Source organism: Helianthus annuus, chromosome 15 (assembly GCF_002127325.2).
Source record: "Helianthus annuus cultivar XRQ/B chromosome 15, HanXRQr2.0-SUNRISE, whole genome shotgun sequence".
Classification (NCBI taxonomy): Eukaryota; Viridiplantae; Streptophyta; class Magnoliopsida; order Asterales; family Asteraceae; genus Helianthus; species Helianthus annuus.
In genome coordinates, this window is record NC_035447.2 from 154,963,373 (window position 1) to 155,107,551 (window position 144,179).

The following is a 144,179-nucleotide window of genomic DNA, read 5'->3' on the forward strand; positions in this document are numbered from 1 at the left end:
CTCACGGTCCTGATGAAATTTCCGCTGCAATGTTTTTCAAAATAATCACCGGTACCACTGGACTGCTCACGGCACCGATTCCGGCTAGATGGGGTCGGGGGTCGTGACAGAAGGTGGTATCAGAGCTAAGCCACTGCTTTAAGCCTATAAGTGTTGTGATAACAATACTTAAGCTTAATATAAGAGTTAGGAAATTGCTATTAACTTAACTGGTAGCACATCTGATAACATTTAGACTTGAACATAAGAAAAGATGCCTTAGTATAAGCTAAGCCACTTGTTTACGCAAATAGGTGTTATAATAATACCTAAGCTTAAACGGAAAGATAGAAACTTAATATTATTTGATAGCACTCTGAATGATATTTAGACCCGAACTTAAGAATTTTGTCTTAATATAAGCTTCAAGATGAAATTACTTATATGAGTATAAATAAGTATAATTGGTATTCAATAAGAATAACGACTAGCAGGCAATAGCATTTAACTGCTATTTATTCTTGTTTATTGGTATTACTTGGTCAAGAATAAAAATATATTATGGAAATATAAATTTCCTTGATTCTGGATTAAAGCCCTAATAAAAAGAGGCACTTTTTGGAAAGATACTGTTTATGGGAAATAGGAAATTTTCTCCGGCAAAACTGGGTATAGAGTAGCAGACTCTCCAGCTTGTCCGGACATACTGAGGTTACCTCTCCGGCGCGAACCGGGTAAGATGGGGTATATATATAAAATGTCAAACAAGTAACAAGATTTCCCTAAATAGTATCATGACCAAATATCTAACTGGTTTTTGGGAATATGAATCTATTATATACCTTTAACCCTATGAAAGGTATGTATATTACAACATATGAAATATATAATATAGATATGTATATCTATAAGGAATTCCAAAAGTCAATTAAGAATAAAGCACAAGCATATGTATATAGATTTCTTTATCAGAAATCTTTCGCATATATCTTTAATTTTGATATCAAACATTCTTTCGTTTGATCATCTACCTCGTAACTCGTGCAACAAAATAATACTGGAAACCCATTAAGTTGGGACACCAAAAAAAAAAAAATATATAAGAATTACCAAAACGTTACCATAAATTATTAACGCCATAAACTATGAACGCAAGTAAGAAACATGTCAAGTTGTGCTAATGCACAAGAAAACATATGAAACTTAAATTATACATCCACAGATGTCGAAGTTTATCACACACGACTTCCAAAGGCAAGATCTTTGAAAAATATAAATTAGGCACGATGATACCTACACTAATTCCATCAGTAAAAGAACTCCTAAATCAAAAATCGGCACTTTGCCACATGATCTTACAAACGATCAAAATGTCGCTGAGGTACGTTGGAACAATATTTCACAAACATCGGTGCATAGTCTAACCTGAGTCATAATTATTAGCACTACAAAAGAAGTCATATATTTTTGCAAATCCCTTCATTCGACATTCTCTGATAATGTTATTTAACAAATAGTTATCACACAAAAATTTCAGATAAGAAGTTCTTATATTTCTTTCGTTGCAATTCTAACTTCTGCCTATAATAAGTTGGCTTTCGTGTTCTTTTAATGGTCATCATACCATAAAGAATTCTTTCATAATAGCAAATATTGATCCATTTCGTTTCTTGGTAAATCCACACGATACACATGCACTATTTGTTGCATGTGGTTCATTTGAGTTATAAGACCCTAGGAAGGCATCCTTTCAATTTGTTGTTTTATCAAAAGTTCAAATATCGTTCCGCTATACTTGATCTTTGCATTGTAAACCGCGTTTTTACAAAGCAATGACTCTTTAATATCGAATCAATGAATTTATTGAAAAATTCGATTTTCTTTTGAAAAGGATACATGGTTTCTTTGTGATCATGTTTGAATTTTTTTATTAAAACTCGTTTTATCCAAACCCAGTTAATTTGCTCGCAATACGTACTCAATTCGAAGTCCCATATGATGGATTGAAACCATCATATTCAAAATAATCCTAACAAGCACTTCAATTCTCTTAAACCATAATATGCTTGTTTAGTCTTCGAATTCATCAAATCATCTCTTTGATCACGATCACTTTGTGATAACATTTTCACAAAATTGAAGATTGCGTTAATCTAAGATTTAATTATTTATTTTGAATCCGCTTTATTGATTTATTTTATAAAAGCAATCTTAACACAATTATGTGCTAAGATAATGATCCACCATTTCATGTCCTAATTCCGTAGTCCTTACAACCAATCGAGCCTTTCGTGAGATTTCTTACCTTTCATTAATCGAAAAACATTGTATAAACTTAATTGATTATATATAGAAACTTACAATATAGTATTTCTGTAATTAAAAAATTTTTGTTAAAATCATTAAGGTAAAAAAATTATATTTTTACGTATAAAATTTTGTTTAAAATATATTCTCATTTAAGTTTATGCATTTATTATTAGTAATTAATATTAGTTTTATTATTAGTAATAATATATTAATAATAATAGTGTTAGTATTATTTTCAGATACTAAAGTTATTATCAGGGGCATGTATTGAATAGTCTAGCCTTAGTTAGGCATGGACTGGCCACCTATGCTTAAACAAGGCAGCACTAACCAATATCCAACCATGATAATAACTAGTTAATATATATAAATCATCATACCTATTTAGTAAATTTTAATTTTACTTTATACTAAAAAGAGAAGACATATTTTTAGAAGGACTAATAAAATTACATAAATAATTATATATCACATATTTTGTGATAACTATGTACTATAACACTCTAGCAAGAAAATAACCATATAAGAATAATATAGTAGTCAGCGACTACATTGGGTTAGAAGAACATTGTAATACATAAAGAATAGTCACCACAACATTTGTAACTACATTTTACAACACTATATGGTTTCAAAATAAAAATAAGTAATCACATAGAATTGACCCAGTGTTATATAAATTTCATTTAAACGTTATAATAGTGATTCTTTTACAAAATCATAATACTAAAATATTTTGTAAATATAATAACTTCACTATAATATTTTGTAATCTATATTACATGATAAATATAAGTTATTTTACATAAGTATAATAAAATACTATTTATTTGGAAAAGGTAACCCTTTTTCATATATATATATTACATTTGCTTTACAAATATAATATAATAGTTGGTCATGTCAAAACAACTTATTTTCATTATATTTCCATCTCTAGGACATAGCATGAAAAATATAGTCACTAATAGTAGGTACTATCACATTATTTCACCATTTAAAACAATTTGGAACTCTAATACACTAACTCTATTGTCCTTTGGTGTATCTTTGCAATTCACTCATCTCAACACATAGAATTTCTCATATCATAATTTACTGTTTAACAAATCAGTTTTCATTTCATTTTGAACCTGTCAATTCTAAGTCTTCCTCACTTGTCAATCAAGTAAGATTCCTTTGATAAAGAATTTTATTGGTTCCAAAAGTCCTTCACATTTATTTTAAAATCTATTTATCATATATCTTTTGACCTGAACCTAGTCACCTTAGAAATTATACCATTTCATCTCATTCGATTGTCATCAATTTCTTACACTAATTCAGTTGAACCATTGAGTCCTATCTATTGTACAACTCATAGTCACAAAATTTGATACTTTAATTTGGTATCATTTACCTTAATATTATTCTTTTTGACCAAAAAAGTAACATAACTCTAAAAGAAATATCGTAGCCCAAATCTCGAGGACGAGATTTAAAACAAGGTGGGGAGGATGTAACATACCAATTTTTATCATATAAATTATAAGGGTTAGTTAAATTTATTAACCACTAATAACTAATAACTAGTTTACTTTTAATATAAATACTCAACCCAAATAGTTTTAAACACTATTTTATATAGTTGGTTAAATTATTAATTGGCCTATGTATGGGTGATCTATAAAAATAAAAGTTTATAAAACTTATATTATTAGACGGATAGACTACGGGTAAATTGAAAAGTAAGAAATATGAAGTATTTAGACAGGACCCTCGAACCGTTTAAATAAATTATAAAAAGACATTGTATTCTGAACCTACTCTAATTTTAATAAAACTTAGACCCAAGTGTAGACAAAAATATTCTCATTCTAATAACATATTTCTTATTTTCTAGAACGCTATACTTTAGAAGTTATAAAAGCCAAATAAGTAAAGCAGGTTAAATTAATTATAATATATATATTAAATAATCATTATAATAATAATAAAATCGAAATTTTAGTTTAAAACTAAAGTAGGACATACCTACTAAATAAATTAATAAAACTAAAGAAATTCAATTCATGTAATGGACTTCGTGTCCATCTTATAATAAAATAATAATAATAAATAAATGGCATATAAGGAATCTGTCATGTCTTCTTTTCAATTTCATGTCCAATCCCACTTTCATGTCCCATTAATTTTTATATATATATATATATATATATAATAAATGGAAATAACATATTTACATAAATCTAAACTTTGCATAAAAGTATACGTGTACACTACAAAATGCAACAATTCAAGAAAGATATGTGTCCATCTAAAAGTTACACGTGTATGCTAGTAAAGTATATTAGTCATCCAATATTAAATTAAAAAGACCTGTGTACGTGTATAAATTTCGTGGATTACAAGCTACCACACAACTATAAATTAGATCGATCATATACCATTTCCTTTGTACTCTCTCTCTAAAGATACCGTCTCTCTCTCTCCCTTTGATTCAATTTTTGTTCTTTTATAATAATAATAATAATAATAAAGCCATGCCTCGTTTTAAGTATTATAACTCCCAATCACCGCTACCCTTTCCGATTGATCTGAGCCTCAGGGCTCTGCCCGACTAAGTTGTTGGGATTTGGTCTCGGGACTTCGGGACAAGGTTGATTTAGGGGTACTATACTTAACACAAGTGCAAAATATATTTTTAATAGCCCAAAAATTATACCCAAACTTTATATCAGGAGTCCTTCTAGTTGAACCCTAAAGTTACATAGTGAGTCCATTCATTTTCTCACTATTTTATTCTCTTTTTATGATTTACCCAAAACTATTATTCTATTCTCATTAAAAGTCATATCTATCATTTTATTTACCCAATAGGAAACCATAGTTGAGACACCCAAGTAAATCTGCACAAACCCTAAAAGTTTCAGAACAATCGTAATCAGGATCAGAGCCCCTAAAACTCAGGGGGGGCAAAACCCTAATAACGATTATCTTCATAACTCATTATAAAATTCGAAATTTATAAAACCATCGACACAGCAAGCCTACATGCACGAAGGGCTACTCTATGAAAATAGGGTGGTCACTCGCGTAGCGCGACGGCTAAGGGGGTACCCCTCGCGCTACGCGACGGTGTCAAAATTTCAGTATAAATAGCAGGGGTTGGGACTTGAATTTTGGCACTTGAACGACGAAAATTGGAGTTACATAGGCCGAGTTATAAGCAAAACAGTCCAACACACACACACTATTATCGAGGTGCTGCCGCAAAACAGGGTAATTAGTCGATCGCTATTACGATTCAGTTTCCGGGATCAATATATCCAAAGAATGTTTAAGTGCCGCCCACATTGGGCTATGCTTTATCGTTGTCGATAATTCGATAATGAGCCGAAGCATTGTACTTTGTCGTTGTCGATAATTCGATATACGAGTTGAAGTACTATACTTTGTCGTTTGTCATTTTGATAAATGAGCTGAAGTATTGCACTTGGACATTCATTGTAAAAAAATTGATCTCGGGGAATTATCGTAACTGCTGTATTGATCATTAACCTGGTTCTTGTAAAATTCGTTAAGAGTTGATTTAGGTTTTACACCAATACGTATTCTATTCTGTTAAACCACCAAAAAGATTCCCAACTACACCCTTACAATCAAACAAACTATTAAATCATCAGAAGATCCAGAATAATAAAGTACATGCCTAATTATCAGAAGAAGTAGAATCAGGAAGTTTGTTAACTCATTCCTGCATGCTGATTTGTGAGTTATTCTCTTTTTATAAATTCTTTTATCACAGTTTGTGATTAATTTACAATACTCCCAAATTCATTTTCCGAGATTATAATACCAGTGATTAAGTTGATGTAATCACCAAATTGCAGCCAGTATGTGGGGTATTGTGCACAATATTACAGTTTAAATCATTTTAGGTGGGCGTACCTAATTTAATTGATTTACGTCATTCATTGGGGCAGCCAATGGTGATATGACCACTGTCACAGATTCGGTCGAGTGACAAATACTGTGGGTAATTGGTTGATATCAGAAACATGCGTAAAAGATCTTAACACTGTGAATAATCATAAAATGTGTCGTTTTCAGTAAAATGAATAATTCACTCAGTATTTCCCGCTGACAAAATCTTTTTAAAACGCGTTTCAGGTAATTACAATAGATTGGAGCAAGGATTGGATCCGACACTAAAGGACTTCAAGAAGTGGCTTATTTTCAAATTAAGAAATATTATTTTTATTAAAAGCTACCTTTGTAAAACATGGAATTTATTCCATCTTTTTAAATAAAATCCGGTGTTTCTAAACTCTGATATTTTTCCTAACTCACGGTCCTGATGAAATTTCCGCTGCAATGTTTTTCAAAATAATCACCGGTACCACTGGACTGCTCACGGCACCGATTCCGGCTAGATGGGGTCGGGGGTCGTGACAGTTGATGTGTTGAATATTGTTTTGGTTAAGTGAGAAAATGGTTGGTTTGATTTATAAAAGAAAATGATACGCTTGAAAGCGTGGCCACCTCCAGTTACAGAGGAAACTCTGGCGAAATTTTTCCAAAAACCTAACACTTAGAATTATTTTCTCTATAAGTGTTAGAAATACTTTTCGACATGTTTTCAATATATAAGTTTCGCCACAACTTTATTTACATATATCGGAGGTGGGATTTTCACAAAATTAAGCGCGATAAATATATATTCAACAAATATATTTTTCACAACGTCACTTGTCAATTATTTTGTGAAGTGTATAAATATTATTTTTAGGGTAAAAATGATATTATCGAACGTTAATGAATCCAAAATAATACGAACGCCTTCACGATAAATATATAAGTTACACCGGTAATTATTATTACCACTCGATCGTTAAAACGTAACTTACGCATTTTACGGAAATATTTATGAACGCGTATTTTTGTTAAAGTATTATTTTGGGAAAATTATGTGAAATAAAAATATAATATTTTTAAGAAGAATATTTATATTTTGAAGTTAGAAATAAGATATATTTTAAGTGAGACTTAATAATATATTTCGATCATACATGTATTAAATCCCCCATCCTTGGGAAGGAGAATAATTACCAAGTATGCACAGAATGTAAACACAAAATAGTTGTCTAACTATTTCCCAAAACTTAAACCATAAAGCTAAGGCACAGCCGTCCGTCTAATGGAGTTAGTACATGTAGGTCGTTGCACAGCTGCTTGACTTGGAGACATACTTGGTAGAGACGCACCGCTGTGAGTTCATGTCCCCCTTTTCTCTTAACTGTTTTCAGTTTTCTAAACTGCGGGGGTGAAATACATGTTACTATGATTACGAATATTTCTTACATGGTATGGTTAGCGTAAGGAGGGTTGTTACTTAGATCATGTGAATGGGTAGGCGGAAACTTGTGGTCATTAATCCTCAGGATAGGACCGAGGGGCAGGAGCGGTAGATCTATCTGGGTGTAGCGAGCCCAGCCCTAGGCCCAGCATAACGGACCTCAGGGTGACTTTGTACCCAACGCATAAATCTGCTAGGTTTGAGCCTTCCTACTTGCATTTCACACATATCAATGGCCTTGCAAACCATTGGTGATCTCTTTTTCCTTATTTGCTACATACCAGGATTTTTATACAAACAAAGGTTTATTTGCTCACTTACGCATGAACTCGCTCAACATTATTGTTGATTTTTCAACTTACATGTATTTCAGGGAATTAAAGGATCTGGCACGGTATGGCACGTTTTCCCGCTGCACTAGTACGAGGTCATCCGGGTTTCGGGAATGTGACTCTTTCCTGGATAAGTCTCAGTCCTTAAACTGTGTTTGTGTTATGTTGATGTTTGTGTTTGTTGAACAATGTTTATGTCGTTAGGGTGTGTTCCCGTTAATACAATGTTGCTGTATTTGGTTTTAAAACTTAATTGAATGGATGATCTTGCATGGTTTTTATTCATATAGATTTGTTATGGTTAAGCTATGGTATTAAGAAGTCACACCAAATTAACCACGCTTCCGCAAAGCCAGGGTGTGACAGCTTGGTATCAGAGCTTTGATCATAGTGAACTAGGATTCCTTCTCGAGTCTAGACTATGATCACTAGGGCTCTCACGAAAACATTTTCACTGCATACCACTTAAGTCCAGATCCAAAACATTTTTACAAACAAATGTCGAGCACATTTTATTTATTATTTTTAGGCTCAGTCTTGGAGGCTGAGGCTCGGTCTCGGAGACCGAGGCTCGATCTAAGAGATCGAGGTAGATGGCTAGTGAGACTAGGAAGAATAGGCTCAGTCTTGGAGGCTGAGGCTCGGTCTTGGAGGCCGAGGCTCGATCTAAGAGGTCGAGGTAGATGATAGAGCAGTCTTAGAGACTGGGAGAATTTGGCTAGTGGGACTAGGTATGTCAGTCTAGGAGACTGGGAGGCTAGTGGGACTAGGAGAATTATGTGATTTCTTACTTGGTGACTAATGTGTTTACCTGATTGTATGACTGATTATTTGTGCATATTTGTGTTGATGTTAGAGATACATGGACTCGCCCGGTACTGGCGACTCAGACACCACAGGACCTAGACCTATAGTATCAGATGACCTAGCATCTTCAGAGCACGAGGTGCATACGTCGGACGTTTCTAGCACGGACGAGGACGACTTTCAGCCCTTCGCGCTACCTGACGAGGCTGATGAGCTCGCCGATGGCCCTCTTATTGGGGACCTACCGTTAGTGGAGATCCCTGCTCCCATACCCTTAGCTGTTTACCCTGCCTACGATTTACTTCTTGACGCCGAGGCTGATGGAGATATTGATCTGTTTGACGATGATCTCCTAGAGGACGATGAGGAGGGCGAGGCCCTCATAGCCGACGGAGGACTTTTACTGCTCGCAGATGCTCCAGCTGCGGAGTCACCTGCACACTCACCTGCTCCAGACTCCTTCGAGTCTGTGGCCTCCGCACCTTCTCACACTCTGAGCGCACATCACTTTTCACATGGTTCAGATCCTGACCAGGCATCCTCTGTTGCCCCTATTCCTAGCTTTGCTTTCGACCATGATGATGTGGAGGATTCCGATCCTATCTTTCCCCCAGGGTTCGACCCGGATCAGGATATAGAGTTTATACCTATGGATCAGCCTATGGAGGATACAGTCGACCCAGCTGACCCAGTGGATCCCATCGACCCTGAGTTTGACTTTGAGATGGCTTTTGATGATCTCGAGCCTGCCATCGCCCCTGAGCAGGCAACCGCTCTAGACCCTGTGCTTGAGCATGACCCCGTTCATGTTGGCATACCTATTGAGCCTGTGATTGCTGACCCACCTGTTGATGATCACCCTGTGGATGCTCCGTCGTTGGAGGGAGATCATGTCATTGCTGTTGATCATGTTGATCACCCACTTATTGCTGATGCACCCGTTCACCCTCTTGTTGCTCCCCCACCTGATCCCGTTCCACTAGAGCCCGAGCATGCACTGGTCACGACCCACATGGACCCACGAGATGAGCACGCCCAGCACGGGTGGATTCCTGCTGATGATGAGGTTCCACCTATTCCCCCTCATACCACTGATGCACGACACGCTGATTTCTCTTTTCATTCCCTCAGTTTACACCTCCAGCGCGACCTGGAGAGGGTTCCTCGGCCCATCCCTTTGGGCATGTGCCGACATCTGTTCCCTTCATGTCACAGTTTCCACCTGTTTTACCCTCTGTTTCTCCATTTCATGTGGCACCTTTTGATCCAGCCAGGGAGCTGTTTCTCTGGTCATCACCACCTGTTATGCCACCGACCGACCCCTACCATCCCTTCCACATGGGGCACACTATTGAGGACATTTTGATGTCTTTTATTTTTCAGCACGAGGCACACACACAGCGCATTCAGGAGCTCGAGAGAGCTCAGCCGCCGCCGTGTCAGTGCCAGGGTCGGACCCACACCCCTTTGCAGCCCTCTCGACCTTTACCACCAGACTATGCTGCACGCCTCTTTGCATTAAAGCAGCAGGTTGCCTCTTTCTTGCGTACCCAGAGAGCCATGGAGGAGGACTGGCTCCAGTTGCGTCGTTTGTTTTACACTCATTTTCCCCCTCCTCCACCGCCAGCCGTGTAGAGCTCATCAGTGCCGTTTGGGTAGACGTTGGTGAGAAGACGGCGATTGCTTTTGACTGCACAGCATTTTTGGAGATTACTTTCTGATTATGACTTTTGTTGATTTTGTACATGGGATGTAGTGACACTGATTTGATATAGCTTTTGGACAGGGGTGATGTAGCCCTTAGTCGATTGATGTTGTATGACACTGTGATGTACTTGTATACTTACTATGTGGTCTCGATATATGGCAATCGCAGTATTCTCATCATATTTGATGCTTGATTGGTTATTTATATTTTTATGACATGGGATGTTGTGTGAATGATATTTGTGACATGAGATGATATGTGAATGATATACTGATAACATGAGATGTTATGTACTATTACTATCATTATATACGTACGCTTTACTATGGCCTGACCAACGTAAACACATCTTTTAGAAGATGCCGCCGAGACGTCAACAACCGCAAATGCATACCAATCAGGCAGAACTCCAGCAAATCATCGCTGCTGCCATCGCACAATACGCCGCCTCTCAAGGAGGGACTAGTGGAAGCAACTCTGGCAACACTGGCAACAACAACAACCCACCTCATGGTAATACTAAGTCATTAAGACATACCATGACCTAATTGGATATCTATAGCAAAGATGCTAATGCCGTTCACATGTTAAACTGTACGTGCAGGGTGCACCTATAAGCAGTTTCTAGACTGCAAGCCAGTCAACTTTGATGGCACAGGAGGTGTTGTCGCCTTTGTTCGTTGGGCTGAGAAAACTGAATCTGTTCTTCGCATGAGCAAATGCGCACTAGATCAGCAAGTCACTTATATCTCTGGGCTATTCTTGGATGGAGCCCTATCTTGGTGGAATTTTCAAGTACAGACACTTGGTGAAGCTGCTGCCTACGCGCTGACCTGGACCGAACTGAAGGAACTTATGCGCAAAAAGTACTGTTCTCGCGCTGAAATCCAAAGATTGGAAACAGAGTTCTGGCATTTAAAGATGGAAGGCCCAAAGATCGCAGAATACGTTCAGAGGTTTCATGACTTATCGCATGTGGTACCCTACATGGTCACTCCAGAGTTCAAAGGATCGAACGTTTTATTTGGGGATTAGCTCCTCAAATCATAAGCATGGTGACCTCCTCCAAGCCTGCGACTATTACTGAGGTGATTGATTTGAGCGTGGCTCTCACAGAGGAAGCTATTCGCCTGAACAAGTTTGATGAAGCTGAGCCAAAGAAGAAAGAGACTCATGTGGAGTCATCAGGAGGTAACAAGCGGAAGTTTTCGAACTTCAAGCAAGGCACTAGCGGTGTGGTTAAGAAAGGGGAACCAAGCACGCTAGCTCAGGTTACAGCTGGTAGTGGGAAGAAAGGAAAAGGATACATGGGCACCCAGCCCAAGTGTAATACCTGCCAGCGCCACCATTCTGGCCGTTGTGGTTTGAAAGTTTGTGAAGCTTGTGGAAAGACTGGCCACTTGAAGGATTCTTGTTGGGCCATAACTGGCCAGAGAGGCCAGGGAGGATTCGGAAACAGAAACACCAACCGGGGCGGAAATGGAAATCTCCCACAAGGGAACAATGGAGGTGATGGAAATCGAGTTAACAATGCTAATCAAGCGGGCGCTGTGAATCGTAATCAGAGGAATAATCAAGCTGGTGGAAATGGGCAACGATCCGGATGCTTCAACTGTGGTGATCTTGGGCACTACAAGAGGAACTGCCCAGAGTTAAACCAAGCCCGTGGAAGAGTGTTTAACATTGAAGCGAGGGAGGCGCGCCAGGATCCCAATGTCGTTACTGGTACGTTCCCTGTAAACCAACGCTATGCATCCGTTTTATTTGATACTGGCGCCGATTATAGCTTCGTGTCGTTAGAGTTTAAGAATATGCTTGGTTTGGCCGCTAGTAAATTAGATATTCCGTACTCGATCGAATTGGCTAATGGAAAGTTGGTAGAAGCCAATGAAGTTATCAGAGGTTGTGTGATCGAATTGGGAGAGCGTGAGTTTGCTCTGGATCTACTACCAGTCCAGTTGGGAAGCTTCGACATGGTGGTAGGAATGGATTGGTTATCAGGCAACAAGGCTGAGATAGTTTGTCACGAAAAGGTAGTTCGTATCCCAACTGATGATGGTGAGACAATTGTGGTTCACGGAGAAAAGCGTGATACACCGTTAAGGATTATCAGCTGCCTCAAAGCGCGAAAATGTTTACAGAAGGGATGTGCTGCCTTTCTGGCACACATTGTAGATAAGAAAGCTGAAGAACCGAAGATCGAAGACATCCCTGTCATGAGGGAATATCCAGAAGTCTTCCCAGAAGAGTTGCCTGGATTGCCGCCTCAGAGGCAAGTAGAGTTTCGCATCGACTTAGTTCCAGGCGCCGCGCCTGTGGCTAAGGCACCCTATAAACTTGCTCCGTCTGAGATGCAAGAACTGTCGACACAACTTCAGGAGTTGTTAGACAAGGGATTTATCCGACCAAGCTTCTCACCTTGGGGAGCTCCGGTCCTGTTTGTCAAGAAGAAGGACGGTAGTTTCCGTATGTGTATTGACTACAGAGAGTTGAACAAGCTGACGATCAAGAATAGGTACCCTCTGCCAAGGATTGATGATTTGTTTGACCAACTGCAAGGCTCAAGCTTTTATTCAAAGATCAATCTTAGATCTGGATACCATCAGTTAAGGATACAAGAGGAGAGTATCCCAAAGACAGCCTTCAGAACTCGTTATGGACACTACGAGTTCCTAGTCATGCCGTTTGGGTTGACAAACGCACCTGTAGTGTTCATGGATTTGATGAATAGAGTTTGCAAGCCGTATTTGGATAAGTTTGTGATAGTGTTCATCGATGATATCTTGATTTATTCAAAGACGAAGGCTGAGCACGAACAACATTTAAGAGCCATTTTGGAATTGCTGAAGAAGGAACAGCTGTATGCCAAGTTCTCTAAGTGCGAGTTTTGGCTACGAGAAGTCCAGTTCCTTGGACACGTGGTGAATGGAGATGGAATTCATGTTGATCCCACAAAGATCGAAGCGATCAAGAATTGGGAAACGCCAAAGACGCCAACCGAGATTCGGCAATTCTTAGGTTTGGCTGGTTATTACCGAAGATTCATTGAGAATTTTTCAAAGATCGCTCAACCATTGACGCTACTCACGCCGAAAGATAAGAAGTTTGATTGGGGAATCAAACAGGAAGAAACATTCCGGATATTGAAGGATAAGCTCTGCAACGCGCCAATCTTAGCACTACCGGAAGGTACAGATGATTTTGTGGTATACTGTGATGCCTCACGTCAAGGATTGGGTTGCGTGTTGATGCAACGCCAAAAGGTTATTGCTTACACGTCACGCCAGCTGAAGGTACATGAAAAGAACTATACCACACATGATTTGGAGCTTGGCGCAGTGGTTTTTGCTTTAAAGATCTGGACACACTACCTTTATGGTACAAAGTGCACAATCTTCACAGATCACAAGAGCCTACAGCACATATTCAACCAGAAGGAGTTGAATATGAGACAAAGACGTGGGGTTGAGTTGCTGAACGATTACGACTGCGAGATAAAGTATCACCCAGGGAAGGCGAATGTGGTCGCCGATGCCCTAAGTCGAAAAGAGAGGATCAAGCCCATAAGGGTTAGGGCTTTAGAAATGATAATTCAGACCGATCTTTCCTTGCGCATTCGAGCCGCGCAGAAAGAAGCACTCAAGGAAGGGAACCTGGAAGAAGAATATCTCCGTGGGATGGAGAAGCTATTGGTACCAAACGGGGAAGGAACGTTATGTTTTGAGAAAAGGATTTGGGTTCCTTTGTTTGGAGGTTTAAGGAAGGTTATTTTCGATGAAGCTCACAAATCGCGGTACTCTATCCACCCTGGAGCGGATAAGATGTACCAGGACCTTAAGGATAATTATTGGTGGCCTAGGATGAAAGGCGATGTGGCCGTTTATGTGAGCAAATGTTTAACATGCGCTAAGGTTAAAGCGGAATACCAGAAGCCTTCAGGACTTCTGCAACAACCTGAAATTCCCAAGTGGAAGTGGGAACAAATCTCCATGGATTTTACTACGAAGTTGCCAAGAACGCCAAAAGGCCATGACACTATTTGGGTAATAGTGGATCGATTAACGAAATCTGCACACTTCTTACCTATCAGAGAGAAAGATAATACGAGCAAGTTGGCCGAAATTTATATGAAAGAGATTGTTACACGCCATGGAGTACCTCTCTCAATCATCTCTGATAGAGACGGAAGGTTCGTATCAAGGATTTGGCAATCCTTCCAAGAAGCTTTTGGCTAGCAATTGAATATGAGCACCGCGTTTCACCCGCAGACCGACGGGCAAAGCGAACGGACGATACAGACTTTGGAAGACATGCTGAGAGCGTGTGTTATGGATTTGGGCGGTAGCTGGGATAAGCATTTGCCTTTGGTCGAATTTTCATACAACAACAGCTAGCACGCCAGTATTGGTGCCGCGCCATTCGAAGCTTTATATGGACGCAAGTGCAGATCACCGCTTTGTTGGTCTGACGCAGGTGATAGACAGTTGGTTGGTCCTGATGTGGTCCAGGAAACCACAGACAAGATTGCACAGATCCGAGATCGCATCAGTGCGACTCGTGACCGTCAGAAAGCCTACGCGGATCGAAAAAGGAAGCCTCTGGAATTTGAGGTAGGAGATATGGTTTTGTTGAAGGTATCACCCTGGAAGGGTGTGGCACGCTTTGGAAAGCATGGAAAGTTGAACCCGCGGTATATTGGTCCGTTCAGAATCTTGGAAAGAATCGGGTCCGTAGCATACAAGTTGGATCTACCCGCCGAACTGAATGGAGTTCATGATACATTTCATGTATCCAATTTGAAGAAGAGTCCAACGCAAGATACCGTTGTCATTCCTACCGACGAAATTCATGTTAACGACACGCTCCACTTCGTTGAAGAACCTGTTGAGGTTACGGATTGGAAAGTGAACAAGACCCGCCGGAGCAGTGTCAAGCTCGTCAAGGTTCGTTGGAATGCCAGACATGGTCCTGCATACACCTAGGAACGTGAGGACCGGATGAAAGAGAAATACCCCCACTTATTTCCCAAGAACCCTGCGACTAGAAGCAGAACTTAAAATTTCGGGACGAAATTTTTCTAACGGGGGGAGAATGTGACAACCCTCACTAAACCAGGTATCCGTACGACTTAATTTGTCACGGCCCCCGACCCGGTTTGACCCGTTTCAGGAGCCGCGGGACAGAAATCCCGTGGTATTTAAATTAGGCGACAACGGAAGACTTTTAAAACAGGATCTTTTAATAATTTAAACTGCCCGTTTCATAATTTTAGGGATAAATTCCTGTAATTTACAATGATGTGATTTCTCAGGGAAATCTTTATTTTTCAAAACATGTTTCTTTTATTTATTTACATTGAGCCACTTTTCTAAGCTGAGAGTGCTCCACGGCACTTTTCCTTGCTCACAACAGATCACCTGAAACATGTTTGAAAAAGGTTTTGTCAGCGGGGGAATACTGAGTGAATCATTCGGTTTATTAAAACGACACACTTGTTATAATTTACAGTATTAAGGGGAATTACAGTGTTTCTGATATCAAACCAACTACCCACAGTACTTGTCACTCGACTACCCATTGGCTATCTCGTTGTCCAAATGGTGTCTGTGACTGTGGTCAGATCACCCCTTGGCTAACTCGTTGTCCAAGTGTGACGGGAAATAAGTAATGTATACAAAACCCCACATACCGGCTGTAACTTGGTGATTACATAGACTTAATCTCTGTAATTAGAACTTTGAAAATAATTTGGAGTTTTGTAAAACAGTTGATAAAAAGAGAATGACTCACTTTGCAGATTTTACGAGCAGAGTTTAAGCCTTACTGATTTGCCTGTGATTAACCTAATTTAATTAACAATGCACACACAAACGGGTTAGTAACTAATTCAGCAGTTACGTCAATTCACGAGATTAAACCCTCACAACAATTAATAAGTGCAATACTTAATAATTCAATGGATTCACAACGAATGACAGAGCATAGTCCGAATTTGAACAGCACTCAAACATTCAAGTCGAAATCACAATGAATAACAAAGTATCAGCTCAATTTGAGCAGCACTCAGACAATCGTTGGATAGTTATAATCGATCGGACGTTGAATCGTAATAGCGATCGAGTTATTACCCTGATTGCGGCAGCACCTCGTGGTTCGTGTGTGTGTTGGGGACTGTTTTGAGTATAACTCGACGTACACAGAAGGTATAAACGTCGTTCTAAAGGCAGAAGGCAAGTCCCAAGGTCGGCTATTTATACTAATTTTTGGGACTCTGTAGGATCGTTTGCTGACCCGATGAGTCAATCAGAAGAGCACTTAGACTAGTTCAGAGGCGGAATTCATTGAATTAGTCTTCGTAAAGCTTGATTTCACTATTTAACTGTCTCCTTTATTGATCCGCTAACAAGTTACAAGAATGTGGAGACAAACGGACAGAGCTTCGCCTTTACACACACTAATCTTGCTCACAATGCTACTTGGATCGCTTATACGACCTATCTATATATAGACAACATGGGCCGCTCATATGGACATGTCCATATGAGCGATCCACATAGCTACCAGATAAGCGGTCCATGATTACCACATAAGCGGTCCATACCATTTGTCCCTCGAGCGATCCATCCACCTGTCCGCTCGAGTGGTCCAAACCTAATTGACACAAAAGCGACCCTAACCTCTAATTGGACTAATGAGCTGTCCAACAACTTCAATTCTATACAAGCTTTCTTACTTTCCTATTCCTATACAATCAGCTCTGCCGTAAGACTCGAACTAAGATGTAGTCGACAGACAACTGCACCAACAGACTCCCCCTTGAATGTTGACGGAATCTTTAGTGAGAGTCTTCAAGCATTTCCAGCTCTTCACTCTTGTTCGGTCTTCTTCAGGAACTCTGCCTGGAATCAATTTTTCTTCAAGAATTTCTTCTTGGAATCATATGCCTGGATCTTTTCTCTGGCTCTAACTTTCATCAGACTCCCCCTATCATCGTGCTGGGATCTCTGTCTGGAAATCGTTATCACCATTGAAATCAACTCCTGGCTTTCTCCATTTAAGATCTTCTCTGGTTCTGATTTATCTCCTGGCTATCCGAAGCAACAGGATCAGAAACCTGCAAAACTTAACCACACTATCACAAACTAATACAATTTGCAATTCAACTTAATGAATCAGCAAATCATATAAGAAAAATTATGAAGATCAAACTGTTGATAAACATTAACTATAGTCATCAAGTTAATGAACCACTTTTGCATTTTAAATCTTCACAATCTAACACTCTCTCTCAAATCTCAATAATTGTGATTCAATTTAATGAACCAACTAAGCATTGATAATTTTTTCACTTAAACCCTGATTCACAAATTTGAAACATTTCAATTTCTGATTCAACCTAATGAATCATTTTAAACATTTCAAACGTATTAACCAACCTGTACGTTCATCAAGTTTAGCCTTTGAGATTTTGAAACTCAGCTCTTCACCATCAGTTGTCGAAAATCTTTTTGGATTTTTCAAAATGCAAAAACAAAAATTTAAATGCAAGACAAACATATTTTTGTGAGATTGTGCAAGAGGATCATATCAGATTTTGAGACATAACACAAGCACCGTTAAGCTTTTAATCGTTTTAAGTTCTAAACGATTCACGTAGATTGACGATATAATTGTCCTCTTAAGCTCAATCTAAAAACTTTCGAAATGCTTACCGATACGTTAAGGTATATTAATTATGCACTAAGTTCTTATGGACCCCACGATCTCAGCATATCCCCTCATCATGCAATACACTAACTCAAGTAATGCCTTTAAACTTACATCAACTGTGATTTGTGCGAAAACAAAGCAGAATGTTTAAACATTAACAATCAGGTCGATACTTCCGTATACGCAGAGAAAGTCCAATGTTTAAACAAAATAAGAAAAATAAAACAAGTTGAAGTTGTTTAGGCTTTAACCACCAGGTCGATACTTCCGTATACGCAGAGGAGGTCCAAAGCTTAAACGAAACACCAAAGAAAATAAAGCAGAACGTTTAGGCAACAACATCCAGGTCGATACTCATGTATACGCAGAGGATGTCCGATGCTTAAACAAAATAAAAAAATCAAACAAGTTTAAATCTTTGCAAAATGAAATGCACAATCACAGCGACTTTTCAGCAAAGTTGTGAAAGTTCACAAACTCAACCAGTTTTATGCTTTTTGGCATTCAGCGATTACCGAGTAGGCACACAGTCAAGAAGGACAAAACTAAGTACTATGCTTTCAACCATGTTTCCCACTAGAACTAGGCTTTTACATTTAAGTTTGTATCGTTATCGCAAATCTACTAGTCTAGCTGAGCCTATCATCACATCTTTAGTGAGATCGTTTATCACCTTTTGCATTACATTTCTTTAGCGTGCTGTGATAGTCCAACTGATTTACTATCATTTCCTCCTTTTTTGCAACAAAACTCATTTTTACAAATTTTCAATGTTTTTGACATTTTCAAATTTTCTAATTTTTTTTAAAATTTTACTCCCCCTAAAATCAAAATATGTCTCAATTTTGATTTTCTGAGAAAATTTGAAACAAACTGTACAAAAAAAATGACAACATGATGAGAATCACATCAATTCTCCATCCATCTGGCATAAACAATCAGAACTCCCCCTCACAACAAACTATTTTCCCATAATGATTTCAAAACACTTAAGTTTGTTTTAATCAGAATGGTTTTTTCCGGAAAAATTAGTTTGTGTAACAATCATTTGTAGATTCGGGGTTATCTCTTCATCTCGTTTTTCTTTTGCCCATATATAGTAAATCAAGTACAACTTAATGTCCCTGATTTACCATTTGCAATCAATCCATAAAAATAATCACTTGTAGGAATGTTACATCTACATCACCATTTTACCAATCAGGATGCCGATTCCTGCTTCGCACTTACCAACCTGGAAGCTCCGGCGTTGACCTTCAACCTGTAAAATTTTTACAATATTAATCACTTTCAAATCATCCTAATTAATCATGAAAGATGCCGATTCCTGATCCACGATATAATCTTGGGACCTCCGGCAAGTCAGGTTTTTTCATTTAAACAGTTTCACCCAAGCCTGACTGTTCTTGGGTGATTTTGAATTCTTGTTCAACAATGGTGGAAAATTTGCATCATCCATTGCTAAACCTGAATTCTCCTTTTTTACTTCAACCAAAGGCTCCTCTGGCTTTGACGAACCAGAATCATTGCCTGCAGGTGGCTTGTCTGACTTTGACCTGTCAGATTCATCGCCAATCATTTTCTTCTTTTTCTCTCTCTGTTCTGTCCTCAGATTTGTATCTGATGAATTCGTCTTGCTTGACTTTGCGACCGAAGAAGTTGATTCATCAGAGCTCTTATTCTTTCCAACGGATGAACCCGAGGACAAAATTTTCTCGAGATACTCTCTCGCCTTCTTCCTCTTTTTCCTCAGTCTGTCTTTCTGCCCCTGTGAAAGTTTGACTTTCTTTTTTGGAATTGACTGTTCTTGAACTTTAGGTTTCAAAACCTTCTGTTCCTGGGGCTTGACTTTGACTGGAATCTTTGCCGTTTTCTGAGAATTAACCCTCAATCTTTCACTAGATTTCCTTGGGCAATCTCTGGCAATGTGACCTTTGATGTTGCAATTAAAGCATCTTCTGGTCTCATAACTCCAATACCGGCAGTTAACAGCAATGTGTCCATGATAGCCGCAGCTGTAGCACACTCTGTTATCATACCTATCACCAGTTTTAGTCCAAATGCTCAGATCAAAGCATTGTTTGGCTTGGTGATACTCCTTCCTCAACTCTGCTTGATTTGGCGCTTTAGCACTGTAATCTTTCCTGCATCCAACAAGTTTTGATTTTTCATTCTTTAAATCTTTTGATTTTTGATTGTGATTGGATGATTGAACTGATGAGTTTTTTTCTTCGTTTTTAAATTTTTGTTTCTGTTTTACAATCTTCTTCACAGGTTTCTGCTTAGAGCATTCTCCCTTTTCAGTCGAGTGTAAAACAGTTTTCTGAAATTTTTCTTTTAATTTCAAAAATTTTTCCTTTTTCTTGATTTCAGCATCGGATTCTGTCTCAGATTCATCTGCTGAATAAAATTCCTCATTTTCATCATCAGTTTTCTCATCACAATCTTCAACTTTTTCACTTATCGGCATAGAATTGATTGGTTTTGGACAGGGAAAATTCAAACCGTCAGATTTAGTCACAAAACCTTTCAGTTTCTTCTCAAGTTCATCAATTTTGTTCCTTGAATTCTCAGCTTCACTTTCAAGCTGAGATATTCTCCCAAAATGAGACTCAATTGTTTTCTCATTTTCATTTTTCAAATTTTCAAGAACAGATTTTTCATTCATCAAAACTTTTATCTGTTCCTGAAATTTTGATTCATTTGCTTTCAGGTTTTTGTTTTCAAGCTTTATCCAGAAATCCTCATCTTCTGACGATTTCTTTTTGCTTTCAGACTCCTTTTCTAGCTCTTTGATTTTCTTTCGAGCACATTCACCTTCTTTTTCAAGTTTAATGATTTTCTGAAGATGGGAATTTATCATTTTCTGTTTTTCAATGTTGTTTTTGCTAAACACATTTCTCCCATCTTCAAGAATTTTCATTTGATTCTGAAATTCTTTCTCAATTTTAGTTTTTTCAATTTCAAAACCTTTAACTTTTTCATTTAACTTCTTGTTTTCAAATGTCAAACTGTTCAAACCAACCAACAGTTTGTCATTTTCAGCTTTCAGGTTTTTGCAATTTTCCTGAACCATAAGAATCTGTTTATCATCAGCTTGCTTCATATCTCTCAACTTCTTGATCTCCAATGCCAAACTTTCCGTATCTTTGACAAGTTTGTCATTATCGGTCTTCAAGTTGTCACATTTTGAACATGCTGATGCTGAGCTTGAAGATCCAAACTCTACAGATTCTTCAATCTTTGGCGTATCCTTTGTTTCCATCTTGTCGATTCCTGCACGAAAGAGTTTAACAAAGTCAAAAGGATTCATATTATCATCAATATAACATTTCCTTTTGATATCATATTTCAGAATACTCTTTGTTGCAAGAAAACCACAAACTCTTCGATCAACTTCAATGAGTTCATCCAGCTCCAATCTATGTAGATTCTTTTCCATCTCAGACAAAAATTCCCTCTTTTTCTTTTCTTCCTTATACCACTCTGCTCTAATTTCATTAAAGAACTGATGTGGAGAAAGCTTGGGAAAGAAATCTTTCTGTTTTAGCTCAACCATAAACTCATTCCATTTAGTAGGTAATGCAGTTGTCAATTTTGATAGATATTCATCATTTGACAGCCTAATACCCCTATTCCACATATTATCCGTTAAGATTTTAAACCGATTTTCTATCTCTTTCAACGTTTCCTCCTTTTGGCATATGAATAATTCAAAACTTTTAACCCAAGTGTCCGTACTCACATTTCTATAATCGGTATCCATATTTCTCATATACCAATTGTTAAAATCCTCTAGCATATTGTTCTCTTGTTCATCAAATACCATTGCCATTTTTCGCAAAAACAAACCCGACACGTGTTTACCTTCAAATAACGGCACCTCCAGTCCACTACACTAATCAATAATTGGGCCGATAGTGGGGCGGTATAAGTGCAGCCAATCAACAATTTGCTTGTGCTTTTGGGCAGTGAACAAATATCATAACTGGGTCATTTGGGCGGTTAACACATATATGTCACATGGGCCTCAAATAGAAGTGGGGTGGCACAAGATAAACAACAACCACATGGCAGACAATATGGATGGCAATAATGGTTTCACATGGGGCGGTGGAAAGAAAAATGATTGTTTTTTTTTTTAAAATGGGCGGTACAAAAGTGGACTAGGATTGGCTAAAAATGGGCCGGCCTTTGTAAATGGCTGTTTTAGTATATGGGCGGTTAGGTGGATTAAAAACAATTTTGGATTGGACCAAAATAGAATAGTGAAGGCGGTGCAAGTTTGGGCGGTGATGTGTAATTGTTCAGTTCTTTCAATGCGTGCACACTGGACCGATTAAATGTAATGGGGCGGTGGATATTTTAATTGGGTTTCATGGGCTGAACACACAACAACGAATTGTCTACACTTGGGCGGTGAAACAAAAACAATGATTGGGTTGATTTGAACGGTGCACTTCAATCAAAACAACTGACAACCACTTTAAGTGAGCTTCACATGGGACGGTGACTGAGACCTGCAACGTATCTTCTCCTGCTGATAACGATGACACAAGCGCGAACCTCAATCAAAACTTAAAAGCGATCCATATTTGTCACAATGAGCGGTTCATACCAAATGCCTTAAGAGCGATCCAAATCATTGACTAAAAAGCGGTTCACACCAATTGATTACGAGCGAACCACGATAAAACCAAATGAGCGATCCTGAACTGTTCACAAAAGCGATCCACAACAGTGACTTGGAGCGGTTCACACCTGAATTTACGAGCGGTCCAGATGTTCGCAAAAGCGGTTCCCAACAGATCTGAAACTATGACGCAAAAACGGACTGAAAAATCGCGATTACTCCTAAACGGCTCGGAATTTCGAGCTGAAATTTGGTAGGGTTGTAGATCGGGACTAAACGCACAACATATCCAAAAATCAGACGAAACGGACCGTATTTACCTGTTCAATTTTACGTATTTCAGTAAAGAACGAGTAAAAGGTGAAGAAATAGGAGAAATCAGATCTGAATCGGCTCAAATCTGCTGAAATCAGTACGAAAACAACGTGTTTGATCAAGCAATCGAGCTCCTAGCTCTGATACCACTTGTAGGATCGTTTGCTGACCCGATGAGTCAATCAGAAGAGCACTTAGACTAGTTCAGAGGCGGAATTCATTGAATTAGTCTTCGTAAAGCTTGATTTCACTATTTAACTGTCTCCTTTATTGATCCGCTAACAAGTTACAAGAATGTGGAGACAAACGGACAGAGCTTCGCCTTTACACACACTAATCTTGCTCACAATGCTACTTGGATCGCTTATACGACCTATCTATATATAGACAACATGGGCCGCTCATATGGACATGTCCATATGAGCGATCCACATAGCTACCAGATAAGCGGTCCATGATTACCACATAAGCGGTCCATACCATTTGTCCCTCGAGCGATCCATCCACCTGTCCGCTCGAGTGGTCCAAACCTAATTGACACAAAAGCGACCCTAACCTCTAATTGGACTAATGAGCTGTCCAACAACTTCAATTCTATACAAGCTTTCTTACTTTCCTATTCCTATACAATCAGCTCTGCCGTAAGACTCGAACTAAGATGTAGTCGACAGACAACTGCACCAACAGACTCCCTTACGGACCGTATGTCTGATCCCTTACGGTCCGTAAGCTAAGTAGTCTAATTATAGGCTGCCTAGGCTCGGGACTAGCTTTCATGAATCAATTATTTTGGCCAATCAGCTTTAAGCAACGTATAATTTAGATAATTATTCAACTAGGGTTCGCCCCCCTTGAGTTTTAGGGGCCCTGATCCTGATTCCGATTGTTCTGAAAATTTTAGGGCTAATGCAGAATTACTTGGGTGTCTCAATTAGGGTTTTCTTATTGACTAATTATCGTCCTAATTATTGATTTTAGTGACAGTTGTTACATCCTCCCCACCTTGAGAAAAATCTCGTCCTCGAGATTTACTGAAATAGATGAGGGTACTTTCGCTTCATCTCTGATTCCAGTTCCCAAGTGTACTCTGGTCCTCTCCTAGATTCCCATTTGACTTTCACTAGCACTAGTCGTTTGTGTTTGAGAAACTTGATCTTCCGATCTTCTATTTGTAGGGGTTTTTCTATGAATTTCAGCTTTTCATTTACCTCTATATCTTGAAGAGGTACTACCAGGGATTCGTCTGATAGACATTTCTTGAGATTGGATACATGAAACACATCATGTATTCCAGCTAATCCTTCTGGTAGTTGTAAACGATAAGCTACTGGTCCTATTCGTTGGATCACGGGGAATGGTCCAACATATCTTGGACTCAGTTTTCCTTTTTTACCAAATCGTACTACTCCTTTCCAAGGAGAAACTTTCAAAAGTACTTTGTCTCCTACCTGAAATTCTAGTGGCTTGCGGCGATTGTCTGCATAGCTCTTCTGACGATCTCGAGCTGTCTTCAGTCTTTCCTTGATTTGTGTTATTTTGTCAGTGGTTTCTTGCACAATCTCTGGACCTGATAATTGCCTTTCTCCTATTTCTGCCCAACAAACGGGAGTTCGGCACTTGCGTCCATACAGTGCTTCGAATGGAGCAGCTTCAATGCTCGAATGATAACTATTGTTATAGGAGAATTCAATTAATGGCAAATAGCTATCCCAATTACCACCAAAGTCAATTACACATGCTCGGAGCATGTCTTCCATTGTTTGTATCGTCCTTTCACTTTGTCCGTCCGTTTGAGGATGATATGCAGAACTTAAATTGAGTCGAGTTCCCATTGCCTCCTGGAAACTTGTCCAGAAATGGGAAGTGAAACGACTATCTCTATCCGATACAATGGAGAGTGGGACTCCATGTAAGGATACTACTTCATCTACATACAACTTGGCTAACCTTTCCATGCTAAAGGTTTCCTTTATTGGTAGAAAATGAGCTGATTTGGTTAATCGATCCACAATTACCCAAATAGCATCAACACCTTTTCTGGTTTTGGGTAACTTAGTAACAAAGTCCATTGTTATGAGTTCCCATTTCCATACAGGCATTTCTAACTGTTGTAGTAGTCCTGAAGGTTTTTGATGTTCGGCCTTAACTTGCGAACAAGTAAGACACTTGGTTACATATTCAGCTATGTCCTTTTTCATTCCTATCCACCAGAAATTATTTCTTAAATCTTGGTACATCTTATTGTTTCCTGGATGTACAGTATACCTAGATTTATGAGCTTCTTCTAGAATTTTATTTCTTAATTCTCCCTGCTTAGGTACCCAAATTCGTTTCTTGTGGAATCTCCAAATTCCATCCTTTCCTTGTTCTAGTTCCTTTAGGTAACCTTTCATTCCTTCGGCATCGTCCTTGATTGCCGTTCCTTGAACTTTCTTTAATTGTTCCATTAAATCTAATTGTAGATTTAACCTAAGAGCACGAACTCGTTTTTGCTTTTCATGATACTTACGACTTAAGGCATCTGCTACTACGTTCGCTTTCCCTTCGTGATATTGAATATCACAGTCGTAATCACTTAGGATTTCCATCCACCTTCTTTGCCTCATGTTTAACTCTTTTTGCCTAAATATATACCTTAAACTTTTATGATCTGTATAGATAGTAAACTTACTTCCGTACAGATATTGTCTCCAAGTTTTAAGGGCAAAAATTATGGCTCCTAATTCTAAATCATGAGTCGTATAATTCTCTTCGTGCTTTTTCAATTGTCTAGAATCATATGCAATTACCTTCTTGCGTTGCATTAGCACACATCCAAATCCTAATTTTGAAGCATCACAGTATACTTCAAAATCTTCGGTTCCTTCGGGTAAAGCTAAGATTGGAGCGTTCGTCAATTTGTGCTTTAGAATCCTAAAAGCTTCCTCTTGTCTAGGTCCCCATTCAAACTTAACTGCTTTACAGGTCAGCTTATTTAAAGGTACAGCTATCTTAGAGAAGTCTTTAATAAATCGTCTATAGTATCCAGCTAATCCTAGAAAACTTCTAATTTCCATAGCCGTTCCTGGGACCTTCCATTTGGTGATTGCTTCTATTTTAGCAGGATCTACGTGAATTCCTTCGTGATTCACCATATGACCTAAAAATTGTACTTCCTGCAGCCAGAATTCACATTTCGAGAATTTGGCATAGAGCTTTTCCTTTCTTAACAAAGTTAAGAGTGCATGCAGGTGCTTACAATGTTCTTCCTGACTTTTGGAATAAATGAGTATATCGTCAATGAACACGATTACAAATTTATCTAATTATGGTTTACAGATTCTATTCATCATGTCCACAAATGCGGCTGGAGCATTTATTAATCCGAAGGGCATGACTGTAAACTCATAATGACCATACCTAGTTCTGAAAGCAGTTTTAGGTATGTCCTCCTCTTGCACCTTCAGCTGGTGGTATCCGGATCATAAGTCTATCTTAGAGAAATACCTAGCTCCTTGTAATTGATCAAAAAGATCATCAATCCTAGGTAGTGGGTATCGATTCTTAATTGTAACCTTATTCAATTCCCTATAATCGATACACATTCTCATCGACCCATCTTTCTTTTTCACAAACAACACTGGTGCACCCCAAGGGGATGAACTAGGTTGTATAAATCCTTTGCTTAGTAATTCATCTAACTGCTTTTTCAATTCTAGCATTTCAGTAGGTGTTAATCGATAAGGTGCCTTAGCTATTGGTGTAATACCTGGAATTAGATGAATTCTAAACTCTACTTCCCTATCTGGTGGTAACCCAGGTAATTCTTCTGGAAAGACATCTGGATATTCTAAAACTATAGGGATGTCCTGGAGTTCCTTACTTTTAGTGTTAATGATTACAGAAATCATATACACCATTTCTTGTTTCCTTGAATAACTAGCCAATTTCATTACTGAAATGAATTTTAATGGCTTCCGTGGTCTATTTCCTATAATTAAGATTACTTCTCCTGTGGGGGTACGGATTTCTACGGAATTCTTATCACACAGGATTCGAGCATGGTTGGTGACTAACCAATCCATTCCTAATACTACATCGAATCCGGCTAAATTCATAGGTAACAAGTTTGCAGAAAACTTTTGGCCTAACAGTTCTATCTTTCCTTCTTGCAATACCTTATCTATGTTGACAGAATTTCCATCTGCCGTTTCGACTGTAAAAATCTGCCTAAGGGTAGTTAGAGGTAAGTTAAGAGCTTGGCAGAATGAAGTATTAATGAAACTTTGGTTTGCACCAGAGTCAAATAATACTTTTTCATAGACGTTATGTACTAAGAACGTACCCGCTATCACGTCTGGAATGAGTTCGGCTTCTTGAGTGGTCAGCTGGAATGCGCGAGCATTTTTCTTGGTTGTCCCTTCAGCTTGTTTGCCTTTATTATCTGCGGTTTTGACTAGCTTAGGGTAGTCGGGTTTGGTATGCCCTGTTTCTCCGCAGTTATAGCAAATTCTGGTTTTTTTTCCTACAATCCTCCTCACGATGTCCTCTTGCCTTGCAAAAGTTGCAAACTATATTGCATTGCCCATAGTGTTTCTTATTGCAATTTCTGCAGATAGGAGGTGATGAGGATTGCCCTGTTCCTCTTCTTTTGAAGCGATTATTATTACCCATACGAAATCCTTGGGTAATCTTTTGAGCCAATTCTTTTTTTCGATCTTCTTCTCTTGTGCGCACCATTTCATCGGTTAAGGTGTTAGCTAACTCTACAGCGTCGTCAATAGTGCGTGGTCTTGCAGCTTTAACGATGTTACGGATTTCTCCGATTAATCCCCAAATATAACGGGAAATGAGTACCGGTTCTAGCGAAGCCAGATTAGGTACCAATCTCGCATATTCGAAGAATGTCGAAGTATATCCCCGACAATCTACGCCTATCATACGATGACTCAGGAACTTGTTTGCCATTTGTTCCTTTTCGTATTCGGGGCAGAATTTTCTTTCGACAAGACTCTTAAATTCTTCCCAATTCATCGCATAGGCCACTCTTCTTCCTTTTGCTTGCAGAAGGGGCAACTGCAACACTACGATGGTTAGAGAAAACTGAAGCAGTAATTGCAATAAGTAAATGTGCTGAAGAAGATCAAGTGATGTATGCGTCAAACCTGTTCAAAGAAGGGGCGCTAGAAATTCTGCTGGTTTACAGGCAAGAAATTCTTTGTAAGTGCAACCAGGCGTTGCAGCTTTCATTTTCTTAGGGAGTGGGGCCTGTTGCGGATTGTTATCATGATCATCATGATTGCCGCCTTCATTTACACTATGGCTAAAATTATCTTCCTGAGTACGTTTACTAGGAATGACTTGTTGGGATTCAACAGGTTTCCTAGCAGCAGCCATGATTTCTGGAATAGCATTGGCTATCCCTTGAGTGATGATATTTTCAATATCTTGTCTAGTCATGTATTGGTTTTCCTGATTTTGCTCAGATTGATTCTCTTCATTAACTGGTTCATTACTAGCGTTTTCCATCTGCTAATTGGTATAAGTGTAATTTATTAGTGTCAAATAATTGCTAATTAAATATAATAAAGCAATTACACATAAACACATAAATCCTCACAACACATATCTATAACCAAAATTGTCGAATTTCTCGACTTCTGTTCTGTTTTATAGATTATACCTGCTTCAATACACACCTTTTATCTTACATTGTTTTATTGCCCATTTTACAGAGTTAGTTTTACTGTATTAGTTATAATACAAACAAACTTTTCCAAACCCTCCCCACTATTCTTGGATTATTGGCAGTTCAGTAGTGACGTTCCCTTTCGTCATACTTCTAGGAAATCTGCTCCCCAATTTCCCTGATCCTATTCCCAGTGCCTATCAGTTCTTCCCCAAACTGATGAAGCTCGGCTAGGTTTTCATAGCTCATTGGTGGATTAGGGACAGGTTCTGGATCAAACTGTGGGAGAAAACTATAGGGACTATTGACTATATTTTGGAATTGCCAATCATTGGTCCACCATTCCTCCATTTGGCCTATTGGTCGGGTGTGAACTAGTGGGTCTGGAATTACTGGTTCTAGGTTTATTGGGAATTGGGCTGTGGCAGGATAAGAGAAGAGATTATTGTTGACCGGTTCTATGACATCACAATTGGCCAGTAGACGGTCTATTTCGTCCTGGAATGTGATCTCCTCCGGCTGTTTAGAGCTTTCTCCGATCTCTATTCCCTTTTGCTTTAGGTCTATCCCTATTTCTGTCCCTACTGGTTTGGAACTTTCTCCGGTTTCTATTTCCTTTCCCTTGCTCACACTTACAGGATTTTCTATTTTAGGGAGTCTCCTAGTTGCAGGTTTCCTTTTACGCACTTTTCTCCATCCTACATATCTTCTCCTCTTTTTAGGTTTTGCTTTTTCCAGCGGTGGAGCTTGGAATTCCAGAGGTTCCTCTATGTCAGCAATGTAACCAGTGAAGTTGTGGGAGACTTCAATTGGCACAGGATAGAGGTTGAGGTTCTGAAACGCCTCGGATAGCTCACTCATGGTGTGTAGCATATATATGCAAAAATGCACAAAATGTTAAGTTAAAACTTTGGAAAAAAGTTTAACAAATAAACATTTTTATTGCACACTAATTTGTACAACATAACAGCAAACAGAACACACTCAGATTTATTTATTTATTTACTGGGAAGTACTTATTTCTAGATTTAAAGTTTAAAGATTTGCATTTTCTGCTACGGTAGCGAGTAGATACAGATTTGCCCATTTTTCATCTAGGTTATTTTCCCATGGTGGATTATTGCTAATTTCCTGAATCTCTGGGTTAAACCTCACTCTTTTGGTTTGGGGTTTCTTTTTCTCTTGACCCTTCCTAATAATCAAATTCCTTTTCTCCGGGGTAAGCGGATTTTCATAATTTGCCTTACGGACAAAGATTCCTTCCTCTAACTCGATGGGAGATTTGGAGGAAGAGGTTCCCTGTTCTTTAGGTGTACTATCTAATTTGCGGTAGATAGTAGAAATCTTTTGTTTACCCATACTGTAATTTCAACAATTAATAAGTTAATGCGCATATATTCACAGAATGACAAATAAAATTTTCCTAATTGTTTTTCAATAGGCTTAAATCAATTAGAACAGTGAGCTTAATCAGTAAGCTTAAAACAGTGGCTCTGATACCACCTTATTTCTGTCAAGGCCCCCGACCCGGTTTGACCCGTTTCAGGAGCCGCGGGACAGAAATCCCGTGGTATTTAAATTAGGCGACAGCGGAAGACTTTTAAAATAGGATCTTTTAATAATTTAAACTGCCCGTTTCATAATTTTAGGGATAAATTCCCGTAATTTACAATGATGTGATTTCTTAGGGAAATCTTTATTTTTCAAAACATGTTTCTTTTATTTATTTACATTGAGCCACTTTTCTAAGCTGAGAGTGCTTCACGGCACTTTTCCTTGCTCACAACAGATCACCTGAAACATGTTTGAAAAAGGTTTTGTCAGCGGGGGAATACTGAGTGAATCATTCGGTTTATTAAAACGACACACTTGTTATAATTTACAGTATTAAGGGGAATTACAATGTTTCTGATATCAAACCAACTACCCACAGTACTTGTCACTCGACTACCCATTGGCTATCTCGTTGTCCAAATGGTGTCTGTGACTGTGGTCAGATCACCCCGTGGCTAACTCGTTGTCCAAGTGTGACGGGAAATAAGTAATGTATACAAAACCCCACATACCGGCTGTAACTTGGTGATTACATAGACTTAATCCCTGTAATTATAACTTTGAAAATAATTTGGAGTTTTGTAAAACAGTTGATAAAAAGAGAATGACTCACTTTGCAGATTTTACGAGCAGAGTTTAAGCCTTACTGATTTGCCTGTGATTAACCTAATTTAATTAACAATGCACACACAAACGGGTTAGTAACTAATTCAGCAGTTACGTCAATTCACGAGATTAAACCCTCACAACAATTAATAAGTGCAATACTTAATAATTCAATGGATTCACAACGAATGACAGAGCATAGTCCGAATTTGAACAGCACTCAAACATTCAAGTCGAAATCACAATGAATAACAAAGTATCAGCTCAATTTGAGCAGCACTTAGACAATCGTTGGATAGTTATAATCGATCGGACGTTGAATCGTAATAGTGATCGAGTTATTACCCTGATTGCGGCAGCACCTCGTGATTCGTGTGTGTGTTGGGGACTGTTTTGAGTATAACTCGACGTACACAGAAGGTATAAACGTCGTTCTAAAGGCAGAAGGCAAGTCCCAAGGTCGGCTATTTATACTAATTTTTGGGACTCCCTTACGGACCGTATGTCTGATCCCTTACGGTCCGTAAGCTAAGCAGTCTAATTATAGGCTGCCTAGGCTCGGGACTAGCTTGCATGAATCAATTATTTTGGCCAATCAGCTTTAAGCAACGTATAATTTAGATAATTATTCAACTAGGGTTTGCCCCCCTTGAGTTTTAGGGGCCCTGATCCTGATTCCGATTGTTCTGAAAATTTTAGGGCTAATGCAGAATTACTTGGGTGTCTCAATTAGGGTTTTCTTATTGACTAATTATCGTCCTAATTATTGATTCTAGTGACAGTTGTTACATAATTAATAATTAATTACTGCTTGATTACTGTGCTTACTTGAACTTGTGAACAAACTGCTACTTGAATGTTGATACATGCATATTCCTGCATCATACTTTGCATACCGTCACTACATTATTTACACGCTGAACCTTAGTGACAAACATGATGCACAAAAGCACAGTAGCACTATGAACGGATAACCTATTGAACATGCTGATAAAGCCAGCATCAGGCAGATATTGCCTCTAAGGCCTGTATGTATGAGCCAGAAATATTTCACTACACCCATAGTGAGTGTAGGGATACACGGGTTGTAGAACTGTGTCTCTAGGGATAAGTTACAATGACTGGATGTGCCTAAAACGTACACTGAGCACAAAACTCAGCACTTTAATTAACAATTCAGCTTTTAGCTAACTAATAAAGTGCCAAAACGTGAGAAAAATATTACTAGACACTTTCCAAAGTGTCGGGAATAAGTTGTGTTACTAAAAATGGTATTAACGACACTCTAAAGCTTTGTTAAGTACTTTAACGGATTACTATCCAACCGAGCAACCGGACTATGCCCAGAACATGAAAATATTGCCATTAACATTATTTATCTTTTTCTAAGCTAGTTAGGGTCCCTGAATACCCTAACACCCGCCATAAAGCACGACACACTACTAACCGGGTTAAGCACTTAACTAACCTAATTAACCTAACTAATAACTAATTAGTTGAAAATGAACTAGCTACCCCCCCCCCCTTGAGCCGAATTCGGCCCCCCTTGGGGACACCATTGTACAATTTTGATTATTTAATTCCTTGATGTTCAATATCTTTGTGACATAAGATCCCTTGGTCCATAATCAAAATTTTGTCTATAAGTACTAAGCATTTGCACCTTATGATCATAACACTCACAACACCACTCAAACACACTCCCTCTCTCTCTCAAGGCTTCGGCCGAACACCCCCTTATACATCCATCCATTTTCACTCATCACATTCCAACATCACACAAGTGTCAAGGATCCCGTATAAGAAGTCTTGGTGCACTCGGAGCTTGAAGGACCTCACTCTCTTGCTTTTATCCACCCTTTTTGCGTCTAGATTCTTCCCTAGCCTCGAGCTAGTGGTATGTTGCTTAAATCACCTTCTTGAACTATTTTGAAGTGGTTAAAATGATTTGTAATGGTTAAAACTAGTAATCTTACAAGATGATACATTAAAGTTTACTAAAAATGCTTGTAATGATGGATAAAAGCTTGTATGTTGTGTAAATGTTGTAGTAATTGATTTGTGTGGTTATTTGGACCCGATCTATGTTGTGGTAGCTCGGATCATCATTTAACTCGGGTTGGTCATGATCATGGATCATGACATAAGGTTGTTTTGAATGTAACAAGGGTTAAGGGTGAAACTCTACCAGACACCAATCATGAACTTGTGTAAAAGTGATTTTACTTACAAAATAGTGTTTAAAACTAGTAGATCTACGGATCTACAAGTGGTATTTTCAAAGAACCGAGTGTCAAGGAAATTATGTTTTCTAAAGACGGATCTTACGTTAACTAGAATGATTTTTAGAACACACAAGTGTGTAAACACTTGTGTAGCACAAAGTTTCGACAAAATAACAATTTTTGTAAAAGATGACGAGAAGTTGTGAAGACGGAATTTCTTTAAAAGCAAGGTTTTTATGAAACCGGACTAATTTATATAAAGATCCGCTAAAAGTAATGAGATTTACTTCGTATTTTTGAGTGAATCACAAGTTCATGAAATCTTTGCGATTGACATGTTATGGACTAGTTGATGTGTTGAATATTGTTTTGGTTAAGTGAGAAAATGGTTGGTTTGATTTATAAAAGAAAATGATACGCTTGAAAGCGTGGCCACCTCCAGTTACAGAGTAAACTCTGGCGAAATTTTTTCAAAAACCTAACACTTAGAATTATTTTCTCTATAAGTGTTAGAAATACTTTTCGACATGTTTTCAAAATATAAGTTTCGCCACAACTTTATTTACATATATCGGAGGTGGGATTTTCACAAAATTAAGCGCGATAAATATATATTCAGCAAATATATTTTTCACAACGTCACTTGGTCAATTATTTTGTGAAGTGTATAAATATTATTTTTAGGGTAAAAATGATATTAGCGAACGTTAACGAATCTAAAATAATACGAACGCCTTCACGATAAATATATAAGTTACACCGGTAATTATTATTACCACTCGATCGTTAAAACGTAACTTACGCATTTTACGGAAATATTTATGAACGCGTATTTTTGTTAAAGTATTATTTTGGGAAAATTATGTGAAATAAAAATATAATATTTTTGAGAAGAATATTTATATTTTGAAGTTAGAAATAAGATATATTTTAAGTGAGACTTAATAATATATTTCGAACACACATGTATTAAATCCCCCATCCTTGGGAAGGAGAATAATTACCAAGTATGCACAGAATGTAAACACGAAATAGTTGTCTAACTATTTCCCAAAACTTAAACCATAAAGCTAAGGCACGGCCGTCCGTCTAATAGAGTTAGTACATGTAGGTCGTTGCACAGCTGCTTGACTTGGAGACATACTTGGTAGAGATACACCGCTGTGAGTTCATGTCCCCCTTTTCTCTTAACTGTTTTCAGTTTTCTAAACTGCGGGGGTGAAATACATGTTACTATGATTACGAATATCTCTTACATGGTATGGTTAGCGTAAGGAGGGTTGTTACTTAGATCATGTGAATGGGTAGGCGGAAACTTGAGGTCATTAATCCTCAGGATAGGACCGAGGGGCAGGAGCGGTAGATCTATCTGGGTGTAGCGAGCCCAGCCCCAGGCCCAGCATAATGGACCTCGGGGTGACTTTGTACCCAACGCATAAATCTGCTAGGTTTGAGCCTTCCTACTTGCATTTCACACATATCAATGGCCTTGCAAACCATTGGTGATCTCTTTTTCCTTATTTGCTACATACCAGGATTTTTATACAAACAAAGGTTTATTTGCTCACTTACGCATGAACTCGCTCAACATTATTGTTGATTTTTCAACTTACATGTATTTCAGGGAATTAAAGGATCTGGCACGGTATGGCACGTTTTCCCGCTGCACTAATACGAGGTCATCCGGGTTTACGGAATGTGACTCTTTCCTGGACAAGTCACAGTCCTTAAACTGTGTTTGTGTTATGTTGATGTTTGTGTTTGTTGAACAATGTTTATGTCGTTAGGGTGTGTTCCCGTTGATACAATGTTGCTGTATTTGGTTTTAAAACTTAATTGAATGGATGATCTTGCATGGTTTTTATTCATATAGCTTTGTTATGGTTAAGCTATGGTATTAAGAAGTCACACCAAATTAACCACGCTTCCGCAAAGCCAGGGTGTGACAGCTTGGTATCAGAGCTCTGATCATAGTGAACTAGGATTCCTTCTCGAGTCTAGACTATGATCACTAGGGCTCTCACGAAAACATTTTCACTGCATACCACTTAAGTCCAGATCCAAAACGTTTTTACAAACAAATGTCGAGCACATTTTATTTATTATTTTTAGGCTCAGTCTTAGAGGCTGAGGCTCGGTCTTGGAGACCGAGGCTCGATCTAAGAGATCGAGGTAGATGGCTAGTGAGACTAGGAAGAATAGGCTCAGTCTTGGAGGCTGAGGCTCGGTCTTGGAGGCCGAGGCTCGATCTAAGAGGTTGAGGTAGATGATAGAGCAGTCTTAGAGACTGGGAGAATTTGGCTAGTGGGACTAGGAATGTCAGTCTAGGAGACTGGGAGGCTAGTGGGACTAGGAGAATTATGTGATTTCTTACTTGGTGACTAATGTGTTTACCTGATTGTATGACTGATTATTTGTGCATATTTGTGTTGATGTTACAGACACATGGACTCACCCGGTACTGGCGACTCAGACACCACAGGACCTAGACCTATAGTATCAGATGACGTAGCATCTTTAGAGCACGAGGTGCATACGTCGGACGTTTCTAGCACGGACGAGGACGACTTTCAGCCCTTTGCGCTACCTGACGAGGCTGATGAGCTCGCCGATGGCCCTCTTATTGGGGACCTACCGTTAGTGGAGATCCCTGCTCCCATACCCTTAGCTGTTTACCCTGCCTACGATTTACTTCTTGACGCCGAGGCTAATGGCGATATTGGTCTGTTTGACGATGATCTCCTAGAGGACGATGAGGAGGGCGAGGCCCTCATAGCCGACGGAGGACTTTTACTGCTCGCAGATGCTCCAGCTGATCGCTAGGAGAGGATACAGAACGGCGTCTGTTCCGACGACGGTACACTAACAAGCATCCACCCTTCCGGTTAGCCGGACAACGTTCCATCAAGGCATCAGCAGATAATGAAACAACTCCTTCATCACCAGCATATTTCAACCAGTGAGATTCACAACCGGTGCCCACAGGTTCATGAAAAGCAGAATTAGAAGGTTCCTCATTTCCGGTAACCTCCAGCGGCGGCGACTTAGCAAGCAGAAAAAGACCTTCAGCGGCCTCGAAAACTCTCAAGACCTCCAATAGTCTACGAGAACGAGAGGATTGTCTGGTCTTCATATCTCCAAATCGGGTAAAAAGTTCACAACTACCAAATATATATAAAGGGAATACCAGCATCGATAGGAGAGAAAGGAAAAATAATCATGCTCAACTATCAAATCATCTTCCTCTAAACGACGCTACCAGAAAAACGTCATGTCTCATTTAATGAGGTCTGACAGCGTCTACACATATCCCAAAGAAAGAAGATGAAAAGGTACTGCATATATTCATTTTTTGTTTTACAAATGACGTAATAAACGTTAGACCATGATTAAGCAAGATCAGACCAAAAAAGGAAAATTCACAAATTTCCTTCAAATAGCAATTTTTAAACAGAGTCATGATGAGCAAGACTATCTTCTCTCAGAAGATTCTCCATTTTCGCACCAAAAACTCTAACAACAAAAACACCTCTCTCTTATAAGTCCAGTGCTCCACTTATTTGCATAAGAGCAACACTAGACTGGGGGGACTTGAAGGGGTAAGGTCCCAAAAGCCTCGTGTTTAGTACTTGGGACCATACCACAACCGCGTCGTTAACCCTCTTTAGACCTTGCGCGGCCGCACACTGGTCCCACAAAGAGAACATAGAGCAAAAGCAGTAAGAAACATCTGCGCGCCAAAAGGAAATTAACGATTACCTACGCCTCTTTCCATAACAAAGGGATAAAAATCCCAGCAAGCACTCCCGCTTAAATAATACCCAGGCTTGGATATTATTTACTTCACTGATACCACACGATAAGGAGTCACACTGGATTACGGCTGTAATCTTGTAGAAGACTCAATCGTGGACCACCAGACAGTTATAACTGTCTGGGCCACGTGTCATCATCCCAGGCTCCCTTGAAGTCACGATGATGGCATGGAATTGGAGAGGAACCTCCACTTGCCCACTTTCCACGTGGCAACACCCCAACTGTTGATCTAGATCGCGATCCGTGTGCTCTCACAATCCGATCAAGAGAATTAACGGAGGGAAAATAATCGCTTAAGGAGTTAGCATCTTCCGTTAACATTTCAACAATGAGTTTTCCCGACCAAACTCCCGGCTATAAATAGAAGAGTAATTCAGGTATGATCTCCAAGTTACATTCACGTCACTTATACTTTTCTTCTTCATATACTGATAATTATTCTCACACCGGAGGGTGGTCACGGAGAGAACCCCCATTCTCTTCGTGACGAGGCTGACGGTGTTTGTTTTGCAGCTATCGAGAAGAAGAGAGGATCTGTCCCTTCGAACCGAACGAGAGAAAACCAACCCTTTTTATGCAGAACGTAACCCCCTGGATAATTTGATTCTGGTCATTTATCCAGTGTTTCTTCATGGCGACAATCATGGGGTTGTAAATTCTTCTCACATTCAAATGAAGGATGAGATTCACGTTAGTAAAAGTGTAGATAATGATACCTTAATTAATGGAAATCTTGTGCATTATATGCATGTAGGGGATATTAAAATAATTGAAAATATTATGGGACTCAAAGAAAATATTGAGAAACTAAATAAAGCTGGAATGTTTGAGTGGTCAAGTCGATAGTGAACGGGAGACAATCCAACGCTCCATTTGACCCGGGTGGTACATATCAAGTGTCAAGCGAGACGACCCGTGAAGTTGAACAATTTGGGTGGGTTGTGATAATAGTGCAAACAGATCGGGTTGATGTTCCATTTGACCCAGGTGGTTTGGTTCGAAGGCAAAACTCGAGGACGAGTTTTTTCGAAGAGGGGGAGGGGGGGTATGATGGAGGGATATCAGATATTATTTTATATTTATTTGAATTTTAATTTCCTAATATTTTGTTATTTAGTTTCCTATTTGAATTGTAATGCCCAACTATAAAATCTGGGATCTAGGTTTATTGTTTACTCAGTTTTTGGTTGACTATTAATATATAGAACTTTGTTCTTGGAACCTTTGGTTCGATTTATCGTCTTTGATTATCAATTGTTTCTTGAGCCATTTGAATGCTTCCGTAATTGCATCAAGAACAGGGTACATGAATTCTTAGAGACGCCACTGTGTGACAGAATTGAAATTTTGAATTTGAATTTGATTGCAGAGTGATCCTAATTTGAGAGTTTCTTCGTTAGTATGGTGTGGTAGGGAGGCTGGTAGATTGTTTTCTTCTAGTATTGATGGATCGGTGTTGAAGTGGGACTTGTTTAACCTCACGCAAAAGGTTTGTGTGAATTTTGATGCACGTGTTGTAGGTGTATCTTACACATTTATATTCTAACATAAATGTTAAGTTAGGGAGCTTATTGAAGGTTAGAGTTTGCAAGCAAGGATTTGAATAGGAAGGGAAAGGTTGAATAAGAATTAAGAACGCAGATACGAGCGGGTGTTTTACTTGATTAGCATGCGTAAAAGTAGTGACTGTGTGAGACTACTTTTTTAGGCTACAATTTATCTGATCAGTTGTTTCTTACCAAATATTGGTTAGCCACTGACAATTTCTCTAGTAGCTTAACGTGTTACTTGTCTAGACTGTCCACCCATGTAAAGTGTCATGAGGAATGGAAACATACGATTAGAATCACATTGTTCTAGTTTCTTAACGATCATTGAAAAGTGAAATTTGTTGCGCTCTAGCTGACTTAGATAGTTTAACTTGTATACTACAAAACAAAGGGGGGTTGGGGGTCATATTGTTGCTAGGAAACCGTACTACTGTTTATAAGGGCTGATCTTGGGATACACATTGTCACCCAACTCAAGACTCCTTTAACTGCCATAAATATCCACATATTTCTCATTTTATGACCAAGTATCATGTGATCTCCTGTTGGCTAAATTCAAAATAACATGTTGTTAAATACAGAACGCCTTGGCTGCAGAATCTTTTTTCTAACCAAACTAATAGAAATCTCAAGTCTAGACACTTGTACAAGAAAGACTAACTAGTAATAGATGTACATGGTTGCGTTTCACATATTTGGTATGTTACCTGTATCCATAGGGGCTTAGAATATGAGTCCATTGGAAGCCTTCCAATGGAAATGGCCTCATATTCCAAGCCCCTATGGATACAAGTAACATACCAAATGTGTGAAACGCAACCATGTACATCTATTACTAGTTAGTCTTTCACGTACAATGCTGGTAACACTCAACAACCTGATTCTCTCTTTTGTTTCTCCATCACTTTCCTGGTGGAGGTAAGCTGTGTTCTGCATTCAGTCTGTGATCACCATAAGTTCCAAATGAAAGTTGCATCTTTTTCTCGTACTAAGCTTTTTGGGGCCCTTCTATGGGTGTGTGTGAACTAGATAGAAAACAAGAATATTTTTCGGTGCCTGAATAACTTTAAATTGGGGGAATGCCTCGAGTTCTTGACCTCTTTACATGAAGAAAGGTGTTGAAGCAACAAATAATAGACCAAAGATAGTAGCAAGGGTGGTTAGGCAGAAGGGTTAAAGGGTTTAACCTTGCCTAACGCAGGTCGTGGGGTCCCCCCACGTTTGCAAGACGTGGAAGGAGGTTCACTAGTTTGTTTTTCTTGTTTGAAGATCCAATTCTGAAGTGTTGTTCAGAAAAGGATTGAGGAACAGAAAGGATAAGTGCAATTTGAATGTGAGTGAGAGACACTTGCATGAAGTAAGTGTACGATGTGAAGGACCAGAGTTTGAGGAAGGAAATCCGATCAGAATGTCCTCTCCTTGATAAATGAAGTGTCACTTATATAGGAGAAGACATCTCCCAAAGAAGTATTCATTTGACTAGTGAACTAGCTTGCAGCGAGGGGCTTACCCTTTCGGGGGTTGAAGCCTTTTGACCACTGGATAATAGCATGTGCTCTGTGGACCTACATTGCTTTTACGGCTGTGGTTGGTGAGACTGTTTGGGGATGTGACTTGTTTACTGTTCCCGTATTGCTTTACTCTATCTTCTCAGCTTTTTCAACCATTGAACCTTGTAGGTCCCTCTTCGGAGGATGACGAACCTAAACCTTGTTATACAAACCCACTAGCGAGTGCGGAATCCAAGCTAGCAAGCAAACCGGGTTGAGACAAGCACAAACACAAACACACAAGGATTCACCGATTAACACCACTGTATTAATACGAATGAAGGTTCCGGTTACAAGCACAATGTTTACAAATCTAACTTGCAAACTCTCTAGTGTGTGTGTGTGTGTTTGGATAGATGCTCTCTAGCTCTCTCTATGTGTGCATCTATCTCACAAGTCTCTCAAGTCTCTCTCTTGTCTTGTCTAACTTAACACAACACACTACATGGGTATTTATACCCACACACAGCAGGTCTGGTCAAAGGATTAGACAGACTGTCCGAAGGACTATCTGTCGACCACTGTTGCCATCGAAGGATCCATATATACTTCGAAGGATAGCATATCCTTCGAAGTCCATCAGTATCCTTCGTGGTTAATCTTTCGAGCCAATCGAAGGATAGACATAATCCTTCGATTGCTCATCCTTCGACTCAGACACTTCACATAATATATTTCTAACTGTTGGGCCAAGTCAAACCAGGAGGACGGTTGACTTGGTCAACTTACAGGACTGACAAGGACATCGTTTACATCGTGATCGAATACAGACAAAGTACAGACATAAGTGCATCAACAAACTCCCCCTTGGCTGTAGCTTTGTCTTTATCTTCTATAGTTGTAGACTCATCTCGAACTTCGATGGTCTTTGGTCTTCGAGTTCTCAAAACTCTGATGTCCTTTCAAGTCTTCAATGTCGGAGGATCTTCAAAGTCTTCACGTATTGAAAGCAGAGAGTGTATCAACAAACTACCCGTATCATGTAGGAAGTGTGTTAACAAACTCCCCCTTAACATAAGCTCCCCCTTGAGTTATGCTCGTGAAATACTTTATCTTTATGAAGTGAGATCCTTGTGGAGTTGATGATGGCCAGCGGCAACTCGATCATCTTCATCATTTGAGTGCCTTCATGTCGTGTCTTCATTCCAAAGCTTTGTCATCGACCATGTTCTCCTAGCCTTTAGAATCTGCACATGCAAGAAATCTAAACGCATAATGAGAACAACTGCTTGGAATATAGTTAATCATAAACAAGTGACACACGGATGACCATGTCACAATCAAACACCGTCCGACAGTTTGAAAGTTTTTCAAATTTATCAATTTCAGATTTCAACTTTCAAAACATGCAAATTTCGACCGTTTATGAAGATTTAGTCAATTCGGTTTTCGTTCAGGTTTCAGGCAACGAAGACTCGAGTTCCAACATCGTACGATCGAAAATAAAATAGAAATAAAATCTTTTTGGCTTTTATAAAGTTTAAATTAAAACACACCTAAAATCTTTTTGGTATTTTTGACTTTTCTAAATGTAAAGACAGAAAGCGATAAATAAATATATACAGACATTCTTTTTGCGAGTTTCGAGGGTAAGAGAATCATATCAGTGTACGGTCACGCCAAAACGCTCTTGTTGTTCAGTTAGTTAACATTAAGATAAGCATTCTATAACAATTATCGGTATTGTTGTCCACTTAAGCTCAACTTATCAGATGTACTCATGTTTAGGAGATACGTTAAGGTATATTTTAAACTTACCGACCGGTGTTCATCCACATCACGACACATTCCCGTATCAAGGTATGCACGAGGGTTCATCTTACCGGTGAGTATACCGATTATCATCTGTTTGACCGTATATGATGTGAGATTCTCACTTATTTGAGTTTGAAAACAAGTCCTTTGTGATATAATCACTTATTGATGAGGAACTTGATTCTCATATGCATGAGGGCACAGGAGCAAGTTCGTGAACAGGTCAGTACTTCCGTACAGCAGAGAGACGAACTTGACACCCGGATAAATGTGATATTTTATCACTTATTTGATATGGACATGTGATTGTTTATCACTTATTGAGGTCGAATGCAGTATGAAATATGTACACGTATGTATAGTATCATGGAAGATCTAGACTTGCGTCCCCGTTATTTTTCGGTAAAAGATACAACCATGATACCCAGATGATAAGCAGCATAAAGACCGAATATCTCAGAACCTCGGCAATCTATCAAACGAAATTTCGGTACTAAGACCATATGCCAATGAATGGTTCCCACCTGGTCTTCAGTCGATTAAGATTTATATCACCCTGCACACTTTAACATGATTGTGAGCCTACCGATACATCTTATATAGAGCTGCTTATCGTTTTTCATTTAAGGTTTAAAGAGGTTTGGATAGACCACTGATGTACTATCATTTTCTCTTTTGCTCGCCAGGAAACTCATTTTTGATTTTCTATTGTTTTTGGGTTTTTGAAATTTTTCGATGTTTTTGGATTTTCAGACTTTTGGATTTACTCCCCCTAAAATCAATAAACTAAGACAAATTTAAAAACACAAAGTATTTACCAAAATGATTTTCCGATGTTGGTTTTACTCTTGCTTGACCTTAATGCCGGTTACCCAAATTAAGTTTTTATCAGAAAAGATTTATCGAATTTTGGGAAAATCAGTTGGCACGTCGGTAAGCGGTGCGGACCATAACAACATTGACGAGTTTCATAGAGAAACAATCACGTGTGAGGTGATATACGAGATCAACGTGTCAGGCCAAAGAGTGCTGTACGAGACGATATAATTCATATAGCAGCTTAAAAATCAACAAGCAAAGGAGAGGTTAGAAATTTAAAACCGTATCCTGCAACTGTTTCATGCATTGCACGGAATCTGAGCGCTCTCCCAACTGGATATCCACCCGGTGTGGATTTCAAAGTCGATTTTGTAGCTAGTGAAAAATCTCTTCACAGCAACACGATCAAAAACCTTTGGTTCCGGCTGGTCTTCCACATTGCACCAGCAAAAGGTCTTTGTCTTTCTCTTTCAGAAGCGGTGTGCGGATGATCAATCTACACCACAGCATCTTCACGTCGTTCATTGTATTCTTTCCTGAGAACCTGATTAAAAACCATAGCAACCAAATTTTGGCGCGTTCTTCATCTGGTCGAATTTTGCAACTTCTTTCAACCACGTTCTTCTTCTTTCTCTTTTTCTTTCCTCTCTCTCTCCATCAATGACAACAACATTCTCCTAGATATAACAATATTTCGGAGTAATATGTCGCCAATCTTGTGCATGGACGCTCCACTATCAACAGTCCTAAAACTATCAATAGTTCCTCCTGAAACATCCTGCACACTCATTCAGAGATTAGTTGGAGAGGGGGACCCAAGCCTTCACAGACTTGGGTCGTCCGTCATCATCGAGAATTGTAACATCTATTTCCCGATGATTCGGAATTGATGTAGCTCCCCCTGAAACAGTCACCGGTTTTGGTATCCAAATTTGTTTCTGTTTTTCATGTTTAACATCCGATTTAACAGATTTTGTTTGGATGACCTCCGGTTTTAAAACTTTTTCAACTTCTTTTCTTTGTTTCTTTTTCTGTTTCTTTTCTCGTTGTTTAACAAGACGAGGGTCCTGTTTTGGTGAAACAGATCTTTTATGGTAATTGTTACCATGGGGGGCATCAATTTTTGACTTTCTCTTGGTGAGATATGGGCAATTCTTAATGATGTGTCCATACTCACAGCATTCAAAGCATGATCTCCGCTCAACAAACCTCGGAGTATCATAACTGTAATAGGTGGATGATGAACTTCGTGATCTTGAGGTACTTGGTCCTACATCACAACCGTTTGTGTGTTGTGTATAGTTGTTTTGACTGTTTCTTTTCAAAATTTTACTTTGTTTAACAAAATCCTTATTGGATTTGCCTTTGAAAGTATCAATTTTATCAGTCCCTCTTGATTTCACGAAGTTTATCTTCCGATCCTTTTTCTTGCTTTCGCCCTGTTTGCCTTTTCTATTCTCTTGGGCGGCATGATTTTGTTCACGGGGATCATCAACCTTTGCTTTCAACTTATGAAGATATGGACAATTTCGAATTATATGTCCAATTGTACCACATTCAAAACACATTCTCCGCTCTACAAACCTCGGAGAAACGTGTTGATGACCCGACTGAGAACCAGAGACTGAACTTTGTGATTTAGATGTGCTAGGACCTAAGTCACATCCATTTGTGTGTTGGGTATAATTGTTTTCATCATTTCGCTTTAAAATTCTAACTTGTTTTATAAAATCAATGTTAGATTTATTCTGAAATGATTCCAGTTTGTCCGTACCCTTTGATTCAACAAAGTTCATTTTCTGTTCTCCTTTCTTGACAGGAGCTCTCTTGTTTTGCACCTTAGGAACCTTAGGTTGCTCAACCCTAGATTGTAGAATTTTGGGTTGTGCAGCCTTAGGTTGAGGAGCTTTAGGCTGTTCAACCTTAGGTTGTTGAACCTTAGGTTGTGCAGTTTTAGGCTGCTGTACTTTTGGTGCTTGAGCATTCTTGCTTTGAGCTCTCTTTTCTTGTACCTGCCCTTTACCTTTTCCAGAATTCACTTGTTGTTTTCGCTCAGTTAACAGTTTTTGATTTCCGTATTGTTTTCTAATTACTTCACACGGAACGGGTTCACATTGAGTAACAGTGATTTTGTTACCTTTGTTTCCCAAAAACTTGTCAGTTCTTCCTTCAAAAATTTTCTCAATTAACTCTTGATTTACGTTTTTGATTGGAAAATCTTTGTCAGAATAGATTTTACTGTCTCCCTTGAGCGTATACAACAAGTTATTCTTTTCAATGCTAGGTACATTGGGCTTCATTGCCTTTGGTGTTTCAATCTTACTTGGTTTCACCGGGGGATCACACAAGATGTGATTCTCAATTGGAATTTCAGGTGCAACCAAGTTAGATTGTGGTTTCTCATTTTCTTCAGATTCATCGTCTGAAGAATCAGCATCCTCAATGATCGGAGGACTCTGTTCCTTAACAGACGATGAAGTTTCCACCTTTTCAGACTCAGACTGCCCTGAGGATGATGCACCTGCTTTGAACCCAAGGCCTACTGCAAAATCATCAAGATTGAGTTGCACTGTAGGTTCAAACCGGGGCATCTCCTCGTGATCAGGCATCTTGGAATAGTTATGATTCATTGGAGGAGGACATGATTTGAATCCTACCCCGGTGAATTTCTCATCCTTCTTTTTCTTTTGCACATCAATAATGTGATCTAAAACATAGCGGGAATTGGAATAACTTTCCAATTTCTGCTTGATTGTTTCACATTCACACTTTGCTGTGGCTAGCTCAACCATCTGTTTCTCAATTGTGTCAATTAAGTTGTTATTAGCATATTGTTTTCTTAAAACAGCCTTTTGAAGTTCAGAAACATCATGCTTAAGTGACTTAATTGTTTCTTTAAACTCTTTTTCATTTTTGGTTAAGAAGAAGTTAGCCTCAGATGCTTTAGCAAGATCAACAATCAATTGTTGATTGTGTTGCAGTGTAATTTCAAGCTTACTTTCCTTTTCTGCATAATCTAAGCATTTCTCACATTCAACAACAGCAGAAATAGAATCAGGTTTAGAATCACATACCTGACTGGAATCACTCTCAGGTGTTGGCTTTTCTGCATCAGAATTAATAACCTCCCTTGATGATTCACATTCATATCCATTCTCGTTTGAACTTGAAATCGTATCACCCTCAACTGAAGTTGAAACATCTTCATCTGAACTTCTGTCATGTTCAGAACTGTCATCATTTCCCGAGGATTCACCATTGCTTGCATCTTTGACAATTTCTGCATACAACGCCGATTTTGTCTGACTACTGTTCTTTGGATCAAGAGATGATGGTTCAACAGTAGAACGATGGTGTTGTAAACCAACTGGGGGTAATGGATTTCCATACAAGTCTGTGGTTGTAGCCGGCTTTACAGGAACTTGTATTGGATTACCAAAACAATCTGTTGTTATTTTCGGTTCACTTTGCCTTTGATTTGTAACAGATGCCCACTGATTTGCAGATATCATGGCAGTTGAACGTGGGGTAATAGCCTGCATCCAAGCATTCTTGAAATCTTGATCAGATTGAGAAGTAGATGATTGCGTATTAGATGAATACGGATTCAAAGACCATGCGGATGGATCCCATTGACCGTTTATTCCCATTTCTGCAGTAATTCGAGATGGTGTGGGAGATTCGGCCCTTGATGGAGATAAAATTTGCACACGTGTAATTTCCACTGTCGAATGATCAACCGAAAGATCACACGAAAGATAAATACCAATCCGGTCTCGAAAGATGATCTTTCGAAAGTTGATTTTCTAATCGTGGGCTTTGTGCACAACAACTAATCAAAAATTATTGGCTACTTGGGCTGTGCATTGGGCTGAACACAAGGCTTTAATTTAAGCACATGGGGCTGTTGGCCTGTTTTAATTAAACCCCAACAACAAATAAATAAAAGTGCCCTGGGCCGAGAACCAAGACAACAACAACCAAAAGTTAGTGGGTGTCTTGGGCCGATAACAAAGAGCAAACAACCAAACCTTTTATTGGTCTATTGTGGGCGGTCACCACTATCAATAAAATAACCTTTTTGATTTCTAGTGGGGGGCGGTTCCTTGGGTTTTGGTATTTTAAACGGTGCACATGAAGTTGCTTTGGGCAGTGAGCACACCCAACAAACAACAAATTTTATTTGTTACTTGGGTGGTGCCATGAACTAATAAATATCCCTCCCTTTTTTTTTATATGTGGCGGTGCATTGGGAGATGAATACAAACAGCAAACAACAAAAGATCAATTAGTGGTCAAATAGGGCGGTTCCCCAATCAACAATTAAATAGTCCCTTTGGGCGGTGGTCACCAACAACACACAACAAAATTCAATTTGTTTTCTTGGGCGGTGGCTGTGTCTTGATTAATTGAACACCAACAACATTAATTGATAGTGCTTTTGGGCGGTTCTTGGGGGGCCGTGAATACCAACAACAAATAAACAAGAATTATTGGTCAATTTTGCGGTTGGGGCGGTGATTGGATATGCTCAATGATTTGTGAAAGTGGGCGGTTTCCTTTTTTTTTTTTTTTTTTTTTTTATTTGTGACGGTGCACGATATCCAACAAACAACAATAAGAAAGTTATTTATTTTCTTGTGGATGGTGATGCCTTGGGCCGCGGACACAACCAACCAATAAAACAACAAAGCTTATTGGATGTCTTGGGCGGTACCTTGTACGTGATCACAAACAAAAGTCAACAAAGCAACAGGTATTTGTTTTCTTGGGCAGTGGAATGGTCAGTGAACCTTGGGAGGTGCACCACTAACAACAAATATCTTAATCCTTCGAAGTTCAGCTTGATCCTTCGAAAAACAACAATTGATCTTTCGAGACAAAAAGGTGGTTGACCCTTCGAAACAGTTGATCTTTCGAACTATGAAGATATCTTTCGAAGTATGAAGATATCAAGAACTTCAAGAACAGCAGCAGGTAGTTTTCCAGATCTGACGAAAAACAACCCAAAATTTGAACAAAAACCCGGTTTTAAACAAGGAAAAGAGCCACGGCTCTGATACCACTTGTAGGTCCCTCTTCGGAGGATGACGAACCTAAACCTTGTTATACAAACCCACTAGCGAGTGCGGAATCCAAGCTAGCAAGCAAACCGGGTTGAGACAAGCACAAACACAAACACACAAGGATTCACCGATTAACACCACTGTATTAATACGAATGAAGGTTCCGGTTACAAGCACAATGTTTACAAATCTAACTTGCAAACTCTCTAGTGTGTGTGTGTGTGTTTGGATAGATGCTCTCTAGCTCTCTCTATGTGTGCATCTATCTCACAAGTCTCTCAAGTCTCTCTCTTGTCTTGTCTAACTTAACACAACACACTACATGGGTATTTATACCCACACACAGCAGGTCTGGTCAAAGGATTAGACAGACTGTCCGAAGGACTATCTGTCGACCACTGTTGCCATCGAAGGATCCATATATACTTCGAAGGATAGCATATCCTTCGAAGTCCATCAGTATCCTTCGTGGTTAATCTTTCGAGCCAATCGAAGGATAGACATAATCCTTCGATTGCTCATCCTTCGACTCAGACACTTCACATAATATATTTCTAACTGTTGGGCCAAGTCAAACCAGGAGGACGGTTGACTTGGTCAACTTACAGGACTGACAAGGACATCGTTTACATCGTGATCGAATACAGACAAAGTACAGACATAAGTGCATCAACAAACCTTTTAACCTTTTGGGCGTTTACATACTTGGTCATTTTATTTGGTCTCGGGCTACCCCCGTCATCAGCCCCCCAAGTCAGAGGTGTTTGGGAGTAGCTCAAAGACTTCTGACTTTTTAAGCATTTATTTTATTCCCTGAAGGTTTCAAGGGTTCAACGCTTGAAGGCTTGGAAGGTTGTCGACAGTTAATGTTTGAATTTTGAATATCTGACAACTGATTTGATTGATGTATGGCAGTTCGTAGGGTGGCGGTTTTGCAGAGTGTATTGTTTTACGTTATTGCCCCTATATTAGATTATTACCCTTACATTTTCTCATTTGCTTTTTTCATTATTCCATCAAGTTTCTCTGCAACTCCTTCCCTTTTTCTCAAGGTTAGTTCCGGTTCCCTTTGTTTCATTACATTTTTCATATTTTCTTTGCAAAAAATGGGTGCTCTTAAGGATTTAGCAAAATCCTTTTCCCGATTAACCCAAGAAGAAGTAGAGTTGTTTTGTATGGAATATGGTATTGGGACTAAGTTTAAACCTACTGCCCCTGCGTGTGATGCTTCGATTGACAAATGTCCGGCTGGTTTTGTCGCTCTTTATTGTCGTCATTTCGAATTTTCAAACCTTCGTTATCCGTTTTCCTTGTTTGTGTTGAACTTGTTGGAGTATTACCGAGTTTCCTTCGGTCAAATTCATCCGAAGGGCATGGCTAGGGTTTTACACTTTGAGGTTTTGTGCCGTGCCCTCGGATATGATCCTTCGTTATTGCTTTTTCGCCGTTTTTTCCGTTTGGCCAAAAATGGCGACTGGTTTACCTTTGAAGCATCCAAGGTTGATTCCGGCCTTATTTCATCTATGGTTACAACGCTTGGGACTTGGAAGAATCGTTTTTTCTGGGTTTCCGCTACTATTGTTCCATTTAAAATGGTGTGGAGGCATCCGGATGTTGTTCTCAATGAACCGGAACCCTTTGAAATCTGACTTGAATGACGCTTTTCTGAAAGCCATCCGTGAATGCCCTTCAAGGGTTCGTCCCTTTCCTGAGCATTTGCTAGTCTTGTTAGGGGTTAGTAAGTTATGGGAAAAAGCTAATCGGGATCCGGTTCTGATGAGAGATGGCACGGGTATGCATTTTCTTTTCCACCTTTCTTGTATTTTTCTTAATTTGTGTCTCATGTTCTATCTGTTTATTGCTTGCAGTTATGTCTGCCTTGGATTTCATTAAAAGTGATGACACTTCGGATGTGGTTTTTGGGGATATTCCTGTTATCCCTGATGAGAATGTTGTGGTTAAGGGTGCTGAACAAAGGTTTGAAGGTACTGGGTACGTTAGTGTTTCGAATGTGAAGGGTTTTTCTAAGCCTCTTGTCCCCAAGACTTCGACCCGACGATCTACTCGTCATTTAAAAGTTGCTCCTCAATCCACCTCTACTAAATCGGTGGAGTTGAGTGATGATGTCGAAGAGTCTGGGGATCAAGGTGTTGAAGCGGGTTCTGAAAAGAGAAGAACTTAGTTGTTCATGGCAAAAAGGCTTCGGCTAAGAAGGTTGCTGCTACTCCTGTTCATTGTTCTTCAAGCATGGATGTTGAAGGGTTGGATCCGGATGCGGTTTATGTGCCAGGTTGGTCGGTGAAAATTGACGACAGTTTTAAAGATGCTGTTGTTTGTGAAGATGCCTTGAGTCATATTGCTCCTCCCTCGGTCCACAATACTATCTCCGAAATGGATGATGATGTGCTGTTGTCTCGTATGATTCTAAGCACTTGTAATCTTGCTGCCATGCTTCCTCAGGGCGTTGCCCGTTTTCGTCAGAGGATGCAAGAGTACGAAGAGTTTTCCAAGAAGAAAGACAAAATGAAGTCTTCGATGGCAGCGATGAAGAAGGAGATAAGTAGTTTTGCTGAGAAGGAGGAAGCTTGGTCGAAAAAGGTTGAAGGCTTGTCGAAGCAGCGTGAGATTGAGATGAGTGATTTTAAGAAGAGTTTTGAGGCCGATCGGTTGAAGCTAAAGGTGGATAAGGAGGCTTTATCTGTTGCTCAGAAAGCCTTTGATGAGGAGAAGGAGAGCCTGAAGGCTTTGGTTTCCCGTGCAACTAGTGATAACTAGTGGTTGATTGAGCAGGGCTTTCAACAAGTTGTCACCTACCTGCTTCATTCTGCCGAATTTAACTCCGCTCTTGGTGATGTTTATACAAAGTTGCTTAATTTGGGAAAACACCAAGGTCTCATTGCTGGTTACAAGTTGCATGAAGCTGGGCATTCTCTGGAAAAGTCCCCCTTGTTTCGTCCCGACGCTTCTGATGTTTTTAAAAGCTCAGTTGAACAGATGGAGAGGCTGACTTATCCTTATGTTTATCAGGTTTGCTCTTGCTTTGGTAAGCCTTTGTCTGTTTTACAGGACTTGAAACCGGAAGGCCTTAATGAAAAGGTTTGTACTGAAGTCTTGGGCTCACTTTCGAAGAAAAGATCCTACTCCGGAGACAGTGATGATACCCTCTCGAGTGTGCCGGATGCTTCGAAGGATGTTGGCCTGGAGACTTCAGCGGGTGGTGATGGTGGTGCAAAGGCTAAGAAGTCCAGGAAAGCCAAGAAGGCCAAAGCTGAAGGTTCTAGTGCCTCCAAGCCTTCTGCAATTTGATGATTATTCGTAGCTTTCTTAGCAAAACAACTTATGGTTTGTAATGTTACTTTGAACAATATTAGGTTTCCAGGAACCCTTAAGGTTCCTGTTGGTGGTGTGTTGGGCCTGTATGGCCATTTGAACAGTAGTTAAACTTGCAAGTTACTAGGACTTGCCTTAACTTTTATTTGAAAGTCTTTCATGACTTTCTTTGCTATGGTATGATAGTTAATTATGTTACTTGTGTTGTGTTTTTATGCTTATGCCTGTTTTGTTGAGTTTGTTTGGTTGGCTTTAACCCTTCAAGCCTTTTGGCTAATCGTAGGTGGGTTGAAGCCTTCAATGTTTCAAGCTGTCACGTGGGTAGCTTGAAGCCTTGATAGCTCTTGATTTGGTTTGTATGTTTTGCTGAAGGAATTTCTTTTTGCTTGTATTTTTCCTTGGATAATTTTCATTCTCTTTTAACTTTGTCTTTGTTGAATTTGCGTTGCCTTTATGTTTTATACACCTTAAAGGGTTCAGTGCTGAAGACACTTAGCCTTGGTGTTTTTTAACAAGAAGACATAGCACCTATCCTCTTCATTATTTCTTTGTGATTTATTCGACTTCGTAAGCCTGTTTGTTGGTTATATTTCTAAGGCTTAAGGAACGATTGGTGTAGGTTGTTCAGACCTGTCTATGAGACAATTTTGTTTTGGCTTGATAGGTCTCATGGAGTTGTATTGATTTAGGAACTCACCCCTTATATAGGTTCATTCAACCCTTGAACCTATTGAGCGATGTGGCCTGGGAGCTCATCCCCTTACATGGCCCTTGCCATGGAGTTTTTTGCTAGGTTCTCAACCTGACCTTAGGACAGAAAGACAAGTTTGATAAAACAACTTCATTCATTCAAGCAATACTTGCTTTTTACAAAAGGTTTTCATAGTGTTGTTCGGGATACATTTTGATACAAACCAAACTTTCCTGTCTAAACATGGAATCTTCTCAGGGTTTTGCTGTTCCAATGCCTTGGAAGCCTTTTGCCTTCTGAAGCTGCTAGCTTGTAGGATCCACCCTTGTGTGCTTCAAGGATGGTGTACGGACCTTCCCATTTTGGGCCCAGCTTTCCTTGATTTTCCTTTTTGCTAGCTTCATTATTTCTGAGGACTAGGTCCCCTGGCTTGAATCGTTCATTCTTGACCTTCTTGTTGTAGTAGGCTTCCATTTGCTGCTTATATTTGGCTTCTTGGACTGCGGCTTGATCTCGGGCTTCCTCTAGGAGTTGTAAATTCAACATGGTCTCTTTTTTGTTCGTTTCGGGATCCATGTTGACGATTCGTTGGGTTACAACTCCTATTTCAGCAGGGATTACGGCCTCGGATCCAAATACCAAGCTATAAGGTGTTTTCTTGTGGCTTGTTTTTTCGGTTGTTCTAATTGCCCATAGAACACTAGGCAATTCTTCGAGCCAATTGCTTTCGTATCTTCCTAATCTTGTCTTGATGCCTTCCACTATGCTTCGATTTGCCCTTTCAACCTGGCCATTTGATTGCGGGTAAGCCACTGAGCTGAAGATCTGGTTGATCCTGTACTCTTTACACCAAAGGCTGAAAGGCTTTTCAGCGAATTGCTTCCCGTTGTCGGTGACAGTCACTCCCGGCAATCCATAGCGGCAGGTGATATTTTCCCAAACGAAGTCTATGACCTGTTTGCCTATGATCTTTGCAAGGGGTTTAACCTCGGGCCATTTGGTGAAATAATCTATTGCCACTAGCAAGAATTTTGCTCCTCCTTTGCTTGGAGGGAAAGGTCCAACAATGTCCATCCCCCACTTATGGAATGGCCATGCCAAGGTTATTGGGACAAGATCATGCTTGGGATTTTTTGGGATTGGAGCATGAATATGACGAGCATCACATTTCTTCAATTGCTCGGTGGTGTCACGATGCATCGAGGGCCAAAAATATCCAAGGTTCATGAGTTTTGCAACCACCGACCTAGCTCCAAAATGGGCTCTGCATACACATTCGTGAATTTCTTTGATCAAATATTTACTTTGCTCGGGACCAACACATCTTAGCAAGGGGGCAAGGTAACCCTTTTTGTAAAGGGTTTCTCCTTGCAACACATATTGTCTTGCTTTGATTTTAACCCTTTCTACTTCTACTTGATCATTGGGTAGTTCACCATTTTGAAGGAATTTTTTGATGGGAGTCATCCAGTTTGGATCTTCCTCGGTGACTATGTCTTGGATTTCCAATTCATCAATCGATGGGGCCTTCAACACTTCTACCAACACCCTTTTGGTGAGGTGGGCGAAGGTGAGAGATGCTAGCATACTTAAGGCATCAGCCTTTTTGTTTTGGGATCTGGGAATTTGTTTGACATTGCACGTTTGGAAGGTATTCATCAACTCCTTGGATTTTTCCTTATATCTTCTCATATTGGGTTCTTTGGCAACGTAGCTATCGTTGACTTGGCTCGAGACTAGTAATGAGTCTGTGAACACTTCAAGCTTTTGGACTTTCATTTCTTTGGCCAGCCTTAAGCCGGCGACCAGTGCTTCGTATTCAGCCTCGTTATTGGTAGTCTGCAAATCAAAACGAAGAGCATATGTGAATTCCAACCCTTCTGGGTTGATTAAAACTAACCCAGCCCCTGACCCTTCAACGCTTGAAGCTCCATCAGTGAACAGCTTCCAGGCTTCAGGGTTGAAGGGTTCAGTGGTGGTAGTGTTTACTTCGTCAATTGTTTGGTTTGGGACTTCCACAAGGAAGTCGGCCAAGACTTGGGCTTTAATAGCTTTTTGTGGGAAATAGGTGATGTTGTGTTCACCTAGCTCCACTACCGATTTCGCCAATCTTCCCGAGTTCTCAGGTTTTTCAAGCACATTTTTAACAGGCTGGTCAGTGACCACTTGTATGGGATGTGCTTGGAAATACCTCCTAAGCCTTCTAGCCGTTTGAACTAAAGCTAGGGCAAGCTTTTCAAGGGGAGGATATTTGGTTTCAGCCAATTTTAAAGTTTTGCTGAAGAAGTAAACGGGTACCTGAGCCGTGTTTCGTTCGATTGTGAGAACTGCACTTATAGCCTCTTCAGCAACTGATAGATAGACTGAGATCAACTCTCCCGTTTCTAGAGCTGCGATGTCTGGCAAGGAAGCCAGGTGTTGTTTCATCTGGTTGAAAGCTTCCTCAGCCTCATCAGTCTACTTGAAATCCTTCTTATCAGAACAATTTTAAGTGTTTTGTAGAAGGGTAGGGACCTTTTAGCCAGCTTGGAGGTGAAACGCTTCAAGGCAGCAAGTTTTCCGTTTAAGCTTTCAACCTCTTTTTTGGTTTTTGGTGGCTTGGCTTCGAGGACAGCTTTTACTTTGTTTGGGTTGGCCTTGATACTTTGTTTTCCGACAATGTGACCCAGGAATTTTCCTTCTTCGAACCCAAATGAGCATTTTTCAGGGTTAAGTTTCATGTTAACCTTTCTGAGAATTTTTAAAGTTTCTTGGATGTCATCAAGCATTTGATACTCCGTCTTGCTTTTGATCACCAAGTCGTCGACATAGGCTTCCATGTTTTTGCCAATTTGACTTGCAAAAGCCTTGTCCACCAAGCGTTGGTAGGTTGCTCCGGCGTTCTTTAGTCCGAAGGGCATCTTCTTGTAACAGAAGATTCCTTTATCAGTGTGGAACGCCGTCTTTTCTTCGTCTTCTTCTTTCATGAGTATTTGATGATACCCTTTGTAAGCATCAAGAAAGCATTTGAAAGGGTAACCGGTAAGCGAGTCAACCTTGAGGTCAATTTCTGATAGTGGATAGCAGTCCTTAGGACAAGCTTTGTTGAGATCTTTGAAGTCTATGCACATTCTCCAAGAGTTATCTGGTTTCTTGACCATAACCGGGTTTGCAACACATGATTGGTACTTGACTTCTCGGAGAATATCAGCAGATACGAGCTTCTCAACCTCCTGACAAGCAGCCAGGCTTCTTTCTGGTGCTAAGCTTCTTTTCTTTTGGACCACAGGTTTGACATCGGGTGGTATTCTTAACTCATGTTCAGCAATACTTCGGGGGATTCCTGTCATATCTTCCGGACACCAAGCGAAGACATCGCTGTAATGTGTCAACAACTTTTCCAAATAAGAGAGAGTTTCTTGTGAAAGGCTTGGGTTGACCCTTATTCTTTGTTCAGGGTACTTAGGATTTATGATAAGCCTTTTCTTGTCTTCTTCGCTTCTGGGACTTTCGCCTTCAACCACGTAGGCCTCTTGAGAGGGTTGAAGGGTTGCTATCCCCCTCTCGGTTGGGAATTTTACCGTGCCATGCCCAACAGACACGGCCATGAAGAAGGCACATTGTCCCGGTCTTCCTATGATCACGTCATAGTTCGAAGGTATGTTGATGACCACGAAGGTGAGTGGCTGGATCCTTTCCATCTGACCTTCACTGAAACGAACATCCAGCGTTAGTTGCCCTAAAGGCTTAAGGGGTACATCAGCAATGCCCTTTATGGAGGTTCCAGAAGGTTGAAGCCTTGACCGCTCTTCATTACTTAAACGGTTAAAGAACTTCTCGAACATGATTTCGGTGGCTGCCCCCGTGTCTATGTATGCCCTGTGTATTTCCAATGTTCCAATGGTAGCTTCCACGACGAGAGAGCTTGAAAGAGGGCCTTTTTCTGTTGGGGGAAAGCAAACACACTGGAGCTCCCAAGCTTCCAACCTCTGCCTTTTGTGAGGAACCTTTTCATCAGAGTTCACCATATTGACTTCCTTTCCCTTTCCTTCAGCCATTTTGTCTCGAACCCCTTTTACCAAATGGGCGAGTTCTCCTAACTTAACAGCCTCTTCAATTCTTTTCTTGAGCTGGAAGCAATCGTTGGTGTGGTGACCCTTTGCTTCATGAAACTCACAGAACTGTGTGGAGTTCTCATTTTTTCTGCTTTTGGGGAGAGGCCTAGGAGGCCTAAAGTTCTGTTTGACATCTTCTGTTGCAAGGATTTCCTGAGGAGTCTTTGTGAGGGGTGTGAAGCTCATGCCTTTCTCCTTGGTTGGAGGGTTCCGACCTTCGATGGTCTGAACCCTTTTGTCGTCTGTCATAGGAGTTGTAATTCCCTCTTTTTCTAACTGGGCTATTATTTTGCCAGCTAGACCCTCTTTTCCTTTGCTCTTTGATGTCGACTGCTTCCTCTCCCCGGATGTGGGCTTCTGCCCTTTCGAGGGCTTCTTCCAAGGTCTTGGGCAGGGACTTGTTGAAATCTCTTGTGAGGTATTTCGAGGTGATAGCCTTCATGAAACCGGCTACCCTCATTTTTTCATCTGCCCCTACATAGGTTAGACCTTCCTTTTTGTTTCGTTCAATAAACTCATGAAGACTTTCATTGTCACGTTGTTCTATTTGAAAAATGACTGTTGCATCTTTGACATATCGTCTCTGCTGGGAGAAGTTGGCCAAAAAACCCTTGCTAAGGTCGTCGAAGCTTCGAATGCTTCGAGCAGGTAAATCGTTGAACCAGATCCTGGCAGATCCGATAAGGGTTTGCATGAACATTCAACATTTGACCATTTCTCTATCCTTGCTGCACCGGTAAAGATCTGAAGATGATCCTCTGGGTCCTCAGACCCATCATACGTTCTGATGTGGGACGACATCTTGATCTTCGTTTGAAAATCATAATTGGCTATTTGCTATGAGAAGCATGAAAGGTTACTTGGCTTATAGGGTTTGGCCAAGTCTTCTTCGACCCTTGTACCCATATTATTGTTACCATTGTTGTTCCCTTGAGTGGCTAACACTTGATTGATGAAGTGTTTCCACGGGAAGCTGGTCATCATCTGGGTCATCAACTGGGTTATGGGGTTGAAGCCTTGGAGGCTTCCGGAGGTGGCTGGGCAGCTGACTCCAAGAGGGGTGCTCATTACCGCTGATGTGTGTCGGTGTGTATATATTTTTGATGTATATTTAAGCCCCTTTTTACACTTTTAACCAAGTTTTAAATTTATAAAACACGATATTCACTAACACTAAACACACATATGGGCAAGTGCACCCATCGTGGACGTAGTATAGTGTTGGTAAGATACCGAGGTCGTCCAAGGACACAAGAGCTTTTAATACCGGTTTATCCTCAACGTCTAATCAAATCAAAAAAATTTAGAAAAATGTTTTAAACTAAGAAAAATAAAAACTAACTAAATGCTGAAAATAAAAATAAAATAAAAACAGATAGACAAGATTAATTACTTGGATCCGACACGTGTATTAGTATAACCTTTGATTATTTTTGCACTTTTGCACTTGTTTAAGAGATTATCTTAGTTATGGTAGTAGGCCCCTCTTTTGAAGGCGACGTTACCCTCAACCCAGTAGTTTGAGTCAGCAAGGATACAATCCTAAAGGGTCGGATTATTGAAAGATAATGAATTAAGTTATTAATGCAAATTGTGGTAGGCCCCGCTTTTGGCGGTGACGTTACCCTCGGCTAAGTAGTCTGAGTCAGCAAGGATACAGTCCTAAATAGCCGGGTTATAGTATTAATAGTAGTTAACTTATGAGGGGGTCAAAGAGTTTGGATCCCCGCCATCCAATACCTATGGGCATTGAAGGAGATCCTACTAAATTTGACCCAGGTCCCAAGCAGGACCTCTAAACGCTGAACAAGGGCAAGACCCTTACCAAACCGTTCCCTTAACCCCCGACCAGGTGGCCAACATACCTCCATATAGACCGTGGAGATATGAATGGTGAAAATCTTTTATTTTATATAGACAGTAAAATAACGCCAAGACACCACGGACAAACGATAAGGAAAGATCACCTTCAACATAAGTAACTAGTTATTAAAGTCATTAATACAAAACCAAATAAAAAGTGCAAAAGATTAAAAGTAAAAAGTATTATACTAAACACTTGTCTTCACCAAGTGATGTAAGAGACTTAGGCAAACATGGCCTTGATTGTCAAGAACTCTTACGATCAATCTTGGATCCCGAGACGACTCACACACTCTACGATGGACAATGGATGATGGTGGTGGATGATGGTGTTATGGTGGTGGTGGGTGGTGGATGAAGTGTGAGAGAGGTGGTGTGCCAAGGGATGAGAGAGAATGAAACCAAGCTCCTCTATTTATAGGCTGAACAGAAGGCTGGACACGGCCCCGTGCCCGTCTGACATTCTCTCTCTTCATTAATTGTAATTGCGAATTACAATTAATGCGCCTGCTTTACTTTCACCACGCCCCCGTGCCCGCTGGACACGGCCCCGTGGTGGGCAATGGAAGCTTCTACTGGTTTGTCTTTTCTGCTGCTTCCTGGGCACGCCCCCGTGTTCGCTGGACATGGGGCGTGTTCAGACTCTGTTTCTTCTCCTTTGCCTTGGGAGGTGCCGTTGAGGGTCCGGGCAGTCTACTTTTGTTCCTTTTCTTGTATTTATGGTAGAATTAGTTGTCTTTTTGCTTCTTTTGTGATTTTGAGCTCATTTAATCCTGAAAATACAAAAGGAAAACAAAAACACTATTTTTCCAACATTAGTACTCAAAAAGGGTTAGTTTTATGCCTTAATTGATGTGATTTATATGTTGCATTTTACACACATCAAATACCCCCACACTTGAACTTTTGCTTGTCCTCAAGCAAAACTCTTTAAATGTGGCTTACACTCCCAAATGGAATAGGTAGAAGATAAGTTTTTAGCTTGTCCTAGAGTGTCGGGAATCCAAGGTCTTTGTAAGTTTTATTTTTATTTATTTACAATCCTATTCATTATGATTTATTTTGAACGTTTCTTAAGATAAATTACTTATTTGGGCATAGCATGCCTTATTAAAATTCCATTTATATACAAGTTCACATACCTCACGGGAGATCACTCAACACTCGGCCGAAGGTGTATATTTTAGTGAATCACTCGAGAGCGGCACGGAACTTACGCCTTCCATAGGCTTGCCAAGCAATCAATCCTCCTCCTTTTTAACTTTTTACCTTTGTAAATATCAAGAGGACTTTTGGGTGAAGGGTTAGGCTTGGGTTAAAGGTGGGTGGTTGGGTTAGTGCTTAGTAAAAAGGGCGAAAATCGTAAAAAGCGTCGGTTTTCGTAAAATACCTTGTTTTTAGTGACTTTTTATTTTGAAGTATTTCTCCAAACAAGCTTTTTATAGCTTTTGTTTGTTTTTGACTTCATCATCATTTTTTTTTCACATAAAAAGGCGAGTTTACGAAAAACCGAGCTTGTTACTAAAATAAAGGGTGAAAAATAAAAAGGTTTTTGGTGGGTAAAAAGGGTTTTTTGGGGTAATGAAATGAAAGGTTTAGGCTCAAAGGGGCTATCTAGGGGGATTTTGGGTAGGTGATAAAAAAAAATGAAAAATAATGGTTTTGAAAGAAAAATGGTTAGTCCTAATGCCTCCATCATTTACTTACTTGGGTTTAAGTTGGTAAGGACCGGGAATGTATCGTCGTGGCAAGTTCTAGATTTGTAAGAACCGTGCGGCTATTCACACAAGAAACGAAAAATGAGCATTTAATCTAAATATGTATATTTTTGTGCTCAATAAAGGCTCAAAACTCACTTTTGTGGGAATGGGTTTTTAATGTGATCAAGTATATATAATCGAATTTTTAACTAGACTTGTTATGCCCTTTCATAATTTTCTTATTTTGGTTCTTTTTTTTTATCACGACGCTATCGGTTGTAAACTTGTAAAAATATAACCTTTTTTAGAACTTGTTATTCCCAACTTAAACTAAGACAAGTAAATAAAAAAAAATGAAAAAGTTTTTGAAAAAATTTGGGGTGTTTAGTGGTTCCAATAGAGTTTTGTGTAAGGCTTGTGTTTAGGATTTTGCAAAATTTCAAGGTTTTAGCATCCCCCCCACACTTAAATTACACATTGTCCTCAATGTGTCCAAAAATAAAGTTTTTGGTTGATTAGAATGTGTAAAAGTGGGTTTAAAAGCAAAGTTTTGTGTTACTGGCATCCTGGACACGGCCCCGTGTTGACCGGGCACGACCACGTGGTCAAGTGCCAGTAACAAAAATTAGAGAATTGAAACAGAAGCCTGGACACGGGGGCGTGTCCGCTGAACACGGCCCGTGTCCAGTTACCTGAACTGGGTGATTTTCTGCAGGGGGCTCAGCACGGGGCCGTGTTGGTTGGGCACGGCCCGTGTTGAGCCTTCTGTGATGGAGATTTTTGTCGGGTTGCTCTGTTCTTCTTGCATGGTTCCATTTTTCTCGTTCCCTTTTTCATCCATTACCACCATGAGTGTGTTTTATTCTCAAAACAACCATTAATCTTAAAAACCATCATAGCATTGCAAATCATAGAGAGACATTACATTAAGTTAGCTAAACAACTAGGGGATACATAAGGTTATCATACGGGTTCTACTTATTTAAGAAAATTTCGGGAATAGCTTCCCGATGTAGTAACACTCTCTAGCCGATGGCTCCTCGGTTGTCATTCAAAGCCATTCTTCTATCTCCCTTGGGAGGTAGAAGGTAGCTTCATTCTCTTCGGTGTCTCGAGGAGGAACGCTCACCGGGACTCCTTGCACCACCCTTGGTTGAGGTACTTGGTGCATGGCGTGCCATTCGGCTGGAATGATGACCTCGGGTACTACATTCCACGCCCTTTGGGTTATCACCGGAACCAAAGGCGGGGAAGCGAGAAGGTTTAACCTTTGGTGCAGGAGGTTTACTTCTCGCAGGCAGCCCTCCAAACCTACCGTCAGATGATTAATACGGTCCACCAATGCTTCTTCTACCCCCGTCATTTCGTCTATGGCTTCCCTCAAAGCGTAAACGTAGTTTACTAGGGAATCCTCCGCCGTGGACGATCTCCTTCCATTTCGGTTATTTCTTGAAGATGTTCCGCTGTTTCTGCTGGCCATTTTCTGCGAAATAAGCCGAAGATAACTAAACTTTTGCAAAACAGTACCTCGAACACGGCCCCGTGCTCAGTGAGCACGGCCCCGTGTTCAGCTGTCTGCAGGATTTTTTTGTCTAAAGATTCCAGGTTTTTAAATTATTTTAATACACTTTTATTGTGTTTTAAACTCAGATAATTTAAAACAAAGTTATAGAATTAACTTTAGACAAGAATCCGTAGCAAAAACTCCTACAAACCTTTCATAGAAGGTTGGAATCATGGGTTTCCAAGCTTCCATGGAGGTAAGGTTTGAAAAATTTTGGAAGAAGGAGAAATGAACAAAAGTGGAAAAGACAAGATGGTCCTTAGGAACCTTCTTTTAGCACTTACCTAGGATGGTATATGTGAAGATCCCAGGAATCTCTGCTTGGTGAAGTGGTCAAAAATGAGCAGGATTCAGGCTGCATTTAAAGAAAACGACAGCACACTGGACACGGCCCCGTGTGCAGAGAAAATCCTGACACATTTTGTCCGTATTCTGACAGAATCAGCAGAGAATCTTCTGAGTGAACACGGGGGCGTGTTGACCGGGCACGGCCCCGTGTCGGCAGGCTGTTTTATGGAGTTTTGTCTCTTACTAAGGAGTTAATTTATATCGGGTGGCTCTTGACTTGTTGGAACAACCCTAAAGTGCCTAAGATACCTTAATTGTCCTATACTAAGGCGAGAACGCAAGAGGTTGTCGGTGAGGGTAATTCCTATTTTCATTCTAGGTGGACAAGTCCAACCCTTTCCCGGGCTCTCGTTAAAGAAGGTGTATGCCGAATCGCTCAGGTCTATGTATGCACCGAACGAGGTCGATGGGGAGTCCTTCACGGCACAATCGGCACAGGGACGACTATCGTCCACGTCTTTTCTAGGTAAGAAGGTATTTTCGGGAGCAACGAGGTTGTCGGAATGCGGTTCCAACATTTCCTCATGGTCATCATCTTGGGATGGATCTAAAAAATCCTTCCTAAGTTCTTTTGACCAATTGAGAAGTAGTTCTTCTAGTTGAAAAACTCGTCAAGGAGCATTTCTCCTAGAATATCTGGCTGGGCGCATTCGAGGGAGAAATAGTGCTTATTTTTACTTTCGCCCCTCTTAAGGTTATAAGGAACCGGTGGGTCTATATAGTGGGGCCTATAAGTGAGAAAATAACATTTTAATTCCTCATGTTCGCCTCCACATATTCGACACCACAAACCATAAGAGTGCCGAAAGTAAAAAGAATTACTATCACTCATGTTTGTGTCAGAAATTACCAACCACCGGGATCTAACGGTTCTGTTTTCAGCAACTGAATCTTGGGCACGGGGGCGTGTTGAGTGGACACGGCCCCGTGTTCAGCCTACTGTCTGACTTAAAATAGGATTGCCAGTTCCAATGATTGAGCACGGGGCGTGTTCAGCGGGCACGGCCCCGTGTTGAGCTCTGCAGAAGCTGAAAAACTAAGAAAAAATCCTAAAAAATTAAAGAAAAATAAAAATATGATTAGGCCGTTGATTCCTAACTTTCTTAAAATCCTTATGTCCCTGGCAACGGCGCCAAAAACTTGATGTGTGTCGGTGTGTATATATTTTTGATGTATATTTAAGCCCCTTTTTACACTTTTAACCAAGTTTTAAATTTATAAAACACGATATTCACTAACACTAAACACACATATGGGCAAGTGCACCCATCGTGGACGTAGTATAGTGTTGGTAAGATACCGAGGTCGTCCAAGGACACAAGAGCTTTTAATACCGGTTTATCCTCAACGTCTAATCAAATCAAAAAAGTTAGAAAAATGTTTTAAACTAAGAAAAATAAAAACTAACTAAATGCTGAAAATAAAAATAAAATAAAAACAGATAGACAAGATGAATCACTTGGATCCGACACGTGTATTAGTATAACCTTTGATTATTTTTGCACTTTTGCACTTGTTTAAGAGATTATCTTAGTTATGGTAGTAGGCCCCTCTTTTGAAGGCGACGTTACCCTCAACCCAGTAGTTTGAGTCAGCAAGGATACAATCCTAAAGGGTCGGATTATTGAAAGATAATGAATTAAGTTATTAATGCAAATTGTGGTAGGCCCCGCTTTTGGCGGTGACGTTACCCTCGGCTAAGTAGTCTGAGTCAGCAAGGATACAATCCTAAATAGCCGGGTTATTGTATTAATAGTAGTTAACTTATGAGGGGGTCAAAGAGTTTGGATCCCCGCCATCCAATACCTATGGGCATTGAAGGAGATCCTACTAAATTTGACCCAGGTCCCAAGCAGGACCTCTAAACGCTGAACAAGGGCAAGACCCTTACCAAACCGTTCCCTTAACCCCCGACCATGTAGCCAACATACCTCCATATAGACCGTGGAGATATGAATGGTGAAAATCTTTTATTTTATATAGACAGTAAAATAACGCCAAGACACCACGGACAAACGATAAGGAAAGATCACCTTCAACATAAGTAACTAGTTATTAAAGTCATTAATACAAAACCAAATAAAAAGTGCAAAAGATTAAAAGTAAAAAGTATTATACTAAACACTTGTCTTCACCAAGTGATGTAAGAGACTTAGGCAAACATGGCCTTGATTGTCAAGAACTCTTACGATCAATCTTGGATCCCGAGACGACTCACACACTCTACGATGGACAATGGATGATGGTGGTGGATGATGGTGTTATGGTGGTGGTGGGTGGTGGATGAAGTGTGAGAGAGGTGGTGTGCCAAGGGATGAGAGAGAATGAAACCAAGCTCCTCTATTTATAGGCTGAACAGAAGGCTGGACACGGCCCCGTGTCCGCTGGACACGGCCCCGTGTCCGCTGGACACGGCCCCGTGCCCGTCTGACATTCTCTCTCTTCATTAATTGTAATTGCGAATTACAATTAATGCGCCTGCTGTACTTTCACCACGCCCCCGTGCCCGCTGGACACGGCCCCGTGGTGGGCAATGGAAGCTTCTACTGGTTTGTCTTTTCTGCTGCTTCCTGGGCACGCCCCCGTGTTCGCTGGACACGGGGCGTGTTCAGACTCTGTTTCTTCTCCTTTGCCTTGGGAGGTGCCGTTGAGGGTCCGGGCAGTCTACTTTTGTTCCTTTTCTTGTATTTATGGTAGAATTAGTTGTCTTTTTGCTTCTTTTGTGATTTTGAGCTCATTTAATCCTGAAAATACAAAAGGAAAACAAAAACACTATTTTTCCAACATTAGTACTCAAAAAGGGTTAGTTTTATGCCTTAATTGATGTGATTTATATGTTGCATTTTACACACATCAACCGCACTTCATGCTAATGGAAGCACAAACACGGCTTGTTCCCACGAATTGGCTGTAGAAGCTGGAAAGCTTGATACTAGGGAATGTAGGAGCTGATCCAAAGTGAGCTCATGGCCCAGAAGGGCACCACTCGTAACTGGCTGAGATGAAAAGAGGGGATATGTTGTAGGGTTTGCCATAGTAGACAAATATGGAACAGGGTTTGGAGGATTACTGGGGCCAGCTTCATTCCTGGTTGTAAAAGGTGGAATGGGAGGTCCAGGAGACAGCGTTGGTTCAGGTTCATCATAGTCTAGACGAATCCTCACTCCCTTATCCTTCTCTTTGTTCACATACTGGTTGAGGAGAGTCCTCAACTCAAGAAAATTATTGGCAATTCCCTCGGGGGTAAGTTCAATACGTGTGGGGGTGTCAGTGACACCAACATTAGGGGAAGGAACTCCGGATCTAGAAGGAGTTTGAGTGTTAAAGGTGAGAAACTCGGGTGTGCTCCCCGGAGTTGAAAAAGAGGTGGGAATAGCCACATGAGCTTGGCTGCTACCCGAAGTTGAAGTGTTTGGTACCTGGTTCACTTCACCCGGGGATCCACTTTCGGACATGGCAACTTTAAGAGAGAAGAGCTACACTACTAGGTCTTTTTGAGGAGAAATAGCGGCGTAGCCCCACGGTGGGCGCCAACTTGTTGAAGCAACAAATAATAGACCAAAGATAGTAGCAAGGGTGGTTAGGCAGAAGCGTTAAAGGGTTTAACCTTGCCTAACGCAGGTTTTGGGGTCCCCCCACGTTTGCAAGACGTGGAAGGAGGTTCACTAGTTTGTTTTTCTTCTTTGAAGATCCAATTCTGAAGTGTTGTTCTGAAAAGGATTGAGGAACAGAAAGAATAAGTGTAATTTGAATGTGAGTGAGAGACACTTGCGTGAAGTAAGTGTACGATGTGAAGGACCAGAGTTTGAGGAAGCAAATCCGATCGGAATGTCCTCTCCTTGATAAATGAAGTGTCACTTATGTAGGAGAAGATATCTCCCAAAGAAGTATTCATTTGACTAGTGAACTAGCTTGCAGCGAGGGGCTTACCCTTTCGGGGGTTGAAGCCTTTTGACCCCTGGATAATAGCATGTGCTCTGTGGACCTGCATTGCTTTTACGGCTGTGGTTGGTGAGACTGTTTGGGGATGTGACTTGTTTACTGTTCCCATATTGCTTTACTCTATCTTCTCAGCTTTTTCAACCATTGAACCTTTTAACCTTTTGGGCATTTACATACTTGGTCATTTTATTTGTTCTCGGGCTATCCCCGTCATCAAAAGGCTAAGTTGTTCTTACTTCATCTGCAGGTTGTGGTAGATCCTATTGGTGTACCATCTGGCAGATGGCTGCTCATCCTTTGAGTAGGCCGTAGTTTAATCCAAAACCAGATTTGGCTACTGATAAAACTTTAGGCGATGGTGGTGTCACCAGTGAAAGTGACGTTGAAGCTGATTTGCTTGAGTTGTACGAGGAACCAATTACTGAAAGTGCAAGTATTGCAATTGCTTGTGATGATGGCTGCGTGCGAATATATAGTGTCTCAGACTCTGCTGGATTCACTTACCAAAAATCATTGCCAAGGGTTGGTAGTGAGATAGCTGCCTCATTTTCAGATCTATCATTATATACAAGTAATTATTCTTTTTCATCGTTTCAATGCAGGGCGTGTGTTATGTGTCACTTGGAGTCCAGATGCAAAAAGGATATACGCAGCAAGTAGTGATGGGTATGCAGTTTTTTCTGAGTTTGATACAAATTGTGTTTGTCGTTTTAAGTCATCATCATATATAGATCTTTAGTTTAGTCATATATCTAAACTATTATTAGTGTGATAATATGATGTTGAAATTTCCGAGGGTCCTGTGTCAATTTCAGGTTCATAAGGTGCTGGGATGCTAAATTGTCTCTGGAAGTGTACATAATTACTGTCGGGCTTGGAGGTTTAGGTAGCACATCTGAACTTTGTGTTTGGTCTGTACTTGCACTAAGGTAACCATTTGTGTGGGTATTAATTAAATGTGACTTGGCTAAACAACTTAAATGCATTATATATGCTGGTTTCAGGTGCAGATAAGCCGCAGTGTTTAGTTTTGGGACAGTTCACATGGAACTCTTTTGCAAGCACATTCTTGCCACAAAGGTGATGTCAATGCTTTAGCAGCCAGTCCTAGCCATACAAGCGTCTTTTCTGCTGGATCAGATGGTCAGGTATTCAATGTCATATGTTAGCATTTATTTAAGGTTTTATTTTATTTTTTTAAATCACATTGTAATAGTATTAATCTGTTTTCAGGTTATATTATATAAGCTATCTGGTGACAAATCTTGTTCGAAAATGATGAAAAAGTGAGTCTACATTGGTTATGTGAGAGCCCATACACATGATGATACGGCCCAAGTGAGCTCAACAGCCCAACTAACACAACACAGCCATATAGCTGATCCAGGAACAGTGGGCCGGCCCAACAGGAAGGTCAACAAGCCTGCTCGTTATGGTGATTGAAAAGTAGAGAACAAGTCTTCAACTATCTTCCGCATATTCTGCATGCATGTGTTTAATTAATTCACCCATCATCATCAACCACGTTGCATTATCTCCATCCAGTATCTCCACTTAGAGTAGTTGCATAGCACGTTTAATTCCATGTTCTTTATTTTGTGTATTTAAGAAGTGAGTTTGCATAACGAAAAATCAGCAAAAAATTGTCCCACGTTATTATCTCTTTGATTACTTTCTTCTTAGAGTTTAGCCCACTTACGGGTCACATTATTTGGTGCTTTCATTCACCCTCTCAATGCCTCCTCACAAGGATTCCACCACCAGCGACGACCCCATCGCTTCCCTGATGGAACGCATGGAGAAAGTCCTATTGAACAATGAAACTTCCACAGTGTATTTCGAAACCCTTCAAACCACCCTTAACACCTTGGTTTCCTCCATCAACAAACATACTGAAGCCCTTACCGCCAGTCCGTCGTTTACCCAACCACCACCGCACAAGCAAGTCGCTCCACCCGACTCCAAGGCCCGTACACCAAAAATTCACCTACCCATTTTCGATGGAACCAACCCGCTTGATTGGATCTTCCAGGCGGATAATTATTTCACCTACTATTCCGTTCCGGTCGATCAACATATTACCTTAGCCGAGTTCCATTTCATCGGCGAAGCGATTAGTTGGTACAAACATTTGGCCAACAATCACTTATTAGGAACCTGGACTACCTTCACTCGAGCTCTCGAACTTCGTTTCGGTCCATCCGACTACGAGAACCACCAGGCAACCTAATTTAAACTCAACCAAACCTCTACGGTTCAAGCCTACCAAGCCGAATTCGAGAAGATTAGTAACTGTGTCACCGGGTTATCAAATGAGGCATTACGAAATTGTTTTATTTCTAGACTCAAACCGGAAATTCAAGCAGAATTGGCCATACACAACCGGTTTCCCTTCACGATGCCATTGGTTTGGCTAAACGCATCCAGGACAAGTTTGCTTCTTTACCCACACCTAAACCACCATACACCCCTCGTACGTTTTCTAACCCCACTACATCAACCACCACAAAACCAAATACCACCATCCTTTCTCAACCATTGTTACCAGCCAATCCCAAACCAACAACCACACCTACACCCCGACCCCTTCCATTAACCCGGTTATCACCCGAAGGACTCCAAAAACGTCGTGCCGAAGGTCTATGTTTTCGTTGCCCGGAACGCTCTTTTCCTTGACACAAGTGCAACCCGCCTCAATTTCTGATCTTTTTGGATAATGAGGAGCACTCTAATGCCACCCCTTTCGAGCTCACCGAAACTCCAACGGATGATCCATCACAACAGACACTAGAGTTCTTAGGCCTCTCCACCGCTGCTTTTTTTGGTCTACACTCACCACTATGATGTGGAAACCCGGTTGAATCAGTCGTGATTTGTTGAACAAGTTATTTTCCCAATACATGATCTTTAAAATACAACCTGATTTCGTTGAGCCATGGAGCCGTGGGGTACGAAAGAGCTAACAAGGACGGATAATCGACCCGGCTCAAAGCGTCGGCAACTGTGTTTTCTTTGCCGGGTTTTAAATGTATTTCGAAATCATACCCCAACAATTTAGTGATCCATTTTTGTTGTTTCGGTGTGTTGATAGTTTGTGTAAGCATGTGTTTGAGACTATGATGGTCGGTGAAAATGCGGAAGCGACGTCCAAGAAGGTATTGTCGCCATTTTCGCACCGACTCGGTTATAGCATACAGCTCTTTGGTATAAGTCGACTGTGCTTGCATAGTTGGACAAAGTTTTTTGGAATAAAAGGCAACGGGTCTATTGTTTTGAGATGACACCGCTCCAATGGCTTGGCCGGATGCATCAGTGGTGAGGTCAAACGGTTTGGTGAAATCGGGTAGGGCAAGGGTTACAAGGTCTTGCATGTGAGATTTTAATGTGGTGAATGCTTGGGTCGCTTCGTCAGACCATACGAAGACTTTTTTGTTTAAGAATGTCGGTCAAAGGTGTTGCGGTTTTGGCATAGTTTGGAACAAAGCGACGGTAGTAACCAGTGAGGCCTAAAAAAGCGCGTAGGGTGGTGAACGAATTTGGTGTAGGCCATTGTTGGATGGATGCTATTTTGTCAGGTTCAGGGGAAACTCCTTTGCAAGATATACGGTGACCCAAAAACGAAATTTCCGAAACCGCAAACACGCATTTTGAAGCTTTTGCATGAAATTGATGTTGCAAGAGTGCGTCAAAAACGTACCGCAAATGGTTATAATGTTCCTCCTTCGAACTACTGTATATTAAGATATCATCGAAAAATACCAAAATAAAACGTCTGAGTACCGGTCGAAAAAGGTCATTCATAGCCGATTGAAAAGTGGATGGCGCATTGGTAAGACCAAAGGGCATTACAAGAAACTTATAGTGACCGTCGGTCGTTCGAAAAGCGGTTTTATGCATGTCTTTTTCAGCCACTCGAATTTGGTGGTACCCGGAACGGAGATCTATCTTAGAAAATATGGTAGCACCGTGTAATACATCCAAGAGCTCATCAATTGTCGGTATAGGAAAACGATCTTTTACCGTGACCGCATTTAGAGCACGATAGTCGACACGAAAACACCATGTGCCGTCTTTCTTCTTAACTAATAATACCGGTGATGAAAACAGGCTTTGACTAGGGCGTATGATTCCATCATTTAGCATCTCGCCAATCAACTGGGTCATTATTCATTTCTGAAAATGCGGGTACCGGTAAGGTTTCACATTGATAGGGTTGTTGTCATTGTAAAGTGGGATGTTGTGGTCATGTGGGCGATTAGGTGGTAAGGTATGAGGTACATCAAAAAGGGTTTGAAAATTTTCAAGTAAACTGGTAACATTTGGGTCTGCATGGGTTGGTGAAGTTTGGCCAGTAGGTGCATGGGGTGGGTGAGAGGTGTCATCTAAAAGTAAAGCATGTAGTGAAGCGACTGACCCATGTCGAATAAGCGAGGACAACGAGCTAGGTGTAACCGGTTGACCAAGCGGTTCTCCACGAAGCGTTGTGGTTGTGCCATTGGTCTTGAAAGAAATTTTTGGAATTGAAAAATCCTATAGGATCGTTTGCTGACCCGATGAGTCGTTCAGAAGAGAACTTAGACTAGTTCAGAGGCGGAATTCATTGAATTAGTCTTCGTAAAGCTTGATTTCACACTTTAAAGTCTCCTGTATTGATTATATATCAGATTACACATTCGTGGAGACAATCGGACAGGGCTTCGCCTTTACACCTTGAAAAACACCTACTTGGATCGTTCATATGGACCACTATTTATAGACTTTGGGGATCGCTTATAAGACCTGGTCCAATAAGCGACCCACACACTTGCCACATGAGCGGTCCGACCCAATGACACATTAGCGGTCCAGATGAGATGTCATATGAACGATCCTACTATCTAATTGGGCCACAAAAGCGATCTAAAGCCCAATAAGCGATCCTATCTTAATACATGATTTCTCGTTTACTGTTCACTGTACGATCAGCCCTATCCTAAGACTCGAACTAAGATGTAGTCGACAGACAACTGCACCAACAGAGTCCCCCTTGAATGTTGACGGAATCTTCAGTGAGAGTCTTCAATCATTTCCAGCTCTTCACTCTTGTTCGGTCTTCTTCAGGAACTCAGCCTGGAATCAAATCTTCTACAGAAACTTCTTCCTGAAATCATATGTCTGGGTCTTTCTCTGGTTTTAACTTTCGTCAGACTCCCCCTATCATCATGCTAGGATCTCTGTCTGGAAATCGTTATCACCATTGAAATCAACTCCTGGCTTTCTCTGTAGCAACAGGATCAGAAGTCTGCAAAACTCAAACACTCTATCACAAACCAAAATAATTGTGATTCTACTTAATGAATCAACAAATCATTTGATAACTTTTTCAAATTAAACACTGATTCACAAATTTAAAATATTTCAATTTCTGATTCAACCTAATGAATCATCTTAAACATTTCAAATGACTTAACCAACCTGTCCGTTCATCAAGTTTAGCCTTTGAGATTTTGAATATCAGCTTTTCACCATCAGTTGTCAAAAATCTTTTTGGATTTTCAAAACATGTAAAGTAAATGCAAAGACAGAAATTTAAATGCAAAACAAACATATTTTTGTGAGTTTGTGCAAGAGGATCATATCAGTATTTGAAACACATCACAAGCACCGTTAAGCTTCTAATCGTTTTAAGTTCTAAACGATTCACGTAGATTGACGATATAATTGTCCTCTTAAATTTTCATACATTTTTCAATCTATTCAGGATACTTTTAGATGTTTTATGAACTTAGCTCAATTCATGTGTCCCACCTCTTGAATATACTCCCGTATCCAGAATCCCAATATTCAGTCTTACAGGTATGAACACTACAACGATGTCTGTATATAAATTAGGGGAAAAATGCGAGAACTGAGGGATCTCAGGTCAGAACTTCCGTTCAGCAGAGAGATATCAGCTTCGACTAAGCAGTGTGTCCCCTTTAGAGGATCTTTTAGCTACAACAGATGATTATCAATTTTATTGTCTAATCATTCTGAGGGCTATAATGCTATGTTTCAAGCATTTTGTGGAAAGTATTAGCCAAGGACTAGGTCAGAACTACCGTTCAGCAGAAGTCCCGGAATAATACCCCAGACATCATAGAGTATAAACACCTAGTATATCAGAATACGAGACCTTTCAAATGAGATTTCAGGGGTTACCTATATATCCAAGTAGTGTTCCCCACGAATTTCATAAGTTTGAAATTTTAGGTTTATATCCCGAATAAATCTACTAAATGTACAAAAACCTATCGTCACATCATCAGTGAGACCGTTTATCACATTTTGCATTACATTTCTTTAGCGTGCTGTGATAGTCCAACTGATTTACTATCATTTCCTCTTGTTTTGCAACAAAACTCATTTTAAATTTTTCAATGTTTTTGACATTTTCAAATTTTCTAATTTTTTAAAATTTTACTCCCCCTAAAATCAAAATATGTTTCAATTTTGATTTTCTGGGAAAATTTGAAACAAACTGTACAAAAATGACAACATGATGAGAAACACATCCATTCTCCATCCACCTGGCATAAACAATCAGAACTCCCCCTCACAACAAACTATTTTCCCATAATGATTTCAAAACACTTAAGTTTGTTTCAATCAAAATGGTTTTTTTTTTCGGAAAACTTAGTTTGTTTACCAAAACAGTTTAGGTACGGGGTAACTTCATCATCTTGTTTTTCAAATCTTGAATGATAATTAAATCAAGTCCAACTCAATGACCTTGATTTAATCACTTGTAAAATACGGCAAGTCCTGCAACTTCACAAACAGATTTAGAAAGATGCCGATTCATGATCCACAATACCTATCTTGGGATCTCCGGCAAGTCTGGGTTTTTCATTTAAACAGATTCACCCAAGCCTGACGAATCTTGGGTGATTTCGAATTCTTGTTCAACAATGGTGGAAAATTTGCATCATCCATTGCTAAACCTGAATTCTCCTTCTTTACCTCAACCAAAGGCTCCTCTGATTTTAACGAACCAGAATCATTGCCTGCAGGTGGCTTGTCTGACTTCGACCTGTCAGATTCATCGCCGACCAGTTTCTTCTTCTTCTTTTCCTCTTTAGTCCTCAAATTTGTATCTGATGAAACTATCTTGCTAGACTTTGCAATCGAGGAAGTTGATTCATCAGAACTTTTACTTTTTCTATTTGGTGAATCCGAGGACAAAATCTTTTCAAGATACTCTCTCGCTTTCTTTCTTTTCTTCCTCAGTCTGTCTTTCTGCCCCTGTGAAAGCTTGACTTTCTTTTCTTGAATTTTCTGTTCTTGAACTTTAGGTTTCAGAACCTTCTGTTCCTGGGGCTTGACTTTGACTGGATTTTTTGCCGATTTCTGAGAATTAGCCCTCAATCTTTCATTCGATCTCCTTGGGCAATCTCTGGCAATGTGACCTTTGATGTTGCAGTTATAGCACCTTCTAGTCTTATAACTCCAATATTGGCAGTTAACAGCAATGTGTCCATGATATCCGCAGCTGTAACACACTCTGTTATCGTACCTATCACCATTTTTAGTCCAAACACTCAGATCAAAACATTGTTTGGCTTGGTGATATTCTTTTCTCAGAACTGATGGATTTAGCTTTTGAGCATTATGGTTAGATGATCGATCTGATGACTTTTTACTATCTTTTTGTTTCTGTTCCACTTTCTTCTTCAAAGGTTTCTGTTTAGAACATTCACCTTTTTCAGTTGATTGTAGAACAGATTTCTGAGATTTTTCTTTCAAATTTAAAACCAATTTTTGTTTTTCAATTTTAACCTTTTTATCATCAGATTTTCCATCACAACCTTCAACTTTGACATGATCAAAGTTTGTGACTTTGTCACTCATTGGAACAGAGTTGATTGGTTTTGGACAAGGAATATTCAACTTGTCAGATGAAGTCACAAAACCAATCAATTTCTTTTCAAGTTCATCAATTCTGTTCCTCGAATTCTCAGCTTCACTTTCAAGCTGAGAGATTCTTTCAAGATGACACTTGATTGAATTTTCATTTTCATTTTTCAAGTTTTCAAGAACAGATTTTTCATTTTCCAAAACATTTATCTGTTCTTGAAGTTTCACTTCATTAGCTTTCAGATTTTTGTTCTCCAATTTTATCCAGAAATCTTCATTTTCTGATGATTTCTGTTTGCTTTCAAAAACCTTTTCATTTTCTTTCAACTTCTTGTTTTCCAATGTCAAACTGTTCAGATTACTTAACAGTTTGTCATTTTCAACTTTCAACTTTTCACAGTTTTCCTGAACCATAATAATCTGTTTATCATCAGCTTGCTTCACATCTTCTAACTTCTTGACTTCCGATGTCAAACTTTCCGCATCCTTCAATAGTTTGTCATTTTCAGTCTTGAAGTGATCACATTTTGAACAAACTGATGCAGAGCTTGAAGTTTCATTCTTCACAGATTCTTCATCCTTTGGAGTGTCCTTTGTGTCCATCTTGTATGTACCTGCACAAACAATTTTTACAAAATCAAGAGGTTTTAGATTTTCATCAATATAACATCCTCTTTTATAATCATATTTCATGTTTTGTATTGCACCAAAACATATGCAAATTCTCTTATCAATTTCAGTAATTACATCCAAATTGATTTTATCTAGATTTCCCAGATTCAGTTTTTCAAGATTCTCTTTTACTCTATTCATCAATATCTTCTTTTTATCAAAATTTTTATAATAACGTTTTTGAAGTTTACTGATGAAATCAGACGGATGTAATTTTGAGAATTTAGGTTTTTGTTTTAACTCCTTTAAAACATCATCCCATTCAGCAGGTAAAGCAGCCTCCAACTTTAATGTCTTTTCAGTATCTGTCAAATTTATATCAAATGATTTTAACTTCTCCATCATATAATCAAATCTCTTTTCCATCTCTTTCAAACTCTCATTTTGTTGACAAGCAAAATTTTCAAGTCGGAGAGTCAAAATATGTTTATCATCTTGATCAAATGAATTCGTACGATATCTCCCAAATCCATTTATCCTTCCAACAAAATCATTTTCTCTCTCGTCAAATACCATCGTCATTTTTCACAAATCCAATACGTAATTGTTGACTAAAAAGCGAATCAACAATATGTCAGATAAGCGGTCCGAGTGAATTCAAATAAGCGATCTAAGTTGGATTAACACAAAAGCGGTCCAACAAATATCCTTTTGAGCGGTCCGAAATCTTGTCCAGATAAGCGGATTCGACCACTAAACCAAATAAGCGGCCCAGCAAATGTCCGAATGAGCGGTTCCAGGATGAAATTTCGAACGAACCAGATCAACCGACCGAATGAGCGATCCACACAACGTCTGAATGAGCGGTTCAGAACTGTTTGTTCGAGCGGTTCATACTATGTTCGAACGAGCGGTCCAAAAATTCAAATCTAAATTTCACTCACTTAAACTTCGAATTTTGACACCAAACTTTCCAGGGTTTGTCACGGTACTATAATGCACAATCCCTGAGATTTTTAGTAAATTTCGACCGTGAAATCTCTTCGAACCAGAAAAGAAGGTGTAGAAGTGAGAAATTCGAGCAAAAATCGAGCTAAACAGCAAGAACTCTTCCTCCTGAGCTCTGATACCACATGTAGGATCGTTTGCTGACCCGATGAGTCGTTCAGAAGAGAACTTAGACTAGTTCAGAGGCGGAATTCATTGAATTAGTCTTCGTAAAGCTTGATTTCACACTTTAAAGTCTCCTGTATTGATTATATATCAGATTACACATTCGTGGAGACAATCGGACAGGGCTTCGCCTTTACACCTTGAAAAACACCTACTTGGATCGTTCATATGGACCACTATTTATAGACTTTGGGGATCGCTTATAAGACCTGGTCCAATAAGCGACCCACACACTTGCCACATGAGCGGTCCGACCCAATGACACATTAGCGGTCCAGATGAGATGTCATATGAACGATCCTACTATCTAATTGGGCCACAAAAGCGATCTAAAGCCCAATAAGCGATCCTATCTTAATACATGATTTCTCGTTTACTGTTCACTGTACGATCAGCCCTATCCTAAGACTCGAACTAAGATGTAGTCGACAGACAACTGCACCAACAAATCCACCGTGAGACATCCCAGTGTCGCCAACCAAGAGATGCCAAGAACCACATCGGCTCCCTGAACCAGAAAAATAAAAAACGGAATTTGAAATGTCTCTTTTTAGAGTTGCACTTGCACATCTGGACAGTGACCTTCACAATGAATAAATTGCCCGTTACCGACCATGACGACAAAGGGTTGTAATGATTTTTGTTGAAAGACGAAGGGCAGAAGCGATACGCGGTTGTATTATATTGTGAGTACTTCCGCAATCGATCAAAATAGTGACCGGTTTACCCTTGATATAACCTGTTATACGCAACGTCTGAGTCGAACACATACCGAAGAAAGCTGCATCTGATAAAGACATGAACTGAGGTGGTTGAATATCTTCAACCTGATCTGACGGTGGAGTATCGGTAATGCTCGGGAAGTCTTCGTTATCGACAATAAGAATAAATTGTGGAGGAGAGCACTTGTGTCCAGGAAAAAAAATTTCGGGACACCGGAAACATAAACCGTCTTTTCTTCTTTGTTGAATAGCTTCTGGGGAAAGTTTGGTAAATGGTAATGGTTTTGGTGGTGATGGCAGAAGGGGAGGGGCGGTCGAGTTGGTGGTTTTGGAAGTTATGGATGAGGAGGCCTGGGAAGTCGGTGATATGGTTGTGGAAGGTGAGGAATTGTAAGACGTAGAAGATCTGGGTGGAAGAAAAGGTTTTGGTTTATTGGGTTGGGTAAATTTTTCCTCAACCGCACGGGCTAGGCCGCACGCATATGTGGGTTTGAGGATTGCTAATTCCGATTGAATATCAGACCGAAGGCCCAAGATGAAACAATTGCGTAAATTTTGTTGCGACAAGCCGGTGATACGGTTACTAATTTTTTAAAATTCGGTTTGGTATTCCGAAATGGATGCCGTTTGTCAGAGTTTAAACAAGGTGGCTTCGTGATTTTCATAAGTCGACGGACCACTCTTCGATTAACATGACTCCGTATAGGGCGGTGTATGGACGAGACGCCACAGCTATTCATGATCACACCTTGGGAAGTACATCCACAGCATCAATTGAGGCATCCTTAGAGGCCCATGGAAGACTTACGGCTATGCTAAAACAGTCTCTGGAACGCTCGCGTAAAGAAATGATCACTCAAGCAAATCACCATCGTCTGCAAAAAGAGTTCCAGGTTAATGACTATGTTTATCTCAAGTTGCAAAAGTACAGACATGCCTCAATGGATAATCGAAATAATCATAAACTTTCCAAACGGTACTTTGGGCCATATCGCATAATCGAAAGAATTAGGTCTGTTGCCTATAAGCTGGAGCTTCCCCCGGCGTCAAAAATACATCTGGTATTCCATGTGTCGTTACTTAAACCAAGCGTGCAAAACCAAACATCCGCAGATGTTCCGGACGACCTGACTCAAGTCGGGGAAACAGACCCATATCAACCGGAGGCAATAATTAACTCACGAGTGACTGATCAAGGGCTCGTTCAATTGCTAGTGAAATGGGTCGGCAAAGATTTATCCGAGGCTACTTGGGAAGATTCAGATGCATTTTCACTGCAATATCCAAGTTTTGAACAACACCTCGAGGACGAGGTGATTCTTCAGGGGCAGACCATTGATACAGCCCAAGTGAGCTCAACAGCCCAACTAACACAACACAGCCATATAGCTGATCCAGGAACAGTGCGCCGGCCCAACAGGAATGTCAACAAGCCTGCTCGTTATGGTGATTGAAAAGTAGAGAACAAGTCTTCAACTATCTTCCGCATATTCTGCATGCATGTGTTTAATTAATTCAACCATCATCATCAACCACGTTGCATTATCTCCATCCAGCTGTATCTCCACTTAGAGTAGTTGCATAGCACGTTTAATTCCATGTTCTTTATTTTGTGTATTTAAGAAGTGAGTTTGCATAATTAAAAAATCAGCAGGAAATTGTCCCACGTTATTATCTCTTCTATTACTTTCTTCTTGGAGTTTAACCCACTTACGGGTCACCTTACATGATGTAAGAGCCTTGACCGTTGCTATACCCATAACTCATGAAGATTTATTGCCTGAAGATAAAGTAAAAAGAGCAGGTGTTAGGGAAAAGAAAGCTGAGTTTAGTTACAATAAATGGGCTTATAAGGGCATTCCCATGCTTATATCCGCTGGTGATGACACTAAGCTTTTTGCGTATTCCGCTAACGAATTCACCAAATTCGCTCCACATGATATATCTGCCCTGCACCACAAATACCACCAATTCAGTTGGTGTGTAGGACAGCTGACAGTGACAGGTTGGCTCATCTTCTTCTGGTTCAGGCTCCACACTGGTTAGATGTGCTTACTGTTGATGTGAAACGGGATGGTGGTGTTTCAACTACAGATATGGTGGCTCGGGTTAAGAGCACGGGGTTGAGAAAGATCGCTTGTAGCTCCATCTCACCTTCGGGGAGATTTTTTGTTTATTCCAGTCACGTTAAGCCTTGTCTTTTTTAGTTGAAAAAGGGCGGAATCGGGAAAAATATATGGTTCATAAGTAAAAGAAAACTCCCTTCATCTTTACCTTTTGCCCATTCCATGATTTTTACTTCTGATTCTTCTAGGTTGATGATTTCAGGACATGATAGAATGATATACATAAGTGACCATTCTCTCTCTCTCTCTCTCTCACACACACACACACACACACACATCCTCTGAAATAACATAATCTGTATAATGTTTCAGGTTGTAGATGTTGGAAGCCTGGAATTAACACATAGGTTCACCCCTTGTCGTAAGGAGTGTGATGAACACTTACCGCCAATTACAAAAATGTTTACCAGTGCTGACGGATAGTGGCTAGCTGCTATCAACTGCTACGGAGACGTGTATATATTTAATCTTGCGACGCAAAGGCAGCACTAGTTTATATCAACATTGGATGGCGCCTCTGTTACAGCTGGAGGGTTTACTCCCAAAAATAGCAACGTGCTAATATTATCCACGTCATCAAATCAAGTTTACGCAGTTGATGTGGAGGCAAAAAAATTAGGAGAATGGTCAATGCACAACTCGTTTCTCTTGCCAGAAGGATATCATGACTTCCTTGGAGAGGTCATCGGCCTTACATTTCCATCGTCTACAAATTCCTCAATCGTCATCATGTACGAAAATTTGAAATACCATCATCATATATATGAGGGGTCAGATGTTGGCTTGTATTTATAATATGTTATTGTAATTGCATATTATTGAGAACGTTTGGTGAGTGCTTTTTTTGCAGGGCAATGTGCTTCATCGACTTTGGGATGCCAGTTGATAAAGATGATAGAAAGGTAAACGGTCATGATTTGTCGACATTAAAGAAATTAAAACGTAAGTTAAGTTGATAGAAAGTAGAAATGGTAGGATGAAGAATTTTGAGTTTTGCGCCTTTAGAGAACCTGTTGTGTTTGCCGGGCATCTTTCGAAAGATTCTGTATCAGCTATAGAAAAGCCATGGATGCAAGTGGTTAAGGGTTTCGATGCAAAGCCCGTCCACAGACATATATACGGAACATAAACCCCGAATAGATGTTCAATTTTGGTCTCGTTTATCATGTGATTGAAGCATGTTGTGTAACGTCTTCTTAATACTAGAATTCTAGCAATTTGTCTAGTTTACATTTCATGCATGATTCTTCACTATGGTATTTGAATCAACATTAGTTCTTACTTGTTTATCAGCTTGCTGTTTGATTGTTTATGTCGTCGCAATGACGTTCTAGGTTTTTAATTTGCTTAGATTACTATTATTAGAGCTGAATTGTCCAAACAGACAAAACAATAGCAATAAGTCGTTTGGGTGTAGTTCAATGCAATTGGGTTTCTTAAATTATCCAAAATAAAGGATCTTTTCATTCCCCATTGCCACTGTTGGCGGTCCTGCCAATTGCAACAACGTATTCGAGCACCAACTCTCCTTCTTTCTCTTCCTATTCCCCTGAAGTCAACATTGGAGTCGAAAAAAGACAATGAGTAAAAAACCCAATCATAATCAAGCATCATAACCGATTAACCGAAATTAGAGTTTGGTTATGGTTTAAGGAAATCCCATTACCGAAGCTAATGGTTATGGTTAAGTGTAAAAACCGAAACGAAACACGGTTTATACACCTCTGATTTCATCTAAGGATATAAAAGTGCTCTTTTGTTACTTACATATTTTGTTTTCTCAAATCTGATTTCATCTAAGGATATAAAAGTGCTCTTTTGTTACTCACATATTTTGTATTCTCAAATAAATCTATTCTATCTTATTGTCGCATGGTAATCTTTCAAGGCCCCGTATGCCGCAGGTGCCAGCCAATCCATCCCGCTTATGATCTAAATCACTGATTTTGTCTTGTCTTGGTCTCATTAGGAGAGCTGTAACACCTCTTGACCATTGATGTGTTCACCGTGTAAACACAAATAGGTATGTACACCTTCCTAACCACTGAAGTCGTCCCATGAAATCTCGGACTTTAAAGTAAACCCAAGCATTCAAGTACAAACCTTAGCGAATGTGATCTTCAAACATTTGACATATGATACTCTCCCACTGTTGATGCAACAGATAATAGACCAATGGTAGTAGCTAGACTGGTTAGGCAAAAGGGTTGAAGGGTTCAACTTTGCCTAACGCCGGTCGTGGGGTCCCCCACGTTTGCAAGACGTGGAAAGAGGTTCACTAGTTTATTTTTGCTATTTGCTAAGGATCCTTCTCCTGAATATGTTCAGGTTCGGACGAAGGTGCAAATAGAATGTGTGTGTTGGATGTGAAAGAGAGTGACTCGCATGAAGCAAACACTCAAGATGAATGACCAGAGACTAAGAGAATCAGGGCTGGTCCAGGAATGTCTTCTGAAGTAAATGAAGTGTCAATTTATAGGAGAAGACATCTCCCCAAAGAAGAATGCATTTGACTAGTGACCTGTGCTTGCAGTGAGGGGTTTCCCCTTTTGGGTTTAAAGCCTTTTGACCCTTGGATGATAGCGTGTGCTCTGCAGACCTGCGTTGCTTTTGCGGCTAGCGAGTTGGTGGAGCTGTCCGGGGATGTGACTTATTTACTGTTCCCATATTGCTTTACTTCATCTCCTCAGCTTTTCAACCATTGAACTCTTTAACCCTTTGAGCGTTTACATATTTGGTCATTTTATTTAGTCTTGGGCTACCCCCGTCATCAGCCCCCCAAGTCAGAGGTTTTTGGGAAATGAGCTCAAAGACTTCTGAATTTTATACGTGTGTTTTTCTGTCCAAAGGCTTCGAGGGTTCAAGGGTTGAAACGTTGAAACGGTTTTTGAATTTTGGAATTTGACAAGACCCGTGGCAGTTTGTCAGGCGGCGGTTTTAAATTATGCCTGTTTTGATAATTATCCCTAATCTCATTTACTTACACATTTTTCTTATCGAAGAACATAACTTGCTCTTTATTTCTCCCAAGTATCCCCCCTTTTCTAAATCAGGTCAGTTCCGTTTTCTTATTTTCTCTTTAATTGTTCATTGTCATGGGTGCTCGTAAGGATATGGCGAAATCCTTTTCTCGACTGACCCAAGAGGAAGTCGATTTATTTTGTATGGAATGGGGTATAGGGACAAAGTATAAACCGGTTGCACCGGCTTGCGATAAATCCATCAATGACTGTCCTTCTGGTATGATCGCCTTGTATTGTCGTCATTTTGAGTTTTCCAATCTTCGTTATCCGTCTTCGAACTTTGTCTTGAATATTTTGGAATATTATCGAGTGTCTTTTAGTCAGATTCATCCCCTTGGTATGGCTAGGGTTTTACACCTTGAGATTCTGTGTTGGGCTTGCGGGTATGATCCCACTCTTTTATCATTCCGTCGCTTTTTCCGGCTTGCTAAGAATAGTGATTGGTTCACCTCTGAAACCAGTCAAGTTGACACTTGTTTTATTTCGTCCATGGTTTCTACACTTGGGGTTTGGAAAGATCGGTTTTTCTGGGTGTCGGAGGAAATTGTTCCTTTTAAACTTGTTTGGAGACACCTGGATGCTGTTCTGAACGAGCCGGAGCCCTTTGATTCCGAGATAAACACTCGTTTTTTAGAAATTCTTAGGGGGTGCCCTTCGAGGCTTCGCCCTTTTCCTGAGCATTTGTTGGTGTTGTTGGGTATAAGTAAAGTTTGGGAAAAGGCTAACCAGGATCCGGTGCTTATTAGAGATGGGAAGGGTATGCATTTATTCATTTCTTGCTTTTTTGTTCCTTTTCTTTGCTTGCTTATGTGTTTTTTATATTTGTGTTGCAGTTATGTCTGCCCTTGATTTCATTAAAAGTGATGACACCTCTGATGTTGCCTTTGATGATGTTGCTGCCACTCCTGGCGAAAATGCGGTTGTTAAGGGTTCTGATTACAGGTTTGAGGGTTCTGGTTATGTCAATGTTCCAAATGTTAAAGTCTTTACTAAGGTTAATGCTTCTAAAGGTTCCACCCGTCGTTCCCAACGTTATCTAAAGGGTGTTGATCAACCTTCTGGTTCAGAGCCCATCGATGTTAGTGATGATATTGAGGCGTCGGGGGGTCAGGCTGTGGATGTTGGCAAGGGTAAGGAAAAGGAGTTAGTTGTTTCCAGCAAGAAGAAGAAATTGATTAAGAAGGGTACCCCTCCTATTATCCAAGGTTTATCAGCCAAAAGTGTTGAGAGCTTCGAAGGTTCAGAGGGTCAAGATGTTTATGTGCCTAACTGGGGGGTTAAGGTTGGTGATAATTTTAAGGATCCGGCTGTTTGTGCCGAAGCTTTGGCTCATTTTGCTCCTCCCGATGTTCGAAGTGCCATATCTGAGATGGAGGCTGATCATCTTATTTCTAGGATGATGCTCAGCTCCTGCAACCTTTTTGCCTTTTTGGCTGAAGGTGTTACTCGTTTTGCTAAAGGGATGCAGGAGTATGAGGAGGGTTCCAAAAAGAAGGAGAAAATGAAAGCTTCAATTGTTGCCATGAAGAAGGAGATCGAGATCTTTTCTGAGAAGGAATTGGCTTGGACCAAGAAAGAGGAGGAGTTGACAAGGAGGCACGAAATTGAGATGGGTGATCTCAAGAAGAGCTTTGAAGCTAGCCTTCTGAAGCTGAAATCTAATAGGGAGGCCTTGGCTGTGCAACAGAAAGCTTTTGATGAGGAGAAGGATGGTTTGAAGACTTTGGTTGCCCAGGCAACTGGAGATAACCAATGGCTCATTGAGCAGGGTTTTCACCAGGTGGTTACCTATCTCTTGCATTCTAAAGAGTTTAACTCCACTCTTGGTGATGTTTACACTAAACTGCTCAATCTGGGAAAACACCAAGGTCTTGTTGCGGGTTATAAGCTTCACGAGTCTGGCCATCCCTTAGAGAAGTCTCCCCTGTACCGTCCCGAAGCTTCCGATGTTTTTAAGAGTTCCGTTGAACAAATGGAGAGGTTGTCGTACCCGTATGTGAGTCAGGTTGCCTCTTGTTATGGTAAGCCTCTCTCTGTTTTGCAGGAACTGAAGCCGGATGGTTTGAATGAAAAGTTATGTGCTGAAATGCTTGGCTCCCTTTCAAGGAAACGTTCCTACTCGGAAGATAGTGAAGATACTTTTCCTGGGGAATCTGATGCTTCGAAGGATGCCAGTTTGGAAGGTTCAGCTGTTGAGGATCTGGGTCCAAAAGCTAAGAAGGTTAAGAAGGCCAAAGGTAGCAGTTCTGGGGTCTCTAAGCCTTCTACTGATGCATGAAATTGTAGCTTTCTTAGCACTTGTTTTAAAACAATTTGTGGTTTGTAACCTTTAAACATTATTAGGTCTTTAGGAACCCTTAAGGTTCCTGTTGGTGGTATTCTAGGCCCTTATGGCCGTTTGAACAATAGCTAAATTTGCAAGTTACTAGGACTTGCCATAACTCTTGTTTGAAAGTCTTTCGGGGCTTTCTTTGATTATGGTATGACGTTTGACTATTTTCTTTGTGTTATGTTTTTATACTTGTGCCTGTTTTGTTAAGGCAGTTTGGTTGGCTTTAACCTTTCAAGCTTTTTGGCTATTCGTAGGTAGGTTGGAGCCTTTGGGGTTTCGAGTTGTCATGAAGGTGGCTTGAAGCCTTGAAGGCTTCTTAGTTTTGTTACTTGATTTTGGCTTGTATCTTTAACTTTTTTGTTCGAGTTGTCATCCTTTGGATTATTTTCGCTTTCTTGTAACTTTGTCTTTGTCGAGTTTGTGTTGCCTTTATGCTTTTTACACCTTAAAGGGTTCAGTGCTGCAGACACTTAGCCTTAGTGTTTTTAACAAGAAGACATAACACCTATCCTTTCTATCATTTTTTCATTTGACTTCATAAGCATGTTTGTTGGTTGTATTTCTAAAGCTTGAGGAACATTTGGTGTAGGTTGTTCAGACCCGTCTATGAGACAATTTTGTTTTAACTTAATGAGTCTCATGGAGTTGTATTGATTTAGGAACTCACCCCTTATATAGGTTCATTCAACCCTTGAACCTATTGAGCGATGTGTCCTGGGAGCTCATCCCCTTTCATGGCCCTTGCCATGGAGTTTTTTGCTAGGTTCTCAACCTGATTTTAGGATAGAAAGACAAGTTTGATAAAACAATTTCATTCGTTCAAGCAATACTTGCTTTTTACAAAAGGTATTCATAGTGTTGTTCGAAATACATTGTGATACTAACCAAACTTTCCTGTCTAAACATGGAACCTTTTCAGGGTTTTGCCATTCCAATGCCTTGGAAGCCTTTTGCCTTCTGAATCTGCTTGCTTGTAGGATCCACCCTTGTCTGCTTCAAGGATGGTATATGGACCTTCCCATTTTGGGCCAAGTTTTCCTTGATTTTCTTTTTTGCTAGCTTCATTGTTTCTAAGGACTAGGTCCCCCGGCTTGAATCGTTCATTCTTGACTTTCTTGTTGTAGTAGCCTTCCATTTGTTGCTTATATTTGGCGTCTTGGATTGCAGCTTGGTCTCGTGCCTCTTCTAGGAGTTGTAAGTTCAACATGGTCTCTTTTTGATTTGTTTCGGGATCCATGTTGACAATTCATTGTGTTACAACTCCCACCTCGGCTGGGATCACGGCCTCGGATCCGAATACCAGGCTGTAGGGTGTTCTTTTATGGCTTGTTTTTTCGGTTGTTCTTATGGCCCATAGAACACTAGGCAATTCGTCGAGCCAGTTGCTTTCGTACCTTCCCAATCTTGTTTTGATACCTGCCACTATACTTCTGTTTGTTCTTTCAACCTGACCATTTGATTGCAGGTAAGCCACTGAGCTGAAGATCTGATTGATCCTGTACTCTTTACACCAAACGCTGAAAGGCTTCTCAGCAAATTGCTTCCCGTTGTCGGTGACAATTACTCCCGACAATCCATAACGGCAGATGATGTTTTCCCAAACGAAGTCAATGACTTGTTTGCCTATGATCTTTGCGAGTGGTTTAACCTCGGGCCACTTGGGGAAATAATCTATTGCCACTAGCAAGAATTTTACTCCTCCTTTGCTTGGAGGGAATGGTCCAACAATGTCCATTCCCCATTTATGGAATGGCCATGCCGAGGTTATTGGGACAAGATCATGCTTGGGATTTTTTGGGATTGGTGCATGAATCTGGCAAGCATCACATTTCTTCAATTGCTCAGTGGTGTCACGGTGCATTAAGGGCCAGAAATATCCAAGGTTCATGAGTTTTGCAACCACCGACCTAGCTCCAAAATGAGCTCCACATATGCCTTCGTGAACCTCTTTGATCAAATACTTACTTTGCTCAGGACCAACACATCTTAGCAATGGGGCAAGGTAACCCTTTTTGTAAAGGTTTTCTCCTTGCAGTACATATTGCCTTGCTTTGATTTTAACCCTTTCAACTTCTACTTGATCATCGGGTAGTTCACCATTTTTAAGGAACTTTTTGATAGGTGTCATCCAGTTTGGATCTTCCTCGGTGACTACGTCTTGAACTTCCAATTCATCAATCAAGGGGAGGGTATTTGGTCTCAGCCAATTTTAAAGTTTTGCTGAAGAAATAAACGGGTACCTGAGCCGTGTCCCGATCGATGGTGAGGACTGCACTTATGGCCTCTTCAGCAATGGATAGATAGACTGAAATTAATTCTCCCGTTTCCGGAGCTGCAATGTCTGGCAAGGAAGCGAGATGTTGTTTCATCTGGTTGAAGGCTTCCTCAGCCTCATCAGTCCACTTGAAATCCTTCTTATCAGAACAATTTTTGAGTGTTTTGTAGAAGGGTATGGACCTTTCAGCCAACTTGGAGGTGAAACGCTTCAAGGCTGCAAGTTTCCCGTTTAAGCTTTCCACCTCCTTTTTGGTTTTCGGTGGTTTGGTTTCGAGGACAGCTTTTACTTTGTTTGGGTTAGCCTTGATGCTTTGTTTCCCGACAATGTGACCCAGGAATTTTCCTTCTTCAAATCCAAATGAGCATTTTTCAGGGTTAAGTTTCATGTTAACCTTTCTGAGATTCTTGAAAGTTTCTTAGATGTCATCAAGCATTTGATACTCCGTCTTGCTTTTGATCACCAAGTCGTCGACGTATGCTTCCATGTTTTTACCAATTTGGCTTGCAAAGGCTTTGTCTACTAGACGTTGGTAGGTTGCTCCAGCGTTCTTGAGGCCAAAAGGCATCTTTTGGTAACAAAAGATTCCTCTATCAGTGTGAAACGCCGTCTTTTCCTCATCTTCTTCTTTCATGAGTATTTGATGATACGCTTTGTAAGCATCAAGAAAACACTTAAAAGGGTAACCGGTGAGCGAGTCAACCTTGTGATCGATTTCCGGTAGTGGATAGCAGTCTTTAGGACAAGCCTTGTTGAGATCCTTGAAATCTATACACATCCTCCAGGAGTTGTCTGGCTTCTTGACCATAACTGGGTTTGCAACCTATGATTGGTACTTGACCTCTCGGAGAATGCCGGCTGACATAAGCTTCTTAACTTCCTGGCATGCGGCCAGACTTCTTTCTGGTGCCAAACTTCTTTTCTTTTGAACCTCGGGCTTGACATCCGGTGGTATTCTTAATTCGTGCTCGGCGATGTTCCGAGGGATCCCTGTCATATCTTCTGGACACCAAGCGAAGACATCGCTGTAGCGTATTAACAATTTTTCGAGATACGAGAGGGTTTCCTGTGAAAGGCTTGGATTGACCCTTATTTTTTGTTCAGAGTATCTAGGATTGATGGCCATCCTTTGTCTATCCTCTTCGCTTTTGGAAGTTTCACCTTCAGCCAAGTAGGCTTCGTGAGAGGGTTGGAGGGTTGCTATTCCCCTCTCGGTGGGAAACTTGACTGTGCCATGACCAACAGATACGGCCATGTAAAATGCACATTGTCCTGGCCTTCCGATGATTACATCATAGAATGAAGGTATACTGATGACCACAAAGGTGAGTGGTTGGATTCTTTCCTTCTGACCTTCGTTGAAACGAACATGAAGTGTCAATTGTCCTAAAGGCTTAAGGGGTATATCGGTAATACCTTTTATGGAGGTCCCAGAGGGTTGAATCCTTGAACGTTCCTCATTTCTCAAGCCCTGCTTGTTTGTAACGTTCCCACAGTTGCATCTATCACAAGAGGGTTTGAAAGAGGATCTTTTTCTGTTGGAGGAAAACAAACACACTGAAGCTCCCAAGCTTCCAACCGTTGTCTTTTTTGTGGAACCCTTCCATCAAAATCCACCATATTGACTTCCTTGCCTTTCCCTTCAGCCATTTTGTCCCTTACTCCCTTCACTTGTGAGGTATTTGGATGTGATGGCGTTCATAAAACCGACCACCTTCATTTTCTCATCTGCCCCCACGTAAGTTAGACCTTCCTTCTTGTATCTCTCTATGAATTCTCGAAGTCTTTCGTCATCTCTTTGCTTGATCTGGAAGATCACTGTAGCATCTTTGACATATCACCTTTGTTGGGAGAAATTGGCTAAGAACCCCTTGCTAAGATCATCGAAGCTTCGAACGCTTCGAGCAGGTAAGTCATTGAACCATATTCTTGCTGACCCCACAAGGGTTTGCATGAACATTAAGCAACATTCAGCGTTCGACCATTTCTCGATTCTCGCTGCACCGGTGAAGATCTGAAGATGGTCTTCAGGATCTTCCGTCCCATCATATGTTCTAATGTGGGCCGGCATCTTGATTTTGGTTTGGAAGTCATAATCGGCTATATGTTGTGAAAAGCATGAAAGGTTGCTTGGTTTATAAGGCTTGGCCAAATCTTCTTCAACCCTTGTACCCACGTTGTTATTACCATTGTTGTTCCCCTGAGTGGCTAGCACTTGATTGATGAAGTGTTGCCACAGGAAGCTGGCCATCATCTGGGTCATCATCTGGGACATAGGGTTGAAGCCTTGGAGGCTTCCAGGTGCAACTGGGCAGCTAACTCCAAGGGGGGTGCTCATAACTGCACTTCGTGCCAATGGAAGCACGGACAGGGCTTGTTCCCATGAAGTTGTTGTAGAAGCTGGAAAGCTTGTTACTGGGGACTGCAGGAGCTGATCTAAGGTCAGCTCATGGCCCAGAAGAGCACCACAAGTAGCCGGTTGAGATGAAAAGAGAGGGTGTGTTGTAGGATTTGGTCTCACGTACAGATATGGGTTAGGATTTGGAGGATTACTAGGACCAACCTCCTCCCTAGATGCAAAAGGAGGGACAGACCTCCGGGAGATAACGTTGGTTCAAGCTCATCATAATCTAGACGAATCCTCACTCCTTTTTCCCTTTCCCTATTTACATATTGCTTGAGGAGAGATCTCAACTCAAGGAAATTGTTAGCAACCCCCTCAGGGGTGAGCTCGACACGTGTTGGGGTGTCGGAGACACCAACATTGGGAGAAGGGACTCCAGATCTGAACGGAGTTGGGGTGTTGAAAGTGAGAAACTCGGGAGTGCTTCCCGGTGTTGAAAAAGAAGTTGGTATTGCCACGTGGGCTTGGCTAGTACCCGGGGTGGAGGCGTTTTGCGACACTCTAGGTTTTCCCGAGTAACCCTCTTGTATTAGTAGTGTGTACGTATGGATTATTAAATGAAAGGTGTGAATTATCTTGATGTGCTATGTTTTGATAACGTGTATGTAATAAATAAATATATATGTGTGTATAAGTACTAGTGAACCGAGATCATGAACCCGACTCGAGAACACCCGGTCTCGAGTAAACAAGTAACAGTTGGGCCAGTTGGGGGCATGCACAGCTGGGCCTTCCTCAGCCCACTCGGAACCCATTAGGGTGCATCAACTTGGAACAAGTATAAAAACCCATGCTCCTAGCCAACCTTACCATTTTTGGGCAACCAAACATTCTCTCACACACTCTCCTGTACACTCTCTCTCACTAAAACCCTAAGTCTCAACATCCTTCTTCCCCATTCTCTCGGATCAATCGACAACAACAAGGAGCCTCGGTCAAGCTCATCATCATCACTCGGACACTTCATTTTCTCACCTTCTTTCTTGACTCGGTGCCTTTTCACAACCGGTTAGTGTTTTAAGTGCTTTACTAGATGTTTAGGTGTTAAATGGTGTCACTAGAGTGAATGAATAACATAATAGTTGTTGGTTGTTTTGAATGATTAAATGATTGAGTATTGATGATATGCATTGTATTATTTGGATGTGCTAGATAGATTGTTTGAATATCCATGTTTGGTGATTATGAATATGAACTGTTTTATCGAGTTAAGATTTTTAGGCAAAGATGAACAACATGAAAATGATATGAATGTATTATGAATATTTTAAATTTGCTATGTTTGATCTGTTTTGGTTAAGATTAGGCAAGAAAACATGTTTGCAATATTTGATTGGATAGTACACAATTACATGAAAATGAAATTCTATTGGTTAGTACAATTTTGCAGATGTTCTAGAATCAGCAGGTGATGTTGGAGTCAAAACCCATGATCTCGACTCGAGACCATCGAGTTACAATTCGAGACCGCAGTGATTGCGACTCGAGACCTTGACCAACCAACTCAAGCAGCAGACATCAAGGCTCGAGACTAGCAAGATCTCGACTCGAGATCTCATGATCTCGACTCGAGACTGAACTCGAGACCACTGAGATCTCGACTCATGCCGGCACCACTCGAGACCAGTCACTCACGACTCGAGACCTCTTAGTTGCGACTCGAGACCGCGTGTTCTCGAGTCGAGACCACCTTGTCTCGACTGGGCTACTTACTTTAGTTATTGGGCCACAATGTGATTTATATGGACTGCCTGATTAATTGAACTATGTGTTATCTATAACTGTTTAACTGCTAGGACAGGCCTAATAACGTGATATGTATGCTATGTGTTAGTTACGTGTAAAACCTACGTGACTTAACTGTATCCGAGCCTGACCTATACTGGTAACCATGCTAGGACGTGGTGACCAACGTGTTTGACCAAGTAAACTAATCTACCGAGCAACCCAAGGTGAGTTCACAACTTTTAAAGCATGCGTTCCCGGTGGTTTGGGAAAACGAAACTTAAAACAACGCTGTCCCTTGTAAGGGATACAAACCTATTTTCTCCCCTTGTGCGGGACTCTTAATTAATTACTGTTTATACGGAATGCAACGAGCAACACTAAACGTTACTCTATCACTCAAGTCCCTACTACATAATACCGATTAGTCGCCGGGGCCTGGCGAACGGGTTATTAGTTGATAGCGCTATTTAGGTCTAACCAGCCTCACACCAACCCTTGTTACTGGGAACGGGAGTGAACTAATGTACTCTGGCAACCGTCAATGATGATAGAACATTGGCAAATGGGGCACTGCGGAAACGTGGGGTTAATTAGTATTCGGTATTGGACAAACAGTTTAGTCGCTTACTTATGGGGTAACTCCCCATGGCATGTATAAACGGATAAATTAACTGGTGAAACAAGTTTTTGGTAATTAAAAACTGGACAACTCGTGAACTCGCCAACATTTTTGTTGATACCCTACTGCATGCTTTGCAGGTACCCAGTGACTCAGGAGCTTGCTACTTGGGGATGTGTAGTGGTCGTCTAACCCATGTGTTGGGTTCTAAATAAACTTGAACCATGAACTTTGTTTAAACTGTTTTGTCTACGCTTCCGCTACTTATGTTACTATTTGAACTTAAAACTTTTAAACTTGATTATGATGGTTGCTAACCCTGTGGTTGGTGGATCATACTTATGTTATTAATTAAATTGCACATTATAATTGGTGGCTGGATCCTGGTCAGTCACGCCCCAAAGTGGTGGTACTCCGCATGTGGATTTTGGGGGTGTGACACGTTTGGGACCTAATTTACTTCTCCCGGGGATCCACTTTCTGATATTGTAATTTCAAGAGAAGAGAGCTACACAACTAGGTCTTTTTGAGAAGAAATAGTGGCGTAGCCCCACGGTGGGCGCCAACTTGTTGATGCAACAGATAATAGACCAACGGTAGTAGCTAGACTGGTTAGGCAAAAGGGTTGAAGGGTTCAACTTTGCCTAACGCAGGTCGTGGGGTCCCCCCACGTTTGCAAGACGTGGAAGGAGGTTCACTAGTTTATTTTTGCTATTTGCTGAGGATCCTTCTCCTGAATATGTTCAAGTTCGGACGAAGGAGCAAATAGAATGTGTGTGTTGGATGTGAAAGAGAGTGACTCGCATGAAGCAAACACTCAAGATGAATGACCAGAGACTAAGAGAATCAGGGCTGGTGTAGGAATGTCTTCTGAAGTAAATGAAGTGTCAATTTATAGGAGAAGACATCTCCCCAAAGAAGAATGCATTTGACAAGTGACTTATGCTTGCAGTGAGGGGTTTCCCCTTTTGGGGGTTAAAGCCTTTTGACCCTTGGATAATAGCGTGTGCTCTACAGACCTGCGTTGCTTTTGCGGCTAGCGAGTTGGTGGAGCTGTCCGTGGATGTGACTTATTTACTGTTCCCGTATTGCTTTACTTCATCTCCTCAGCTTTTCAACCATTGAACCCTTTAACCCTTTGAGCGTTTACATATTTAGTCATTTTATTTAGTCTTGGGCTACCCCCGTCATCACCCACCACCATTTCATGCATTTCCTTGTTAAATGCATCCCGATACTAAGAGCCTTTATGACCTTGGGTGATCTCGGTGTCTCATCATTGATGTACTACACCAAAGTGAGAATGTGAGTGTAGCGAAGATTGTTGTAAACCTACCCAAGACCGCTAAGGCTTAGGTCTCGTTGTTTAAGTAATCGTTTATTTCCATGTGCAGGGGCTTCCAAGATCCGTTATATCAAAGTGGATCATGGATAGAGGGGACTCTTGGAACATGATGAGAATGATAACCCTGTTGTACGGTGTTAAACCTATTAGAGGGGGCTACATTGGGTTTGCGGGCGATCAAGGCGGGAGAATAGTTGGAGAGGGTAATTTTATCCAAAGGGATGGTATCGTTCGATAAAGTCAACTATATCGCTGAACTGGAAAAGAATCTTCTGAGTATCTCACAAATCAATGACAAAATGTTCACAACTCACTTTACCGACAAGCAGTGCTTGATTCCTGAAGCCCGGGTTTGTAATTCCCGAGGAGTGGATTCTTATGCGAGCTCCGCGAGAAAACGACTTATACGTACTTGATATGAGCGTCACAACCACAACCTCAAACGACTTATTCGTGTCAAAAGCTATAGAAAAGAAGTCGATATTATGGCATAGGAAGATGGGGCACATTCACCTTCAAAAGATGAATTTTCTTGTTCATAACAAGCTAGTGGAAGGAGTTAATTTGAAGAACTTTAATCTGAGCGACAATTGTATAAGCTGCAAAAAGGGCAAATAGAATTAGAAGTCACCCCCCCTCTGTAATTTCGTTGCCCGCGAAAGATTTCCCTGATCTCCCCGAGCATATATGTGAGTTGTTGATGATGAGTTGGAATGGTGTGATTGAAGGTTGCAGAGGGTAAGGTAGTGAGAGGTGGAGGTGATGTGGCGAAGGGGTGATCGGGAAGCCCAGAATCACACCCCACAACATTAAAATAAAGCTCTTTCTAAATCCATTTCAAATAGCTAGCAAGATGCTTAGTAAATGGAAATAAATAACTTATTCATGAAAGAAAATACGAGATGTGATGAAGAAAACGAAGCAAATAGTTATTAGATCCGTCACTCCTCAAGAGGTGACCCAAAAGAGATAGACAATGACAAGATACCACATGTGTGATACTGAATCGCAAGCTAGTATAGATTTGGATAATGCTTGTTTGATGAGGAACAAATTATACTAACCAACCAAATCCAAGTCAATACACTCGAGTAACACATGTTGGAACTAATCTTGTCATAACTCAAAAGTTAGAGGGTTCTAAGTGTTTTAGTTTATTTCATTTTATTAATAGGGTTTGAGTGGGGTTAGGACTAGAATAAGTTTAGTATAAATAGATGATTAGGGTCATTGTAATTAGTGTGCTCTCATTGATAAATTAATAAAAGAGTCGAACAGTTCGTTCAGTCTCGTGCTTTTGTGTTTGATCGAAATGCCTGATTTCCAACAATTGGTATCAGAGCTTAACGGTTGGCAGTTTTGAGAGTCGTTTTTTCGAGAAGGGGGGAGCACCCCTAGCGGGGGTGTGACGGCGTTACAGAGGTGAAACCGGGGTTGTTGAAGTGATTGGTGTAGAAAACAGTGTCGTCAAAGACGATTTTTCTGGTACGAATTGCGTGATCAAGCCATATTAATTGAAGTTGTAATTATTGTGGAAAAGAATATTCAAGAAGATGACGGTTGGTCATTGGTGTATGGTTGCATGAATTTAATTATTGTTGAAAGCTTAATATAAGATTAAATATATTATGTGTTAATATTTAATCTATAGCCATTATAATCATTTACATAATATAGATCAAAATATATAATAACCTATTAAATAATTAGTTGGTAATTGTTGATGGACCGTATTACCCTTATTAACTAATTAGGTTTCCTCCTGGGTGCTTATATAAGGAGACTTATGTGGAGGTTAAGGGGTTAGACAATTAACAATTAGACATACCCCATAAGCATAACATCGCATTCGACCTCCATCTCCATAACCGATTCCCTTCATCTCCATAAGCATATCACCATCATCAGTCAGCATCCTAAGGAGGAACCAGATCACACTGACATCTATGTCTAACTCGATGGCATCATCTATAACTGGATTCTCCACTGCATTGTCTGTTGTAACAGGTATGTTTTTCATGTTTTCCATTATGTTTAAACAGAACTGAACCAACATGTGGTATCAGAGCATATGTTGATTAGTCAGTTCTGTTTTCGTATCCATTAATTCTGGGATTGAAATCATGAAAACAGAAATTTTTAACTTAATAAACTAATAGCCGGTTTTGAGTCGAATATGTCCACTCGAGATCACTGTTTTTGGAAAGGTTAATCACATGTTCATTCGAAATCAACTGGATTATGTTTATGACCGAAATTTGTTTTAAAAACCATAAAAATTCAGGTTTCGGGTTCCAGAATTTATGTTTTATTTTTTACGGTTCATCATGTTCTTAGGAAAATTCAAAAATTCTGTTATGTTTTGGAATGTATTCAGGATTGATGAGTGTTTTTCCATGTTTGATCCAATTTTATCTTTTAAGTTTATTCGAAAACTGTTAAAAGATATACAGTTATAATTTTTCGAAATATTTTGATAAAATTAGATCATCTTAAAACAGGAAATCATATCTCATAATCCCTTAGAATTCGAGTTTTCAGTTATTATCACAATAAACAGCTATCAACAGTGGGCTCGAGACCATCAGATTACGACTCGAGACCATTAGTCTCGACTCGAGACCATAAGGTCTCGACTCGAAATCATCAAGTCCTTAAACCTTCACAACTCGAGACTAATAGATCTGGACTCAAGACCATAAGGTCTCGACTCGAAATCATAAGGGCTCAAAAGTTTACAACTCGAGACAAAGGTCTCGACTCGAGACCATAAGGTCATAACTCGAGACCATAAAGTCATAACCCGAGACCGTGGTTGCGACTCGAGACCTCATCATGAGTCGAGATCTCATAAGATATAGTAGTCGAGACCATGGTTCCGACTCGAGACAACAAGATTGCGAATCGAGACCTCATAACTAACTCGAGATCTCATAACTCAGTCGAGACCTGACTCGAAACCTCATTATTTTAGGGTATTTAATGTGAACTAAGATTTAGCTCGGGGCTCCGCCCCGAACCCCGTGCGGGGGCACGATGTCCCCCTGCACCTCATAACTGACTTGAGATCTCATAACTCAGTTCGATCCGCGCTAACAGGTGGTTTGCTACTAAATAATTGGTTTTGTAATTACTTAGTTTAATTTATCAGAATCAGATAATGTTTTACAAAACCAAAATGGCTTTACTTGAATGAGCTTCTGATGTATCATTTCTGGCCAAAGCTGATTTGATACATCTACTTATCATTCAAGTATTACGAAAGCTATGTTGAGTGTGCATCATAAACATGAATGTCTTAATATCTGGCCAAAGCTGATTTAATTCCTTCATAGATGGTATACTCAACAAGTGCATAACTGAAGTGATTTTCTCAATTTCTGCCCAAAGCTGATTTGTTACAACCAAATTTGCACATATGCTTAAATGATTACACTTCTGGCCAAAGCTGATTTGTCTTCGTTTAAGTAGAATTTTTTAACTAAGTCTATTATTTTGATGTTAGTAATAAACAATATCACAGCTTCATAATGTAAAATGGTCATTATTTATGCCTGCCTTAGTTTAACGTGCCCTTAGATCACATTAGGACTTCTTCCTTAGTATCATAACTTGCTCATCTTATTTCCACTATCAGCGCCCAATTGCGGGATTCCACCTTTAACTGGTGATAACTTTGCTGCATGGAAGGATGCTCTCATGCTTGCACTTGGATTGCTGGATTTTGATTATGCTCTAAGAGAGAATAAGCCAGCGGACCTTACCACTCAAAGTACTGCTGCTGAGCAGTTAACTCATGAAAAGTGGACTAGGTGTAACCGCATGTCTCTTATGTTTATGAAGCAATCCATAAGCAATGCAATCAGGGGAGCTATTCCTGATTCTGACGATGCTAAAACCTACTTGGAACATGTGGAGGCGCAGTTCAAAGGGACGTCTAAAGCACACGCTAGTACCCTTATCCTCAAGCTGGTGACAACTAAGTATGATGGGAGGAGCGGCATCCGCGAGCACATCATGATGATGAATGACATGGCCAATAAGCTGAAGGGGCTAGAAATGGAAATCAGTGATGGTTTCCTCGTTCATTTCATCATTACTTCGCTTCCTTCATCCTTTGAAGCATTCAAGATCAATTACAACACTCAGAAGGACAAATGGACGATGAGTGAGTTGGTCACCATGTGCGTACAGGAGGAAGAGCGTATGAGGATGGATCGCACTACCGATGTTGCTAACTTCACCACCTCCAACTATAAGAAGAGGAAGAATAATCATCAGAAGAGGGATGCTTCAAAAGTCCAAAGGCCTAATCCTAATACAAGTGCACCTTCCAGCTCTAAGAACTCCTTAGTTACCCGCTGCAAGTTCTGTAAAAAGACAGGACACATGCAGAAGGAATGCCCTGACTTTAAGGAGTGGTTGGCTAAGAAAGGTAACAATTATTTTATGATACTTGAGTCCTATAATTTAAGTGTTCCTGCTAATTCTTGGTGGTTTGATTCTGGTTCTATGGTTCATGTTACCAATTCAACTCAGGGATTCCTTTCAATCCGGAAGCTGGAAAGAAACCAAAGAACGCTTAAGGTTGGGGATGATCGAGAATTAGAAGTGAAGGCCATTGGAACATTACAATTAGTTATGAAAACTGGTTTATGTATTAAACTTTATGATACCTTATATGTTCCTGAGGTAACTCGGAACCTTGTATTAGGACCAAAGTTAGACATGGACGGTTTTATTGTTTCCCATGGTCATCGCAAACTCTCTATCCTCTATGATTCTGTTCTTTATGGTACTGGTGTTCTGGATGGTGGTCTCTATAGATTAGAACTAGATGATGGCTTTTCCAAATCTTTGTTGTCATATAACATTAATGAATCACTCACAAAGACGAAAGAGAAACGAGACTTAGAAACTTCATCCATGTTTTGGCATCAACGTTTAGGCCACATCTCAAGAGAACGATTAAATCGTCTCGTAAAGGATGAAGTTTTACCTCCTCTTGATTTCTCTGATTTTGGAACATGTGTCAAATGTCTTAAAGGTAAAATGACATTAGGGAATAAGAAAGGTGCCACTAGGAGCTCTAATTTATTAGAACTCATTCATACTGACATTAGTGGTCCCTACCAAATCGCTGGCATAACAGGACATACTTCATTTATCACCTTCATTGATGATTATTCTCGTTACATGTACTTGTATCTTATCAAGGAGAAATCTGAATCTCTTACAACTTTTAAAGATTATAAGGATGAAGTTGAAAAGCAATTAGATCGTCAGATTAAAGTTGTGAGATCAGATAGAGGCGGTGAATATTATGGAAGACATACTGATGTGGGTCAAGCTCTTGGTCCATTTTATAAGTTTTGTAAGGGTCAGGGGATTGTGAACCAATACACCATGCCTGGTACACCTCAGCAGAACGGTGTCGCTGAAGGAAGAAACCGTACCCTTATGAACATGGTGCGCAGTATGTTAGCCAACACTAATTTACCATTATTCCTCTGGACTGAAGCGTTAAAAGCAGTTGTTCATATACTCAATAGAGTTCCTTCTAAGTCTGTCCCTAAAACTCCTTATGAACTTTGGACAGGAAGGAAACCGAGTCTTAAATATATGAAAGTATGGGGCTGCATTGCTGAAGCAAAACTTTACAATCCTTTCCTAAGGAAACTTGACCCTAAAACAGTTACCTGTTGCTTTATCGGGTATCCTGATAATTCTAAGGGTTATCGTTTCTATTGTCCTTCCCATGTCACCCGTATTGTTGAAACCACGCGTGCCGCGTTCCTGGAGGATTTCAAGGTCAGTGGGAGCAGTACCAACCCTTACGAAGAATTGCAAGAAGTACAAGACGCGGGGGGGAGATATTCGTCGTTTGCCATTACTCCGATTACTCCTCTTGTACCCAATGCAACTACTGCACCTAGGTCATCCAGGCAAAGAAGGCCTACTAATAGGGATGATTATGTTACCTACCTGACTGAAATGGATCATGGAAAGCTCAATGATCATATCTCTTACAATGAAGCCATTAGCAGTGACCAGTCTTCTGAATGGAATAAAGCAATGATTGATGAGCTTGAATCCATGAAGAAAAATGACGTTTGGGATTTGGTAGAATTACCCAAAGGTGTCAAACCTGTAGGATGCAAATGGGTGTTCAAAACAAAATTGGATCCGAATGGGAATGTTGAACGCTACAAAGCGAGATTGGTTGCAAAGGGCTACACTCAGAAAAAAGGAATTGATTATCAAGAGACGTTTTCACCTGTCTCTCGTAAAGATTCATTAAGGATCGTCATGGCCCTAGTAGCTCATTTTGATTTAGAGTTACATCAGATGGACGTTAAAACCGCTTTCCTTAACGGAGACTTAGACGAAGATGTTTACATGAAACAACCTGAAGGCTTTAAACCTGAAGGTCAGGAGCATCTAGTCTGTAAGTTGAAGAAATCCATTTACGGGTTAAAACAAGCATCACGTCAGTGGTACCTCAAGTTTGATGAAGTCATGAAGAAACAAGGTTTTATGAAGAATCAAGTGGATCAATGCACCTACCTCAAGATGAGTGGGAGCAACTTTACTATACTTGTCCTTTACGTAGATGATATTCTATTGGCAAGTAATAGTTTAGACATGTTGCATGAGTCGAAGCGGTTACTCTCGCATAACTTTGACATGAAGGATCTCAGAGATGCTTCTTACGTCATTGGCATCGAAATTCACCAAGATAGTCACAAAGGGATCTTAGGATTGTCCCAAAGGGCTTACATAGATCGTGTCCTTACACGTTATAACATGCAACAGTGCAAACCCTCCGTCGCTCCTGTAGTTAAAGGAGATGTTTTCGGTTCATTCCAGTGTCCGACAACAGAGGTTGAGAAGGAGCAAATGAGCCAGATACCTTACGCGTCAGTAGTCGGGAACCTGATGTATGCTCAAGTCTGTACTCGCCCAAATATCGCTTATATTGCTGGAATGCTAGGCCGTTATCAGACTAATCCTGGCCTAGATCATTGGAAAGCAGCTAAGAAGGTACTTCGATATCTGCAAGGGACGAAAGACTACAAACTGACTTATAGAAGAAGTGATCATTTAGAAGTGGTGGGCTATTCTGATTCTGACTTTGCAAAATGCAAAGATGACAAGAAATCCACTTCGGGCTATATCTTTATGTTAGCAGGCGGCCCTATCTCATGGAAGAGTCATAAACAACAGTTGACCACAACTTCCACAATGATCGCAGAGTACATTGCTGTTTATAACGCAACCTGTCATGGAACGTTGCTTAGAAATCTGATCACTGGACTCAAAATTGTTAATTCCATTTCTAGACCATTGAAGCTTTACTGTGATAATTCAGCTGTCGTTAGTTTCTCGAACAGTAACAGTTCGACTGGAGCTGGTTTATATCTCGATACAAAATATCTGTTCGTACGTGAACGAGTTGAGGAAAATAATCTTTGTATCGAGTATATTAGTACTAAAGATATGCTTGCGGATCCGATGACTAAAGGTCTCCCTCCTAAGTTTTACAAAGAACATGTTCGGAATATGGGATTTAGTAAAGACCTTATTTAAGCATATTGTACTAGCTTATGTTTTATGTTAACGAAATTTCCTCAGTTTGATTTTGTATGTCTCTTAGAATATGTTCAACCGGTATAATGGCATATAGACAAATAAAGCTACAAATCAAACAAAGGGCTTATGCGTATTTTGATCATGACGATTAGGTTTTAAATTAAGGCTATAGTATGATTAATGGGGGTCCTGAGTCGCATAATGATTCAACGGCTGTATTTCTCTGCTATAGTACTTGTTTAAGGCTAAAATGAGTGTTAACTCCTGATCAGGCTTATCTAATACTCATAGTAAATGAATCGGCTAAGTGGGAGAATGTAATATTAAATATATTATGTGTTAATATTTAATCTATAGCCATTATAATCATTTACATAATATAGATCAAAATATATATAATAACCTATTAAATAATTAGTTGGTAGTTGTTGATGGACCGTATTACCCTTATTAACTAATTAGGTTTCCTCCTGTGTGCTTATATAAGGAGACTTATGTGGAGGTTAAGGGGTTAGACAGTTACACAATTAGACATACCCCATAAGCATAACATCACATTCGACCTCCATCTCCATAACCGATTCCCTTGTCGGTTTTCATTATCACCATCATCAGTCAGCATCCTAAGGAGGAACCAGATCACACTGACATCTATGTCTAACTCGATGGCATCATCTATAACTGGATTCTCCACTGCACTGTCTGCTGTAACAGGTATGTTTTTCATGTTTTCCATTATGTTTAAACAGAACTGAACCAACACCTAAAACACAGGTGGTATGTACGTGTGCATGGTTTTCAAAAGTTGGTCTATAGGTGGATTATGTTTTCAAGGAACATAAGTAAAAGTATTCATAGGTGAATCAACTGAGTTGGTGGGTTTTTTTACCTGTTTGATCAACGTAAGGAAAAAAGACGTTATGGTGTTCAGGTCAACCGTTGTTGCGGGTAAGAACCGGTTGAGATGACGGGGGTGACCGTGATGAACATCGGTGTTCGTAGCTATTAGCGGTGATGAAAGAAAGATGATTCAAGGTTGTTCGGTTATTAGTTGCGGGTTTGAGCAACTGGTATATATCCGGTGACAATAGTAGGATTCGCTGGTGCGTTGATCGTGTTGTTTCGTGATAAGAGGAGACCGGCGTGTTGGATGATAAACGGGCGTAAAAGATCGTCAAAGCAGGTGGCTTTGGATTTGCTTCGTTTGGCAAGGTGAGAAAACGTTAGAAGCGGGTGGCTTTGTTTTCTTGGTCGATGGAGAGGCCTCTTGGAACAAGTTTGATCGGGAAAAGGTACGGGTGTCAAGATAATGGCGTTGGAGTTCAAATCGGGTGACTCGGATGTGACCGGGTAAAGGTCGTTGATCCGTGATGAGTCAAGATGTTAGTGAACGTTTCCAGCGTAATGCCATGTGACATGTTACAAGGGTAGCGAGTTTGTATTCGAGTTGAACCGAGAAGGCTTTAGGCCGTGGGTCCGGGAGAGGTCGAGATGGTAATGAGCGGTTCCGGGATAAAAGTCACGTGAAATGTTATAAGTGCGGAGAATATGATCATTATAACGAGTGTCCAAAGTTGAAAGATAAATAGGTGAACTTGACCCGATATGAAGGTGATGAACCGGCTCTAATGTGAAGAAAGTTATTGACAAGATTAGGGGGGTGATTGTTGGAACTAATCTTGTCATAACTCAAAAGTTGGAGGATGCTAAGTGTTTTAGTTTATTTTATTTTATTAATAGGGTTTGAGTCGGGTTAGGACTAGAATAAGTTTAGTATAAATAGATGATTAGGATCATTGTAATTAGTGTGCTCTCATTGATAAACTAATAAAAGAGTCGAACAGTTCGTTCAATCTCGTGCTTTTGTGTTTGATCGAAGGGCCTGATTTCCAACAATAACACACATTGAAATTAAAATACAAACTACTTTACATTAAAGAAAGTACATGCTGTAAGAGAAGAATAGTCAGTAAATTCTTCCATCAAATTTTAGATCACGTTACGTTATAGACGACTTTGGCTATGCTTTTCTCTTAACGACGACTACGAGACAGCTGCAACAGTGTTTCAAGGGGTGCTAGGAGGATGACATTGACATTGTCGAAGGGTTACGGATAAATTATGGTTTCAAGCATGCCTTTGTTTTTTTTTTTCAACAATCCAATATGTCAGACTTATGTAAGTGGTCGTAACTTTCTACTGTATGTATAGATCTTGACCCCTACTATAAGGTTGGATCCAGCAATAAGAAGGTATAAGGAATCTGAGGTTAGGCTGGAGGGTATGGGGACGTCACCCTTGACATCTCAGCCTCAATGGCGTCTGGGTGGTGGCTTCACCCCACACCCTGCTAGTTAAACCGGGCGCCATTGATTGGGCTTTACCATGTTAACGAGGAAGAAGGGAGGGGGTAGGTGGGGCCCACATCATTTCATCCAATAACATTTTTTTTAATTTTGTTTAATATGGGGCTTTATCACACACCCTACAAGTTAAAGGAGGACGTTATAAAGCCCACTGGCTGACGTGGATCATATATGACGTTGACGTGTCCTGATAAAGCCCCTAGAGGCTCCATCCCACACCCTCCAGCCTTAGCACCTTAGAAAATTTTAAAAAAAAAATTAAAAAACATGAGTTAAATTAGCACGTCATGAAAGCAATGATTTTAAAACACAAATTAAATTATTTTGTATAATTGATTATTAGACGCGTTACATATTAAAAAAAAAAAAAACTCTAGTTTACGAATAGAAAACTTCTTGTATGCCATCAATATGTATAATATTATGTCTATAATATTAGTATACTCTAATGTAATTACATTTGATTACATGGATCGTATCAGAATTCACAAAGAAAAAGGCCCCTACCCATTCTCACCTCTGAAATTTCTTCGTCTTCTGATTATTTGTTGCAAGCCATTTAATGTATTATTCAATAATGTTCTAACTAATTCAATATCCATTCAAACTTATATATTTAATTTAATATTATTAAAAGACAAAATAAATACCAAGAATATAAAAATTAAAAATACATACCCTCTCTTTTCTTGACTGACAAGAGGAATACCCTGCACACTAGCTTGTTTCTCACACGCACGCATACTCTTTAAACACTTACACTCTTTCTTCTAGTCTAAACTCATGCAAAGTTGCAGACGCTTAAAAAAAACCCAATTTCCATTTATAAAAGTATTCAACTTTCATTAATAGTTGCACGTGTTATCAATGGTTATGCTAACGTATACATTTCTTTTTTACTAGGGTAATAGTACGTGTGTTGCGGCGGTACGTTACCGTGAGCATTGGATCGGTATCGGTCCAGGTCGTTACAGTACCTGAACGATACATGCACTCGGCATAGAAATCAACACACCTTTTATATCGATAAAAAATGATTAAAGCGAACATCAGCACGAGCACTCATACTCAATATAGAAATCAACACTTGTTTTACATTTACATAAAACAATAAAAATGAACATCAGTACCAACACCGAGTTCGATAGAGAAATCAACACGTATTTTACATCGACATAAAACAATAAAAAACAAACACCGGTACCACCATCGATGTTATTCGAATGATATCGGTCAGTTTAGATCGTGAAGATACTGGCACCAAATTAATTTATCGTCACATAAATGAGTAATGTATTATTAAAATATAAATAATTGCTTAAAATTTGAATAAAAATAAATATATAAACACTTAAGAAACCAAAACACTGTTCATCAAGACTTTTAATTAATATGTATAATAATAATATGTATTATAATAATGTATAACTAGTATTAAGTCCTCTCGCATTACGGCGGGGGCATAAATCTTGTCAAGTAGCACTAATGCTACACAACTACCAGTGACCAATAAAACCGGAAATACTCATAAAAACAAAATAAACAAAAAAGAAAAAATAATACCGAACGAAAAGCATACAGGTTTAACGATAGATAATTATTGTGATATTGCCCTCCTCTGGAACATGAAATTCATACAGGTTTATCAAATTAAATTTATATGTTAATTGGCTTATGCTACCTAAACAAAAAAACAAATTTTTGGTCCCCTCTATAACGTTATAGGACCATGTACAGTCGCCCATCCTACACACCTTCAAATACGCTCGTGTAATTCTTGATTCGATGAATCTCCATAAACGCCACCCCCACCCCTATATATACATCACAAATTTCACTTAATTCGTTGTTACACTAAAAGCAGATTGTCATTTGGAGTTTTTACAACAGCAGTGTGTGGTGGTTCTATGGAAGCTTTCAGCCCGTTTTTTGATCGTACCACTGAATCTTGTTTACCACCGGGATTCAGATTCCATCCTACTGATGAAGAGCTCATCACATGTTACCTCTTAAAGAAAGTGCTTGACGGGAGCTTCACCGGCCTGGCATTCGCCGACGTTGATCTCAACAAATGTGAACCCTGGGATCTTCCACGTATGTTGTTGTTCTAGATGAACCCATAAGTGTTTCGTTCATAATTTCAGAACCAATATTATTGTTATTATTATGTTGAAAACTACATAATAAACCATATAATGAATTTTCCCTTTTAGCTTTAAATGTGCTACTATATACGCATGTATTATATATATATTACATGGTTCTCAACATAATTAATAATTTCCTTGACTGAGATAAGTTTCTTTTTTTTTTTTTTTCTTTTTTTTTTTTTGTGGACAGGAAAGGCAAAGATGGGAGGAAAAGAATGGTATTTTTTCAGTCTCCGGGACCGGAAGTACCCAACGGGGCTGAGGACAAATCGAGCAACAGAGGCCGGATACTGGAAGGCGACCGGAAAAGACCGGGAGATCTACAGCTCAAAGACATCGGCACTGGTGGGGATGAAGAAAACCCTAGTGTTCTACCGTGGTAGGGCTCCAAAAGGGGTAAAAAGCAACTGGGTGATGCATGAATACCGTCTTGAAGGAAAATTTGCATATCATTTGCTCTCAAACAACTCCAAGGTACAATAAACGTCTAGGGTTAATTTCTACCATGTGGATTTTGCTTATTGCATGGTGTCTTTTGGTTAAAGCTGGGATTTAATTAAACACAAAACAACTATTTGCTTCTAATCATTGTAAGTTTTACTTGGTAGTCCGTACACACCAACGAAAGCCTTTAAAGATTAAAAGTCATGTTTTATTTTAGGGTTATATTTCTTATTGTTTAAAAACATTTAACTTGTTTAATATGATTACAGAGGAAGATTCAAATGAAAACCACTAGTTATCGCGAAAACTCGAAAACTAACTAAAAAAAGCCTAAAAAAACATACCAATTATTTTTTTGCATACCAATTTTCGCTATTTATATTATATAAAAAAACTTTTTTTTAAATATATTTTTTGTAGTACACATGTGAATTATTACACATGTGCGCTATAATTTTTTTTTGAAAAAAAAATTATATAAAAAACTAGCGATTTTTATAAAAAAATTGAAAAAAAAAATTTGTGTCTTTTTTTAGACTTTTTTAGTTAGTTTTCGAGTTTTTGCAATAAAAATGGTTTTCATTTGAATCATCCTGCTTGTAATACTAAAAAAGTATATTAAAATTTTAACTCGTTATCTTTTAAATTTTTTAATATTTGATTAGATGACAACTTTTTTTTTCGAAAAAATAATTGTACAATCTTGTTTTGACTAACGGGTATCGTGATAAAATAAGAAAAATTATATGGAATTTTTTTATAATACATTAATCCATTAATAAAGTGCGAAAACAGGCAGCTAAGTGTAATTAAACTTTTTGGATCGATGTGTAACTGTTGTAATTTAGTGGTCAATAAACTTTTTGGATATCGATATGTAACTTTGCTTACAATATTGTTTGTTATAATATCAGGACGAATGGGTGATCTCTCGAGTTTTCAGCAAAACTGGCCTCAAACCTGCCACCGGCAACAGTGTTGAGAACAAATGGTTGCCAGTCGAGCCAAGCTGTTCATCCACGGTTACCGCGTCACTCCCACCGCTCCTCGACACAACCGTTTCAAAACCGCATGTACCCTGTTTCTCCACAGCCTCAACCACTCAAACTCTCTTCGACTTCCCACCACCGGAGCCTCTGACGTCATACTCTTCAGTGGCACCACCCATGCACGACGGAGAAGAAACAAGCAACTACGGCGAACACTGCAAGCAGAAACCGGGGCCCACGGAGTTGGACTGCATATGGAGCTTCTGAACAAAGGCGGCGGGGGCTTTAAATGTGTTGTTGATCGATCAATTTGTGGTGTTTTTCATCGGGGTTTTAGGGTATTGAATGTGTGAATTAAGTGTGGTAGGACGTTATATTATGAGTGGTGTACGTTAGTATGGTGTAGTCGGTTTTTATATGAATTTGGTCTTTGGTGGGCATACGTTGTACCTGTTTTCTAAGTGGTTTAGTGTAGGATAACCTATTTATGACCTTGTACTTTGTCTTGCATTTTTGGAACCTATTAGTTATGATCACTACTAATCGCTTGCTGTATTTACACAATCTTCGATTGTAAAGTTTTGTTTTCGGTGGATATATAATAGGTGTCATGAAGTTTATATTATAAACGGTCTATATATTTGCACACCTATTAGGACCCATATATACGTCTTGTACGGGCGTATAAACACCTTTTTTCAATTTTCAAGAGTATCTCTAATTTTGTCATATCATGTCCTGTGTATAGGAAGATAACCATTTTACCCTTGGTTTGGGGCTTATACGCAGCCCGAACCAGGGGTAAAATAGTCTTTTCAACCCCTCATATATGACTCGTATAGGGCTATATGAGACGTATATAAAGGGTTTTTTAATATTTCTATACAATGTTTGTCGTTTTAGCAAAGTTCTATAATAAGTACCTTTAGAAAAAATCATTGTTAAGTATCGTATCGTACAGTATAATATGAGCCTCATATAAGTCCTGTATAGGCCTCGTTTGGGCCTATGGAAGTAGTATCGTATCATATAGTATAAGTCTCATATAGGCCATTAAGTGTAGTATAGTATCATATCTTATCGTATCGTATAGTGTAGTATCGTATAATATCGTATAGGTGTAGTATAGGTTCCGTATAAGCCTATAGGTGTAGTATAGGTCCCGTATATGCTTATAAGTGTAGTATAGGTCCCGAATAGGACTATAGGTGTAGTTTAGTTCCCGTATAGGCCTATAGGACTATAGGGGACCTACCGAGAATTATACTAAACTATACGATACAATATGATACAACACCCGTAAAGCCCTATATGTGTAGCATAGTCACAAATAGGACAATAGGTGTAGTTTAGGTCCCGTATAGGCTTATAGGACTATACAAGACCTATAAGGGACCTATACGAGACTTATACTACACTATACTATATTATACTATACTATACTATACTATACTATACTGTACTGTATTGTACTGTACTGTATTGTACTGTACTGTACTTTACTATATTATATTGTACTATACTGTACTATACTATACTATACTGTACTATATTGTACTATACTCTACTATATTGTACTATATTGTACTGTACTGTATTGTACTGTACAATACACCGTACCGTACTGTATTGTACTGTATGATACGATACAATACGATAATATAGGCTACGATACAACACCCGTACAGCCCTATAGGTGTAGTATAGGTCTTCTATAGCACTATAGGTGTAGTTTAGGTCTTGCATAGACCTATAGGCCATAACAAGACCTATAGGGAACCTATACGAGACTTATACTACAATATATCATATGATAATATACGATATGATACGATACGATATTGTAGGATATGATACAACACCCGTATACGCCTATAGGTGTAGTATAGGTCCCATATAGGACTATAGATGTAGTTTAGGTCTTGTATAGGCCTATAGGCCTATGCAAGACCTATAGGGTACCTATACAAGACTTATACTACACTATATGATATGATACCAAACTATACGATACTACACAATGCGATACAATCCCCGTATAGGCCTATAAGTGTAGTATAGGTCCCGTATAGGCCTATAGGTGTTGTATAGTATATTATACTACACTATACGATACAAAACTACATCCATAGGCCTATACGAGAACTAATTATACTATACAATATGATATTTAACAATGGTTTTTTCTTTTATTTAGTTAAAAAAGTACTTATTATAAAACTTTGCTAAAACGATTAATATTGTATAAAAATGTTTATAAAAAACCATTTTATATGCCACATATAGACCTATACGAAACGTATACGAAAGGCAAAAATGACCATTTTACCCCTGGTTTAGGCCACATATAGCCCCCCATTCCAGGGGTAAAATGGTCTTTTAACCAAAATTGCCCCCTGTATGCGCCTCGTACAAGCCTATATAGGGCGTATAGGAAAAATGACCATTTTACCCCTGGTTTTCAGACTATACGCAACACAAAACAGGGGTAAAAATTGTCATTTTACACTTCGTAAAGGCCTACATGGGGCGTATATAAAGTTTTTTTTTAACATTTCTATATAATATTTACCGTTTTAGCAAAGTTCTATAATAAGTATTTTAAAAAATAAATAAATAAAAAACAGTGTTAAGTATCGTATTGTATAGTATAATATAAGTCTCGTACAGGTCCCGTACAAGCCTCGTATGGGCCTATGGATGTATTATCATATAGTGTAGTAAAAGTCTCGTATAGGTTTATAGGTGTAGTATAGTATCATATCTTATCATATCATATAGTGTAGTATTGTATAGGAATAGTATAGATCCCGTATATGCCTATAAGTGTATTATAGTATACTACATTATACTATCATATCTTATAGTTGTAGTATTGGTCCCACATAGGCCTATAGGTGTAGTATAGCTCCTGTATACGCCTATAGGTGTGGTATAGGTATCATATAGGCCTATAGGTATAGTTTAGGTCCCTATAGGCCTATAGATGTAGTATAGGTCTTGTATAGGCCTATAGGTGTTGTAAAGGTTCTGTATTTGCATGTAGGTGTAGTATCGTATAGTGTAGTGTAGTATAAGTCTCGTATAGGCATGTATGTATGGTATCGTATTGTACATGTCTATATGGGACCCATGTTGATGCATGGGATGTCTGTTGACTACGTCTACATGAAGTCTTAGGTCAAAATAGGTCAACAGTGAGTCTAAATGTCAAAATATGTATTTTATGAGTTAGGTTCGCTTTTATGTACATTAGATATAAGGTCCGCTCATAGAGTCATATAGGTTCGCTTATAGAGTGTTAAGGTAGGTCCGCTCATGAGTCAAGTGAGTGGTTCGCTTATGTGTCAGGTCATTTGGAGCGAACCAGTCAAGCCTATATATAGCGTGTTCATTTGAGCGGATCTCAGTAGTCGTGTGTGTGCTTGTGGAACGAAACTCTGTCAAAATCTATTCAGAAAGCAATAAAAAGCATAGGAATTGAAATGACAAGCTGTGTAACTTAATATATACTGATTCCGCCTTTATATACGAAGATGAACTACCTTGACTGACTTTCCGGGTCAAAACAACGGTCCAACAAGTGGTATCAGAGCCCAGGACGAGGAGTTCATACTACTACAGCTTGAATCTGAAGAAATCTCTCTTTTCTACTCACTTTCTCTCATACTTTTTCGATTTTCAGTGGTTCCTATGGTTGAAATTGTCTGAATTTTGAGTATAACGTGTAAAACATACAAATAACAAACCCTAGAAAGTTTCAGGTTAAAATTCGGACTAAAAATGGTTAAAACAGGGTAAAAACTATGATCCGCTTTTTCGAACAAAGGAGATTCGCTTTTTCGGACACTTATTGATTAGATCCGCTTGAAATTCACAAGAGATTCGCCCTAAAATAATCTGTTTGGTTCGCTCATTCAGACAGTTTTACTGATAGATTCGCTCGAACGGACATATTCAGGTCCAGTCGAACGTACATTTCTGGTCCGCTCATTAGTTCAAGTACAGATTCGCCTTTACGGTCCGCTTATTTGGACAGTTTGTGGTCCGCTCGAACGAACAAACTTGAGTTCGCTTTTTCATACACTACTTGGTTCGCTCGAACAGTGATTTGCTTATCTGGTTCGCTTATTTGAACCATATAGATTCGCTTATCTGTCACCTATACAGATAGATTCGCTTTTGTGGTCCTGTTTTCCAAAATTTTAAAAATTTTTCTAAGTGTTGGTTGATTTTGCAGGTACGATCAAAATGGATGATATTTTCTTAAATCCTTTCAGCGACATGTATGCATTCACGGGAAGTTCAGGAAACAATGATACGTCTTCGAGCAATACGAACGAGAATCAACCAAAGGAGAAGAAGAAGGAAGCTTGGGAGTCCGGGAGTGCATTCGGAACATTCAACAAACCTCCGAAGCTTATGGCAATCGAGGAGTACTGCCGTTGGTCAAGAAAATTTGAAGATTGGTTGATGGCGTTTGCTTTTGCAAGTTGGAAAAGTCTGAAAAATGGGTACATACATGGAGACAAAAGTGGAGAAACTTTATCATCAGCTGAAGAAATTGAATCTTTTGTAGCCGAACAAAAGTGTGTAGCCTTGTTGTTCCAATCAGTTCGGGAGGATATTATTTCTTTGATAGACTATTCAAATGCGAAAGATTTGTGGAAAAAGCTTGAAAAGAAATGTCTAGGAAGTTCGGAAATTGTGAAAAACAAACGAAAACTTCTTAGAAAAGAATTTGATCTTTTTGGATGTCTAAAGAATGAATCGGTTTGTAAAATGATAGAAAGGTTCGGTCATCTGAAGCTGGAATTAGCAAGACATGAAATCAAGTTTTCTGATGAAGAACTAGTTGACAAACTATTCGATTCATTACCAGATGAAATGGATTGGAGATATTATGCGCTTATGTTGAAGAACACTATTGCTCCTAAAGATTTGACTCCAGATTTGGTGATTGAGAGACTTGAAAGTCACGAGCTGGAACTGAAGAAAACATACAAAGTCAATCACTCTTCTTATCAGTAGAATTTGGATCTCTATTATCCAAAAAGCATGATGCCAAAAGCAACTTCTCCAAAGACTCCATTTTCAGCTGAGAATGTATCATCAGCAAGCAAAGAAAGTCAAAGCAGTCCAAGCAGCGGAAGTCACAGTGGTTATCACAGTGGATCTTCGTCTTCTGCAAATCGTTTTGATGCAAAGTTTTCGTGCAATATTGCTATAGATTTGAAGAACGCACAGAATTTTGATGAGGAGTCTGCTAAGCAACAGATGGTTTTCTTGGCATCTGTGTTAGAATCCTATGAAGGGTTGGTGGCTGGAAAGATCGGGAATACAAATCTGACGAAAGAAGATTACGATCAGATAGATCCCGAAGAAATGGAGCTGATCGACATTCGTTGGGCGATGGCGAGTGCTGTTCGACGTGCACAGCGTTTCATGGAAATTACCGGGAGAAAGACGATCGGTGGTCCGTCTACAAAGTTGGGATTTGACAAATCCAAAGTGACGTGTTTCAAGTGTAAGCAGAAGGGTCACTTCAAACGTGAATGCCGAAATGCTTATGCGGATGAGTTAGAAAATCCTTTCAGAGATGATTACTACAAGAAGGCGATTTATCACCAGAATAAATCCGAGCCACCTAGATTGAAGCAGACTGAAGATAACAGAGACAAATCAAGGACTCTGGCTGTGATTTACGATGATGAGGGGTATGATTGGAGCAAAGAGGTTTTACCGGAGGAAGACGCAGTTGGTTACGCTTTCATGGCAAAGAATGAACCCATTCCGTGGAAAGATAATCGAACAGAAGAGCAGAAGTATAGATATAGAAAGTTGATTGCTGAAAACAAGATTATCAGAATTTCTGGTATCTTTCTGGAAGCTAGAAGAGCAAAAAGATGGGATCCGGACAGAGAATGCTACCTTGATCCGTATGGCAACATTGCAATTGATTACAAGACACTTGATATAGAAGCCATCATCAAGGAGTATGAAGAAGAGGATGAGTATTGGCAACACAAATGGTCCAACCAAGAAGATGATTGAAGAAGAGAAAGAGAAAGAGAGAAAGGAGAAAGAGGAGAAAGAGAAGATAGAAAAAGAAGAAATGGAGAAATTAAAGAAGGTTGATACGGGCATTATCGATACTACGCAGGAGTTGACGGCAGAGAATCTGGGAAAAATGGCTGACAAAGTGCTAGCTGCGAAAGCACTTGAGGTAGACTCTAACTCTGTGTCTGAGTCAAAAGACCAGGTCAGTCCGAATTCGTCAACAAATGTGTCAGGTAAGAAGATCGATGGAAATGCTGACTGCAAAAATTGCAACAAAGAATGCAATTTTTGTAGCACTGTCACGTACCTCAACGGTGAAAAAATTAAAAATCTGACAGCTAAGGTCAGAAGTGTTGAGGATCAAATACTTGGTCGTGACAAAACAGTGAGAGCTTCAACTGAACGGATTAAAGAATTAACTACTCAAATTGAAAAAGATAAAATTGATCATGAAAAGGTTAAAAATGAAAATGAAAAGTTAATTCTTGAAAACCGTCAGATTTCTGAAAAATTTGAAAAACTCAAAAGCACTGTTAAAGAAAGTGATGATCGAAATGGTAAAACGTTTAAAGAAAACGAACATCTGAGAGCTGTGGTTAGAATAAAAGAAGAATCAATTAATAAACAACTGGATGAAATCGCTAAATTGAAACTTAAAGTTCAAGAAGCTGAAATCGAGAATGGGCGAATTCAGCTGAAACTTAACAGTTCTAGCTCCACAAGCTTTGTGTTGCAGCACATTGTTCCTAAACCTATAGGGAAAAACAAAGCTGGCGAAGATGTGTTTTCTGACGGTATCGGTGTAGGGTTTCACAAAGTTCCACCGCCAATTTTGCATAATTACACTAAAAAGGAATCTGGGTTGGTTGAACTTGAGGAAGGAAGTGAAGTGCAACTTCCTGAGAACATTGATGTCATGTTCACGTCTTCCAATGACGAAAGTGTCCAAAATGATGTGGTAAAAAGTGTGGTTGACAAAGTACTAAACCGGATTGTGACACTTCTGAGGAGGATGGGTGTTTTCTGGACAAATACATTCCGAAACAACAATCCAAAAACAACTTAAATGAAGAATCAAACCTTGTCATGTACAAGATGATGGGTTCGGATAAGTTGTTTTCGGATTCAGAGTTTCCGATTGAGAATGTAAACTTGAACAAATTGACAAATGTTTTCAAACTGGTTGAAATCGAGTTGTCAGCTGTGAATAATCTGAGTCGAAAGAAAGATAGGGTTTACAACAAGAAATCTGTTAATCCACCACGTTTTTACAATAACAACAGAAACAACTGGTCGGGTGGTTATAAGGGGGGTAAACCGTATCAGAAAAGAAATGTTCCAAACAAGAGGTTTGTCGAGAAGAAAAAGTTTATGAACAGTTCGAGTTCACTAGCTGATGAAGAGAAACAAATTTTTTCGAAATCGAATAAAGAGTTCTTTGAGAAGAGAGCTTCACAGGCTCAGTCTGAAGGCACGAGTCAGGTAGTTGATACTCGTACTTGTTTTAGGTGTGATCAGGTTGGTCACATTGCACGAAAGTGTACTTATGTAAAGCCTAAGACTGAAGCTGTGAAAGTTCAACAGAAGAAGGTTGATGTGAAGGGTAAAGCACCGATGATTGTTGAGAAAAGGGTTGTTGAAAAGAAGAATGTTAAAATTGACAACTTCAAAGTGAAAAATGAACCTGTAAAGAAGTTGGTAACTAAAAATGACATATTTTACAAACGGGTTGCATTAACTCAACAGGTGTGGAAACCTAAAATTGAATCAAAAGTTGAGAAGAAAGTTTCAACTTCTGAGGTGAAAAAGGCTGAAGAATCAATTACGGTTGATTATGATGCAAATTTTCCACCTCTCAAGGCTGAAAATTTCAAAATTCAAATTGCGAGAGTCAAGGTTACACCTAAGGCTGATGAGGCCTGGGTGGACACCATGTTTGATTAAACAGTTTGAATTGCCGGAGCTTCCTGGTTAGCGAAGCATGAATCGGCATCTTTCTTGAAGTTGTTTAAGTGATGATTTGTTATGTGCAGGATCTTCCAAAACTTGTATCCAGGTGGATCATGGATAGTGGAGCATCAAGACATATGAGAGGGAAGACCGCATTACTGTATGGTGTGAGAAACATTAATGGTGGTTACGTGGGTTTTGCGGGTAATTAAGGAGGAAAGATCATAGGTGAAGGAATGTTATCGAATGGAATTGTAACATTTGAGAGAGTTAACTACATCGCTGAGCTGGAGAACAACCTGCTGAGTATCTCCCAGATCTGTGACAGGATGTATACTACTCATTTCACTGACAAAGAATGTTTGATCTTGAAACCGGGATTTGTGATACCTGAGGAATGGATCGTCATGAGGGCACCAAGAGTCAATGATCTGTACGTGTTAGACATGAGCGTAGCTACTACAACCACGGGTCAGGCTCATTGTTTTGTGTCCAGAGCAACGGAGAAAGAATCAAGATTATGGCACCGAAAGATGGGGCATATTCACCTAAGGAAGATGAATCACTTGGTGCATAACGATTTAGTCACAAGAGTGCATGTCAAAGGTTTTCATCTGGAAGGGGAGTGCATAAGTTGTGTCAAAGGCAAACAAAAGAAAAAGTCACACCCTTCAAAGCAAGTCAATTCAGTTTCAAGACCTTTGGAAAGACTTCACATGGATTTGTTTGGTCCGGTGAATGTCAAGAGTATAACAGGAGATTACTACTGTTTGGTTGTAACTGATGATTATTCCAGATTTTCGTGGGTTTCATTCTTGAAATCAAAAGACGAAACGTTTGACAGCTTGATGGCGTTGTTTAAAAGAATTGAGAATCTGTACCAGAGGCCTATCTGTAGAATTCGCAGTGATAATGGTACTGAATTCAAAAACAGTAAGATGGAAGAATTTTGTAATGAAAGAGGTATACTGCATGAGTTTAGTGCTCCGTACACTCCGCGGCAGAATGGAGTTGCAGAACGCAAAAACCGGACGCTAATCGAGACAGCCAGAACGATGCTTGCAGACTCTAAGTTACCAATTAATTTCTGGGCTGAAGCTGTTTCTGCTGCATGCTATACTCTCAACAGAGTTCTTACTGTAAAGAAGTACAACAAGACGTGTTTTGAGCTAATCAATAACCGCAAGCCGAATTTGAAGTATCTAGAACCGTTCGGGTCTCCCTGTACGGTGATAGAGCCTAATGGAAAGTTTGGTCCGAAGAGCATTGAGGGTATCTTTGTTGGTTATTCAAGTCCTACACGACGTGTCTTCGTTCCAAGTGAGAAGCGGATTATTGAAGCTGCGAATGTTGAATGTCAAGGTTACTCTATGCCGCCACAGAATCTTGGTGATTCATGGCGTTATCATTATGACAAACTTTGGGATTCGTTTGACATGAGAGAAGAATCAGAGGAAGAAGAAGATTTCTTTGATGAGCTGGATATTTTGCGAGAGTATGAGTCGCAGCTCAGGTTCCCAGCGGAGTATTCTGAAAGACCTCGGGAAACTTCAAATGACGATGAAACAGGTCCTAGTAATGCTGGTGAACATGATGATGAAGTTGCTCCTGGTAATCAGCCGGAGGTGAATGATGATCAAGAAGCTGATAACATGCCAGTATTTGACCATGGTGATTCAGATCTTGAGGGGGAGCAGATCCAGTTATAAAGTCAAACAAACCGAGTTGGTGAACAAGATGCAGAGCAGAATGTTACTAATCTGGAGGGAAATGTAGATGTTCCAAGCGAAGTGATGCCGCGAACTCTTTCTTATCATCCAGAGGAGTTGATCATAGGAGAATTGCAATCGGGCGTTCACACGAGACGTCAACTTGACTAGGGCCTTACATGTTTTTATACTACAGTAGCACCTTTACAAACTGAATTTTCATTAAGTTGTTTTATCTCGCAGATTGAACCGAGAACTTACAAAGAGGCGCTTACTGAAGACTCTTGGGTCATAGCAATGCAAGAAGAGTTAAGTCAGTTTGAAAAGTTGGGAGTATGGAAGTTAGTGGATTTGCTGGATGGTCAAAGGAAAATCAATACAAAATGGGTTTCAAATGTAAGAGGGACGACAGAGGAGTGGTTGTAAGGAACAAAGCTCGACTCGTTGTTCAGGGCTTTAGTCAACAGGATGGGATTGATTTTACCGAAGTTTATGCTCCTATAGCTCGACTAGAGGCTATCAGAATTTTCCTAGCATTTGCGTCTTGGAAGAATTTCAAAGTATATCAGTTGGATGTAAAGTCAGCTTTTCTTTATGGGAAGGTCAAAGAGGAGGTTTACGTTGGTCAGCCGCCGGGCTTCACTGACCCAATCCACAAGAACAAAGTTTATTTGCTGGCCAAAGCGTTGTATAGTCTACATCAGGCGCCGAGAGCCTAGTACGAGACTTTGTCTCAACACCTACTCGCTAACCAGTTTATACGTGGAAAAGTGGATGCCACTCTCTTCACTAAAGTCGTTGATGGTCATCTTCTGATAGTACAAATTTATGTGGACGATATAATTTTTGGGTCAACAAATGAGAAATTGTGCAAAGATTTCGAACAGGTGATGAAGCAGAAATTCGAAATGTCATCAATGGGGGAGATGAAATTCTTTCTGGGTTTACAGGTTGAACAACTACCCAAGGGAATTTTCATTCATCAAACGAAGTACGTGCATGATATTCTAGAGAAATTTGGAATGTCAAGTTCTACTCCAGCTGCTACCCCACTTGCGATTAATCATGGGATTCACCCAGATCTCACCGGAGACAGGGCTGATGAAACGTTTTACCGTTCCATATAGGTTCTTTGATGTATCTGACTGCTTCACGTCCTGATATCATGTACCCAACGTGCCTCGCAGCAAGATTTCAGTCTAACCCGAGAGCATCGCACATGATTATTGTCAAAAGGATATTACGTTACCTGAAAGGTACTCCGTCATTGGGGTTATGGTATCCTAGGAAAGGTGATTTTAAGCTCAAAGGGTATTCCGATTCGGATTTCGGATGCTGCAAAGTCAATTCAAAATCAACAACTGCAGGATGCCAGTTCTTTGGTCCTAGATTGGTTACCTGGCAGTGTAAGAAACAAACATCTGTGGCGCTATCTACATGTGAAGCGGAGTACGTTTCTGCTAGCAGTTGCTGCTCTCAGATCCTGTGGATACAGCAACAGATGTGCGACTACGGTTTTCAGTTTCTTAACACACCTCTGTTTGTTGATAATGAGGCCGCGATTAATATAACTAAAAATCCAGTACATCACGCTAAAACTAAACATATAGAGATTTGTCATCACTTTATTCGCGATTGTTTCGAGAAAAAGTTGATACGAATTGAGAAAATCCACACTGACGAACAAAAAGCTGATTTACATACCAAAGCTTTTGATAAAAAATAGGTTTCAATATTTGTTAAAACTTAATGGTATGAAATTGCTTTCGGTGTCGGATGGAATTGTGAGCGTTGATGAGAGTACTGTTGCGGATGAAGACGAGAAACAATCTGCGATGGTTTGTCGATTTTTTACGTGTTTTGGTATTTAGGGGGAGATAGATAGTTGTACACAGTTTACTTTCAAAAAATACAAAAACAGTAAAAATGCAAAAATACAAAAACATGATAAAATTGAAAAAGAGCTTGTGTATATAGGGAAAATGATAGTACATCGGCTAGACAATTACAGTATGCTAAAGATTTGGAAAGTCAAAAAGAGTTAAACAGTCTCACTAACGATGTGTCGATAGGTTTTCATACATTTAGTAGATTTATTCAGGATATAAACCTAAAATTTCAAACTTGTGAAATTCGTGGGGAACACTACTTGGATATATAGGTAACCCCTGAAATCTCGTTTGAAAGGTCCCATATTCTGAGATACTAGGTCTTTATACTCAGTGATATCTGGGGTATTATTCCGAGACTTCTGCTGTATGGAAGTACTAACCTAGTCCCTGAATAATACTTTCTGCAAGATGCTTGAAACATAGCATCGCCCTCAGCAAGCTGATGAAACAATAAAATTGATAGTCGCTGTTGTTGTAATTAAAAGATCCTCTAAAGGGGACACACCAAAAGTCGAGCCGTCATCTCTCTGCTGAACGGAAGTTCTAACCTGAGCTCTCACGGTTTCGCACCTAACCCCTTACAGATATCATCTGTGGTATACTCACCTGTAAGACTGAATATCTGGGATTCTGGATACGGGAGTATATTCAAGAGGTGGGTCACATGAATTGAACTAAGTTCTTAAGACACCTAAACTGTATCCTGAATAGATTGAAGTCTGTGTGAGAATTTAAGATGGATCAGTATATCGACAATCGAGGTGAATTGTTTAAGTCTAAATATGTAATGTAGCTTAACGGTACTAGTAATTTGTCTGAAAAGCTGATATGATTCCCTGACACGCTCGCCAAAAATAAATTTGTAAATAGTTTACTTTCTGCAATTTAAGTTTTCTTTTATTTCATTTCTTAGTTTAGATCACATTAACAATCCAAAAAAAAAGATTTTATTTCTGCTTTATTTTAGACAAACCAGAGTGGAAAGTTGATTATCGGATTCTAGAAAGATGAAGCAGATGCAGGAGATTTTGAGCTGAAGAATGAGGAGAGCTTACTTTGTTGGAAGTTTGATTGTTCTATAAGTCAAAAACAAGTTCATTAACTTGATACTTGTTATTTTCAGAAAAAGTTGAAAATGATTTTACTAAATCAGTTTGTTTCGTCAAAAGATCAACCAGGGTCATTAAATTGAACTTGGTAGATTAATCAAGTGTTCAGGGTCATTAACTTGAACTTGAAGACTTGAGTGGATTTCTAAAACTGATTGAATTTGTGTTTATTGTTAGAAAAGATAGATCGTAATGTTATTGGTTGAGTAACAGGTTTGGAGACTTCATTATTCCCAACGGAGGCAAATTGTCAAAGCTTGAACAAGGTACCTCAGATCCCAGCATATTGAGAGGGGGAGTCTGTGAAAGGGGGAGTCTGGATCAACAGCTAAAGGGAAGTCTGAAGTTAGAGCCAGGTGTTAATCTTGGAACCTGTGAAGAATGCTTATGAAGAGGAGACAGAGACGGAGAAAAGACCAAGACCGAGGACTTAGGAGCTAAAGACTGCTGAAGACTACGTCAACATCCAAGGGGGAGTCTGTTGATGCATGGGATGTCTGTTCACTACGTCTACATGAAGTCTTAGGTCAAAATAGGTCAACAGTGAGTCTAAATGTCAAAATATGTATTTTATGAGTTAGGTTCGCTTTTATGTACATTAGATATAAGGTCCGCTCATAGAGTCATATAGGTTCGCTTATAGAGTGTTAAGGTAGGTCCGCTCATGAGTCAAGTGAGTGGTTCGCTTATGTGTCAGGTCATTTGGAGCGAACCAGTCAAGCCTATATATAGCGTGTTCATTTGAGCGGATCTCAGTAGTCGTGTGTGTGCTTGTGGAACGAAACTCTGTCAAAATCTATTCAGAAAGCAATAAAAAGCATAGGAATTGAAAGGACAAGCTGTGTAACTTCATATATACTGATTCCGCCTTCATATACGAAGATGAACTACCTTGACTGACTTTTCGGGTCAAAACAACGGTCCAACATGTATGTATGGTATCGTATAGTACAGGTCTATATGGGACCCATGTTACACATATAGGCTTATACGAGGCCAATACGGGACCTACACCACACCACACCATACCACACTACACCTATACGAGACTTAAGTTATACTACGCTATATGATACGATATGATACTACATCTATAGGCCTATACGCAATGTTGTAGAAATCGGCCTAGGCGGCCGATTAATCGGCGCCTAGGCGCTTGGCGGTGAGTTACTGACTAATTTTTAGCTAGTCGGTCCAATTAGGCGGATATGGTCAAAATCGCTCTTAGGCGGTCAAAATCGGTCCCAGGCGGTCAAAATCGGACTAATCGGTCCATGTTTTACAGCCCATTAAACACAAAATTTGACCCATTTTTGAATCTAGCCCATTGTTTTACAGCCCAAATATTACTTATAAACCTATTTTAACATTTAATTTTAGCTATTTTAACATTTAACCCCCTCTATCTTTCACTAGTTTACATATGGTTCCTAAACTTTTAAATTTATTAATAAAAAGTATAAAGTTATCTCCTAAACTTGTAAATTTATTAATAAAAAGTATAAAGTTATCTATATATATAAAAAAAATTTGTAAAATTATACTTAAAAATTCCAATCCGATTAATCCCTATTAATCCCGATTAATCCCTAGGCGGTACCTCACCGCCCGACTAGCGCCTAACGCCTTCTACAACATTGCCTATACGTGACCTATATTTTACGATACTACACCTATATTCATATACAAAACCTTTACAACACCTATAGGCCTATACAAGACCTATACTACATCTATAGGCCTATAGGGACCTAAACTACACCTATAGACCTATATGATACCTATACCACACCTATAGGCGTATACGGGACCTATACTACACCTATAGGCCTATGTGGGACCAATACTACAACTATACACACTATACGATACTACACTATACGGTAATATACGATACGATACGATAGAATATGATACTGTACTCCACCTATAGGCCTATACTACACCAATAGGCCTATATGGTACCTATACTACAACTATAAGATATGATAGTATAGTGTAGTATACTATAATACACTTATAGGCATATACGGGATCTACACTATCCCTATACAATACTACACTATATGATATGATAAGATATGATACAATACTACACCTATAAACCTATACGAGACTTTTACTACATTGTATGATAATACATCCATAGGCCCATACGAGGCTTGTGCGGGACCTGTACGAGACTTATATTATACTATACGATACGATACTTAACAATGTTTTTTATTTATTTATTTTTTAAAATACTTATTATAAAACTTTGCTTAAACGGTAAATATTATATAGAAATGTTAAAAGAAACTTTATATATGCCCCATGTAGGCCTATACGAAGCGCAAAATGACCATTTTACACCTGTTTTGTGTTGCGTATAGTCTGAAAAACAGGGGTAAAATGGTCTTTTTTCCTATACGCCCTATATAGGCTTGTACGAGGCGTATACAAGGGGCATTTTTGGGGGCGTATACATCTATAGGTGTGACAACTGTGTTCTGTAGTCGTGGTTCGATATAAAACAATGTTCGTTATCAACAAAACAATGTGCCTTGGTGTTATTTTATGTGTTTTTATGTTATTATGTGTGTAATTGTGTTTGGTAAATTTTCAATTCAATTCGATTCCGATTTCAAGCTCTAAATCGCTTTCTGGAAGGTTATATGCGCACGGATGCGTAAATATAACAAGTTCAATGCAACGAACACTCCGGAATAGTGAAATAGGCTTAACATACCTTAAATAACCTCCACATAACTTAGAAATAAGTTTTGGATGGTTTGGTGTGTTGAAATCAAGTTTGTTCGATCGTAGGGACTATTTATGTCAAACTACGAAACTATACCGATTTGTATAGTAACGAACATTCCGGAACTTGATCATAAGTTAAACATACCCTAAATAACCTTTACATAGCTTAGAAATAGGCTTTGACGTGTTCGGTATGCTAAAATAAACTTTATTGATCAATAGGGACTAAAAGCGTCAAAAAGTGCAGAAGTTTGCATTTTCGCGCATATCTTTCCTTCTGAATATATCCGGACCTCCAAAAATTTATGTAAGCATTAAAATATTTTATTTTAGTGTTTGGCATGATAAAATTCCATTCGTCGCTTAATTTGGATCGTTTTTGCGTTCGTTACAACTCCCGTCGTAATTAACCGAACAACGCGATCGTACGACCAAACAAACCGACATCCGAGATATTTTTGAGCACATTTTGAGTTCCCTATACTTTAACATCATTTTAGAGCCTTGAAATGAGTTTAACGGGGCTTAAACATGTCAAAAATGAGCCGAAATGCAAGTTTCTGATGTGCAGGGACCTGTTTTGACAATCTGCCAAAGTTGGCCAGGCGGCCCGCGTAAGCCAAGCTTAATTCTTACGCGGGGCACGAGAGCCTGTCAGACAGAAACTTCAGATTTTGCAATCTGGGCTAAATTCAGGGGTTTTAATGTAACATTTGCAATAACTGGAGCTGGTTTTCGACTCCCATTGTATTCTAATACCATTAACCCACATGTATGGCCAAGATTACACCCTCTAAACACTTGGAATCATCCTATTGATCCTAACTTCCTATAAATAGCAAGCTTCCTCATTTGGGTTTTTCACAACTTGATTCAATCTCTGCTCTAAGTTGAGGTTTTAACACCTCATACCTGAGTAATTTTGAATCAAAACATCCATCTTGGACCCTTTGTAAGTCCTCTTCTTGCTTGTTCTTGTATTTCAATCATGAAGGTCAAACAAGTTTGACTTTCAGCTTTGACCAAGTCAATGGTCAACACAAAGTTCCGTTGAACTTTGCAACGTGAGCGTAATCACGATGGTTATAGTCCCTTGTGACTATACCTACTGATTACCACGTTGACTAGGCGTAGTGACGAGTCGTAGTTTCGGCCAAAATGCGTGTTTATGCGTATTTTGTAACCAAACTACTCTAGGGTATCAAAACCGTTTGTTTTGATACCAAACCTATTTTCTAACTTAACTAAACATGTTTTAGCATGTTTAGCTCGTCACTTTTAGTTAGTGCTTGTCTAGAGCCGTAAGTCAAAGCAGACTAAACACCCGCTTAGACTTTCGAACACGACCCGTTTGATCGATCTTTAGGATCCGACCGAACATGTTTAGTGACCATAGTGTCATAGGGAATAACCTTCCGAGGTTATACCTTATGGTCACCTAGTTTAGGTAGTCGCATGATAAGTAGTTTATATGCCTTTGGTAAATTACCAAAATGCCATTTTCATACATAATTGGTAATTAAGCATATGTAACCTAAACTTTTGTCACGTAACTGATTATGTAACATAATTAAACATTTCTTGGCATATAATACTTGTCATAGGACTAGTTAGACGTCTCGAATGCGCTTTTGCGCACACGACGCGTTAAAGTAGCGTGAGCTACCTTAATGGGTCGCAATGGGTCGAAAGCACTTAGGTTAGGTTTCAATTTTAGGATGTAAGCTTTGTTAAACCATATCACATGAGTTCCAACACTCATTTGGTTTACAAGACTTCATTCTATCCGATCTTCCGATTTAGGCATCTATTGTTTGACTAGTGGTTCGATTATTAGGTGCTGTTTGATTGCTCTGGTTTACTTGAGTTTGCTTGAGTTCTATTGATTGAAGATACTTTGCACTCCATGTGAGTACATAGTTCCCCTATTTTACTATTTTTAAATGTTTTGGGGTGATTCATATGTACGAAATGTTTTCAAGGTTTAAACGATGATTTCAAAAACGATTAAAACGATTTTTACTAAACTAATAACGATTTCAATAATGTGAACAAAACTTGATGGTTGTAGTTACATAACAAATGACATTCATTAGCATTGATCAAGCCGACCAGTATTAGGTTATGGTACCATAGGATCTGACAAATCCCGTTATTGCACTGCACCCATGGTTATGTGTGGGGGTTGTGGGTAACGACTGAATCTGATGTTTGTTAACTTACCCTTTGGTGGTTTGTTAATTCGAGAAGCGAGAAGCGAGGTGATCGAGTCACGAAGGTTTGAATGTTGTTAGCGAGAAGACCATTAATAAGTTTTCACAATTAAAACGATGATGATGTTAAACGATTTAAACGAGTTAACGATTTGAAAACGATTTGAACAAGTTATACGAATTGGATAAACGATTGGTTTTTGGTTAGTGTATAGATAACGGGACGGGTGTAATATGGTGAAAGCATGGTAGATACGCCGCTGGTACTTCTTATATATAAGTGTTTTCAATATATTACATACCGTGGCGTTATTTAGTTCACTTGGGTAAACGATTTTGAAACGATGTCACACAAACGATGTTTTCTAAAGGTTATAAACCATACGAGTTTTTAACGAATTTTTACAAGATGTTTTACAAGTTGGTTTTCTAAAACAAATGTTTTTTGGTTAAGAAGCATGGCTATGGGATTTTACAAACTATAACCCACTTGATTTGAGTTGGTTAACTATGTTGCAATACACTTTTCAAAACAAGGTTTGTATTTTGACTCTTGTAGTCTAATAAAGTACTGCAACATATAAACGAGCCATGATTCTTATACTCCTATAAAACCTATGTACTCGCCAGCATTTCTTTGCTGACTAAGTTTTTACATATGTTTCAGGTGTTGATGCTTGATTGATTTCTAGGATGCATGCATCACATAGGATCTGGACAAGGCCTTAGTGACATAACAACTATGATAGATGATATAAAACTAGTTTGTTCTATGTGTTAAGACAAATGAAATGATTAATTTTATCAATAAAACAAAACTATTTTGTATCCATGGTTGTGAAACAATAGCTTCTGTTGCAACACTCCCCGACGTTTCCACCACGGTTTGTTGTCCTACGTGGTCGAGGTGTGACAGAAGAAAGTTGGTATCAGAGCCAATGGTTCTAGGGAATTAGGTTATTAGTAATGCTTTGACCTAGACTATCACTTTTAGGACCCTAACGCAAGTTTCTTGTGTTTAGATTTTTAAAACAATACCGTCACCTATCCTTAGGTGATAACCACAATGGGAACGCTAAGTTCGAATCCGCTTTGAAAACTAATCATCTGTGTAACATTTGTGCTTGTAATCATTGTGAACTATTTCAGTTATCAATAAAACAATGTTATTTGATCCCAATGTTTGTTTGGTTGTGTTTTGCATTTTTCATGTTTTGACTTTTGTTCGATTCTAAACTCTACATCGCTTTCTAGAGAATTATTCAAACTGGTGCATAAACGTACTCAGTTTAACGCGACAAATACTCCGGAACATCAACATATACTCAACATACCTTAAATAACCTTTACATAACTTAGAAATAAGTTTTGAAGGCTTTGGTATGGCAAAAATAAGTTAATTCGCTTACAGGGACTAAACTTGACAAACTGCGAAAGTATGCCAATTTGAACTGTAACAAACATTCCAGAACATGTCCATAAGTTACACATACCATAAATATCCTTTACATATCTTAGAAATAGGCTTTGAGGGGTTTGGTATGCTAAAACAAACTTTTGGATCATTCAGGGACTAAAAATGTCAAAAAGTGCACAAGTTTGCACTTTCGCGCATAACTTACGTTCTGAATACATCCGGACATCCAAAAATTTATGTAAGCATCCTTATATTATGCCTTAGTGTTTGGCATGAGAAAAATCCATTCGTCGCGTCATTTGGATCGTTTTTCGTGCTTATGCGCATTCCGTCGTAATTAAGCGAACATCGCGATCGTACGGCCAAACGAACCAACATCTGACATATTTTTGAGCATGTTTCATGTCCACAATGTTTAGGCATCATTTTAGGGCCTTAAAGTTGGCTTTACGGGCCTTAGAAGTGTCGGAAATGGCTTAAACATGCAACAGGGACTAAAACTGTAATTTCTGAAAGTTGGTGCTGATCAGACAAGGCCAGGCGGCCCGCCTGAGTCTTGTGTGTATCCTGACACGGGCCGCGTCAGACATGCAGACCAGGTTCAATGTTTTGATCCACTTGCATTGGCCTTTCGATCACCTAAAGGGCAACGACACGTGTCAAATTCCTATGGTGGGGGCAAAATAAGGCACCACAACTTTGCGACAAGTGTACGGCTTGGATCGTGGCACGATATTCAAGAAACGATCCTAACGGTCTTGCTTTTTTTATAAATACCCCCCCTTTTTTGTTAAAAACCCACAAAATCTGATCTAAAGCTCTAAGTTGAGGCCTTTGCTTCATACCTGAGCTCCTGGATCGAGATTAGCTTTCGGGGACCCTTCGTAAGTGTTCTTTCGTTCTTTTATTCGCTTTTCAAGTCCGAAAGTCAACGTTTTGTTTGACTTTCTGCGTTGACCAGCCTATGGTCAACACGAAGTTCATTGGAACTTCATAACGTGAGCGTGATCACGATGGTTATAGTCCGTAGTGACTATACCTACTGATTACCACGTTATCTAGGCTCAGTGACGAGTCGTAGTTTCGGCCAAAATGCGCATTCTTGCATATTTTATAACCAAACTACTCATGAGTATCAAAACCGTTTGTTTTGATACCAAACCTGTTTTCTAAACTTAGTTAAGCATGTTCTAACATGCTTAGCTCGTCACTTTTAGTTTAGTGCTTATATAGGGTCGTAAGGTAAGCGATCTAAACAATCGCTTATACTTTCTAACCCGACCCATTTGGTCGATCATTAGGATCCGACCAAACACATTAGGTGACCCTAACTGTAACCTTCCGAGGTTATACCTTGTGGTCACGATGTTAGGCGTTCCAAACGCGTTCTACGCGAACGACGCGTTAAGGTAACATAAGCTACCTAAACGGGTCGTAATGGGTCGTAAGCACTTAGGTTAGGTTTCATTTTAGTATGTAGGCTTTGTTAAACCATATTACATGAGTCTCCATACTCGTTTGGTTTACGAACCCGCATACTATCCGATCCTCCGATTTAGATCCGGTATATTAACGTAGTTACCTATATTAGGTGCCGTTTGATATCCATGATCTCTAGCATTATTTGGTTGCTATACAAGAACTACAAAGCAATCTCAGGTGAGTACATAGAACCCCATCTTTTACATGTTTTCGAGGAGTTCATGTGAGTACATTGAACCCCTCTTTTACTGTTTTCCAAACTGTTTTGGGGTGAAACACATGTGCCTACTTGTTACTTTCATGCTTTCCTGTTTTCACATCATATACTTGCTATGTTTATCAGTACATTTATAGTACACGATTTCACTACATTTTATGCTATGTATGCCCATTGTGTGCGTATTTAGTACATCGATTTACATTACCTTTTCTGCTATGTATGTTGACTGAGCATGCTAGCACATTGATTTACATGACTTTTATGCTATGTATGCCCATTGTGTGCGTACTTAGTACATTGTTTCACATTACATTTCATGCTATGTATGCCCATTGTGTGCGTACTTAGTACATTGTTTCACATTACGTCTCATGCTATTTATGCCCATTGTGTGCATACTTAGTACAAATTGTTTACATCACATGCTTTCATTTTGGTATGACATTTGGTTTGTTTAACATGGAACAATACATTCATTAACATTAGCTACGCCATTCGTTAGTAGGTAGTGGTACCATAGGAATTGACAACTCCCGTTCCGGACATCCTAGTTTGGTTTGGATGAAAGGAATGACCGAATTCGATATACATAACTTAGATAAACCTTTAATTTGTTTAAGGGTTTATCGCCACAGTCTCAAGGCTTGGATGTATGCATATTTCGCAATACCGCATAAATGTTTGTATCAGTATTGCATGCATTTGTTCCACAAAACATAACGTTGATTTAAACCATGTTTTACTTCAATACCTTGTTTTTGTGCATTTTACATATGGTTTAGTTGATACATTTCGCTTACCATACATGATATATTTTGGGTACACATTACATGATCAACATTAAACATAAACATTTTGACATTGATATACACATTTGGTGGTTTACATTAAACATAGACATTTCGATATGGTTTACACAATAATACTTTACAATTGATTTACACATGAACAATTTACATGATGGTTGGTTTGGGTACATGGTTTGAGTAACGTGGCGTATGTAATATGATACAAACATGGTGGATACGCCACTGGTACTTCCTATATATAAATGCTTGTATAATATTACATATTGTAGCGTTATCTAAATCATTTCAGTTTAGACATATTACGTTTTACACAAATAACATATTCTTCACAAGACATTATTTTTACAAACAACTTATCTTATACAAACTCATTTTACTAGGTTATTCATTTAACCTTACACTTTATTTATACGTATCATCTGAACTTATCGTTTTTCATACGATTTACAAAACAAAACAAATTACAAGGTTCATGACTGACTGTTATTAAACGTTTCTTTAAACTCAAGTCATGAATCCCATTTTCACAAAACCTATGTATCTCACAGGCATTTTTATGCTGACGTACCTACTTTCACATGTGTTTTCAGGAGTTATCGCTTAGGATGACGATTGTGACACTAGGGCGGACCTGTGCCTTAGAGACTAAAAATGAAGATAGACTAGTTTAATTATGTTATGAACTCCTTGTTTCCTGCTTAAGACAATATTCCACTCTTGGTTGATGAATAAAAATGTAACTTTAATATCCATGGTTATGAAACAATTAATTCTGTCCCAACACTCCCTGGCGTTTCCGCCGCGGTTGCATGTTATACGCGGCCGGGGTGTGACAGAAGAGTTGGTATCAGAGCCAATGGTTATAGGGAATTAGGTTATTAGTAATGCTTTGACCTAGACTATAACTTTCTAGGACCCTAACACAAGTTATCTTGTATTTAGATTTTAAAACATGCACTTCACCTATCCTTAGGTGATAACCACAACGAGAATTTCGATTCCGAATCCGCTTTGAAAATTAATCATCTGTTCTAGGATGATTGATTACTAGGTTTTGAACCCTCTGTTATATGGTTTTGAACCCCTTTGGATTTTCAAAAAATCTCGTCAAGGTTTTCGGGTTTTAATAGTGTGAACACGTGCGAACTGGAAGAGTGAATGCCTGTACCCTGAGTTTTCTATCTAAGGCTAGAGTGTTCGTACAAATCCACATAATCGGACCAGTCACTCTTACCTGGGAACTCTTGGGGTGAGTGTTCACTTATAGGCGAACATGTCTTCGCGATACATTATTTTGACCCATTTACTTTGACTACACATTGCGTGTCGCTTGTTTGCTTTGCGATGCGTAACCACCATCTTTGCTTTTGTTGATTTTGTTTCATTTCATCCTCTTCACCCAATCATCTCACTCGTTTCCTTTCATGTTTTTCCTCTTTTAGAATGCCTCCTCGACACGAAAACCAGATAGCTACTGCCGAGCTGGCAGAAATTATTGCACAGCAGATGGCTGCTCAATTCCCAAATCTCTTTGCTCAATGGAACCAAGCCAACAACAACAACAATGCTCCATGCAATTTCAAGAGTTTTAACTCGGCTAAACCACTCAAGTTTAGTGGTTCTGAAGGAGCGACTGGGCTTCTTCAATGGTTCGAGAGCATTGAGAATACTTTTCGCCACGTTCAGTGTCCGGATAATCGCAAGGTCGAGTTTTCTTCGAGCGTGTTTCAAAAGAGAGCTCTTACATGGTGGAATGGGGTAATGAGAGACCGTGGTGCAGAATTTGCTCTAGCACAGACATGGGCTGAACTAAGAGCTCTTATGATGAGGGAGTTTTGTCCTCGTCATGAACAACGAGCGCTGGAGAAGGAGTTTGATGATTTGAAACAAGATAGTGGCGAGCACAGGGCATATACTGATAGGTTTGAGGAGTTTCTGCTTTGCCCGACTATGGTTGCCCCACTCGACAAGGCTATCGAAAGGTACATCGACAGCCTGCCTGACTCGGTACAAGACATTATTACTGGTAGCAACCCTACCACACTCCGTCAGGCAATCGAGTTATCAGCGACACTGACTGAGTCGCAGATTCGAAAGAATAAATTACACAGGAAGGGTGACAAGGGCAAGAAACAGTCGTCTGACAAGGAAGATAGCAAGAAAGGTCAAAACAAGAACGGAAAGGATTCTGGTTCATCAAAAAGGGCAAAGAAGCGTAAGGCTTCCCAAAACTATGCTGTCACTACCCAAGCTAACCAGGCAGCTCCCAACCAACCCGCACAGCCTCCAGCAAAGAAGCCCTATTCAGGAAGTGCACCTTTGTGCAATAGATGAAACAGTCACCATCAGCCGCAACATCAGTGTCGTTTCTGTACTAACTGTGGGAAGTCAGGTCATCTTGCCGATGTTTGTCGGTTTGCTCAAAATCGCGCAGTTCAGAACCCGACTCAACAAGTTGCTCAGCAACAGGGTCAAGCTGCACGACCACAATACCCACCAGGTGCTTCTTATAACTGTGGGGATCTGACCCATTACAGAAATCGGTGCCCAAGGCTAGCCAACCAGAATCAGAATGCCAATCAGAATCAGGCTCAGGCTCGAGGTCGAGTCTTCAACATGAACGCACAAGAGGCACAAGCAGATGATAATGTGGTGAACGGTACGTTCTTTATTAATAATCAGCTGGCATCTGTTCTTTTTGATTCGGGTGCCGACAAGAGTTTTGTGTCATTGTCTTTTGAGCCAATGCTTCGCGTGTCTAGAACGAAACTAGGTAAACCATTGACAGTAGAGGTTGCCAGTGGTGAACCCATTGTTCTTAATTCTGTTCTACGCAACTGCCAGTTGAACCTTAACGACCATATTTTTCCTATTGACCTCACGCCAATGCAACTTGGAAGCTTCGACGTTATAGTGGGTATGGATTGGTTATCTAAGCATCGCGCAGAGATAGTTTGTTCTGAGAAGATTGTTCGTGTGCCATTGTCGACAGGCGAGATCCTACAGGTTCGTGGTGAGAAGCCTGCCGGTGGTCTCAAACTCATGTCTTGTTTTAAAGCACGGAAGTATCTGCGGAAGAACTATGTGGCCTTTTTGGCACATGTTGTGGCAGATAAGGGCAAAGGTAAGTCTATTCAAGATATTCCTGTTGTTCGGGATTATTCTGAAGTATTCCCTGAAGATTTACCTGGTCTACCCCCAGCACGCCAAGTCGAGTTCCGTATTGATCTCGTACCTGGTGCAAATCCCATTGCCATAGCTCCATATCGTCTTGCACCGTCTGAGATGCAAGAATTATCTAAGCAGCTTCAGGAACTCTCTGACAAAGGTTTTACCTGTCCTAGCTTTTCACCTTGGGGTGCTCCCGTTCTTTTTGTCAAGAAGAAGGATGGATCTTTTAGGATGTGTATCGATTATCGTGAGCTTAACAAGCTCACCATCAAGAATCGATATCCCCTACCTCGCATTGATGATCTCTTTGATCAATTGCAAGGCGCTTCTTATTTTTCAAAGATTGATCTACGATCTAGATATCATCAGCTTCGTGTGCATGAAGAAGACATTCCCAAGACAGCGTTCCGCACTCGTTATGGACATTATGAATTCACAGTCATGCCATTCGGTTTGACTAACGCTCCTGCTGTTTTCATGGACTTGATGAATAGGGTCTGCAAACCTTATTTGGATAAGTTCATCATCGTTTTCATCGATGACATTTTGATATATTCTAAGACGCGAGCTGATCATGAGCAACACCTTCGTCTTACGTTGGAACTCCTAAAGAAAGAGCAGCTTCTCGCCAAATTCTCCAAGTGTGAATTCTGGCTTAAAGAGGTTCAATTTTTAGGACATACTGTCAACGAACAAGGTATTCATGTGGATCCCTCCAAGATCAGTGCGATCAAGGATTGGGATACCCCTACTACTCCTACTGAAGTTCGTTCTTTTCTTGGTCTGGCGGGTTATTACCGCCGCTTCATCGAAAACTTGTCAAAGATTGCAGTTCCTCTAACTGCTCTAACACAGAAGAACAAGCCATTCGATTGGGGATTCAAACAAGAGGAAGCGTTTCTGACTCTGAAACAAAAGCTTTGCGATGCGCCTATCCTAACATTGCCTGAGGGCAATGATGATTTTGTCATTTATTGCGACGCATCTAAATTAGGTCTTGGCTGCGTCCTGATGCAAAGAAACAAAGCCATAGCATACGCATCAAGGCAGTTGAAGATACATGAGAAGAACTACACCACTCATGATCTTGAGTTGGGTGCAGTTGTCTTCGCTCTCAAAATCTGGAGACACTATTTGTACGGTACAAAGTGTGTGGTTTTCAAGGACCACAAAAGTCTTCAGCATATCTTCAATCAGAAAGAGCTCAACATGAGGCAGCGACGTTGGGTTGAACTTCTAAACGACTATGACTGCGAAATTCGCTACCATCCTGGTAAGGTGAATGTCGTAGCCGATGCATTGAGTCGCAAGGAACATACTAAGCTTCATTGTGTTCGTGTCCAATCTGTTATTCAAGCTCAATCCGATATCCAAGCCCGTATTTCTCAGGCTCAACAATCTTGTGTTTCACAAGGTTTGATGGATAAGGAATTTCCTTATCACATAACACCTGCTCTTGAACTGAAGGACAATGGATCGTATTACTTCATGGACCGTTTGTGGGTCCCAAGCCAAGATAATCTTCGTACCTTGCTTATGGATGAAGCCCATAAGTCTCGTTATTCTATTCATCCTGGCTCAGATAAGATGTATAAGGATCTTCGTATTCAGTATTGGTGGCCTGGTATGAAGAAAGACATTGCCTTATATGTATCAAAATGCCTTACTTGTCCTAAGGTTAAGGCTGAACATCAGCGTCCTTCTGGTTTATTGGAGCAACCAGAGATCCCAGTTTGGAAATGGGAAAACATTACTATGGATCTCATTACCAAACTCCCGCGCACAAAGAAAGGTCACGATGCCATCTGGGTAGTCGTTGATCGTCTTACCAAGTCAGCGCATTTCTTGCCAATCCGTGAGGATTTTTCAGCTGACAAACTTGCTCAAATCTACGTAGATGAAATTGTAGCTCGACATGGTGTTCCTTTGAACATCATTTCTGACAGAGATGCTCGTTTCACTTCTCATTTTTGGAGAACCATGCAATCTGCTATGGGGTCCCAACTTAATCTGAGCACAATTTATCATCCGCAAACGGATGGTCAATCTGAAAGAACAATCCAGACACTGGAGGATATGCATAGAGCTTGTGTGATCGATTTTGGTGGTAGTTGGGATTCACATCTTCCATTGATTGAATTCTCCTACAACAACAGTTATCACTCCAGCATCAACATGGCTCCTTTCGAGGCTCTCTATGGTCGAAAATGTCGTTCACCAGTGTGCTGGAATGAGATTGGCGAGGCTCAACTTACTGGACCTGCCCTCATTTTAGAGACAACTGATAAGGTAAAGAAAGTTCGTGATAACCTTCAGACAGCTAGAAGCCGTCAAAAGAGTTACGCGGACCTGAAACGCAAGCCCTTGGATTTTCAAGTCGGTGATCGTGTATTACTTAAGGTCTCACCTTGGAAAGGTGTGATCAGATTTGGAAAGAAAGGAAAACTTGCACCTAGATACGTTGGACCATTCAAGATCGTCGAAAGAATCGGTAAGGTAGCCTACAAACTTGAGTTACCTCTTGAACTTGGAAATGTTCATCCAACCTTTCACGTGTCCAATCTCAAGAGGTGTTTAGCTGATGAGAACCTCCACATACCGCTTGACGAAATTCGTGTTGATAAAACACTGAAATTTGTTGAGAAACCGGTGGAAATCATGGAACGTGAAGTCAAGTGGCTTAAACGCAAGCGCATTCCTTTGGTCAAGGTTCGTTGGGAATCTAAACGTGGACCCGAGTTTACTTGGGAACGTGAAGATCAAATGAAGGCAAAATATCCGCATCTTTTTCCACGAGTTTCCTCTAAATAAATTTCGGGACGAAATTTCCACAAGTAGAGGAGACTGTAACATTTGTGCTTGTAATCATTGTGAACAGTTCAGTTATCAATAAAACAATGTTATTTGATCCCAATGTTTGTTTGGTTGTGTTTTGCATTTTTCATGTTTTGACTTTTGTTCGATTCTAAACTCTACATCGCTTTCTAGAGAATTATACGCAAACTGGTGCGTAAACGTACTCAGTTTAACACGGCAAATACTCCAGAACATCAACATATACTCAACATACCTTAAATAACCTTTACATAACTTAGAAATAAGTTTTGAAGGCTTTGGTATGGCAAAAACAAGTTAATTCGCTTACTGGGACTAAACTTGACAAACTGCGAAAGTATGCCAATTTGAACTGTAACAAACATTCCGGAACATGTCCATAAGTTAAACATACCATAAATATCCTTTACATAGCTTAGAAATAGGCTTTGAGGGGTTTGGTATGATAAAACAAACTTTTGGATCATTTAGGGACTAAAAATGTCAAAAAGTGCACAAGTTAGCACTTCCGCGCGTAACTTACGTTCTGAATACATCCGGACATCCAAAAATTTATGTAAGCATCCATATATTATGCCTTAGTGTCACACCCCAACCAATGGCGGAAACATCGGGATGAGACGAAGTGTGAAGATTGCTCGAGACATCATAACGCTAATAATTGTGACAAGTATTTAAATAATCATTTCATTTCATTTCTAAAGAATCAAGTACAAGGTTTTGAAACAAAGTACAACAACATGAATAATAAAATGATACAATACAAATACAATTCTTTCTAAGTGGGTATCTAAGCATCCTACTAGATTCCATGCATCGTCAACATCCACCTGTAACATGTTAAAAGAAAGTTCAATGCAAAAGCAAAGGCGAGTATACGAGTTTGATACGTACATAGCAAAAGATAAGTTTTGAACAATTCCTCATAGCAAGCATGTGATTCAAGATAAGCCTTTAAATATGGTATGTGTCTAACATATCAAACCAAGGAAACGCAATATGCTCATGACATAACCGAGATAAAGGGGGGAGGGTCGTTAATCCTATAGCGCTACATATGTCACGGTTTGGCTCGTACGAAGTTAATGATAAATTCAACACATAAGATAAATCCAAGTTTAAAGCATCAAGCCATCACGTATACAAGCATGTTATAGGAATGTTCATGTGTTTAAGCAAAATGTTCATGTGTAAGTTTGTTGATAGATAAACATGTTACACCCCAAAAGTGGTAAAAGTAAAAAGGGGAATACGAGTATACTCACAAAGTTTGCATATGCTTTCCAATTATCCAATTATTGACGAGTTGATGAGGTTGGAAGATTGAATGTGTAGGGTTAAAGTTCAAGTATGCTTAGAGTCGAGATTCGGTATTCAAAACAACATAAAAAGTAAGATATGTGAATAGCATGTGAAAATAATCATCTTCAACACTTAACACTTGTATGACACTTGGTAACCACAAGGGTTATGATAATGTTTTCATGAGTTGAACACCCATAAGAATCACAACAAGGTTTAGGTCTTAGGTGATGTTCTACTACTTTAACACATAAACATGAGTTCAACATCAAAGGTTCGAATGAGTGTATATATATATCTAGGTTAAGTACTACATATTATATAGTCCAATAATTCAAGTAGGAGGTAGAAGATTAGAATCTTCATTTAGGCACCTCGTGTTATCATAGATGTCATGTATGGGGTAGGAAGGACATGCTTCCATTTAGGAACCCCTTGAATGTTCACCACTTCACTTGGTGTAACAACAACCAAGGAGGGTCACGAACTAGGATTTGCACAATAACATAAACAACCTAACTATAGAGAAATCATCAAATCACGTGAGGATTGTATGTAGGACAACCCAAGTTGTTCCCTAATCACTCATGTATCAAAGGCTATGTTTGACATGATTTGTGGGTTGAAACCCTAGACAAAACACCAAGTTTATGAGGTTTAATCCTCTGATTTTAAATGTCTCAACCTTGTTTTTAAGCTTAACCAACCATGGGATAAGTTGTAAGCATTAGGACATAGGTATGAGATGTGTTGAACACAAGTTACATAGGTATAAACAAGTTTTTGATGAACATAAAAACAAACAGAAAGTTTATGGATGATTTCGGGGCATTTCTAGGTCTGATTTCTCCAAGGAGAAGTCTAGGAATCGAACCCCATGATTATCCAAGTAAGTAGGAAAAAGAATCAAGTGATTTCGTTAAGAAATGAGTGAGTTATGCTCATTTTCGTGAAGGGGTGTCAATCTGCTCGAACCTTTGCTTTCAGCTACGGTTTGGAGGATGTTTGAGAGTTTTTAGTGTTGCAAAAGTGGTAGAGAGGCTGGTTATAAGTGGTATTTATAGGGGGAAGGATTAGGGTTTCAATGGGTTGGGCTTTGGAAGTGTTTAGAAGGGGTTACACCTTGAAACTAGCCCACAAAACCCAACTATATGGGGCTGAATTTTGCTGAATTGGGGCTGCCATATCTCTTTATTTTTTTATTTTTTTAAAACATTATAATGAGTAATTTTGTTAGTTAAGTTGTGTAATAATATGCAACAATGTTTCCCCTAACTTGTAACAAGGTGAAATATGAAATAAAGCATGATTTAACTAGGTAAAAAGTGTAATGTACAAGTATGTAACATGTTTGTAAGTGACAAGTATATGTCACATATTAGATGATTAACCGTTGTATAAATAAGCATATTATTACGGGTTTTTAGGTATCAACAATTTAAAGACAAGCATGGACATGCATCGTGAATAAGTATCGTATAAGTATGAATTACAAATAAGGATTCGATGTACAATGAATTCGAACGTATGAACATGTATGAATATGTAGATGGTGAATTTAAAGAAATACGAATTTTATTTATGATCCAAGTCTCGGATTTTACAACGAGAAGACGACTATAATAATACAAGATTTCCAAAAATAACATTACAAGGCGAGCTTTCTAATTATGGAAAGTACGTAGAAGCAGGGCGTTACAGTCTCCCCTCCTTTAGGAAATTTCGTCCCGAAATTTATTCAAGAGGAAGACTTGAAAGAGTTTTGGCAAAAGGTGACTATTAAGAATTGGGACTTGAAAAATTTGAAACGTAAAAAGTATGAAATTTTGAAGGATGACAAGATAGGTTTGCAAAGGAGTTCGTTTGTCTAAAATGATTTGAGGTACCAAACATAATTGGAAAAGTATAGTTGCGTATATGGAATTGAACGATTGACTCTTAATAAACGAAAGCAAGTATAAGATGGCATATGTATTGGATAGACAAAGTAGCGTGCTAAGAATGAAGTCTCGTCATGGATAATCGGATATAGCGCGTTTGTGAGTTGTTTAAAGTTTGAATTAGGTCTAAAAGGTCTGCAAAACACTGATTTTCTCATGGCACGTCTTACGAAAGTTTGGTAACATGATGAAAACACTTATGTATAGGAAGTACCAGCGGCGTATCCACCATGTTTTGACCACATTACGTCCGTTTCGTGTTCGGTGTCATGTTACATTCCGTGTCTTACCATACACAGTAGTACACTCTATGGTTTTTCATGAGCCAATCACTATAATCCCGTGTGCACCCGCGATTATCTTGATCGTCGCATGATCCGCATAGCTTGTACTAGTTGTGTATGAATCGGGGTATACATAAAAAGTTTAGAATGTGTACGTACAAGAATATGGTATATAAGCAAGTCCATGTTTAAGTATGTGTGGGACCCACGCAAGCGAATCCCTCAGGTTACGCTCGCGTATAGGTACGAATGTATGAATCATGAGTATAAGCAAAATTATGAGCATAAGTATAAGTTTAAGTATGAATATACATGTAAGTATGGGTATCAAACGTACGCGTAGTATGAGTATACGTGTAAGCATGAAACGTATAAATATAATTAAAATCATAAAACGCATGAGTACAAGTATGAATACGATTACAAGTATAAGCATAAAATGTGTTGTTATGAATATGAGTGAGAGAGTGAGTACAAATACTACTGATTACGTATATAGTATTAATTGAAACATAACAAAGTTACGTATGTAAGAGTGCTCAAAAGGTTGAGTATGTAGATACGAACGATATAAGTGAAATTGTTGCGATGAAGCGACAAAACGTGTATGATGACATGCATGTATAGTTGTTTAAACGAAACGTTGAGTTTATTGAATCAAATTTAGATTGGGCTTGGTTTAAAAAGGTAGAATATAGTTTGCATATGTAAGAGGATATAAAGTACTTATTGGTCATGCATATCGTATTTTGTAATGAATGGAAATGCTACCTTTGTTTTAAAAGAGTTTACGAAATCCGAAGATGGTCGGTCCCCATGGAGTCTTCTTGCCCACGTGTCTTGAAAAATAGGTGTAGGAAAAGGTAAGTTCGTTTCATCAAAACAAGAAATTTTGGAGTTTTTATGAATACGTTGATCCTTGGAAAAGGGATTTATCAAAGGTCTTAGTGTTCATTTTAAAGGGTTTTGACAAATGGTTCGTTGATGTTGGAAATATTCTTTGGTAAAACGATCTCATAATATCTATAAGATCCTATAGGTAATTGAGAAAGGTTGGTTTGGTTTCAATTAAGAATGGAAGTCTCTAGTATGACGATATAATGTGAGCAAGTTTTAGTGATTAAGTTGAATACGAAGTTCATGGGCAAGAGTTTCATTGGGCCGATTAAATTGATAGGCAGCATTTCGTAAGGTTTTGAAGTTTGCGTAATAAAATGTTTTAAGACATGATTAAGAATCTCGTGTATATGAGTTGAGTACGTTTTGACAAATCAATGTATTTTGAAATCGGTATGAGTGGGTATTTTGAATAATGATAAACAATTTGGGTATAAAATATAATCGAGTTTGCATAATAAGATATTTTGAAGAGACGTTTTGGTAACGATCACCTAGGTAAGGGAATCACCCCTAACTCGTTGGTGAGGTCGTTTTTAAGAAAAGGGGAGTGGAGTTAATCGTCAAGGTAAGGAAATCACTCCAATCTCGATGATACCTCTCCACTAGTTGTTACAAGGAATATGAATTTAAATTATATGAAAATCATGCATATATAAATGTATCGAAAAGGTTCTATATGTTGTGCGTGTGAAAAGAGAAATCAAGGTAAACTCGAGGTTGAAAGATTGCATCTTATAAAATGAACAATAGAAACACATGTTTAACCAAAGTTTGGAGTGTTCCAAACGGAACTTTGACTAACCAAAGTGGTCGAAAAGTCTTTTGAATTTGAGGAGCATGCTTTGGCCTAATAGGTAAAATACTCTCGCCGACAAGTCGGTTAACGGTATTTACCCTTCCGGTTACTACATGTCCCAAATCAATCGAAATTTCGAGACTTGGCGGGATTTAACAAAAATATCAACGAGTGGAACTAGTCGCCAAGGTGCGGGTTTCACCCCTAACTTGACGATTTCGTATCCTAAGTGTGGTTGGTACTCGTCGGGTCGAAATTTAATTTCAACACTTTGACGAGGGTCCACTAGAGTTTGAAATTCGAACTTCTCCATCAAGGTGAGGATTTCACTCCTACTTGGTGGTGAATTCCGTGTAAAAAGAAAAGTAGAAGGATTGAGAGTCATTCACCAAATTGTGGGTTTCACGCCTATTTTGGGTGAACTCGTCTCGTTTGTGTAATATGTGTGTTGTCGGATTTAGAATAGTCGAGTAAAACGCGTGAGGAAAAGTGTATATTAAAGATTAAACAAACAAGTATAACATGTCAAGAATATCACAATAAAAGTGAAATGATGAAACGAATATTAATGCATAAAAAGTATGTCAAGAACACACATAAAGGATAAGACGATGAAACAGGTATTAACACATAATAAAAATAAGTATAGCATGTTAAGTGTTAACGCATAAGTGACACATATGCTTACAAGATCAAGAGAATAAATAAAAGCAAATAAGATAGCATGCAAGTAGTTTTAAGTAAAAGGTACGAATAAGGCTCTAGAACTATAGACTAGATTAAAGCATTCCTACTTTTCCTAATTCCCTATAGTTATGGCTCTGATACCAATCTGTCACACCCCAACCAATGGCGGAAACATCGGGATGAGACGAAGTGTGAAGATTGCTCGAGACATCATAACGCTAATAATTGTGACAAGTATTTAAATAATCATTTCATTTCATTTCTAAAGAATCAAGTACAAGGTTTTGAAACAAAGTACAACAACATGAATAATAAAATGATACAATACAAATACAAATCTTTCTAAGTGGGTATCTAAGCATCCTACTAGATTCCATGCATCGTCAACATCCACCTGTAACATGTTAAAATAAAGTTCAATGCAAAAGCAAAGGCGAGTATACAAGTTTGATACGTACATAGCAAAAGATAAGTTTTGAACAATTCCTCATAGCAAGCATGTGATTCAAGATAAGCCTTTAAATATGGTATGTGTCTAACATATCAAACCAAGGAAACGCAATATGCTCATGACATAACCGAGATAAAGGGGCGGGTCGTTAATCCTATAGCGCTACATATGTCACGGTTTGGCTCGTACGAAGTTAATGATAAATTCAACACATAAGATAAATCCAAGTTTAAAGCATCAAGCCATCACGTATACAAGCATGTTATAGGAATGTTCATGTGTTTAAGCAAAATGTTCATGTGTAAGTTTGTTGATAGATAAACATGTTACACCCCAAAAGTGGTAAAAGTAAAAAGGGGAATACGAGTGTACTCACAAAGTTTGCATATGCTTTCCAATTATCCAATTATTGACGAGTTGATGAGGTTGGAAGATTGAATGTGTAGGGTTAAAGTTCAAGTATGCTTAGAGTCGAGATTCGGTATTCAAAACAACATAAAAAGTAAGATATGTGAATAGCATGTGAAAATAATCATCTTCAACACTTAACACTTGTATGAAACTTGGTAACCACAAGGGTTATGATAATGTTTTCATGAGTTGAACACCCATAAGAATCACAACAAGGTTTAGGTCTTAGGTGATGTTCTACTACTTTAACACATAAACATGAGTTCAACATCAAAGGTTCGAATGAGTGTATATATATATCTAGGTTAAGTACTACATATTATATAGTCCAATAATTCAAGTAGGAGGTAGAAGATTAGAATCTTCATTTAGGCACCTCGTGTTATCATAGATGTCATGTATGGGGTAGGAAGGACATGCTTCCATTTAGGAACCCCTTGAATGTTCACCACTTCATTTGGTGTAACAACAACCAAGGAGGGTCACGAACTAGGATTTGCACAATAACATAAACAACCTAACTATAGAGAAATCATCAAATCACGTGAGGATTGTATGTAGGACAACCCAAGTTGTTCCCTAATCACTCATGTATCAAAGGCTATGTTTGACATGATTTGTGGGTTGAAACCCTAGACAAAACACCAAGTTTATGAGGTTTAATCCTCTGATTTTAAATGTCTCAACCTTGTTTTTAAGCTTAACCAACCATGGGATAAGTTGTAAGCATTAGGACATAGGTATGAGATGTGTTGAACACAAGTTACATAGGTGTAAACAAGTTTTTGATGAACATAAAAACAAACAGAAAGTTTATGGATGATTTCGGGGCATTTCCAGGTCTGATTTCTCCAAGGAGAAGTTTAGGAATCGAACCCCATGATTATCCAAGTAAGTAGGAAAAAGAATCAAGTGATTTCGTTAAGAAATGAGTGAGTTATGCTCATTTTCGTGAAGGGGTGTCAATCTGCTCGAACCTTTGCTTTCACCTACGGTTTGGAGGATGTTTGAGAGTTTTTAGTGTTGCAAAAGTGGTAGAGAGGCTGGTTATAAGTGGTATTTATAGGGGGAAGGATTAGGGTTTCAATGGGTTGGGCTTTGGAAGTGTTTAGAAGGGGTTACACCTTGAAACTAGCCCACAAAACCCAACTATATGGGGCTGAATTTTGCTGAATTGGGGCTGCCATATCTCTTTATTTTTTTTATTTTTTTAAAACATTATAATGAGTAATTTTGTTAGTTAAGTTGTGTAATAATATGCAACAATGTTTCCCCTAACTTGTAACAAGGTGAAATATGAAATAAAGCATGATTTAACTAGGTAAAAAGTGTAATGTACAAGTATGTAACATGTTTGTAAGTGACAAGTATATGTCACATATTAGATGATTAACCGTTGTATAAATAAGCATATTATTAGGGGTTTTTAGGTATCAACAATTTAAAGACAAGCATGGACATGCATCGTGAATAAGTATCGTATAAGTATGAATTACAAATAAGGATTCGATGTACAATGAATTCGAACGTATGAACATGTATGAATATGTAGATGGTGAATTTAAAGAAATGCGAATTTTATTTATGATCCAAGTCTCGGATTTTACAACGAGAAGACGACTATAATAATACAAGATTTCCAAAAATAACATTACAAGGCGAGCTTTCTAATTATGGAAAGTACGTAGAAGCAGGGCGTTACACTTAGTGTTTGGCATGAGAAAAATCCATTCGTCGCGTCATTTGGATCGTTTTTCGCGCTTATGCGCATTCCGTCGTAATTAAGCGAACATCGCGATCGTACGGCCAAACGAACCAACATCCGACATATTTTTGAGCATGTTTCATGTCCACAATGTTTAGGCATCATTTTAGGGCCTTAAAGTTGGCTTTACGGGCCTTAGAAGTGTCGGAAATGGCTTAAACATGCAACAGGGACTAAAACTGTAATTTCTGAAAGTTGGTGCTGATCAGACAAGGCCAGGCGGCCCGCCTAAGTCTTGTGTGTATCCTGACGCGGGCCGCGTCAGACATGCAGACCAGGTTCAATGTTTTGATCCACTTGCATTGGCCTTTCGATCACCCAAAGGGCAACGACACATGTCAAATTCCTATGGTGGGGGCAAAATAAGGCACCACAACTTTGCGACAAGTGTACAGCTTGGATCGTGGCACGATATTCAAGAAACGATCCTAACGGTCTTGCTTTTCCTATAAATACCCCCCCCCCCTTTTTTTTGTTAAAAACCCACAAAATCTGATCTAAAGCTCTAAGTTGAGGCCTTTGCTTCATACCTGAGCTCCTGGATCGAGATTAGCTTTCGGGGACCCTTCGTAAGTGTTCTTTCATTCTTTTATTCGCTTTTCAAGTCCGAAAGTCAACGTTTTGTTTGACTTTCTGCGTTGACCAGCCTATGGTCAACACGAAGTTCATTGGAACTTCATAACGTGAGCGTGATCACGATGGTTATAGTCCGTAGTGACTATACCTACTGATTACCACGTTATCTAGGCTCAGTGACGAGTCGTAGTTTCGGCCAAAATGCGCATTCTTGCATATTTTGTAACCAAGCTACTCGTGAGTATCAAAACCGCTTGTTTTGATACCAAACCTGTTTTCTAAAATTAGTTAAGCATGTTCTAACATGCTTAGCTCGTCACTTTTAGTTTAGTGCTTATATACGGTCGTAAGGTAAGCGATCTAAACAATCGCTTATACTTTCGAACCCGACCCATTTGGTCGATCATTAGGATCCGACCAAACACATTAGGTGACCCTAACTGTAACCTTCCGAGGTTATACCTTGTGGTCACGATGTTAGGCGTTCCAAACGCGTTCTACGCGAACGACGCGTTAAGGTAACATAAGCTACCTAAACGGGTCGTAATGGGTCGTAAGCACTTAGGTTAGGTTTCATTTTAGTATGCAGGCTTTGTTAAACCATATTACACGAGTCTCCATACTCGTTTGGTTTACGAACCCGCATACTATCCGATCCTCCGATTTAGATCCGGTATATTAACGTAGTTACCTATATTAGGTGCCGTTTGATATCCGTGATCTCTAGCATTATTTGGTTGCTATACAAGAACTACAAAGCAATCTCAGGTGAGTACATAGAACCCCATCTTTTACATGTTTTCGAGGAGTTCATGTGAGTACATTGAACCCCTCTTTTACTGTTTTCCAAACTGTTTTGGGGTGAAACACATGTGCCTACTTGTTACTTTCATGCTTTCCTGTTTTCATATCATATACTTGCTATGTTTATCAGTACATTTATAGTACATGATTTCACTACATTTTATGCTATGTGTGCCCATTATGTGCGTATTTAGTATATCGTTTTACATTACCTTTTCTGCTATGTATGTTGACTGAGCATGCTAGCACATTGATTTACATGACTTTTATGCTATGTATGCCCATTGTGTGCGTACTTAGTACATTGTTTCACATTACATTTCATGCTATGTATGCCCATTGTGTGCGTACTTAGTACATTGTTTCACATTACGTCTCATGCTATTTATGCCCATTGTGTGCATACTTAGTACAAATTGTTTACATCACATGCTTTCATTTTGGTATGACATTTGGTTTGTTTAACATGGAACAATACATTCATTAACATTAGCTACGCCATTCGTTAGTAGGTAGTGGTACCATAGGAATTGACAACTCCCGTTCCGGACATCCTAGTTTGGTTTGGATGAAAGGAATGACCGAATTCGATATACATAACTTAGATAAACCTTTAATTTGTTTAAGGGTTTATCGCCACAGTCTCAAGGCTTGGATGTATGCATATTTCGCAATACCGCATAAATGTTTGTATCAGTATTGCATGCATTTGTTCCACAAAACATAACGTTGATTTAAACCATGTTTTACTTCAATACCTTGTTTTTGTGCATTTTACATATGGTTTAGTTGATACATTTCGCTTACCATACATGATATATTTTGGGTACACATTACATGATCAACATTAAACATAAACATTTTGACATTGATATACACATTTGGTGGTTTACATTAAACATAGACATTTCGATATGGTTTACACAATAATACTTTACAATTGATTTATACATGAACAATTTACATGATGGTTGGTTTGGGTACATGGTTTGAGTAACGTGGCGTATGTAATAGGATACAAACATGGTGGATACGCTGCTGGTACTTCCTATATATAAATGCTTGTATAATATTACATATCGTAGCGTTATCTAAATCATTTCAGTTTAGACATATTACGTTTTACACAAATAACATATTCTTCACAAGACATTATTTTTACAAACAACTTATCTTATACAAACTCATTTTACTAGGTTATTCATTTAACCTTACACTTTATTTATACGTATCATCTGAACTTACCATTTTTCATACGATTTACAAAACAAAACAAATTACAAGGTTCATGACTGACTGTTATTAAACGTTTCTTTAAACTCAAGTCATGAATCCCATTTTCAGAAAACCTATGTATCTCACAGGCATTTTTATGCTGACGTACCTACTTTCACATGTGTTTTCAGGAGCTATCGCTTAGGATGACGATTGTGACACTAGGGCGGACATGTGCCTTAGAGACTAAAAATGAAGATAGACTAGTTTAATTATGTTATGAACTCCTTGTTTCCTGTTTAAGACAATATTACACTCTTGGTTGATAAATAAAAATGTAACTTTAATATCCATGGTTATGAAACAATTAATTCTGTCCCAACACTC

At 39.4% G+C, this 144,179-nt stretch overlaps 1 protein-coding gene and 1 pseudogene across 1 annotated transcript; both read left to right on the plus strand.

Annotated features, from left to right (window-relative positions):
- The first annotated feature begins 37,673 nt into the window (after nt 1-37,673).
- On the plus strand, nt 37,674-79,086 carry LOC110914588 (annotated as a pseudogene).
- Nucleotides 79,087-103,246: 24,160 nt separating this feature from the next.
- Nucleotides 103,247-105,678, plus strand: LOC110912927 (protein CUP-SHAPED COTYLEDON 2). Its single transcript, XM_022157765.2, has 3 exons — nt 103,247-103,560; nt 103,807-104,090; nt 104,975-105,678. Exons 1-3 carry the CDS (start codon nt 103,374-103,376, stop codon nt 105,314-105,316), a joined length of 813 nt encoding a protein of 270 aa, XP_022013457.1. The 5' UTR covers nt 103,247-103,373; the 3' UTR covers nt 105,317-105,678.
- Nucleotides 105,679-144,179: the final 38,501 nt, after the last annotated feature.

What these genes read in the sequence shown, in the direction of transcription:
- LOC110912927 (XM_022157765.2), top strand. Translation starts at nt 103,374, where the DNA reads ATGGAAGCTTTCAGCCCGTTTTTTGATCGTACCACTGAATCTTGTTTA. An exon ending in TGAACCCTGGGATCTTCCAC is followed by an intron (nt 103,561 to 103,806) that starts GTATGTTGTTGT and finishes TTTTGTGGACAG; the next exon opens with GAAAGGCAAAGATGGGAGGA. An exon ending in TGCTCTCAAACAACTCCAAG is followed by an intron (nt 104,091 to 104,974) that starts GTACAATAAACG and finishes TTATAATATCAG; the next exon opens with GACGAATGGGTGATCTCTCG.